Source organism: Acomys minous (genome assembly GCF_964271855.1).
Source record: "Acomys minous genome assembly, chromosome: 17".
In the NCBI taxonomy this organism is placed as follows: domain Eukaryota; kingdom Metazoa; phylum Chordata; class Mammalia; order Rodentia; family Muridae; genus Acomys; species Acomys minous.
The window spans coordinates 36660600-36787088 of NC_140500.1; the positions used below are offsets into that span (position 1 = coordinate 36660600).

At 43.0% G+C, this 126489-nt stretch overlaps 2 protein-coding genes across 12 annotated transcripts in view; one reads left to right on the forward strand and one right to left on the reverse strand.

Moving 5' to 3' along the window:
- Nucleotides 1-18419, reverse strand: part of ITPR1 (inositol 1,4,5-trisphosphate receptor type 1) — a 357780-nt gene extending 339361 nt beyond the window's left edge. For 8 of the 10 annotated variants that reach the window (XM_084765480.1, XM_084765471.1, XM_084765479.1 and 5 more), the window contains exons 1-2: nucleotides 18228-18419; nucleotides 17325-17400 (exon numbers count right to left, since the gene is read on the reverse strand). The gene's annotated coding sequence lies outside the window, so the exon portion shown is untranslated. The remainder of the gene's footprint in view (nucleotides 1-17324; nucleotides 17401-18227) is intronic. The other 2 variants (XM_084765472.1, XM_084765467.1) reach the window with 1 other exon arrangement.
- A 27977-nt stretch (nucleotides 18420-46396) lies between these two features.
- SUMF1 (sulfatase modifying factor 1) lies at nucleotides 46397-118528 on the forward strand. 2 transcript variants are annotated; one of them, XM_084765482.1, is made up of 9 exons: nucleotides 46397-46680; nucleotides 55239-55412; nucleotides 58273-58347; nucleotides 74903-74985; nucleotides 76679-76801; nucleotides 77621-77735; nucleotides 84411-84524; nucleotides 108679-108738; nucleotides 117503-118528. In XM_084765482.1, the coding sequence occupies exons 1-9, from the start codon at nucleotides 46417-46419 to the stop codon at nucleotides 117611-117613; spliced, it is 1119 nt and encodes a 372-aa protein (XP_084621608.1). In that variant the 5' UTR covers nucleotides 46397-46416; the 3' UTR covers nucleotides 117614-118528. The 2 variants fall into 2 exon arrangements, with proteins under 2 accessions (XP_084621608.1, XP_084621609.1); XM_084765483.1 differs by lacking the exon at nucleotides 108679-108738.
- Nucleotides 118529-126489: the final 7961 nt, after the last annotated feature.

The following is a 126489-nucleotide window of genomic DNA, read 5'->3' on the forward strand; positions in this document are numbered from 1 at the left end:
CACAAACATTTGCTGCTCCCCTGCCACCTTGACACAGTATGGTCTCAAGAACTCACCTCACTGGAAGAAAGGCGGAAGGCTCCGGGCTCAGAGCACCTGCACTGAACCCAGGTTCTGCCATTTACTCAGTGGAGGGATTCACAACTTCCCTAAGCCTTGCTGTCCCCGGATAGACATAGGTCATCGTGAGGTTCAGGTACATAACTTTGATAGAGGTACATAACTTTGATAAGCATCAACAAAGCCCCTTGCATAAAGCACTGTTGCCATCTCGATGACCTGTAAAGTGCCACCATCCATCACCCGCCCCAAGTGACTGCTAGCCGAGGCACCTGTCAGAACAGGATTCTTCCAGAGTAGCTGGGCCAGAGCTGTGGGAGTGCAGGTGGCTGCGCTGAGAGGTGCTTCTGTACACTGGGGCCACAGCAGCCCAATGAAGGAGCAAGAAGTACAAAGGAATGGACACAGAGATCTGCTGAGAACAGATGCCAGGGGGGATGGCACTCACTGTCCACATTGTTTTCTGCCTCAGATACTTTTTCTTGTGCTCTGGAGGGTCCTTTATATAACTGTACTACTGGCAACAGCTTCTACGGTTCTGCTCCTGGCTGCCCACAGCATCTTCATTAGCTATAAGGCATTCGTAGTTGCCTGCCTAGCCCACTCCTTCAGCTCTAGTGAAAGCAAGCCTTTCCCATCTCAATTCAAGTATTACTCCTGCCAGGCCATCATGGGATGAGGGCAAATGCTTCTTTAACTTGCCAGTGAGAATTCTGCCAGTGAGACTGCTCCTTCTCAGCCTCTTCTCTATTACAAGCTCATGTCTATTTGTGTGGTGCTTGTCTGACACCTTTGAGGGATGGGCAGTTCTAGAGATCTGCTTTGTACACAACTGCGTCTCCAACACCACTGCCTTTGCATACAGTAGGTGCTCAGAAAATGTATGTCAAATAAAAGACTGAAGAGGTTGACTTCAACTCTGAGTCTCCAGGATTTTAAACGTCAACATCACCGAACCCTCCATTTCTTTTAACCCCATCTAATTTTCACCAGAGTGTCAGCCACTCTCATTTTTTTCCTAATTTGCCTTTGTGTCTACGCCTGTGGTGTTTGCAGGTGTGGACATATGTTTGCTTATGTGGGGGCACATGTGAAGGAGCACATATGCATATGTGTGCCGATCCACAGTGGGGCTGAGATTCATGTCAGGGATCATCTTCAGGGCTAACGTCTTTCATTCGGACTCGGAGTTCCCCAACACATCTAGTTTGACTGGCTGTGCTCGAGGGCTCTCCTGTCTCTATCTTCAAGGCTGGCATTACAAGCAGGCAGCCATGTGGTCCCCAGGAATCTGAACTGCGGTATGGACCTTTGCACAACAAGCACGCTAACCACTGAGGTAGCTCCCCAGTCCCAAATATCCCTTTTTTTATTGTTTTATTTATATGTATGCATGTGGGACTGCTAGTCCATATGTGCACTACATGCACATAGTACCCTCAGAGGCCAGAAAAGGACAATGAATCCTCTAGGCCTAAGTTACTGGAAGTCATGAGCTGCCATATGGGTGCAGGAACTGAAACTGGGTCCTCTGAAAAAGCAGCAAGTGCTCTAACCACAGAGCCGTCCCTCCAGCCCTAAGTTTCATTTCTTAACTAGACTCTTGAAAGGGTCTAGCCTTCTAGCATTTAAATTCATGGTTGGCATCTCTAAAATTCACACTCCAAAACTGTGAAATTGAGTTACATCAAGAACAAAACTGAAAAAAAAAGAAGTCCCACATTTTAAGTAAATTTACAATATCATGTTGGGCCAAATTCCTAGCTATCTTGAGGTACATGTTGGGTGTGAGATCAATTCACCTGGAAGTCTACTTTCTTTCTAAAGCCATGGGTTTCCCCTTAATCTATTCTGAACATAGACAGCATAATCTTCTAGAGACATCAACCAGCCAGGTACAGTGGCGCACATCTATAATCCCAGCACTCAGGGAGGCAGAGGCAGGCAGATCTCTATAAGTTCAAGGCCAGCCTGGTCTACAAAGTGAGTCCAGGACAGCCAAGGCTACACACATAGAAACCCTTCTCAGAAAACGAAAAGAAGAGGAGGAGGAGGAGGAGGAGAAAGAGGAGGAAGCAACCAGATCATTTCTTTCAATGTTCCAAAATTAGAGACAGGTACAGCGCACATGCCTATGGTCTCAGCTGCTCATGAGGCTGAAAAAGGAGAACAGCTTAGGTACAGGCCTTGGAAGACAGCCTACCAGAGACCCTACCTCAAAAAAATGTTTTAAAGAATATCCAAAAAACCCTGTCTCAGAAAAAAAAAATACCCCAAATCTATTCCTGCCCTGCCAGCCCTCCCTTCCACCCACCTTCAACATGACAACCACAGTGAACAAATTTCCCAGGCTCCCCAGAGTCCTTACGGCCTTTAGCACTCCTTTCTCTCCCCCACACTACTTACGTGCCTAACTGCCACACCTCTGCTGCCCCACTACCACTACTAAGGATCACCATCTGATCCCAAACCTGAGTTATAAGCAGCCACACTCCATCGCCCTCCTGACCTCCCATCACTGTCTTCCTACCACTTGTCTGTGCTCTGACTTGTTTTCTCTGCACTGCAAACTCATGAGGGAAGGACCACTACAGCCCAGCACCTTGGGACATGAGGAACAGCCACACTGGGATTCCATGTCACCATGGTGCCGTCGTATCTGTGGCCAAAGTTACCTCCTGATACTATTTGGGGATGGCTTTTTTTCTAAAGCTAATTAAAGCTAAGTTTATAAACTCTTGGGTCAGTGATATATAGAACTTACACCTAGCGGCCCATTTTAGATTTCAATGGGAAATCAAAGAACAGCCTTCTTTTTGTTCCGAGACAGCTGCTCTAAGCTCGTCCCTGCTGACCTCCACTACACACGTCAAAATGGCTTAAGAATGCTGACAGGAGAATGTGCTTAGAAGCACAGGCTCAAACTACCTATGTGTGCACTGTGTGTCCTGAAGCAACACACCTACCTTCTCTGAACCACAAACCCCATGTGTGTCAAACAAGGTAGGAGGGCAAGGTTAGTTCTTTGCAACTTTCAGTAATATTATGGGGCAGAAACCAAACAATCCACAAAGAAGGCTCAAACCTAATACCTGGTTCTACGTGTTCCTTCTTGTATCTCTGAACAAAATAGAAACAGAAACACTGAGTTCAATGTTTTCATTCACCTCTGCCCTTACCTTGTGATTCCTCTACTTGAAATACATTTCTTACTTGGTTAATACTGCTAAGAAAAATGTTGGAAAAAAAACACAGGCCCAGAGATATTTAAATCCTCTGCAAGCCCATGGGGCGCCTGTTGTTGGTACAGCATGTCCCAGGTACCCGAATTCACACCACCCAGAGAGCCAACCCACAACTGCACTCCCTCCCTCCCTCTTCTTCCCTCATCAAACCAGAGGCCCTGCTGGGAAGGGGGGCATGGCAGAGATTTCTTCAAAGGGCTGATAATTTAATTATTTAAAACCTCTCCTATTTTGCTGTAAAAACAGGCTGAAGCACAGGCTCACCGAAGAAGAACTATGTTCATTTAATTTTAAGCAGCTCCAGATCGGTTTTTACATTTCATTTTCTAAAGGCTCTGATTGTGGAAAAAACAAAAAACAAAAACAAAAACAAAAACTCATTTATTATCACTTTCCTATCAATTATATCTCCTACACACTCTTAAATAATAGCACTTATATTCCTTTTCCTTTAAAAATTTTTTAAACTTTCGCCTACACACACAATGCAGAATTTAAAAGTTAAAAACTCCTCAAACTGAGTCCAAATTAGAACACTTTTCATTAACAGAGAAGTCACCAGAATTCCACAGCTGTCATCTGTCACAGAATCCTTACAAGTGGACAAGATGCTCAAGGAGGGCAGAAGCCAACTTAGCATCAGTCTGTGGTCTTCAACACCACAGGTTCAAGCCTGGGCTTCAGCGTGAGCCGCCAGGCCAGCCTTAGCTATACAATGTATTCTAAGTCTGCATAGGCTACAGAGCAAGGCCTACTTTCAAAATAAGATAAAAACCACACATTTGCACATTTGTGCCAAGAATAGCAAGCATTTTCTATGCTAAGGTGAAGGCACCTGGCTCTCGGAGCTAAACAATTGCTTTTCAGTAACTGGGGAGGGCACGAAGTCCACTAACAATCTGACCTTAAATGAGACCTTCAGAAGCCTCTCCTGCACACCGTTCATTTCCCGGTGACCAAACCCCTCACTGATGCTTTGATGCCCAATTATCTTCACAGTTACAACCCTGCCTGCTTCAGCTGAGGAACACACAAAATACTCCCCCAGAAGTCTGAACTGTAACTATTTACCTTCTCAAACAGCTCGGCAGGCCAGTGTACTATCAACAGCATCCACTATAATTGCAGCCGAGTCAGACAGCCATAAAACCTCAAGTCTCAATATACTAGCCACTGGACTCCCTGTCCCCAGTGCTGGGGACAGAACTCTGTGACCTATGCATGTTAGGCAAGCAACCTACCTGTGAGCTACACTTCCAACCAAGATAATCTAATCTCCACAGTAGAACACTATGTAGCCAAAAGCTGCAAGAAGAGCCCAGCAGAGACTGGGGAGCAGCAGCTCATGAGGGTTTTTTTTTTTCCAAGCTGCTATTCTCAGTCCCCAAGTGACCCCTCCCACTGCAGAGCTTCTAGGCTGTTTGCTGTATTGCTCCCTAGAAACTGAAGGAAGACAAGCACTACCCCCTTCCAAGTTCTCAGAGCAGTTTTGTTTTGCTAAGACTGCTGAAATGCATGGTCCTGCACTTCTTCCTGAAAAGGAAGAAATGATATGGCCTCCAGCCTTAGGGATGTTGGGTTGCATACTGCTTTTAAAGCCTTCAGCTCTTCCTTCTTTCAGAAGCTCTGCCTCTTTGCCCAGTTTCTCATGTGTACATTAGAGTTACTCAGAAGCTGTAAGACCTGACATCACAACAGACTGGAGGCCAATGCAGATGTGTGCAATGTGAATTTCCACTCAACTAGACTTTAAAATGATCTACAAAACTACTCCACAGTACCATGCCCTATTTTAAATATGTATGTTATATATATCTCTCTCTCTCTAAATATACATGTATCTACAAAAATATATCATATAAATATATATGTATCTCTTTCTCTAGACAGACAGACAGACAATGGAGAGAGGGAGAGAGAACACCTCAGTACACATACCTAGCTAGACTCAAACACTCTATGTAGACCACACTGGTCTCAAAGTTAACAGAGATCTGCCTGTCTGCTTCTGGGGTGCTCCATCACACCTAGTCATCTTGTTAAATTTTGCTTTGTGTTGTTCTAGAGGGCACTATCATTTTATCATTTGAAAAAAAAAATCTTACTATGCTCACATGGAACTTTTAAAAATGTTTGTAATATGATAAATATAGGCAACTATATTGTATACCAGTGGAAGTGTTTGGAGTTTTTCGACAGATTTTAAGCATGTAAACAACCCCTGGGATCCAGGCGCAGGGGGTGGGGGTGGGGGAGCAGGGGCGGGCGGAGCAGAATGGGAACACATGCGCTGTAATCCCAGCACTCTGGGAGGGAGAGGCAGGCAGATCTCTGTGAGAACCAGGCCAGCCTAGTCTACAACATGAGTCTAGGAAAGCCAGGGCAACACAGGGAAAACAGCCTTGAAAAAAACAAAATCAAAAAGAACTCCTGGGACCTACAAATTTTAAAACAAAACTGAGTTGAACTTCTCTTTGATTGGCATTGGCCACACATTGGCTGTGACTCAACCCACAAAGACACAAAAAGATGGTCAAACTTAGAAGGACCCTGTTCTAACATTCAACAAAACATACTCCCATTCAACACAGTTGGGACCCTGTCCTAACACACACATTCAAGTTCAGACAGACAGTAAACAAATAGGATCAAAACAGGGTGAATCTGGTCACTATAAAAGTACATGTAGAGTTAGAATGAGCCTAGGGGTGTAGATCAGTGGGAGAGCACCTGCCTGGTATTCACAAGACCCTGGGTTACACCCACAACTGCACCTCCCAAAATAGACTAGGAATTACAACTGGATGATAGAATTGGGCAGCAGCTTAATTTTGACTAGTCAGAAAAAAAGGGATGAGACACTTAGGCTGAGATCTGAAAGTAAAGACAGAAGCAATTGTAGGGAAAGGGGTGGGAGTGAGGCAGAACAGACCTCTGGAAAGAGAAAGTGCTCACACAAAGGCCCTAAGGCAGGAAAGCAGGCCATAAAGTACGCAGCTATAATGGAGAAAGGCCCTTGGGGCACAAACCAGAGTAAAACACGTGCCTTCCTTTCTTTGTTGATGTTTTATGTGCCTATGCTCTTCCACTGTCCATAGTCCAGCCCTGCTCTTGCCTCTACTTAGTAACCTTGATGGAGTTACTTAGTTCTCTGGGCCACAGCATCCTCTTCTGTAAGGTGAGATACTGTATATAAATGCTGTGGATTAAATGAAAAAGAAAAGAAAAGAAAAACAAGAAAAAAAACATAGCATGTGTGCTTAGCACATAGCAAAGAGAACAAGGGAGACACTCCTGGCCTCTGTTGGTTCTGTGCTTTCTAATCTGCTGTTTGCCTACAGGCTTCTTAGAATAAGTTGATGAGGATAAGCCCTTCCAAGCAACTTCAAATGATGAGTTTAGGAAAGGGACACATTGCAAGTTGCACATATAAGATCATGACAGTACCAACTCCAACAGAACAGTCTCCATGCTGTTCCTAATGAAAGCAAAGGTGCCGTGTACAGAGGAGGGGGAGGGTGGATAGCTTTTATACACCACACTCGCACTCATGCGTGCATGTGCACACGCATACACACAGACACACACAGACACACACACAGACACACACACACACACACACACACACACACACACACGAAACAAGTTCTTGCCAAAGCCTTCTAACACTGATTTTATGTTGCCTCATTTAAAAAATAATAACATCAAATTTGTCTAAAGTTAGGTAGGAAAAGAGAAGCTTCTGCATAAAGAAATTTTTAAAAGCATCTGGAACACAAGCAGGTCTCTCAGAACAGAGGTCCAAGACCCAATACAAAAGGACACCAAGTCAATTTTAGCCTCCAGGTGGGGGGGGGGATTAATAATGGGCAGAGTCAAGCAAGCCTTTCAGAGGGAAGAGAAAAGAATGCCCCAAGAATGAAGGATGGCTGGCATGTGATCAATCTCCTGGCCAGAGACCAAGGAAACGCTGTCCAGAGGAGCAGAAGTCTCCTCACCATGTCCTCACCCGGGTACATATATGGTAAGACGGTTATAAACCTGGGGGGAGGTGGGGTAGGGAAAGCCCGACACATTTTTTGTTGACTCTCCCAAGACAGGAAAAGCTTTCTTTACAACAGTCTGTTTCTGTTTCTGGGCTCTCTCGTGGTGAATTTCTGAACTTCCTATGGGCAAAGATGCTGGATGCAATTTGTACTGTGAAAGTAAGATGAGCCTCAGAACAGTTGTGAGTTGGACACAACGCCATCCCAGCCTCACCACACACTCACACAGAGGCCCCTGCCTTGTCCCCATTAGAAACCATCCTTGGCAATACCACATTCCTGTCACCATGCAATTTATTCTGCTATAAAAACCACTGTTTGGGTCATAGGAAATCGGACTCAAATGCTTTCATTTTCAGCCCGTCCCAAAGGAAGTGGCTGTCTGAGAAGTTCCAAGGCCCTCTAAGACGATCTCAGAAACACTCACTCTAAATCTGAAGCTCAGAGTAACTGTCTAGTTTACATGATGCCACTGAGGGCTGAGGCTGCACTTCAGTGGTATAGAGTTTGCTTGGCAGGCACAAATCTCTGGATTCCAGCCCCAGAGAGCCGTTCCTCAGGTGTTGCACACACATCTGTGAAGTAGTCTACCATGGAAACAGGTACACCTTCTACAAAGAGCTACTCATCAAGAAAGACGCAGTGCTGGTATCCATTCTTCTGTCCCCTCAAGACTGCGGTAAGAGAAAATGTCACAAGCTCAAAACTGGCCAGTTAAAGTGCTGGAGAACTTATAGGGAAAAGAATCAAGCCAACAAGCCTCATTTTATATGGTAAAAAACCCAACCAGTCAACTCAACTGTCTAGTGATTTCATGAAGGTCATACAGCCAATAAAGAGCCAATGCCAGACCACAGGGCTTCAAATACCAGCCCCAGCACTTGTGAGAGAAGAGAAAGGGTGTTTATTTTGGTAAGAAGTTCAATTGAGCCAGCAAGATGGTTTAGCAAGTAAAGGCGCTTTCTGCCTCTGCCACAGACGACAGTTTAAGTTAGATCCCCAGGGAAAGAGAACTGATTGCTCCACAGTGTCCTCTGACCTCCACACATGTGCCGTGGCATGTACGCACACATGCAGACATGAAGTAAATAAACAAATGTGGTGTAAACAATTTCAAATTTAAAGTTGGCCCCAGCCTCAAAAGAAAGTCCTCTGCCTGCCTATCCTCAACCAGCAAATCAGGTTAAGTCAGTCTCCTCAGAGAGATGAGTTTCCTGGATCTGGAAACCTCAGCCCACAGGGTTCCTTGGTCCTGGCATGACTGACTTTTGGAGAAGTTCCACCTGACAGAGACTATTCCTCAGCACCACAGCACAATGAAACAAGTGTATAGCTCAGCAGCACCCCACCTTGATAACCACAGGTGTGACAAGCAAAAAATGTCTCCTGACATCAGAGGCCAAACAACCCCTCTGGCTGAGACCTATCCGGGCCTAATGGCTAAGTTTTTATTTTTGTATTTTTTAAGTCTCATCTTCTTTTTCAGTCTGCTTATACAACTTGGTGGCAATGATCCAAAGCAGGTGTTTTACATGGGGAAGAAGGATGGGTGTGTGCATACGTGTGCAGAGGCCAGAGGTCAACCTTAAGTGTTGCTCCTCAGGAGCCTCCAGCTTGTTGGGTTTTGGTTTGGTTGGTTGGTTTTGTTTTTTAGAATATGACGTTTTATTTATTTATTATTATGTATACAGTGCTCTGCCTGTATGTGCACCTACATACCAGCAAAGAGCATCAGATCACATTATAGATGGTTGTGAGCCACCATGTGGTTGCTGGGAATTGAACTCAGGACAGAGCAGTCAGTGCTCTTAACCTCTAAGCCATCTTTCCAGCCCTTGTTTTTTGTTTTTGAGAAAACCATTTCACTTTGCTCTGGGGTTCCCGGGCTAAGTCAAGCTGACTGGCCAGTGAGTTCCAGGGGTCTGTTGCCCACTCCCAGCACTGGGATCACAAGCACGCACCACCACACCTGGCTTTTTATGTGGCTCTGGGGCCTGAATTCAGGTCTTCCTGACTTACCGCTGCCTGAGATACCTCCCAGCCCCACCCCACGCACAGCAGGTATTTTTATATCTAGTCCACTGAGAGGAAACACACATACAGATGTTCCATATTTTGTTGATATCCAAGAAGCAGTAAGCAGGAGGGTGGCTCAGGAGCCTCCATCCTGTGGTACAGCAGGGTGCAGCCAGTGTGACACAAGTTTGTTTCACTACTCTGTCTCACTTCCACTCTCGTAGTAGCATTAGGAACTCCCCAGGCTGTGTGTCCTCTAGAGAGCAGTGTGACAACAGCCCCAAGTCCTGCCAAGTGTGGCTTAATACACTTCTATATGTTCTACACATTTCTCTGCACACCAAAAGGGTTTTCCAAAGCAATAGGACAATTCAGAAAAAGACTTAATGGACAGAGAGGTACCAAACATGAATTTCTTCTGAGAAATAACCTGCAACCGTCAAAGACAAAATGTGTTTGGATTGTTTCATTCAACAAATATGTTGTGAGCTCTTCCTATGTGCTAGGTACTCTTGAGGGTTAAGCAACCAAAAAACTCAGGAAGAAAATAGAGATCAAGAGGCAGACAGTTTCAAATGACGGAGGTCTCGATGAAAAGAAAAAGCTGCTCAGAAGAGGAAGAATTTGGGCAAGATCCTAATAGGACTTAAGAATATGGAGTGGGTGGTAAAGTACACAGCGAGCAGACATCTCTCTCTCTCTCTCTCTCTCTCTCTCTCTCTCTCTCTCTCTCTCTCTCTCTCTCTCTCTCTCACACACACACACACACACACACACACACACACACACACACCAAGACAAATAAATGAATGTCACTAAGTCTTTTTCTATTCAGAAATAGATATGGAATGCTTTTAAGCTGCCTTTACAAAACATAGATCACTCCCCAGACAAAATGCCTCCTCAGTGCAAATGAACCAGGACACTTGGAGGAAGGATGGGGCTATTTCCTTTACTCAGGTTTTTTGGATGATCCCAGCAGTGCAGAAGTTCTACAACAAAAGAAGTCCTCAGACTTCCTAAAATGCCAATTCTTCCAAGTGTCTAAGGACGACAGGTTTAATACGTGGCTGCACTTGTTTCTCTATGTGACTACATGAGCCCTGTGCTCACAAGTAACTTGTCTCTTTCCACCTCTAGGTCCACAGCCATAAAAGCATCTTCAACTGTAAACACAGCTCTCAGTTTTTGTCAGAATTCTGCCTGGTGAGTTAGCCTGTCTTTCCATTTACCTGAAAGGGAGAAAGCTGCCAGGGGCGTGTACGAAGGAAAGCTTCAACAGGTGACAATTAGTCATGAGATCACAGGAACCCTGAAAGGGTCATTGCTAACAGGACTGGGCAAGCATCCTCTAGAACACACTTTCTCCACCATCTGTGGGTACACATCACCTGAGGGCCTTACTAAATGCCAGCAGGTTCCATAGATCTAGGTAGGACCTGGGAGTACAATTACTAACAAGTTCCCAGGTGACGCCAAATGCTGGTCCATTAACCACATGGATAGAAAACTGTCAACAGTGTATCTCAACCTTCTGACTGAACCCAACAGCAAGAGAAATACTAAACCTATCAACACATGTGTTCTCGTGTGTGTTCTGTCTGTGGAGGGAGGAGTAATTATTGCAGTCAGCACATGGGTTATTTCTGTCGATGCTGCTTTGGTGCTGGGGTGCTTCACACACAATGAGCACAAACATACTCTACTTCTAAGCTATTCCCACAGCCCAGTACAGGTTCAGCCAGGATAACACGACATTCAAAATGCTCAAACTTCCATAACTTCTTGAATACTGATATGACACCACAAAGAAAAGTCCACACCATATAACTATTTCCAAGCACAAAACCACTGAAGTACTGTCTATGATTATCTTCAGGCTATGCATATATGGTGCATATAATTCAAATGAGCTTAAGTGGTTAACCTTAGGACCTACGGTACCTCCATCTGCATCACTGTAAAACACGTAGATGCCTTGTATGTGTCCTACTTCACTGTAAAAGTTGAACAAGGTCCACAATTTTTACTTCCCCACCTCCAAGGAAGGTGCCACTAAGGGGTATGAATAGCATTTTTGTTTATCCAGGAATACAGTAAAAGACAGACCTTTTTTTTTTTTTTCTTTAAGTTCAGATTATTTTCCGAATCCTTTGAGATAGGACATATCAAATAGATTGTGGAGATGTTGTCATTAAGAAACATTTAGGTAAGCCAGGTGTAGTGGTGCATGCCTTTAATCCCAGTACTTGGGAGGCAGAGGTAAGAGGATCTCTATGAGTTAAAGGCCAGTCTGGTCTATATAGTGAGTTCCAGGACAGCCAGAGCTACATAGTGAGACCCTGCCTTTAAAAAAAAAAAAAAGGAAGGAAGAAAGAAAGGAAGGAAGGAAGGTAGATTGATTCAGGTGTAGGTGTTGCACTCTCATCATTTTTATTTCTGTTTTATCACCTACAAGCTGAGGGCAAGAATACTCAGGTGGTCCTAAGCAAAGGTCTCTCAATGTCATTTCCTTCTCAAAAGAACAAGGGCTCCCTGATGAAAAGAGTCAGTCCTAGTCTGGGGCAAGAAACACAAAAGATAAGCCTGGAACAAACATCTGATCATACAGAAAAGAAGAAAACTATGGGAACTTTCAAGGTTTTGTCAGAAGTTTCTGGAACCAACATGAACTCTCTCCCTGACATCGAGAACTACAAGGCTGGGGACAGTGGCACACAACTATAATCCCAGCACTCAAGGGGCTGAGGTAGGAGGATCGCCAAGTTGAGGCCCACCATGCGGGCTATGCATTGAACCTCTGTCTCAAAACAAGAACAACGGGAGGGGGAAAAGTAAATACATGAAGAAAAGCATACAAAGTTTGCTTAAATGTGTGAGTTTACAATGGCACATTTAAAGAATAGCATATGCAAACCCAGGCATGGTGGCACACGCCTTTAATCCCAGCACTCGGGAGGCAGAGGCAGGAGGATCAATGGTGATTTTGAGGCCAGCCTGGTTTACTGAGTGAGTCCAGGACAGCCAAGGCTACACAGAGAAACAGAAATGGATAGTGCTGTGGCCCTGCAGAGAATGAAAGACTTGGCAAAAAGAGGGAAAAAAAAAAAAAAAGAATCTTGACTTGGAATGAGCCTCTGTATCTAACTGACAAAACATGGTATGCTGTAGGTTGCTGCGTTAACTGTCACCTCTTCAGTGTACTGAAGGCACTCCCTCCCCAGCACCTGCAGCGAGAGCACCCAGTGCTGCAGACTGTACCTTTTCCAGGGGGCTGGAGTTTTGTTGCCACCACCTACATGGTGGCAGACAACCATCTGGAACTCCAGTTCAGGGTAACCAGAGCCTGTTCTGGGATCTGAGGGCATCAGGCATACGTGCGGTACACTTAAATAAGTGTAGGCAAAACATCCACACACATACAATTAGAACAAATATTTTTTAATGAAACAAAATCTCATCAGAGGGACAGACCTTTGAAAAAAGAAAAACACAGGTTTCTTCTTACTAGCAAGGAAAGAGACTCAACTGCGCACAAAAGAAAACATGGCAAGCGGGAGGGGCTGTGACAATGAGACTTTAATACACATCTAATTTCTACACATGGTGAAAAGCCTGGGATCTGAGTCTGGGATGGCGGAGACAGATTTATTGCTTTGCTGTGTGGCACAACCGTTGCTTCCTAGCATTTGTCAATGAACATGTCATCTTTGTAATGATACAGCTAGGGATTTTAGATCTGCCTCTGTGAAGGTGTCTCTTGCCAATTTTCAAGGAGATTCACTAATGTGGAACTTCTCATACCCAACGATGATGAAAACACCGCGCTCATCAACAAGCCATTCCCCTGCAGGACATCTGATGGGCAGCAGGGTGGTGACAGGGCAGAAGACTGGAGGAACCTCAGGACCACCAGATGGTTCTTAGGCTTTGTTGAGCAAAGCAAAGGCAGGTTCAACTCTTCAGCAAAAGAGACTCCTTCCCTACTTCAGTGAACTTCAATGCCAGGAAGTGTCACATGGCAAACCAGTCTGGGAATCTAGGTCTCCCTCATGCCCTGTGTATCAAGTTTCCATCTGGTATGTGGTCTTGCCAGCCCAGCCGGTCTCTTTAGAAAGCACAGTGGATTCAGCAATGCTGAAAAAACCACATTGAGGACCCTGTCAGGGTTCAGAAATCCTCAGAACTGCTGATCTGCAAAATCTGGCCTTAGCCACTGGACCTTGACTACCCTCCCACCTCAAGCTTTACCCTTGCTCCCAACCTGCACCCAATCCAGCCTCCTAGCCCTGCCCTCAACACACCCCATCTGCTTCCACCACAGGACCTTTGCTGTCTCCACTCTACTCTGAACCCCTGGCACATCAACATGACTATATGGCTCACTTTCTTCAGAGCTCTGTTCAAGTGTCACAATTGTAAAGAACCCTGCCTTAACTCCACTCCCAATACACCCTTAACACCCCCTCAAGCTTTTTTATTTTTTTATTTGGATGATACATGCATAAAATTTACCAGCATTATCAATCTGCAGAACGGTTTAGTTTTTACAAACAGAAAGTGGGTGTCCATTAATCCAGCCTCCCCTTCCTTTAGCCCCTGGGACATCACCTGTCTAACATTCTGGCCCTATAAACCTGATTACTCATATGGGACTTCATCCTGTGAAAATCATACAATATGTGTCTGCCGATGGCTGGCTTCTTTGAGCTAGCATAATGTTGTCATGGTTTTAATAATTTGCAAACAGTTTCTTCCTTTTTTGGGCTGAATAATAGTTCACTGAGCACATAAAGAGCACTCTGGTTTTCATTCATATATTAATTGATACTTTGGAGTTTCGTTTTGGCTTTTTGGCTAATGTTAATGAGGCACTGTCAACATAAAACAACTGCTTACATTCTTGCTCTAAATTCTTTAGATACCTACAGATGATAATGTCAAATCATATAATAATTCTGTTTTATATTTGCAGGAGCTACCATACTGTTCTATCGAAGAGCTCCCTACTGCATTCCCACCGACACACTGGGCTTCAAGCTTTCCACATCTTGCCCACACTTCTTGTTCTCTGTTCATCTTCTCCTTGCTTGCTTTTTCTCCACAACACTTAGCACCTGCCATACTATAATACTTGTTTGTTTACATTGATTGCCCTGAGGAAGCAACCTGATTGCTCATTTCTTTACCCCACAAGCACCGAGAACACAGTTGGCACACAGCAGATACTCAAGAAAACTGCTGAATAAGCAGCACAAAATAATGAAATGATAACAACTTTAATAGGGGTGAAAGTCTGTTAGGTACATGTGTCACACCAACTGCCTTCAGCTATGACCAGCCTAGGGATTCTCATGGCTTAAGAGGTGATGGCTTCAGGAGTTTGCTCAGCTCACTCCTCATTAGCAACTGTCTCAGAATATGACAAGCAGGAGGAGTCATAAAAGTAATGTCATTCATACCTTTGACCTCAAGTCTAATCGCATTCATCAAACTTCAGTAGAAAAAAAAAAAAAGCTAACACAACTGCATGCAATTCTAGTTATCAGAGATCTGCAAGTGCGATGCATTTTGTTTTCAAACATCAAACCAATAGCAGACAAGACAGGGCACTGTCCTTGTGTAGATTCCTTAATTAGAAGTAGCCAAGGACAGCTTGACCTAGAAACCTAACTTTAAAAGGCCTGTTTTTATTTTGGTGGATTTTTTTCCTGTTGTTCATATTTGGTATCTGTTGTTTCATTTGGTTTGTTTTTTAAAGAGCTGTCTGTATTTAAAAAGAAAAAAAAAACAGTCAGACAGAAATTCCATGAGATCATTATTAGCTAAAAAGCCACGTGATTTTTTTTTCTCTTCAGTTTCTTGCACACCACTGAGTTAGTTCCAGAGTGTCCCACCCCCACCCCCACCTTCATACTCTAGTGGTTTGCAGCTGAAAACACTCTGAGGGCAAAGTCAACAGATCTTTCTTATGGCATTAAACCCATTTCTCTTTAAGCAACCACTGAACCTCACGTTCCTCAAGGAGCCACCTTGTTTGAATGGGTGACAGTGGCCAGTGACTTTCATGGGCCTCCATCAAGAAGCCAGACTGATTCGCTTGGATCATAAAGAGCTTTCCCTGCTTGGTTGGAAGGAAATCTTGATCATTTTCTCTTCCGATTTGATTTAGTCAAAGAACAGATTGTACTTTCGACGCACACATGCACAACAAGTACACATCCACACAACCAGTAGAAATGAAGAAGAAAGAATTTTTTTTTTTTAAGGGAAAGAAATGAAGAAGAAAAACACTGCGTACAACTAGCTACCAGGCAAATCAGACGCCACAGGACAAGCTGCCAGCATTCCCCAGGTCGCGCAGTTTAAGCTCTACAATTCTCCAGGTAGAGGCCCACCTGGCTCTTTCGACCTGCTCAGGTGCCTGGATATGAATGACCTCAATCTACTTCAATGATGAGAAAGGCCTAGTCCTGCACAGAGCCACTGGGTTTCCTTCTGTTTTCCTTCTTAACTGTCCTGACTCAAGCTTTCAGCATAAAGCGTTCCAAAAATGAATCCAGCCCAACAGTAAATCCTCCTGCAAATATCTACATCCTTTTTATCCCTACTGGTGGCTCCATCATTCCCTTCACATATCAAAGTAAGTAGAGCTTGTGCATCATGGGCGGGACACAAAGAAGAGTTAACGCAGTAAGAGTAGTGGGTTTACTATTTTACTAGTATCTCTCTCCCCAGCACCCCACAGACTTAAAAACAAGTGGTACGCATACTGCCCTGGGCTGCCAAGTTTCTCTTCCCATAGCTAAGGTCTTTTGTGATAGACAGCTCAGCACCTGGCTTACTTCAACCTAACGGAACAGTCTCATTAGTTTTAGGCAAAGGATAGAGAAGAGTCCGCGGACCAGTTAACCTTGTCTGTAACAGAACTGCGAAGATGGCTGGCCTCAGTCTTTCACCAACACAGACATTGGTCCACACAAGAACTAGCCTTACCCTCCAAACGCTTCCCGCTCCACCAGTACCCCTGAGGATCTTATCAACAGGAAGCAAAAGCATTGTACTACCATAGCGAAGTATCTGGCTTTTATTCCCTAAGTAGAAAAGCCCAAAGATTGTAGCCCAGGGAACAGCTAAATATTTGGGACATTAAAGAAGTTACCAAGAACCAGCTGCCCACAGCTCCCCCACCCCCCATTAACCTGTTGTTTACTCAATTCCCAAACATTTCAGGAAAAAGAAAAAAAAAAAACTTAACGGACAAAGCTGCAACTATAGGGGAGTCTGTGCACCTATACAGGCTTTATTTCCTAGAAATGGGGTGTGACAATTTTAGGGGATATAAAATATAGGAGCCACTATATTGACAGAGAGGCGCTGCCCTCAGCTCCTCATCCAAGAACAGGTACCAAAACAAGAGAAGCACTCTGGCTTCCTGCACATTCGGGTGGCTCCAGGCAAACCCTGGAAGCTACCGTGGTATTCGCTGAGCTCTCACTTCCCTCTCATTCTTTCAGTTTGTCACTTTCCTTTCTTGCCATCCAGCCCACTCTGATTGCGTGCATGGCCACATGAGAAAAGAACAAAGTGACAGTTTGTGAAAGGGAAGGGTATTTCACTCTTGGTTAAGGATCTTGGCGGATGAAAAGTTCTACATCCTTTAGAATTTAAATAATGAGTGTGCCTCTCTAGCTAGTAAGGGACCACCCACTGTATAGAGTCCGTTTTACTGCGTTTTGTTGTTGTTTGCCAACCCCTAGTCCCCATTAAACACCCAGGTTGCTTCAATTCTGGGCTGTCACTGCATCTTTACTCACCAAAGACCATGACCAAATTCAACCACAATTTCTCTGCTCTGCTCTGCTCTACCTCTATGGCTGCTACAAGAGGGATTACAAAATGCTTAGGACAAAAACTTCATTCTTGACTACAGACAGCCCTTGACTTCCACACTCACCTGACCCAGGTCAGGCACTCTGTAGCCAAAGCACGCCCAGCCAAGGATGCGAATCCTGCTCCCTTGTAGTCAGCTCCTAAATATTTACAAAGAAAAGAAGACTAAGTAGGGGACCTCGCGAAGGTCTATCAGCAATGTTCCCGAATCCAAGTTTCGACTATTTAAGCCTCCACTTCCTGCAGATCCCACTGCCCGACCTCCAAATTTAGCAGCCAAGTCGAAGGGGCTCTCTTACCCCCCCCCCCCCCCGATAACAGCAAACCCAGCATGCTTATTTCCCGTCCCTGGCTGACCAGAAAGATCAAGCACACAAAAACTTCAAACATGCCGGAGGTGGGACTAAGGGAAGTGTTGCGATCCCAAAGCACTTGTTTCCCCCGCGTGGACGCCAAGTGTGTGAAACTCGCATCTTCATTGGGCACGAGCTCGGTCCACACTTCTTCCCTCACCGCTCCCCTCTTCCCCCAGTTTTCTTCCTTTTTTTTTTTTAAAACCCTCCCCACGGGGGCCCCCACGCATGCATTATTCTACCAGCCGTGCAGCACAACAGGACTAGCTACATTTTTAGAAAGATTATTTCCTTGAGCAAACTCGTATGACACCCCCTCAACTAACCCCCGGGGGGGGGGGGGACTATTTCCTGCAGCCACTCCAACCGTTTCCAACTTAGGGAAATGCCATTTCAGTGAGGGGAATGGGGTTTGAAGCAGGTCACCAGAGTCGAGAACATTTGGGGTTGCTTAAACCTGAAAAAAAAAATCAGACCTCCTCCCAAACTGCCCCAAAATACAAGACAAGTGCATGCAAAGCCACCAAGAACTCCCAGAGATCAGAGCAAAAACTTCTGCGTACGGGGAGCCAGGGCCAACTCCCCAAGCCCTCTGCCCGGCCCCAGCAAGCTACCTTGGTGAGCGGGGAGCCACGCCGGTTTGAGGGATCAGGACCAGGAGAGGGGTTAGCAGCCGCTGGGCAACCTCATGTCCGCGAAGAGGGAGCTCGTTCCGTTAGGATGGGAGCGGAACACCCACACCTCCTCTCGGCGTGCGCTTTCTCTCTCTCCACCCCCTGCCTCCTCCTCCACCACCACCACCACCTCCTCCTCTCCTCCCACCCCGGCAGGCTTGAGGAAACGCTTCAGCAGAACATCCACATGGTTACTGCACTTTGAAGCGGCGCCCAGCCGCTTATATAGGCCGGGAAGCTCCCTGGGCAATGTAGTCCGAGTCCCGGGTCCTGCCGGCGCCTGGGGCTGCAGAGAGGGACTACAAGTCCCAGAATCCCCTGGACTCCGGGGCTGGATTCTAATTAGTCGCGCGCGGAGACGGGGGAGGGGTGCCCAGCGGGAAGTCTTGGTGGCTACACTGTTTTCTGAACACCCGGCTTGCCAGGTTTGGAAACTGGGACCCAGAGGACATCTCCTACTCCTGTGAATCTTTCTCTTTTTACTGTCGTATCTTTCCTTCCCTAAAATCCAGGTGTCACTAGGGGCCAGAGAGAGGGGAAGAGCTCAGATTATTGCTTTGGGAAGTTTTTACAAGCTGTTTACCCACCCCTGTGCGCCCTGTGTCCTGGAGCCAAGAATTTCAGAAATCCGAGGCACAAAAACGCCAGTGTTTGCGGTCAAGGATTAAAGAAGCGAGTTTGTCTTTATTAAATCTGTTCTAGTTCTTTATTAATACATGCTAGTGTCTGCATGAAAAAACTAAGTCTGGAATGGGCGGGGAGGGGGTCCCTGCTCTTGGGTACGCGGCTAATCCTGGGAGAGCCCTTTTCTTATTCCGAACTGCGTCTGTCTTTCGTCGCATGGTGGGAGGTAAAAGAAACGTAACCCTCTACAGTGAACAAATAAAGGAACCGTGTTGTGACTTGCTGATGTTGCGATCCCAAAGCAGGAAAGAAATACAAACCGCGACCTCGGTCCTGACCCCACTTCTAGCAGCCCCTTTTCTCCTGGAATCTGTAAATGCTTAAGTAAATAAACCTCAAACCAGAAAAATGAGGGCTTCGGAGAGCTGCTCACGCTAAGATACATGCGTCCAGGCGAGGCGTGCTCCCAGACTTCAACCCCAGCATATGGGACGAAGTGGGTTTCAACGCACCACCAAGTAGTGTCTGCTCCAGGCTGCAAAGTGCTTGGGGTTTTGGAAGAAGAACTTGAATCTCAGGCAAAGTCATCCTACTCTCTTCTTCCCCACCCCACGCCCCAAAACCAGATAACACGTATTCAATCCACAGAGGCTCCCCGAGTGTCATCTGGGTGCCAAGCCAGGCACTGTGCGAGGATGCCAGAGCGCGCCAAAATATATTATAACAATCTAAGCAGGGTCTGTCTGCTACCACTAAAGACCTGCTACTAACAGTAATCCTTTTAATAATAATAAATGATTCTATACAGCCCAGCCTGCACACTTCTTCTGCACATCATGCTATTGAGTTTTACCAGCTCTGGGTTTGTTATGTTTGCCTGGCAGGTGTACAGCCAAGGGCCAGGAGAAACCAGTCTCCTTCAGTCTCCATACTATACTGTATAGTCTGTACCTATACTAAGCACTTGCCTTTCGGGACCTCCATAACCACTTCCTTGAAGGACTCCTTACCCCATTTTCGGAGCAGCCTCAGAACCCTTAGGCAAATCACTCTTCCTCTCTTTACTCCAGTTTTGCCACCTAGAAAGGGATACATGTTAGCATTTGCCCCCCCCTCTCTAATTACTTGATTCAAAGGTCTTGCTTGAAGCCTTGTGAAACTTTAAGAACAAAAGAGAGCAAACTAGCTAATAACTATTGGCATATTTAGTGCTCAAATTAACAATTATGACCATCTCATGGGTGTGGGTTATATCCCAGGCATTGTTTCTAAGCTCTCTAAGTGTGTCAATAGCCCATGGGAAGCTAAAGGCTCGCAGATTAAGTTACTCCCAAAAGGCACACAGTTGGCTGACCTTGGAAGTCTAGTGTCTGATGCTTCAAGCTGCCCTTCTTTTTCCACAGGAAAACCCCCAACTTGCCACAACAGAAGAGTCCACACCGTGCATATCAGTTGTTTCTCCTTTTCAGATAAAAAAGAAAAAAGAAAAAAAAAACTTGTTCTACTTTCCAAGGACCTTTGACTCTTAAACTTTCAAGCAATTCCAACAAATCAGCCCATGATAATATAACTAACTGTTGAGCCGGAGGAGGGTATTTCATGACCTTCTAACTGGGAAACAACGGAGTTGTAATGTAGGTTTCCAAAGGAATGTTTGGCCATAGCTGAGAGGTACCAGTGGCTGGTATTCATCCTCACCACGTGATATACACAAGCCCCCAGTTTAGCCATGGTCTTCCCTCCTCCTGAGTTTCAGTACGCCTTTCTTATGTTTGTATGCTCTAGTTCTCTTGACTCAAAGGACTCAAAAACCTCTGCGCATTTTCATAGATCTGGAAAAGAAGTTTCCTACAGCCTTTTAATGGAAGGTGTGTTGAGCATATGGAAGGCAATGTAAGCATATTTTCTGAGCATTCAAACTTTTTAGCTGCTCGGATCAGTTTTCTTTGTCAGTGTGTGCACATAGTACTGTTCAACATTTGGCAAGTTCTGGAAGCTGCCAGATCACAGAAAAGTACTTTTGTTAATTCTACTATGGCCCAAAGAGGATTTTTATGATGTATAATCAATGTGTGGCAGTGCTAACCATCATGAATGCTAGAATTGGGTGACTTTTTTTTCCTTTATGAGCCAGGGTGGGGGAGTGGGGTGAGCTGCTGCTTCTCTGTTAAATTTTTTTTTCCTTGGGAAGAATTCTTCTAGACCTGCATTTCCAGTCCAGTAGCTGCCAGCCATTTAGGTACCTAAGATGGAGCTCATTCTAGAGAAAATGTGAAGTAGTTGTAAAATGCACAGTGAGTTTCAAATACTTAGTTTAAAAAGAAAGCAAAACAAATCTCAATAATTCGTGTTGATAGCATGCTGGAATGGCAAAGACTTCAGATATACTGGACCACACAATGGAAATTACTTCTCCTGGTTATTTTTTAATTGAATAAAAATCCAATCTGCAGCTCACATTGTATTCCATTGGATGGTGCTAGTCCTGAAGACTGAAACTCAGATTCCTAAAATAACAAGTCCAAACGATGCGGACCATGGCTGGGGCGATAGCTAAAACCCCTACTATAAGAGCATGAAGACCAGAGTTCTGATCCCTAAAACCCACATAAAAGTGTGGCAGGTGTGGTGACCTGTAAATCCAGCCCCCCAGGAGCAGAGAGGGATCCCCAAGGCATGCTGGCTAGCTAAAATAGAGGGAAATGGTGAGTTTTGGTACAGTGGGAGACCCTGCCCAGTAAATATAAAGGAGCATGACATAAGATGCTCAGTGTCACCTTTGGGCCTTGACGCACATGTACATATGTGTTTGTAATATGAACAAATGTGCCTATACCTATACAAACATGTATACATAAACACATGCCATGCACACACCCAGTAAAAAGAAATAATCCACAATGAAAGTAGCTGTGTGTAACTTTACCCTTGAAATGCCCATGGAGGGAAGCCAGGGGACTTTGCAGTCAAGACATTATTATAGACTGGGTCTGAAGAAAGTCCAAAACTAGTGCAGCAGCCTACTCCAGGGATCCCCTACAAATAGAAACCATTTTTGTCAGCAGTACATGGCTGCAGACTTGAGCTAAATTCCAAATTGATCTTCTGAGAAACCCACCTTCAGCCCCCCTCCTCCTAAAGAAAGTGACACACCACACAACAAGGAAAGTGGGATTCAGAAAGGGCAAGTTGGCATCCAGGCACGTTTAGTATCCAACATGTGTGTTTACAGAAAGAATGGTGCGGCTAATCCTCGCCACTGGGTCCTTGAGTTACAGAGTGTGAAAGAGCTTTCAAACCTCACCTGAGCTTTACCAAAACAAGAACATGATCACCAAGGCCAGGAGAATATACCAGTTCCTACTGATACTGTGCTTGGCCACAAACCAAGTATCAGCTTGGTAGAACACAGCTATTCCCGATTTTCTTCTGGTCACTAACTCTAATCACATAAGACTGTCACAGTGAGCCTTGAATGTGTCTAACAGCTGCTCCAAGGCCCCCTTAAGTGACAAAACAGCATAGCTGATACTCATGTCATAGAATTTGTTCTGTCTTGAAGCCAACTGTATTTTACCTGGTGTGATGGACTACCACTGAGCATGAGAAATATCAGTAAAGAGAAGTTGATATTGTCTATAAGGTTGTATATGTGTGTGTATACACACACACACACACACACACACACACACACACACACACACACACCTCGGTCCTTGGAGTTTTTACACTGAGTGGTCCAAAACCCAGGCAGAGGCACACTCACAAGACTTTAAAGACTTTATTATCTCGAGCTCTTTGTGTGTTTTTTGTTCTTAAAGACAAGATAAGGTCTTTGAAAAGTTAATATTTGTGTATCTTTCATAGCTTTAACTTGGGCACTGGATAAAGAGGAGAGTTCAGCACTTATTGGATCACGGAGCCTTGGAATTCCAAGAATGGCCAAAAGAAATGAAGACCTGCAGACACTCAACAGCCTTCAAGAGATGGAAAAGTAGAGCTGGAATTCCATCAAAAAAAACAGGAAAAAGAATAAGTCAGTAAGGAGCTTACAAAGGAAGGCGTTTCCTGCCAGACTCAGCGCATCATGTGTGCCCAGGAGAAAACACCGCAAATGGAGGCTGTACATGTGCTGTCCTATCTTTGGAATTTAGAAGAGTCTGCTGGTTAGTCACCTGGTGACGAGAGGGAACTTGGATGAAGTATCAGTGGCCACACCAGGAAGGCAACATAGTAGTTACAAAAGCCAGAAGAAAAAGAAGGGGGGGAAAAAAAACCTGGACTGGGGTTGTAGCTCAGTGGTGGAGTATTCACTTAGCATGCATTAAAAAAAAAACTAATTACTACTGTTTTATCCCACATAGGAATGGCAGTTGTACCATCCCTCACAGTAGTATTGTCATTGTTGTCTAGAATCCCAAACATAAGAAATATTCATTTCTTACACATTATTTTCCTGTGGAACATGTAAAGTCAGGGGTTACCACAAAGTAGATATCCACTCCCACTTCCTGTCTCCAATTTACAAGACTGTTATCCAAACCACTAGGGTAAACAAACTAGACTAGGACCCTTGCTGCCTTGTTCTATTATTATTACAGCAGAAATGAAATCTAGGTGTCAAAGGAGACGCAGGAAGCTGTCTTGTATAGAACCCAACTCACCTGAGCTCAGACTTTTTCAACTCCTTCTCCGTGCTGGAATCACAGGCATGTGCCACCACACTTATCTGAAGCTCTACTTTGCATTAAAATTCAGGAATCCATGTTTTTTTAAAAAGTGTGTGGTGTGTGTGTGTGTTTAAAATCAATTATTTTACAGCTTCTAGGGAAATGATTTATTTAGACTAGAATTCCACAAAGTGAAGTCTCACGGTATCTCAAACTCACTCTCAAAACTTTCAAAATTATGTAACCTGAAAATATTACACATTTCTTTATTCACCACAACTAGCTCATTAAAAAGCTACGAAGAAAATCCTATGTGAAATATTTATAAATAGTTGGTTATCTTTCATGATACCTTTGCAGTTATGTTGCAGAAGGTTAAGTCTCAATGAATTGTTGAAAAAAAAAATCTCCACTGAGCTTAGAAACTAGCAATAACCTAGCGACTGTCATGCCAATAGTCTCCAGGTTATGAGTATATTTCAATATAGCCTTCTAAAGACTTTTCCAAATGAGCCAGAAAAGCGAAAGGTATTAAGGATGGAAAGAAAAAAAAAAGGATAGTAAAAAACTTAAGAATTTTTGAAGACCTCAGTAAATACCGTCACTAATCCAGGCATTAAATTTTTCTTAAATCAGGCACTAATCAAGGGAAGCCTGTATCTTTTCTCACTTCCTGTCCTATGGTGGTGTATCCAGATGTAAGCAAAGCAACTACTTGCTTTTCTTTCCAATGTATTACAAATGAGCCATAAGATGAGCTTGAGCCAGAAGGAACACTCGGTAATCACCATTAGAAGCCACGGAAAGACCAGTCTCCTGTTTCACAGGTGCTCAGCCAGGCACTGGGGGCAAAAGAAGACAGTAGAATGCAAAGAACTTTTGCTATCTGCCCTTTTTTTTTTTCATCACAACCTTTTTTCCAGAGGAGTTTCTTCTTGAGGCCTAGAGGATCACAACCAGGAAAGCGAGCAGCTCGTGTAACTCACAAAAGGCAGACACCAGCTCTTTCACCTCACACTCTTTTGGAGTTTTCTTGCAGGTGTAGAGTTGCAGAGTCTGCAGCTGTGGCCTAGCAAAGAGCCCAGGTGCTATCAAGGCCTCTGCCTTCGTCCAGTACTTACCTCCATGAGGCACCAATGCTTTTATTCTGCTTCTGAAAGTTTAACAGATATCGGGTAAGCCTTTGACTGCCTTTAAAGAGATTCACTTTGCTTTTCATCATCTCTGTCCCCCACTTCCTCCACCTCTCCTGTCTCCCCTTTCCCTTCCTCCTTGGTTAATTATCCAAGCTCTACACCCCTCGTCCTGCAACAGTGTTTCTCCATGCACATATTACGTATTACCAAGAGGGTCCTAGTGACTAAACCACTTATGTTGACTTTAATACAGTGAGTGAAGGAGTGTATTGGAGTGGTTTCAGTCAGCATTTCCTTCAATGGCCCTCGGTTTTTCTTTTGGGGTGTGTGTGTGTGTGTGTGTGTGTGTGTGTGTGTGTGTGTGTGTGTGTATGTGTGTGTGTGTATGTGTGTGTGTGTATACATGAGTTCAACCCAAATGGAAGACTTTGAGATCCATGTTTCACAATGAGGATCATTTAGGTTGGAAGAGGCCAGAGAAACAGGACGAGGGGTGTAGAGCTTGGTTAATTAACCAAGGAGGAAGGGAAAGGGGGAGACAGGAGAGATGGAGGAAGTGGGGGACAGAGATGATGAAGAGGAAAGTGAATCTCTTTAAAGGCAGTCTAAGGCTTACCTGATATCTGTTAAACTTTAAGAAGCAAAATAAATCACCTATCCTTAACCAAACAAGATGTTCTGTAAAGAAAAAAAGTTTGAAACAAGCCTATGGTTACTTTTAGCATGAATAGGATATTTAAAAGAAAATGATTGTTTCCCAATGATTTCTGCTTCAAGAGAAAGCAAGGCCCTTTCGCCTAAGGTTCTGAATGCCCTCTTTGTCCACAAGAAAGAAAACATTACATGACAGAATGAAAGGGTTCCATTTAGCAGTGAGTAAATTTATTTGTTCTTGAAAAGAAAGCTTCTGGTAAGGCTTTACTAAGTATTTTTAACTTTTAACTTGTGCATTATTGAGTGGTAGTTTGGCCTTCAGAAAAGGTGACACATTTATGTGCACGTGGGTTGGGCTCGAGACATTGGAGGAACAGTTCATTAGAATAGAAAATCTTTCTGTTTCGCTAGCTGTCTGTCCTTGCTTCTGATTTTTAATTTTTTTTTTTTTTAGAAGAACGTGCTCAGCCTGACCCCAAATCAGTATTAGAAAGTAGGTTCTCAGATTAAATTAGCCTTTAGCTCTCCTCTGCTTCACTTCTTTTCAGAGCATATCACAAGGGAAGAGGCACCAATATCGAGAGGAAAAAGGGGGGAAAACCACCCTGCTAACCTATTTTCGAACTATGCTGTGAACCAATATTAAGTCTGGTGACAAGTAAATTTGTGCTACAAAGTAAAGGAAATAAAACACTTCCTATATGTTTATGGGGAAAATGTCCAATGTACAGGTAAATTTTATTATTAACAGCCAGTAAATTGCAAGTTTCATTTTCTGTTCTTATTACTTTTATAGATGAAGTAGAAGCAGGAAAATCTTGAGATGAGGGAAGAGTAGAGTGTATTTTAAAGGCTTATTGGCAGAGGGGCTCATGGTCTTCTAGAATTCTCTAGAAAAACTGAAGCTTGTTTGGGGGATTCTGAAAACTTATGTTCATAAGATGGGATGGACCTTTTGAAGTGTGTATTTGGCAAATAGTAACATTTACATAGTACAGGAAAAAAGAGATTTGAGTAGAACTTAGAATGCACATGTAAACTTTAAAATGATTTCTGATTCTAGTATTTTTTTTTTTTTTGCTTTTTAAGTCCTCCAATTCTTAACACTGTCTGGTGAGTACAGGATACTTGGTGTATAGGTGTTGTTTAAACATGTGAAGTCAACGTATTTCTGTGTGTGTGTAGGGGGGCGTGGTGTGGTGTGTTCCATTCCAGATGCAGCACATGTGTAGAGAGGAGAAGACAAAACAGCACTGTTTATCTGTATGGAATATCTGTGTCTCTAAAGGTCAGACAAGGTGATATTGCAGATCCCTGATAGTTTTTAAACAAGCAAGTTAGTGATGGTTCTTTAATATTGAACTATATATGTTAAGACCAATTCACTTATTTCAAAAAATGATCCAGTTAAGATACTGCCTATAGCATGCCTATAATCCCAACACTCAAGGAGGCAGAGGAAGGTGGATCTCTGTGAATTCAAGGCCAGCCTTGGCTACAGAGAGAAACCCTGCCTCAAAAAAAAGATACATCCTATAGTACTAAATTGGTTGTATCCTAGATAGGCCAGAATTAAAGGACATGATACACACAGAAGTAGGAGAAGACAACCTTCTGTAGTTGGTTTTCCCCTTTTACCACAGAGACCCTGGGGATGAAACTCAGGTTGTTAGGCACGTAAGCAGCAGGTGAGCTTATTGACTCAGCCATCTCACTGACCTTGCAAGTATCTTTCAACAAACTGATTTCATTTCCTTGGTGTATATGGTTGCATAATTATATGATAATTGTAGTTCTGTACTTTTAAAATGTTTTAACCTTTATTTTTCATTTATGTGTACAGATGTGTGTACGGATGTGCTGCCTACATATGTGTCTGCACATCATGCATATGCAGTGTCCACAGAGACTAGAAGTAAGTGCTGGATTCACCAGGAATAGAGTTTTAGACAGCTGTGAACTTCCATGGGGTTGCTGGGAATTGAACCCAGGTCCTCTGGGAAAGCAAACAGTGCTCTTAAACTGAGCCATTTTCTAACCCATATATATTTTTAATAAAATTTTAATATAATATAATTATAAAATTATAAATTTTTAAAAAAATTTTCTGTTAATACTTTGAGAATTGTTTTTGAAGAAACTTCTTATGGTTTCCACATATCTGTACTAATTCTGTCCTCACCTGCAGTGGCTAAGAGCTTCTCTTTCTTCCCAGCCTGAGCAGCATTTGTTACTGCCTGCCTTTCCATGGCAGTTGTTTGTTCTGATTACTATGAGTGGCAGCTCACTGCAGTTTTCGGATTCGGATTAGAAGATTCCTAATTGAAAAATAATGTTCTTTTTTGATACTGGGTATGACTGTGTAGTCTGGCTGTGTAAACCAGGCTGGCCTCAAAGTCACAGAGGACCACCTGTCTTTGCCTCCCAGTGCTGGAACTAAAGGTTTGCCCCATCGTGTCTTCCTGCAAAGTAATTTTCAAAAAATGATATTCAAGTCAGGCATGTTTGAATATAGTTATAATCACAGCATGCAGGAGGATCCGGAGTTCAAGGCCAGTCTTTCCTGCAAGACTGCCTGCCTCAAAAGAGTAAAAACAAAATATTCAATAATAAAATATTTAGAAATTTCAGTGATTTTTCTGTACTTTTTTCCCCAATAAGACGTAAAAAGCTAACACACAGGGACTGAGGAGATAGCTAGTTTGGTTAAGTACTAACCTGGCAAACTTGGAGATTTGAGGTTTATCCCCAGAATCTATATTTAAAAAGCCGGCTGAGATAGCATGTATTTATGATACCAGTACTAAGGAGGTAAAGCTAGGAGGATTGCTGGGGTCAGGTAGCCAGGCAGCTTAGTCTACTGCATGATTTTTCAGGGCAATGACACACCCTGTTTCAAAAAAACCAAAGGACTGAGCCTGAATAAAGACACCAGAAGTTGTTCTCTGCTCTTCCCCATGACAGTCACACAGGAACTACTCTCATAAGAAATGCACACTTGGACATGCAATCACACACACACACACACACACACACACACACACACACACACACACACCTCTTACTGAGATGAGAAGTCAAGCTTGGGGTCACTATATCAGCTCTTAAATCATTGGAAACACAAATACTAAACCAACTTCACCACTCTTCCTGTCCTGTCAATCAGTGTTCGCTTATTATCCCCTAAAATAGAAGATGTCAGTAATGTTCTAATGTTGCCTGCATCGTCACATTGGTATGATCACATCACAAGAGATCTACTTCCTATTGGAGCAGCATTTTATCCCACTGAGTGATTTGTCTATCTATCAAGATGGCTGGTCCTCACCATGAAAAACTTCCAGGAGGAATCACAGGAACATTCTACTTTCTTAGTGACATAACCTCTGTCGCTGTGTCCTGACAAAGAATTCCTCACAGCCACAAGAAAATGGCATCGTCCCACAGGTGACTTCTTTTTTGTTCAGATGATAGTGATATCAATTATGTGTTCAAGACCAGAAAGGAAAAGAAAAGAACACAAACTTCAACTTTGTTAGATTTCCCAAAGGAGAGAGGGTGGCACAGTTCCCTTTTCTTCTCTGCAGTTATATTCAAATTAATTTGCTCCTGGCCCAGTAGACTTCTATTCATTTCTGTAGCTATTGCGTCACACCCCAAATGAGTTTCCTCTTTCTATCGTTGGATAAGTTTTCACACAATATTTGAAAACTTTCTGTTTCCTCCTCATTTGGTGATGTGTGTGAAGCAGTTTCTTCACACTCTTTCCTCTGGGAGTCTTCCTGAGGAAAATGATGATCCGTAGCTGGCAGAATATTCTGAATCGTGGGGGAGGAGAGGACCAGGGAAGGCATACTTATTGTCTGTCTTTGACTTGTCTGATTATGGTGCATCTGAGGCCTTAGGGTTTTTACACTAAGTAATTTTTCATTGATCATATCAATACATTACACTAGAGACCACTTCTTTTAACGTGTGTGTGTGTGTGTGTGTGTGTGTGTGTGTGTGTTTATGCCACCACAGGAGTGTGGTCAGAGGACAACTTTCTGAAGGTGATTCTCTCTTTCCACATTTATTTGGGCTCCAAGATCTATCTCAGGCCACCATGCTCTCACGGTAAAGGCCTTTACCTGCTGAACCATCTTGCCAGCCACAGAAACCATTTATTAAGATTGTATAGTATCTAAGGCATAGATCACACTGCTGAATTTCATCACCATCCTAACACATGGGTCGGATTACCATTTTCAGTAGATGAAGAATGTAAATTTTAAAATCCAGGGAAATTGCTTAAGATCATTCAATTGCAAGTAGGGAGGATTGCTTGACTCCTTAGGAGTACCCAGGGCTCCTACAGTGTTGCCCCAGATCAGCAGCAGCTGCAGCATTACCTGTTACCCAGGGAATTGGCTAGAAATGCAAATTCTCAACCCGCACTTAGGATGGATGAACTCAGAAATCCCAGGCCAAGGGTGGCAGGTGGGAAGCAAGCTGTGATTTAACCAGCCCTTCAGGTGCCTCTGATGGATGCTAATGTTAAAGGTTCAATGAGCTTTGCTTTCTTTGTCCAACTGCATCACACTTGCAATTAGAAAACTGTGAAGATCACCAGAAAATTGATTACAGACATTTGGGTTGCTTGGCCAGGAACTGGGGAGTGCCTCTGGCTTTCTGTTTCTCAGCAAGATGCCTGGAATAGCCCGTGGTTTATGAGACCCTCTCCCTATGTTTTCAAGGACAGGGCAGTTGATATTCTTCTGAATTCCCCTAAGTAGCTGAAATCTGAGGACAGACTCTATCTGGTCCCTATTGTCACCACTACCATCCCATGCAAGATGACTCTCGCACTTCCCTATGGGGGAAAGGCGAGTGAGGAGGGAGGCTGGGGGCCAGAGTACCTCCCAGTTTCCTCTTTCTTCCAAGGGTGTTATAAAAACAGTGAACTGTGACCCTTCTGGCCTCTTTGCCTGCGAGATTAATCTTCATCTAATAAGATGCTAGAACTGAGATGTACATTTGGCCTAATTTTCTCTTGTTGTACAAAGGATTACAAACCTAGTATTCACAATATAAATGTGTTACTTTATAGTTCCATGGGACACAAGTACAACATGGGTTTCATTATGATAAATTCAAAGCTTTAGCAAGTCTGTGCTCTTGAGTAGAATTTTTCTCCTTTTTCCCTTTTTTTTTTTCTATTTCCAACTTATAAAAGCCACATCCTTTGGCTCTTGGTTCTCTTCCAAACCAAAAATGTTGTATGCCTTTGGCCATTCTTTTATTTATCTTTCTGGATACTTGTTATAATATTGGAGAACCTAATTTAATCCCTTCTCAGGCATTTAACTTAATCACATCTGCAAAGTCCCCTTTGCCAATCAAAGTAATGCACTTACAGCAAATCTTATGAAAGAAAGCTTTCATAAGAGCTTTGATTTAATTGGATGCTGGCTTACAGTTTCAGAGGCTTAGTACATTTTCATCATGGTGGGGGGCATGCAGATAGCACTGGAGCAATAGCTAAGAACTAAGTCCTGATCTGGAGGGAGAGAGAGAGAGAGAGAGAGAGAGAGAGAGAGAGAGAGAGAGAGAGAGAGAGAGACCTCAAAGCCCACTCCCAATGACACACTTCCTCCAACAAGCCCACATCCCCTAATCCTTATAATCCTTTCACATAGTACCACTTTTTGGTGATGATGCATTTAGATATATGAGCCTATGGGGCCATTCAAACCACCGTAAGATCTACATTTTATTGAATGCTCATAAAAATATAAGTAATCATAGCTTGAAAGAGTACAGAATCATAAGGTAGCTCAGAAACAAGGTGATACTTCAGGAATGTGAGTGTAAATGCAGTGTCTGATGGGACCCAAAAAGGGTGCTGAACTATCACAGGTGAGTCTCTCCATTGGGTTCAAGGAATTGAACTTGGTTCCTCTAGAAGAGTAGTACTTGCTTTTAACTGCTGGGTCATCTCAGTAGCACCCTGCACCCCACACACATACTTTTTGCTAGGGTCTTGATTTGGCTAGTTGTTTGCTTTGGCTTTGTTTTTGTTTTGTCAACTTGACACAAGCTAGAGTCATCTGGGAAGAGGATGCCCCATTGAGAAAATTCCTTTCTCAGATTAGGCTAAGCATACCATGGGAGCCAGCCAGTAATGGCTTCTACTTCAGTTCCTGCCTCTAGGTTCCTGTCTTGAATTTCTTCCCTGACTTCCACTTATGATGGACTGTGGATTGTGATGTGTAAAGCCATGTAAACCATTGCCTCCCCAAGTTGAATTTGTTGTGGTGCATTTTTGCAGCAATTAAAACCTTAACTAGGACAATGTCTCATGTGTCTCAGGCTGGCTTCAAGCTTATTAGATAACTGAAGATGACTTGCAACTCCTGACCCTCCTTCTGATCCCTTCCACCTCCCAGGTGCTGGAATTACAGCCTTCATTCCACAGTCACTGGGAGTACAGGTTTGCACTGCTAAGCCTGACTCATCTGCTGTGTATTTCTCTTCTCAGACTTGCATACCTGACCTCAATAAAGCAGTACAAGGAAGCAGGCAAAGACAGGAAATGAGCTTACTCAAGTTTAACGAGTAAACCTAAATCTAAATCTGTCATCTTTGCCTTTATCTCTTTCTACTCTATGAGACAAGACAGTTCCCAAGAAAGCTGTGAGACCACAAGCTCTGGTCACACAGTCTAGTAAATCAAAGAAGGATGATGGGAGTGGGAATTTGCTGTATGTTTGGCATTGACTGAACTTTGGAAAGGTGGTTTGCAATGGTAACTCTCAAAGATGTACAGGGTGCTCGTTCGGTGTACTATGGAATTTCCTTGGCTGATGCATGACTTTCATAACAGCGTCTTGACATTTCATTTTCTAGACAAATGGGCACCAAAAATCAAACGGTCATTGTGGAAACATCTGGGATAGCCATTTGTCCCATCTTTATTGAGCTCTTGAAAGACTTGGTGCTCATTCTTATCCCTGGTGTTATTTGACTTCAAACAGTGTGAAAGCTAGGGCTTCTAAGAGACTCACAATGATTTCTTGTGCTATTCCTTCCTCTCTCTTTCCAAAGGCACACAAAACATCTTTTCCATGTTCTTCATTTCTTTTGGGGCCCTCCTGGTTCTTCTCGCTTTTCTCTTCCATCACTACTGTCCAGGAACACCAGGAAGAATAAGAGATGGGAACTCAAGCAAGGATAATTCTAATTTGTCAATTATGTGCTTGCGATGGCTACAACAATACAAAGAAAAAATATGCCTCTCCAAGCACAGGCACTGGGGACCAATTCTATGAAAAGAGTTTATAAAACATTTAGATCAGCAGGATCAGTGGGACAGGAGAACTTGTGACAAACGTGACTCCTTGGGACCCACTGCAGATTTACAGACCAATGCTTTCAAACAATCCCTAAGGTGATTCTAATGCAAGCTCCATGCTCTCTTGATCTAATTACAGCAGACTGGATCAGAGCTGGTTTTCCCACTCAAGTGCAGCCAAACCTCTGGCTCCACTTTGGGCTTACGGTGTTTTGTAGTGTGCGGAAGGGAGGCCAACCAGGCTTCCCCTTCCCAGAAGCCAAATAGGGAAATTGATCTCTTGAGCGTCACTGTAGCAAAAGGAGTAGATGCTGAGTGGGGCCACAGGAGGTCATGAGCATGCTTGAAACAGGAACTGTAAGTAGAAGTTTTGAAGCTAAATAAAATTTTAATGTAAAAGAAGGGGGAAGTAGAAGAAGGCATGCTAACAGGAAAAGAAGACACAAGTGTACAGGGAGATGCAGCAGTTCGTGAAATGAGGAGTGAAGTGGAGAAGAAACCACGTGGAGTTGAAGAGCACCTGTGTTGAAGATCTATGGAGCTGGTGTGTACTCTACACCAGTCCCTGCCTCACAATTCTGTTCTTCACAGTGTGCTAGCTCCTTATGCAAAACGTCTTTTTTTTTTTTTTAAATAAAACTTGTGATGTTGAGGATTGAACCTAGGACCTTGACTATGCTGGACAAGCACTCAAATACCTAACCATACCCTCTGCCCTGAAGTCTACTCATTCCAAGTGACGGAATCTGCATCTTCTTTTCTAGGCTTATTAATGTCTTCTCATTGCCCAGCGTTTGAGAGGCTAAGGCAGAAGAGTAAGGAGTCTCAGACCAGCCTGGGCTACATAGTGAGGTCAAAGACTGCTAGGGCAACATGAAGAGAGAAACTTTCAAAAATTAAAAAAGAGTCCTGTAGAATATAGAATTATAAAGAAGAGAGGGAGTGATGGAACAGAAAGGACTGAATAGAGCGTGGCTGGGGGTAGAGGAAGACATATGGAAAGCCTAACATTGGGGGGTCTTTTGAAAATCCCATGTCGCATCCTACTACTTAAGATGTTTCCCAAAACATGTATGTGTGTATGTATGTATGTATGTATGTATGTATGTATGTATGTATGTATGTACACACACACATACACACACACACACACACACACACACACACACACACACACACTGTTTAAGTGGAGTTACCACATAGTAGGAAGACAGTATCCCAATTAGATACCACACACTATCAGATAAAACCCCCAGTACCAGGAATGGGCTACAACTCTCTCTCCATTGTTGACTAATGGGGTCCCATAGTTTTCCAAAGATTTCCAGCTATTGACATTGATCTTGGTAACCCTCTAGAAATTGATGCTCAGGCCATATTGCTGAAGACATCTCTTATTTACTGAGTTGTAAATATAGACACACTATCTGGAAGGATGATTATCCTTCCTGGATAGTTTATAGTGTTGGAAAGTCATATGCACAGGACTGGAGGAGAAAAGTCTCACTCAACTCTGAACATTGTAAGCTGTAATAATAATCTGCCTAACAGATATGCCCATGGATACAATTGTGGCATAATGTTTTGGGAGTAGCTAACAACTTTTTGCTTGGATTTAAGGCCTGTTCCATTAAATGGAACCGTTTGTTTGCTTTTCAAGACAGGGTTCCTCTGTGTGGCTTTGGTTGTCCTTGACTTGATTTGTAGACCAGGCTGACCTTGAACTCATAGCGATCCACCTGTATCTTCCTGAGTGCTAGGATTACAGGTGTGTTCCACCGCACCTGGATTTTTTTTTTTTTTTGACCTAGCACTGTTAACAAGGCCAAAAGCCAATGTCTAGATAGGTCGTTTGCCTTAGAGAAACCCCACTCTTATTATTATATCAGATGAATACAATGTTAAAATGATCCCTAATGACTTATTGTTATACTTGTAGATCACCAGAGAAGCTTCTTGCAATTGATGCCAATCAACACAGTGACTCTCAATTGGTCAATGTGCAGAAAGCACAAGACTTTGAAGTGCTTATCTCCAAATGGAGGGCTATGTCAAACCCCTCCCCTAATCACTCAGGGATCTTTATGGATGTGGGTACAAAATTACAAAAGCCAGCGGCGGAGGATGACTTGAAGGAAACTACTTTCTGGGTGCAACAGGGAAGTTGCATATATCTGCAGAAGACATGTGCAAGCTCAAGTCAAAGTACCAGCATAAGGCAGAAGTTGAGCACTAAGTCCCCCTTGCTGAGGCCCTATTGACATTGGATAGTTGCTGGGAGAGAGACGATTTTCTTTAGTGGTGTGGCACTCAGTATATGAACACACATCAGGATGGATCCCAAAGGTAATTGGGCAATACAAACTAGACTAGATAGATTAAACAAAACAAAATAAACCACAAACAACAACAAAAGAGACAGAAAGAACATAAAATTGGACAGGTAGAGAGTTGGGGTAGATCTAGGGGGACTTTGGGGAGTGGTAAATATAAAAATATATTGTATGAAATTCTTAAAGAATTAGTACAAGTATTTGAAAATAAAAACCAAACCAAAGAAAATAAGCCAGGTGTAGTGTCCTTCACCTTTAATCACAGCAACTGAGAGAACAAAAAGAAAAGAAAGAAAGAACAGAAGAAAAGAGACCTAAAGTGCCAAAGTTAATAGGTTTCTTAACCACATAAGACTTTTAGAAGAGCCTGGTTAGAGAGCTGCATAGAAGAATTTTCTTACCCTTGAGTGTTCCCACCTTCTTCTTTTATTCAAGATATGGAGAAAAATGTCCAATTGAAATTCTTCTTGTTTTTCATATAAAATAAATTTATGATAGTAAAAACTATACCCAATAATCTTCAACTATTCTTTTGTACTAAATAACATTCTCTAAGAATTTCAGATGTTTCCAAAACTTAATGTCAGTTCCACAAAGGCAAAAATGTCTTCCTGTTTTGTCCCCTGTACATCCCCTGTGCCTGGTTTGCAATATTGATCATTCATTCACTTATTTAGCAAATGGTTACTTAATATTTATACACATTGTGTTTGGTTACTTTTATTTTATTGTCAACTTGACACACTCTAGATTCACCTAGAAAGAGAGGAGTTCACCTGAAAATCTTCCTTAATCAGATTGGCCTGTGGCCAGTCTGTAAGGCATTGTCTTGATTGATGATTGATATGGGAAGGCCCAGCCCACAGTGTGCAGCACCAGCTTTAGGCAGGTGGACCTAGGCTACATGAGAAAGCTAGCTGAGAAAACCACAGAGGGAGTCAGTAAACATCATTAGTCTATGGTTTCTATGTCAACTCATGCTTGAGTTTCTGCCCTAACTTCCCTCAGTGATAGACTGTGACCTAGAAGTGTAATCCAGATAAACCCTTTCTTTCCCAAAGGGTGTTTTAGTTATGGTACTTATCACAGCAACAGAGGAGCAAACTAGAACTGATACTGAACATTTTAGGCATTAAGAATATAGCATTACACATTGTGTGTTTGTGTGTGTGTGTGTGTGTGTGTGTGTGTGTGTGTGTGTGAGAGAGAGAGAGAGAGAGAGAGAGAGAGAGAGAGAGAGAGAGAGAGAGAGAGAGATTCTATCCCTGTAAAGAATGGGAAAAGCAAACACCATCTTTCCAGGTGGTGGCAGGAGAAGGTTGTGATGGAGAAGAAAGCAGAATGTTGGGACATCAAAGAAGATGTCTCAGATTCTGCCATTTTGTGTTGAAGCACGATGGTCGAGAGAGGACCAACTATGTAAAGGATAAAGCATCCAGGTGGGAAGAGCAGCACATGCCAAGACCATAGGTGTCTTGTGAGCACTGAGAAGATAGCGACTGACTCTGTGATTACAGAAAAACTCGCAGGGAAATAAATTAGAACGTTCCTGGTTGTGTGTGACAGTCAGTGGGTGTGTGCACTGAGACTTATGGGAGAATGCAGTGCCTGGTCATCTTTCAGTGTTAAAACTAAAAGCAGTGGCCAGTCCTCTTCACGGGCAGCCCCAGCCACTCTGAACATGAAGGGAAGGGAAGAGTCTAGCTATTTGAGCTCAGTGCTTCCCCCCTCAAATACAGCCTTTGCTCAAGAGCACCTGGCTGCACTGACCTTAGCATTCTTCATGAAAAACTAGACTTAGAAGCTTTTCCTACGCAGTGTATTTTCTGTTTCCTCTTTCCTCAGATGTCAGCTTGTATTTACCTACTGCTTTTTCCTGTTGCTATCTCAACCAATGGGTCTCTTGGATTTTTGGTTACATCATGGCATATTTTTTTAACTTTAATTTTTTAAAAAAATTGAATCACTTTACAGCCTGATTCCAGCCCTCTCCCTCCTCTTCTCCTAGTTCCACCCTCAAGCCCTCTCGTCCCCTTTCCCCTCTCCTTTTTCCCAGAGAAGGGGAAGTTTCCAAGGGGTACCAACCCCGCCCCAGCACCTCGAGTCACAGCAGGACTAAGCACATCTTCTCCCACTGGGGGCTGATAAGGCAGTCCAACTAGGGGAAGAAGATCAAAAGGCAGGCAACAGAGTCATAGAGGACCCACATACAGACCAAACTGGACATCTGCTACGTATATTTACAGAGTGTAGGTCCAGTCCACCCATGCTCTTTGGTTGGTGGTTCAGTCTTGATGACCCCAGGACAGTTGACTCTGTAGGTCTTCTTGTGGTGCCTTGAGCCCTCTAGCTTCCTCAATCCTTCCTCCCACTCTTCCACAAAACTTCTCAAGCTTGGCCTATTGTTTGCATGTGGGTCTCTGCATCTGCTTCCATCAGCTGCTGAATGAAGCCTCTCAGAAGATAGTTATGGTAGGCTTATGGCATTTTGTTGTTGTTGTTTTTCAAATAGGGTTTCTCTGTGTAGCCTTGGCTGTCCTGGCCTTGCTTTGTAGACCAGGCTGGCCTTGAACTTACAGTGATTCACCTGCCTCTGCATCCGTGAATGCTAGGATTGCAAGCATGCACCATCCTGCACAGCTTCATGGCTGTTTAGCTAATCAGCAGGGCAGAAGGACAGGAAGTGGAAAGCAGGACTTCCTAGAGAGGGGGAGGAGCCAAGATTAACAGTTGAGAAGGAGGGGAGAATATGGTTGATAGTTGTTGAGGAAGGAGGAAAGTAGTGGCCCAGGGATCAGATTGGCAAGTACTTGGAATATATATCTATGTTATGAGGTTTAGAGTAGTTTGTTTTAATTTACCAGTAGATTAGAATCAGTTTAGATTCTGCTTGGCTGTAGTGCTTGCAGCTTTAAAGTACTTTAAAGTTTTTCTGTCAATTATCGGCTTCCTAGGCCGAACCTATACAAATTATTATAACAGCTTCATGGCATATTTTTTAAAGGACCAGTACTGATACAGCTGGTAGTGGAAACGATATGAGGATGCAGATAGTATTTGACTAGAAGAGAGTATTCTGTCTTGAGAGCTTTGATGGATATGGGTTGTCACTGGCACAAGACGGCAAACTAATCCTTAATTTTTTCCCTCTTTGGTCACCTGAGAAAATATCCAGGTGGAAAGGGATGGCCATTGTGCTGACTTGGGAATATGGAAAGGGTAAAGGAGCAATTCGACAAGATGTGTTGATCCCTAGTTCAAAGGGGGGATCTTTTCACTAGTTTGCAAGGATGTTAGGGATCAGACAAGCAGCAGAGTGACCTAACTCATGGAACATTAAAACATGATAATGGATTGGATCCTCAGACAAGACAGGCCTCCTATGCTAAAGTCAAGGATTTGCTTGGAAGAACCTGGGACCTACAAGGCAAGGCAACAGTGGGGCTACCGGGACTTGCGAGACAGCTTAGCGAATAAAGTTCTTACTGTGCAATAGTGAGGACCTGAGTTTGAGCCTCAGCCCCCACATGTAGCCAGGGGTGTTGCCTCACGCTTGTAATCTAAGCACTCAAGAAGTGGAGACTGGCAGATTCCTGGAGCAATCTGGCCAGCCATTTCAGTTTAATGGATGATCCCCAGGTCCAGTCAGAGACCCTAGCTCAAGAATCAAAGTGGATGCCTCCTGAAGAGGGACACCCAAAGATTATCTGCTAGCCTCTACACACATGTACACAGCATGCTCACAAAACCACACTTACATGTGTATATATATATATATATATATATATATATATATATATATATATATATATATATATACACACACACACACACATACACACACACACAATCAACCCACACAAATATAATAAAAAGCAAAGAGCAAGGTGGAAGCATTGACACATGCAGCTCCAAGAGACATGGTTCTCTATACTCTCTTGGGACCATGGAGGGAGCTGGTGGAGCTACCCTCTCTTCCGAGAACTGGCAGTTCCTTCCTGTGACAAAATACCAAATACTGCAAAGTCTGTTTGCTCAAAAGATCAACAGCTTTACTTTTAACTCCCTTCCCTCCCTCCAAGAGATGCCTTCACATCCCCTCTCAGATGCCAGATTAAACCCAAGATCCAATCTCCATATAAAACGATTGGGAGTGTGCTGGGACTTATAAAGGAAAATGGGATTTTACTCCGGAGGAGATGCAAGAGTTAACTACATCATGGAGAAGGTGAACACATTGCTATTAGAAGGAAGGGTCACATGATGCAGCCACATTGGAAAACAATGTGATAGCTCCTCAGAAGTGTAAACAGATTTCCACTAAGATGCAGCAGCCCCCTTCCCCAGTACATACTCAAGAGAAATGAAGCATGTGTCCAAAGAAAAGTATATACAGGAAGCAAAGCATGATTTGTAAAAGGCAAAATTATTACTGAATCTGTATCGTTGGTTGAATATGTTATTATAAAATTCATTTACTTTTAACTGTGTAGATGCGTGTTTCATGTGTGGGCATATGCAGGTGGGTGCAGGTGCCTATGTAGGCCAGAAGAGGGAGTTAGGTTTCCCGGAGTCTGAGTTACAGGGTCTTGTGAGAGCCACTTGATGTAGGTGGTGAGAACCAAACTTGTAAGAAGAGTACACACTCTTAAACCCTGAGTCATTTTTTTCCAGTCACTCTGCAAAGTTTTGAGTGAGTTTGTTTGTTTGTTTGTTTTTTCCTGCTCTCAACAGCTCCAACCAGCATTACTCCTTGGGAGCTGGTAGAATGCCTGCTCGACAGGCTATTCACACATGACACAGTTTCTGACCAGCAGATCCATTTCTCAGTGAAAGAGGTGCAGGGTTAAGTTACAGCAAGGGTAAGCTTATCCCTCATCAACTGAGAGCAGCTGATCTCATAAGAGTGTAAGGAGGGCTTACTGCAAGTGCATATGAAATGCTGGCTCAGAGGATGTCTTAGTTTTCTGTTGCTACAACAAAGTACCAACTTTGGATACTTCATAAGCAAAGGGACTTATGTAGCTCACTGTTTCCAAGGCTAAAGTGTAAACACGGATATACCTTAAGATGTAGTAGTCTCCATCTTAGCATGCACCCAAGCATGTGCAATTCAGCAGGTGAGGGTGCTTGCTACACAAGCCTAATAATCTGAGTTTGGTCCTCCGATTTCATGGAGGAAGGAGCGAACCAACTCCTTCCAGTTTTCCTCTCACCCTCCCCCTATTCCACGGTACGTGTGCGTCCTTCACTACAATAACAACAAATTGAAATGTAATCAAGGCCCCATTTATCAGCCACTGCTGAGGGCCCCTCTGGGCTGCTTTGCAACAAGGCAAAGAGGGAAGAAGAACAGCCATGTGCAGAAGGAATGAGGTGAATGAATGGGGTGCTTTTGACTCATACTTACTCAGTCCACCAAAGACGTTATTTCCTTGCAAGAGCAAAACCCACTAACTCCTACCAGATCCCATGTCTAGTAGATTCCACTGCCTCAAGCCTGTCACACTGGTGACCGAGCATCCATCACGTAAGTCTTTAGGAGACAGATTGTATGCAAAGTTTGGCTGAGGTGGTTCTCTGTAAAGGTGGGCCACCTATAAGGATACGGCGTATGCATTCAACCAGAGACTCTGCCCTGTACTCCGTTCTCAAATGGGAAGACTGTATAGCTAAAGGAAGCAGTACAAATAGGGCCACTTATTTCCACTTCCATTGACTCACTGGGGACTCTGTTCACTCCATCTCTACTACTGTCAGGTCTCTAGAAGTGAAGGTCCTGGTCCCCAGCACAGTGTTCTATGTCTGTGGACTTAGCAAGTATCTTGTTGAACTACAACTCATGCTGCCATTACAGTTTTCATTTTGAATGGAAAATGTCCCCCCTATGGGCTCATGCATTTGAATTCTTGGTCCGCAGTTGGTGGAGCCGTTTAGGAAAGTTGTGAAACTTTTAGGCCTTTCTGGAGCAAGGGAATCACCATGGGAAGGGCTTTGAGAGCTTCTAGCTTTGCCTCAAGTTTGGGTCACTCTCTCTCTGTCTCCTGTGTGTGGATGAAAATGTGACCAGCCAGCTTCCTGCTCCTGCTGCGGTGCCGAATCTGCCATTATGGACTCTGGCTCCCTAGAGCCATAATTCAACATAAATGTTCTTCTGTAAGTTGAGTCTGGCCATGGTATTTTATCACAGCCACAGAGAAGTCACTAATATAAGACACTGTGATTTCTCTTTGTTCACTATCAAAGAAGGGGAGCTTCTAACTTGTCAGGGATAGCAATACAACTCAGTGGGAAGAGTCATCAGGGGTCTTTCTAAACAGCCCAAGGATACCAATAAACAGTAAAGCTGACATGATCCTGCACTGTTATCCCTTCCCTGACTGTTCTGAGCACTGTATTTTGCTCTTCCTTTAGATCATTGCACACTATGGCACTTTCAGGACCTGGGTCCTATCTCTGACAGTGATTACTAAAAGAACAGTTTTGAGGTATGCTAAACTTTATGATCAAGTTCAGCTTTTCATGTTCTTCATCTCAATGAATACTCACAAAATCTCCAGAGAGTAGGATATTTTGTTTTCTTTTATTTTGTTCTGCAGTGCTAGGCAGCAACCCTGAGGCTTCTGGAATGTTAGGCAAGCATTCTACTACTGAACCATGCCCCTAAGCCAAGGAGGATGCACTACTATTTCTAATCCACAGGGGAAATAGATGAAGGCTGAAGGAATTTTTTTAAAACTTAGGCTTTTATTCTTTGACAATTTCATACATGTACATAATGTATTTTGGTCATTTTGACCTCTGTTGCCTTCTTTCAGCCCCCTGTTACCCTATTAAACCTCTTCTTTCCAAGTCTTCCTACTTCTAAGTCTTAAATCTTTAAAAAAAAAAGATTTATTTATTTTTATTCACGCGTGTGAGTGTTTTGCCTGCATGCATAAGGGCATTGGTATGTGTTCTGATGCCCATAGAGGCCAGAGGAGGACTCTGGGTCTTCTGGAACTGGAGTTACAGATAGTTGTAACCATACAGATGCTGGTAATCAAATACTGGGTCTTCTGGAAGAACAGCCCCACTCTTAATGGCTTTCTCTGTGTTCCACAGATTTAATTTGTCTTACAGAAATAAGAACGGGTGTGTGTGTGTGGGTGGCCATTGGAGACTGTGCAACATACTGGTGGTTACATCACTTAAGACATTCCTCACCCTTCTCCAGCAACTCTTAACACCAATAGCTTCTCAGGGAAGGGTGTGGCCTCACGAACCCCTCCTCCACTCACGATGGAATATTGAGGAGCCCAATAGTATACAGGTAAGCATAGCTGCTCCGTGTTCACAGAACTCCTTCCCCTTCTCAGGCTCTTACATTTTTTTCCAACTGCTTTTCCTTCATGTTCTGTAAATAAACATAATTTGCTTAGCTTATATCCACTGTAAGCAGCCAGCTTTCAAACACAAAACGCAACTCTTACTAGTCTAAAAAACGTGTTAATTTCTCAACATTTTGCTTCTCTTTAAGAGAATGGGGTAATTATTTATAATGGTTTTACTCATATATCTATTGATTCAATAAATGTTCACTCTGACGGCCTCTTAAGTGTCAGGCCTTTGCTTGTGTGTGTGTGTGTGTGTGTGTGTGTGTGTGTGTGTGTGTGTGTGTGTGTGTTTTCTGATACAAGCAGTAAATAATTATGAAGACTCTTAGCTTTCATAGAGCTTACAGGTTAATGGTATGGCATGGCCATCACAGTGGCTAGTTTTTATAACAGTTTGGCACAAGCTAGGATGACCTCGGCAGAATGAATCTTCTAGAGAACATGCCTCCATAGGGCTGGCATCTAGGCAAGTCTATAGGATATTTTCTTGATGGGTGATTGATAGGGGGAGGGCCAAGTTCACTTTAAGCAGTGTCCTCTCTAGGCAGGTGGTCCTGGATGGTATGAAAAAGCAGGCTGAGCAGACTAAGCAAGCCAGTAAGCAGCACTCTGCATCAGTTCCTGCCTTCAGGTTCCATCCTTGTTTGAGTTCCTGTTCTAAGTCCCTTCAGAAATGCATTGTGACATGGAAATGTAAGCAGAAACAAACCATTTTCTCCAGAAGATGGTCATGGCATTTACCCACAGCAATAGAAGCCTGAACCATGAATCAAAGGATTTGTGTATTTTGACTCACAAACACACCAGCACTGGCCTTTTGAAAGGGAAAAAGCAACGGTTATCCTTGATCTGGAGAATATACTATGTGGGGTATCCATACACAGCTTTGGCTTGTGCAGTGGCATTTTAGCCTCACAGATTCAAATAATAGGGAATAGTAATAGGTTTCTTGCCAACTGTTTGTTAATCAAAAGAGAAAACGTATGAAAGCCTTTGACAAACTTCTGTAAAACTGTCAACATTGGGGGAAAAGGTTTTATATTAAAAAAAATTTAAAAATATGTTAGAATTGTTTGGTAAGTGCTCACATATGCATCAATCACTTACCATAATTATCAACTCATGACTCATCTTGTCCTATGTGTCATGTGTTCCCACTTTTTTTTTATTAAGGAAACAAATCCTTAACAGTGAACACACATGGAGTTTTCATATATGTATTAATCAGGAAAGGAATTATTTTTAAAAAGTATTTTAAAAGTTTTATTACATATGTGTAAGAGTTCTGTTTGCACCAGTGTAAAGTCCATTGCATGCCTGGTACCCTCGGGAGCACTGGGTCCTTTGGAACTGGAGTTAGGAATGGTTGTAAACTGCCATGTGGATACAGAAATCTGAGCCTGGGTCCTTGGGATTGCAGGTGGTGATCTTAACTACCGAGCCATCTCTCTAGCCCTCAAATACATTTATTCTTAAAAAAAAAAATTAAACCAGGGTCTGGAGAGATGACTTAGTGGCAAAGAGCACTTTGCTAATCTATTAAAGGATTCAAGATTGATTCTAGAACTCACATGGTGGCTTACAACCATCTGACACTCTAGTTTCAGGGGGGGATATGACGCCTTCTTTTTTGCCGCAACAGACCCTGCCCACACATGGTGTATAGACATGCAGGAAAAACACACATACACATAAAAATATACATAAACAAACATAATTAGAAATGTCTCACTGTTGTTTTTATTAGGCTCATGTATTAGATTTGATTAGTAAATTACTATTTCTTCTTCTTCTTCTTCTTCTTCTTCTTCTTCTTCTTCTTCTTCTTCTTCTTCTTCTTCTTCTTCTTCTTCTTCTTTCCTTTGACATAGCATTGAGGTTGGTCTCAAACTCCTGGGCATCCTTGACTCTCTGGTATCAACCTGCAGGCTATTTGTTATTAAGAGCAATTACCATCTGTACTGGCTGATTTTGTGCCAACTTGGTACAAGATAGAGCCATCAGAGAAAAAGGAGCCTCAGTTCAGAAAATGCCTACAAGAGATCCAGCTGTAAGGAATTTTCTCAATCAGTGATCTACTGGGGAGGGTCCTGCCCCTTGTGGGTGGTGCCATGCCTGGATCAGTAATCCTGGTCTCTATTAGAAAGCAGGCTGAGCAAACCATGAGCAGCTAGCTAGTAAGCAGCACCCCTCCATGGTTTCTGCATCAGCTCTTGCCTACAGGTTCCTTCCCTGTTTGAAGTTCTGTCCTGATCTCCTTCAGGGATGAGCAGCAAGTGTAATCCAAATAAACCCTTTCCTCTCCCACTTGCATTTTGGTCATGGTGTTTCATTGCAGCAATAGAAACTCTGAGATACCACTACATCGGACCATTGCTGTGTTTGTTCTAATTAGTAGATTCTTCCTTTCATCTTACTTTTGTTTTTGTCTTACCAGCTATTTGCTGATGGATTTGTAGAACAACCACTACTAAACTTTAATATGAGCCAGGTATCGTTGCATATGTATGTAATACCAGCTCCCTGTAGGCTGAGGCAGTAGGATCAGGAGTTCAAAGCCACCTTGAACTAGGTAGCACAACTCTGTCAAAACAAGAACAAACAAATAACAAAGCCCCATAGTATCTCCAAAATGCATTGGAATATTAGGAAAACTTGTTAAAAACACAAAGTTCAGCCCAGCATTGTGAGTGGTGCACTTCTTTATTCCTGACACTTTGGAGGCAAAGGAAGGAGGATTTCAGAAATTTTGAGTCCATCTTTGTCTACACAGTAGGTTCCAGGTTAATTAGGACACACATAGTGTCTTTAAGCAGCTAAAAGGAGAGAGGAGCGCAGGGGGCCATGGGGATGGGCAGTGTCTCAGTAGGTTAAGAATGTTTGCTGTGCAAACATTAGGACTCCGGTTTGAATACCTAGTACCTGCCTATCCCTGAAACTCCAGCGCTTTGAGAAGAGGTAGAGACTGGAGGATTATCTGTGTTTCCTGGCTTCCATTTTAGCTCCAGGTTCAGTGAAACATAATGTCTTAAAAGCAGAGCGTTACTGAGCAGGACACCTGCTGTCTTCCGGCCTTGGCACACAGCTGCACACCACCCTTTCTACAAACAGCTGTGTGCTATTTCCATGGATTCTGACAAAGTGTTGGCTTTCTTTTATTAAAAAAATAAGTTATTTGTTTTATTTTATGTGCATTAGTGTTTTGCCTGCATTTATATCAGCGTGAGAGTATTAGATATTGGAGTTACAGACAGTTGTGAGGTGCCTTGTGGGTACTGTGTGTTGCATTTCTAGTAAGTTACCAGATGATGCTCTCGCTGTTAGTGTGGTCCAAACTTTGAGAAATGTTATTGTACACATCCCCAGAGTCTATGTTCCCCTAACTCTACTTACTGGTGTACTTTTTTTTTGGCCATGTTTATTTTTCATGTTTTGAGTCCATTTACTGAATAGCTTAGAGTGGTTCAAATTCAGGGATTTTGGTTATATTCTTTAGACTTAGACTTTGGTTTTGACAAATGTAATTTGAGTAGGTCACTTAATTGTTCTGCCAACCCAATATAGCAGCATTACTGTGAGGATTAAATAATTTGTTTGCTTCAGAGACAGGGTTTCTGTTTCTGTAGCTCTGGCTGTCCTGGAACTTGCTCTGTTGGCTGGCCTTGACCTCACAAAAATCGGCCTGACTCTGCCTCTGAGTGTTGTGATTAAAGGCATGGGCCACAACCACCCAGCTAAAATATATTTTTTTAAATAAAGTTTTTATTTAGTATAGTACTGGTGCTTAGCAAATGATGAATAAATATGGATATTTTTCAATCACGAAACTAAAGAGGGGAGCATTGTCTGCAGAAGGCCTTGAATGCCGTAGTTTTGCTGTGACTTGCATACGTTTAGCATTAGCAGGAGAGGGCCAGATAACTACCTGGGTACACTCCCAGACCACCCCTTTAATGCAGGGCAGGTCACGTGATCCGGCGGATCACATGACTCGCGGAACAACATGGCTGCGCCCGCGCTAGGGCCACCTCTCGGCTGCCGCTGGTGGCTTGCTCATGTCTTCTTGCTGCTGGTGTTATCGTGCGGGGCGACAAGGAGCGAAGAGGCCGGGGACGGGGCAGGCGCGGCGTCCGTCGCTGGTTCGTGCGGCTGTGGAACGCCTCAGCGGCCCGTGGCCCATGGCAGCTCGGCGGCCGCGCAGCGCTACTCCCGGGAGGCAAATGTCCCGGGCCTGGGTTCGGGCCCACGACCCCTCGCGCTCACCAAGGTGCGCTTTCCATTCCGTTCCTGGGTCGTGTGGGTCCCGTGGGCCATGCTAGGGGTGATTCGGACGTCCTGGGAAGGGTCTAACCACACCCCAAATCGGTCAGCTGTAGATCCCATTTGACAGGAGTCCCTTTTCCTGCTCCTCCCCATAGGGAGGTGGGCAGGGTTTTGTGCCTGTTTATTCCTGAGCGGTAGAGTTTATCTTGAAGAGTGTTGTCCATTCTTTCTTATCTCTTCTTGCCCACTTCCACTTTCCTCTACTCTGTCCTCCTGGTGAAGAGCTAAGAATTTAAAGTCTGACGGATTGGGGTTTAAGTTCTCAGTTCTTGTTTTAGTACCCGTGGAGACTGAGCCTCCAAGGCTGCCTTAAACTCACCTGCAGTCTCTTTCAGTGGCATCTGCTTGGCAGATTCGTGTATTTATTTTGTTGTGCTTAGCACTTTGAGCGCAAGGAAGGATCAAGCCAAGTGCACTTGCTTTATTGTTTTTATGTCTGTTGCCTAGGTGTGTTAGATGTTAGCATGTACAGATGAAAACAGTGAATAAGAAATGGTTCTACATTCTACCTGCAAGCTACTTTATCTGTGTGTGTGTTTGTAGAACAAACCAGGGGATTCACCCCAGGTTCTCTGTATAACCCCCTTTTTTTTTTTTGTATTCCTATACAGTGTATTCTTGCTTCCCATCTCATTTTTCTTTCCTCTGTGTTAATTGGCACTAATGTTCAGGACTTGGTGAGGGGGTAACATCCCCTGTGGTGTCACCTGACCTTTCCTCCCCTCCATGTCAACGTTTCCATAGATTGACCCGTGGAGGATGGCGCTGCAACAACTAAAGATACTTGTCTGCAGATTGCACTTTCCAGCTCAGCTGGGGGGAGGGTGGCAGTTAGGTGCATGACTGCCTGTTCCTATTCTATAAACGCCCATAGCATTTTTTTTTTTTGAGACAAGGTTTCTCTGCAGTCTTGGCTGTCCTGGACTCGCTTTGTAGACCAGGTTAGCCTCGAATTCACAGCGATCCATCTGCCTCTGCCTCCGGAGTGCTGGGATTAAAGATGTGAGCCATCATGCCTGGTATTTTGGGGGATTTTGCTCAATGGCAAATTATCTATTTTACTTACTGTAGTTATTTCCCTGCTACCTACTTGATGATGGAAACAATTTTATATCTGTTTTATTCTCTCTGGACTGCCTTCCCTCCAGTGCCTAACCTACTTTAGGCATTCTGTAATATCCCTTGAGCGATGTTTTGTCTTTTTTTGGTAGCTACAATATTGAGAAGATATTTCAGGGGTAAAAAGCTATCAGGTAGGTTTCAAAGACACCCTTGTAAACATATACTTCTGCTGTGTTCACTCATGCATTATCTTCTAGTTCATAGGTGAGGCAACTGAAGCTTCATGAGCCAAATCTCAGTGCTGGACAAAATTTGGATGCTATTCCACCTATAAGGGATGTCTGTGTGCAATGTGTCTAGATAGGGTCTTGTGTAGCTAAGGTGGCTGTTGGCATATGGATTTCTTTTGCCTGAGCCTTTGATGTTAAGTTTAAGGAGTCGAAGAAGGAAATGGAAAAGGAGCTCTACAAGAGAGTCGCATATGAGTTTACTTCATTTTTGGGCATAAAACAAAATTCACACAGTTGCAAATGGAATCAAGATTGCTTAAAGTGGATTCTTTATACTTGGAAGCTTAAGAAGGCACATGGCCATAGACACAGCTGTATCCAGGGCATCAGGCAGCATCTCCTGGACCGCTGTTGTTGTCTCTTAGGTCATCTTACTTTAGTTTCACTCTGTTTCTTGATAACATCCTGTCTTCTTCTTCTTCTTCTTCTTCTTCTTCTTCTTCTTCTTCTTCTCCTCCTCCTCCTCCTCCTCCTCCTCCTCCTCCTCCTCCTTCTTCTTCCTCTTCTTCTTCTCCTCTTCCTCCTCCTCCTTCTCCTTCTTCTCCTTCCTTGTTTTTTTTTTTGTTTTTTTGTTTTTTCGAGACAGGGTTTCTCTGTGTAGCCTTAGCTGTCCTGGACTCGCTTTATAGACCAGGCTGGCCTCGAACTCACAGAGATCCACCTACCTCTGCCTCCTGAGTGCTGGGATTAAAGGCATGCACGAGCACGCCCAGTTAAAATCCTGTCTTCTTAACAAGCTGGAAGGGGAAAGAGTTGGTTTTTTTTGTTTGTTTGTTTTGTTTTTGTGGCTCCAGGAAAAGTTTCCAGGTCCTGCTCTTAGTTGAATCTTTGTGATCTGAAGAATACCAGGATTGGCCAGCCTGTATGTAGTGTGTGTGTGTGTGTGTGTGTGTGTGTGTGTGTGTGTGTGTATGTATATATATACATATAATTAGTAAATTATCATATGCTGTTTAAACTCACTGAGGAGTTGCCCCTAAGCTCAGGTTGGCTCCTCCACATTAGACCCAAGCATGTTTGTCTTAAGAGGGTCCTTCATGAGTCCTTATCCCAGGCTAGATGAAACATCCTTGAACACTCCTGGGAGATACCCTCCCCAAAGGGAGACTCACTTACTGTTTATCCCAAGATACAACAAAGCCTGTGGTGGGCATGGCTAGTGGCAAGTCACACTCCGGGGAAGACTTTGTGCTTTGGACCCTTTCTGTGGATCAGAGGCTCCTGCTGACTCTTCGGTGCTTGGGGCTTCCCTAAGTCAGTTTCTGCTGGATAGTGTATCCGATCGGATGCTCCACAAGCTTGTTGTCACTGGAGACCCAAAACATGGCTGTCGGTCATTGTGCATCCTGAACACAGGCCTTTGTCTCAGAATGTGTAGCTGAGTCACCCGTCTTGGGTCACACATGTTTAGTGATGCCTTGAGAAGTGATTTTTCAAAGGAGACGTCAGATGCTTCTGCGTGTACGAGACTAGATGCTGGGTGTGCAAACACTAGCAGCTGCTCACATCGTCCTTCTGTGATGACGGAGTGATTCCTGACTGCCTCATACTTCAATCTTTTACAAATATGTGCTGGTGAAGTGTATATGTGTGTCTTATGTGTTTATGTATGTGCTTCCATGAAGGTCAGAGGACAACTTTAAGGACTCCGCTCTCTCTATCTACCTTGCATGGGTTTGGGTTGCCAGGCTTATACAGTAAGTGGCCTCACACTCTGAGCTATGTCACCATGCTCTATGGGTCTGTCTTGAGTAGGGTAGCAGAGGCTTTGACCTCGCCTTCAGACACAGGGAAGAAGGGATTTTTGGACTCTGGTCTTTCCCCGAAGACACAACTAAATTGTCTTTTAATTTGGCCTGTGGTCCTGAAACGTCTACATGTATGGAATTTCCCTAGAAAGGACATTTTACATTTGTGACACAGAAAACTTGATTGGTGTAAGTTAGAAATTATGGTCTACTTAGGGCAGTCTAGAACTATTTTCATCTATGTCTTCCAGAATGGAAACTTGGTCTATTCAGTGCTCTCTATCTCTGTTGCTTAATCAAAGATGGGAAAGAATCTAAGCCAGGAGTCCACAGTGCAAGCTGCGATGGTGTTGCCGTCGTTTGTATTCACCATGAGGGAGAAGAGTTTGAGAAATAATTAGTAACTCTAGAGAAGTCTGTTGGGTACAGTGTGCAGGCAGAGCTTCCTTTAGGCTGTGGGTTTGAGCTGAGGTACATGAAGTTTATTCTCATCGCAAGACCTTGTGCTCTGTAGACATGATTTTTTCTTCCCCTACTTTCTTTAGCATTTTAATGATTTTTCTTGTTTTTTTTTTGGGGGGGGGGTAAGGGGTTACTTACTGTGTAGCCAAGACTGGCCTTAAACTCATGATACTCCTGTCTTTCTAAGTACTTTGATATCAGCACTAAATATGGCTTTTTATAAAACTTTTATGGGATCTTAAGACTCACTTAAAGACTTGATATTTCTTTTAATTTACTTTAAATTATGTGCATGTGTGCGTATGTGCACATGAGTGCAAGTGCCCAAGGAGGTGTTGTGTAACACTATTCTTAGGGAAACATAAACAGACATCTACTTACCCCCAGTAGAGAACTGATGACAAACCAAAAAGGAAGGATACAACCAAAATCCAACCTGGGCTTACTCAACAGAATATGGCTGAGGAGTTTCTTACAAGAAAAAGAAGTGACTTAAAGGCAGCTGCTTCACCAAAGCCCACCCCAGCTCTGGTGACAGCTCACCAAAGCTGGAAACCTGGAGCACACTGCACAGCCTGCGGGCAGCTCCAAAAGGCTGGAGAGTGCCACAGGTCTCTGCTTCTTCCAGGCAGTCCAGCGAGCCTGAGAGTGCCCCTTAGCAGCTCTCGTTGCTTAACTATGCTAGCGAGGAAGGGACTTTGGAACCTGGTCAGTTTCAGGGACTTCCATGAACTTTGTTTTCTTTCTCAGCTTAATGAGCTTCCCCCAAGGAAGGAATGCTTCATTCTCCTGTTCCCCCCCGCCCCCCCCCCCATTCTGTTATTTCACCTCTCTGTACGCCTCCTATATTTTAAGGAGCTTCCTTCCAAGTTAGAAGGTTTCACTCTAGCAGGAAACTGCTCCACAACAGGATGATGCTGTTGGATCACCTGAAGCTGGTGTTGTATGTTGTGAGCCACCTGAGGCGGCTGCTGGGGACTGAACTCTCATCCTCTGAAAGAGCATTGTGTGCTCTTAACCACATAACCATCTTCTGTTGAAACTTATGTTTAAAATAGTTTTTCTACTTCTTTGCAGAGCTGTTAAAAAAAAAAACAAAACAACCCACTTTTCTCCTCAGGATGGCAGAATCTGTGTCCAAGGTGTTACATAGAGTATCAAGAGTAATGAATAAATCTATTTCAGTCCGTGATCCAAGGCTTACTAGGACACAGACATATAACTCCTGGCTGAGACTGTCTTACAAATGAGATGGGCTTTTGAATCTCTTACTTATGAATAATTCAAATAGTACCTTACTGTATTCATCGTCTTATTTATTCCATGAGTGAAGAACGTTTGCACTCTGACTGGAGCTTGTGCCATGTGGTGTGCCCAAGGTCTTGAGATGAAAAGTTTGGTTTGGCCTCATAAGGAGCCTAAGATACCAGAAAATGTGTAACTACAGAGCCTGTAAAGAAGCTCAGTTGGTCATGTGCGTTGCCGACCTGCAGAGCCAGATGTGGTGACATGTGCTTTTAATTCCAGTATTGGAGAGAAAGATACAGGAAGACCCGAGGCCAGTGTAGCCTGACTGGTGAGCTTCAGGGCAGTGAGAGATCCTGTCTCAGTGCAGCTGGGTGTGTTCCTGAAGATGGGTCTTTAGCTGCCACATGCACAACTACATGTGTGTGCACACACAGGCACATACACACAAATGTACACACCAACATGCACATACATAAAGCATTGGAAAAAGAACTGTAAGATAATTTGTGCGTTTGTGTGTGAGACAGACACACACACACACACACACACACACACACACACTCACAGAGGCGGGGGAGAGAGAGAGGGGGGGGATAGAGATATTATGATAGAAAGAGACATGCATCATAGGAAGCAGGGTGACACAGCTAAGGGAAAGGTGTATGGCAGGAGAGGCCCAAGAGGAGGGTGATCTTTGAACAATGACATGATTCCTGAAGAGACAGAGTAGCTCATGGAACTTACGCACCCAAGTACGAATAAGAGGTGGTAAGTGTTAGAGTCTGTTGTTTTGATATTGCACCCTAAAATGTGATAGAAATTCCCGCATAAGTTTAAATAGGAAAGTAGATTTGATCAGACTGACACTTCAATTTGTTGTTTAAACTAGTGTATTACATTGCTATTTTGAGACAGGGACTCACCTCGTAGCTCTGGCCAGCCTGAAACTTGTTGTGTAGACCAGGCTGGTCTTGAACTTATAGAGATCTACATGCTTCTGCCTTCCCAGTGCTGAGATTAAAGGACCATCATGCCTGTATATTTTTTTAATAGATATTATATCTATATGGTTCTAAAATTTAAAAACTGGGTGTAGGGTGAGAAGAATATTTACTCATTTATATTATTCTCCCCAACCCCCAAGCAAATGCAAGCAAACCTTAAAATCTGTGACCGCACAGTCACCTTTTCAAGGCTCCTCTCTTCTTACACGTGGGTACCATCACATCCTCTGTGTGCACCCTGCTTTCCTCCCACCACGGTGCATTGCTGAGCCTGCTCCATGCCACCATACGAAAACTTCCTCTTCCCCTTCTTATGCCTGCTTTCTTTTCTATTTCTGCATGACCTACTGTTTGCTTCAACAGTCCACACTACTGATGATTTAGTCTGTTTCCTGTCTTTCCTCCTGACAGAGCTATGGTGCTGTGTTAGATACAGAATTTTCAGAAAGCCACTTGGGAGGCAAAGGCAGGCAGATCGCTGTGGGTTCGAGGCCACCTGGTCTACAAAGTGAGTCCAGGACAGCCAGGGATACAGAGAGAAACCTTCTCTCAACAAAACAAAACAAAAGTTCAGAAAGCTTAACTGGGACCCAAATACTTGAGAAGTGAATGAGTGGAAGGAATAAATGGGGGGGGGCAGGAATGGAGAGAGGGAAATGGGTGAGACTGGCGCGGCGGGACCACCTGTGAGGGTACCTGGGAATGGAGAAGGGGGGATGCTAAGAAGAGAGGGATGCAGAAGAATCATCAAGGCTAGGTGACCTATGGATCCCGGGACATGGGAATAGAGGAAGTCAAGGTTTGTTTCTTGAAACAGGATTGACATATTGGACAAATGTCCGATTTGATACAAATCAGCTGAAAATAGCACCATAGAGGCTGGGAGAAGGCTCAGTGGTTAAGAGCACTTGCTGTTCTGCAGAGGATCCAGGTAAAATTTCAAGGAGCTACATGGCCTGTAACAATCTCGTTCCAGAGGATCCAACATCTTCTTCTGGACTTGGCATGCGTGCATGTGGTGTGGTGTGCTGCCATCCATGCAGGCAAAACACTCATACAGACAAATTTTAAAAAATAACACCTTTGGGACTGGAAAATACGAGCACATGATTATACCTTTGACATGTGAATCTGTAGAAGCTAACTCTTCTATGCTTATTGAGGATCCCCACCCACAAGCTAATTGCCTCTTTGAGTTTATTTTCTCTTTCTTTGGTTTTAAATCTTGTTTCTAGGTCAGAGACTTGACAGTTAAAAAATCTGAGAGATTTTTGTTTTTATGATTTTAAAGCTGTCTATAGACAGAGTTCAGACAAATGGTATAGTTGAGAGCCTATTTTAATAAAGATATCATTCATATATCATATAATTCACTTTTTTGAAGTGTATTACTCAGTGATTTAATTTTTTTTAGGGAAGTCAAAACTATTATTGCTATCTTATTCCAGAATATTTCAATATCGCCGAGAAAACTTAAAAAACTTAATAGTTAAGCAGTCATTTCCCATTCCTGCTACCTCATAGCCTCTGGCTACTGCAGACCTACTTTCTGATTTTTTTTTTTTTTTGGAATTTTGGGTATTTTAGTATTTTTAAAATTGTGTGTATGCACGTGTTGTGCATGTCTATGCATTCATGTTTGCATGTATGGAGTGCTTGTTCACATTGTCCGTTGGCCAGACGTCAATGTTCAGGTCATCCTCAGTTGCTGTCCCGCCTTATTTGTTGCTGCAGAGCATCTTGGTCAATGCCAGGCTCTCTGACATGCCTAGTCTTACTAGCAAGCTTTCTCTGAGGATGATCTCCCTCTCTTTGCCCTCTGTGCCTGGGATAGCAGGTGGGCTGCCTTGCTCACAGCTGCCTATACCTCCAGCTCCAGGGATCCAGCACCCTCTCTTGTCCCCACAGGTGCCCCACACATGGGCTTACACACATAGGGATACAGACATCTACACATGTTTTTAAAAGATCTAAATCTTTAAAAAGAAAAGAGCACAATATTTTTCTTACCTCCATAGTTTAGTGTTGCAGTATTTCCAGGACTGTCTCTCTTGCATGTTCAAATCCATTGTGAAGTTCATCTAGAAAGATGGCTTTCCCAAAGAATTCCCCCTTCTTGCTATGGCTTGTCGTTTACTCTCATTGACTTGTGGAGTGATTTTCAAGTGTGTGCGTGTGTGTATGTGTGTGTGTGTGTATGTGTGTGTATGTGTGTGTGTGTGAATCATGTGTTGTATGCTTGTGTGTGGATGTACTTATAAAGACATGCATATGTGGAGGCCAGAGGTTGACGTTAAGTGTCTTCCTCAGTGGCTTCTCTATTTTATTTTATGAGAAGCATCTTTGACAGAACCCAAAGATCACTGATTCAGTCAGACTTGCTGGCTGTTGAGCCCTGGAATCCTCCTATCTCTGATCCTGCATCCTCTCTAACAATTAGGGTTACAGACCCAAGCCACCACGCCCAGCTTTTATGTAGCTGCTAAGGATCCCAATTCAGGTCCCTCGGTTTGTGCAGCAAGCATGTTACTATTGAGCTCTCTCACGCCCTTGACTTTACTAGTTTTGCAGAGATATTTGTGGTGGGAGTTTTAAGCACTGCATGCTTGATGTGTGCTGAGAACTGTGTAACCAAAGATACGCTTTGCTTTAGGTGCATGATGTCCTGTGTTTCTCCCTTCACTGCAGATGGTTCCCATCCCTGCTGGAGTATTTACAATGGGCACCGATGATCCTCAGATCAAGCAGGATGGAGAAGCCCCCGCCAGGAGAGTCACTGTTGATGCCTTTTACATGGATGCCTATGAAGTCAGCAATGCTGACTTTGAGAAGTTTGTGAACTCAACTGGCTATTTGACAGAGGTAACGGGCTTGGGGATGGGAGGGAGGACTGGCTATTTTCCAGAACCTTCAAGAAGGGTGTAATAGCTCAAAGATTAAGCATTTTTACTGTGTGTCCAGCACTTTACTTCCTTCTGGCATCTGTCTAATTTCTCCCAGCAGCTCCTTGATGTTACAAGCTGAGAGTCAGCATTGATTCATGCTAATTACACTACTGGTCAATGATTAGAAGCAGTCGTGGCCAGTGTGGACCACTGAACCTGTGCTCCTAACCCTTGTGCTGTGCTGTGTTAGTGCTCAAATCCACTGCAGGGGACTGCTGATCACTAGGCTTTCTGAGAACACAGATGGCGTGTAATTATTCTCAGGGCACTGTGTACTGCCTGTCCCACAAGCTTTAGACATCTCAGAAATGGTCAAGTGCCTAAGTGCATCTTTTCATCGTAGTGGCTTTATTCTAGTACATTGGTGACTCAATAGCTCTTTTCTGAGGGCTGCTTTAGGCCTTTTCCTAAACTAGATCTTCTAGTTTATGACTGTTACTGTGAAAATCTCAAATGTACTTGTTTCCTAAGTACTATCTCCTTTTAGCTCATCAAAACCCTTACCCTTTTATTATGTTTGTGCGTGCGAATGTAAGGTACCTGACAGGCAGACGTTGTGCGTCATGCTGTAGCTGTTGACATGCTGTTTGCATCCATCCCCACCTCAAAATAAGAGAGTTACAAGACCTGAATGGATGTGATTTATTATATAACCACACGTACCATGCAGCACTGATTTTAAGTAGTTTTCTTAGTAATGCTATTGGTTTTACTTTATGTATCTGAACCTCTCATTCTGAGGAGTTTCCAGCTTCGTGCTGCCAGGAGGGTGTAGGGCACAACAGAGGTCAGAGTCCCTGCCTGGGACACTGTTTCATATTCTCAGGACATTTCACCGACTTCCTTCCAGTGTCTCCAACTTCACTGTACATCTTCCCCACTGCTCACTAGATTCTAGCCCAGTGGCTCTTGTTTCTGTTCTTGAGGATGATCCAGCCCTCCCCTCCCCCCTCCCCCTTCAGTGCCTTTAGTTGCCTCCACCCAGAACCAGAGCTGTTTCCTCTGCTCAGAACCAGAGCATGCTGTTAGTCCCTACTTGCGCGCCTTGCAGCTGCATCAGAATGATGAGCTGGAATGCCCCTTCCTCAAGGAGAAAGGGCAGTGTTTGGAAAGGAGAGGATGCTTATAGAAGATAGGAAAGGAGCAAGAGAGGATAATGACTGAATAGGATTCAAAATTCGCTCTGTAATATATGAAAACATAATAAAACCCTTTATTCTATGTAACCAATATATGCTGGTAGAAATATAAAAAGAACAGAGGTGGTGCCTATTATAGTAATCCCTGGTTTAGCCCTAGACTGGGCATTAGGCAGGTGTTGTGTGTGTGTTTGTTGAGTAGATAAGTGGCATTGGTTGCTAGGCATCATGATATCACTGGGAACACACGGATACTATCAGGTGAAGAAAACATTCTTTTCTAGTCAATAAAACAGGCTCAAGGTTCTTGTGAGGCCTGATGTACAGGGACCAGGACTCAGTTAACTTTTTGTTTTGTTTTGCTTTTTATTATTATAATTTATTCAGATTGCATCCCAATTGTTATTCCCTCATTTGTATCTTCCTGTTCCCACCTTCCCTCCCTTTCACCCTATTTTCTTCCCCTAGACTTCTGACAGATGAGGACCTCCTCCCCTACCATATGACCACAGCCTGTCAGGTCTCATCCAGATAGCCTGCTTCCCCTTCCTCTGTGTGCCACCAGGGCCTCCCCATCAAGGGAGAAGTGATCAAATTAGGGGCACCAGAGTTCATATCAAAGGCAGTCCCTGCTCTCCCCACAACCATGGAGAATGAGCTGTCCATTGGTTAGATCTGAACAGGGGGTCTAGGTTTACTGCATGCATTGTCCTTGGTTGGTGCAACAGTTTGTGCAGGCCCCCCTGGAGGACTCAGTTAACTTTACCTGGTGAGGATAGGCCAGCCTAGAGGAGGAAACTGGTCCTGGTGAAAGTGAGGAAACTGCGTGGGCTCCTTGCATTTTTCTTGAGCTCATTGTGTTAGAACTACCAGATGTGACAGAGGCAGCTTGTTCTGGCAGTTTGAGTCCTAACAAGCTGACCATGTGTGTTCAACTGAACAGGCTAGGGAGCCGCTGGCCTAGTGTAAGAAGCTCATCGACACAGGCAGTCACAGAGCTCTGGGGAGCCCAGGAAGACAGTCCTGGTGCTCCACGGATCTGTAAGAACAGGTGGCATTGTAGGAGGAAAACCAGAGCAGTAGTCACAGGAACTAAAGGACAAGGATCTCACTGTCAGAGCAGATATCAACAGATTTGTGACAATACTGTCAGAAAGTGATTAAAATACAGATTTCCAGCTGCTGCTTAGGCTGGTCCCTTGACAGCTCTAAGCACAATGAAATGTGTCTGAGAACAAGCAAGCAACACCATTCAATTCTTTTAGGTAGATCCTAGGAGCAGGGTGGAGGGCAAACAGCTTACACGTGTAATATCCCAAGAATATAATTTCTCAGAGTTGTTTGCAATACTGGGAGAAACAAGGTTCCTTCCGCAGGGCATTTATCTTCTCCGAATCTAATCTCTTCTAGCCTGCAGTCTTATCAGCTAATCAGGTCTCACATGAAAACAGTCTTGTGAGTGACCTGAACCTGTTTTAAGAGGAAGTTGGATGCTTTAAAGTAACTTCTGAGTAGTTTGGGAAGTCAGGGAAAACCCGAGGCCACCATCTTCCTGGATGGGACGAGCCACCATAGTAGCATTGGGAGGAGAATGGCACCCTGAAGCCGTGACCCTAATCTTTTTTACCCTCCATATAGGCTGAGAAGTTTGGAGACTCCTTCGTCTTTGAAGGCATGTTGAGTGAGCAGGTGAAGGTCCACATCGACCAGGCAGTAAGTAATGCTCAAACAGCCTCTCTTATTTCCGTGGGGCTCCTCAGGAACGGCAAGTTCTGCCTTCCTCTCCCTGCTGGTGCCTAACCCTTCTCCCTCTGTAGATATTTGCCCCCAGTGCCACAGGACCATGGGCCAGGGTGCCTTGTCTAGCCGAAAATGTACAAGTCCAGGAAGATGTCTGGTTTCTGTTTGCGCCCAGAGTAACACCATGCTTCAAAGTAGAATTCAGCTCTGGACTTTAGCTGTGTTTTACGTTCAGCCATTTTTTAGAGAGGAGGATGAGTGAGTGCTACAGACTTCTGTTTCCACAGCCTCAGTCGTGGCTGGGTCTGCTCTGCAGCTAGTTTCCTAAGTATTCATGAATTTCTGTGTGCAGAGTCATGTCTATGGGAGGGGTCCTTTTAATGAATGTTCATAAGAAATGGAGGCTGGCAGCTCATGTTTAGAGGAAGGGATGGGCCAGGGAGAATACAGGGGTGTGAATTAAGTCTGCTTTTCTAAGACCTGGAGACTATTGGATATGTTCTATAAGTATCTGTCAGAAAGAATTTGGGATTCCTGTGTCAGGAAGTTTAGCAGGTCTGTAAATGTTTGTGAATATAGTCATGAATATGTAAAAGCAAGAGAAAGAGCAAGGTTAGCTGGGAAGTTGGGAGTTCTTACAACATTAGTAGGAAGATACTGAAGAGCAGGAGACAGAGACAGAGAGATCAAGAAAGACAGATATGGAGGATCTAGATGAAGAAACCACGCTCTAATCTTTCTCTTTTATACAAGTTACCTTTAAATAATTCATGCCTGGGGACTGGAGAGATAGCTCAGTGGTTAGGACCATTGGATGCTCTTGGGAAGGACCAAGTCTATTCCCATACCAACACAGAGGCCCACAGCTGTCTATAACTTCAATTCTAGGGGATGTGATGCTGTCTTTTGGTCTTCACAGGCACTGTGCACTTGTGTTGCTTAGAGATACAGGCAGGCAAACACCCTCACACATAATAAAATAGAAAAAAAGTAATGTCTGGACTTCATCTTAAAGTGTTGGGGCTGGAGAGATGGCTCAGTAGTTAAGAGCACTGGCTGCTCTTCCAGAGGACCTGGGTTCAATTTCCAATACCCACAAGGCAGCTCACAACTGTCTGTAACTTCAGTTCCAGGTGATCTTATAATCTCACAACACTGGACATAAAAATAAAATTAAACAAAAAAAAATTTTTTTTTTGGTTTTTCAAGACAGGGTTTCTCTGTGTAGCCTTGGCTGTCCTAGATTCACTTTGTAGACCAGGCTGGCCTTGAACTCACAGCGATCCACCTGCCTCTGCTTCCCAAGTGGTGGGATGAAAAGGCGTGTGCCACCACGCCTGGTGTTGGTTTTACTGTGTCCTTTCTGGGTGTAGCAGCATCAGGAAATGGACCCCTTCTGGCTCATGCTTTCTCTGTGTTCCAACTAATGTAGCGTAACTTGGGGTGGTGGGAGAGGAAGTAAAGAAGACTTGCTCTCAAATTGTATTCTGGTGAGTCAGGCTAATTTTCATGTTTGCTTTAGTAAATGTTTAAAAGGTCTGATTGCACTGCTTTTGAATCCTAGTTCTCTGATTGCCAGTTAATGCTGTCTCTAATACAATATGATTCCCTCCTCCACTTTCTTTCTTTCTTTCTTTTTTTTTAAGCATTTGAGTTCAGATCAGGGTAGTGATGATGACCCAGCAAGCATCCCAGGGTGTGGCTCCTGTTTTAAGATTTGGGGTTCAGATGAGGGAGGCCATCTGCACCTGTTCCTATAATTTGACTTTCAGGTGCAGGGTGTCATGTCTCTTAGGAACCACTAACGTATTAGGCGTGGAGGCAAGTCATGGAACATTGCCCGGAGTCACAGTGAAGTGTGCGTGTGCTCATAGCTAGGATGAGGACAAGCACCTCTCACCTGGCCGCGGGGCTGGCCACATGCGTAAGTGCTTATAATGGAAAAGCAAACCTTTAAGGTTGTTTTGAAAGGGCCAAATGAGTAAAGTAAGTCATCAATGGTCTGGGAGAGCAAGAGCTTTATCCCAGCTCCTTTGCTGGCCTGACTTAGCGTTACTCACTAGAACTTTTGTAACTTCACATTTCTATAAGGTAGGATGTGGGTTGTCGATGGGATGAGTTTACTGTTGACTTTAGGAGGTAGATGAGACAGTGGGCTGTCACCACAGTCACAGTACCCTCCCTCTCCTTTCATGCATCTTTAGGCTTACTTCAATGAAGGGTCGTGTTCGTAACACTTGACAATAGTTTGTTTTCAACATAAAAAGCAAGTGTAGGAAGTAACCTTGCTGAAGCTGTAGTAGTTGATAAAAAAAATGTAGTAATTGTGTTTATTTTCAGAGTTGTATTCTGTTTATGCCAGTTGACCCTAGTGATATGAATGTTCCTAATTATTTTTGAGTGTTTAACAGTCACCTGATTTAAATGTGTTACTTATGACATTATCCTAAGGTGGAGCACAGTTGACCCCATCACCCAGATCAGGGATTAGAGTTGCCACCTGGCCCAGCAGCCCTCTCTGTCTGCCCCATCAATCCATCCATTCAGTTCCTGGCCTGATTTTACAAGTGGGTTCTTCTTGCCTTTCCTTGTAGTATGATCACCCAGGGGTATACCTCCAGTTGGATCTTGTCCATTTAAGTACGTTTTTGTTGAAGGCATTACTAGTTTGCTTCCCATCACATTCCCCATTTGTCTTCTCATTAATTTTGCCCTCTGAAGACCACAGACCGTTTAGCTTGTAGACGTCCTCAGTCTGAATTTTGCTGATTGACAGCTGCAGTACAGCTCACCTGCTGTCTCTGGTCCGTGTTTCCTGCATGCGTTCTCATTTGTAAGTCACTCGACACCCTTGTTCTGAATCCTTCTTAACTGAGCCTAGGAGTCCTCTGTGGCTTCTTAGCCTTTTCTATGAGAGCATCTGCTCCCACCCCAGTCTAGTATTAGCTTTTTCTGGAAGAAGTCTTGGCTTCTTTATTAGTTTCTTTTTTGTGGCTGTGATAAGACTGGCCGAACAAAAAGCAATTTAGGGAAGAAAGACTTTATTTTGGCTTGAAGTTTCAGAGGGAAGAGTCCATTATGGCCTGGTGACAGGAGCAGGAGACTGCCTAATTGCACTGCATCCGCACTCAGGAAACAGAGAATATAAGTGGGACCAGCGAAAAAACGTCAAAGCCTGCCTGGTGACGCACTCCCTCCAGCAAGCCTCCGCCTTCTACAGGTTCAGTAACCTCCGAGCAGCGCTTCCAGCTGGGGACCTAGTGTTCAAATAGACGAGGCTACAAGAATGTGCTCTGTTCAGATCACAACCGCATCTTGATAGGAGTGTTGCTGGGTTTTCCTCACGGTGTGCTACCGTGGGCAGAGCTTGGATAAGCTGTGCCACAGTTTCATGTTGATACTTGCATTTCTGGATTTTTAACTTAGCCTGCCCTGAATACATCCTTTCCTTTGTTTCTACACCAAGAATCCCATTTCTCAGGACAGGGGCAGAGGTAAGTAGCCTACAGCTACTCAGAACGTCATCCAAGACCACACACACCCAGTGTCAGCTCTGTAATTACTGAGAGCAGCTTAAAGAAAACTCAGAATCGCACTCATGCCTTTTTTTCCCCTGCCTCAGCTCTGATACAGTCAGGCTGTTGTATTTTTATCGTTGAAGCCTGGGGTCTGCTGCATACAGTGTATTCTGCTATTTACATCCCTAGACTTGGTTCTGAAAGGATGTTTGTGTTCAGGGTCTTCCTATTGACGAGGCTGAGTCCCTACTAGTTTCTGTAGGGAGTAGCCATGGAAACAGGGCTCCTGCTTGTTGACAGCAGCTTGATAACTTACTTTAACTTTCAGGTCATTTGGCTGCAGAGGCAATATCTGGTTCACATTTGCTTTTCTCAAGTGTCTTACACTCTTTATTTTGTTTTCTTTTGCTGTTGAAAAGTCCAATAAGTTTTTTTCCCTTGAAAGTTACTTACTGTTTTTGCCTGAGTGCTCAAGTGTTTTCTCCCTTTTAGTATGTGGTGTTTGCACTATAAGTATGTCTTGGCATTGGTCATTGTGAGTCAATATTCTCAGATACAGGTTTGCTTTTTCAGTAATAAGTTCCAGCATTATGGTTTAAACATAAGCACATTAAATTGTTTTCCTGTGTTTTTCTGTGCCTTTACTGCTCACACCCCTAATCTGGAGCCTTTAATTTGTAAGCTTTTGGAAGGTGGAGGTCAAACCTAGAGTCTTATGCATGATAAACAAGCAGTGTACCATTGAGGTGTACCTTCTGACCATGTTTATTGCTTATTTTTTGAATTGCCTCTTTCTTTCCTTTCCCTTAAGTAAAATGTTTATTCATTTTGCATTTTGGGTCTCTAAAATAATATTTGTGAAATGACTTTTCATTTAATTTCTATTTCTTTATTGACTTTGGCAATAAAGAACTATTATTATATGTTTAAATGCGATTGCACTAGAAGGTTAGTCCTAACATGGTAGTGTGGAGATGTGGTAGACTTTAAATAAACTATTAAGATATAGTGTAACCTTTAATATTAGGAGGTTATTAGGTCACTGGTGTCACTACCTACCAAAAGGATTGGTATTCTTATAAGAGTTGTTATAAAAGGGAGAGCCTGGGCTGCAGAGACGGCCCAGTCAGTAAAATGGTTGCCTGTGAGCACGAAGACTAGAGTTTGATCCCCAGACCCATGTGAAAAGCTGCCTTCAGTAATACAGGACTGTAATGCCAGAACCGGGGAAACAGACAGAAGGATTCTTGGTACTTGCTGAAGGCATAAAGTTATTGTGTAATTTAAATTCTGATTTCTGTACCCAGCATATCTGGTTGCGATCCTTGTTCTGAGACTCTCCTGTCTTAATGTTGTATAAACACCGCTCCCCAATTGTGCCCCGATATGCCAATAAAACATTTTACAGCCAGTTGTTAAGCAGGGGAGAGAATAGGGCTGGACTTCCTGCCAGCTAGGGAAGGAAGAGTTACAGGAGGAAGTAGGTGATTGAGCCACAGGCAGAGGTCCAGGAGACACCAGGAAAGAGGGAGAGTGGAAACAGGAAAAGCTACAAAGTGCAAGTATCTCAGGGATTTTGGCAAAGAGGAGGTCAAATTAGCTCAGAGTGTCATGAAGAGAGTAATAACTGCTCAGTTTTTATGCTGTGAAACTTGTTAAAATAATATAATAGAGTCTCAATTACTTGTGTGATAGCTAGGTTAAGAGAGAAACTGAGAAACAGTTTTATAAAAAGAACTTTAACAGCTTGCTGGCCAGCCAGTCTAGCTGAATTGGTAATCCCCAGGCCAGTGAGAACCTCTGTCGGAAAAAATGTTAAATAACTAGGGAAGAAACCTGACTTCTGGCCTCTGCACATACATGCATGAATGGAATCATTAGCTACATAGCTACTTAAACATGTTCATTTGTGATGAACAAAAAGGGAGTGATCTTTCTACATGATAGACACTGAACCACACTCTCAATCCAAACTAGTTTTCTTTAAACATTGTCCAGCGTCTGGTGTTTTGCTACAACAGTGGGAAAAGGATGCCTATATCTTCCAAGCTGCGTTTATTTTTGTCCTGTTTCTTCATCTCGTTTTCCCTTATAGTAACTTTGGGTTGTATTTGAACCTGAATAATTTTTGTTGTTCATTATCAACTTTTTTTTTTTTAAGTTTTAGAAGGAGGTATGGTCTAGAATAGCTTTGTCACTTTGCTCACATCCTTCTTGCCTTTCTCCCTCTTGTTACTGTGTTTTGGTGAGGCGACTTTTGCCCTGCAGCGTTTCTGCTTGGTTTCAGATTCTGTGCCACAGGGTATTATGGTGGGTCAGTGTCGAGGGCTGGCGGGATAAGAATCCTAGCGCTTCCATACTCTTACTGTGGGTTCCTTGCACTCGCAGGTCACTGCTGTGGATACAGGTCCTTCCCGCTCTCGCTGGTCTTCCCAATTGTTCCTTCCAGAAACACCTGTCAGTTATTTGAGGACTTTCCCACAGTTTTTGATCCTGGAAAGTCTGGGTGAGAAAGAATGTCTCAGTGGACTCTTGCAGGTGAGGAGAAAGTGATCTTAGGATCAGCTCAGGCCGAGCCCTTGGCAGCGGGGCTGCTGTGTCTACCTGCTCTGACTAGCTGCCTTCATCTCTGTGGGCAGATCTCAGCTGTGCTTCCTGGGGGAGGTCTATCTAGACCCTGTCCTGTCTCCCCCACATTCCAGGCTGCTGTGTTCCCTGTCTGGTAGGTGTTCTTGGGGCTTGTTATACCCTTCTTCTGTACTGCTCATCTCACTTATAATTGTTTGTCTAGGTGTTTCACAAATGTTTCCCTTTACTAGATTTCATTCTGTAAGGTAGGTTACATACATTATGCGTTTGTTGGTTTTGTTTTTTAATATAGGGTGTGTGTGTGTGTGTGTGTGTGTGTGTGTGTGTGTGTGTGTGTGTGTGTGTGTGTCTTTCCTGGAACTCACTCTGTAGGCCAGGCTGGCCTTGAACTCAGAGGATCTGCCTGGCTCTGCCTTCCAAGTGCTGTGTGCCCCCATGCCTGGCTTTGCATTGTGCTATTTACTACTGTGTCCCAAGTACAGAGACTGCCACTTAATAAGAAGTTAGTATGTATCTGGCAGAATGACAGCTTATCTTTCAGCGGTTGTGTTGGCGCACTTAGGTTTTGAAAAAGCAGGGTTCAGACCTGCTGTGACCGGTTTATCTCTTGGGCTGCAGAGTCAGCTTTTCACTCTGGTCTGATCATCAGGGTAAGGTGAGTTCACAGCTGCAGAATTATTTGGAAAGGGCAGTCTAGGGCTGGATGATGGATAAGATAAAATGCTTCTGTCATTTGTGCTTTTAATGAAAGGAACAGTTGTTTGCTTGACTTAGTAGCCAGTGTGCGGCATGGGCCCAGGAAGAAACCTGTGATAACCCTGGAAGGGGAGAGCTTGTATAATAGGATAACAGGGCACAGTTGGTTTCCTCCAGCCTGTTCCAAGGCACCTGATCAGGATGAACACGCGCGAGGTGAGGTGGGGCCACACAGTGCCTGTTAAAGGCGCACTTACATTTATTTCTTACGGCATAGGTCTTTTAAGGCTCAACTTGGTTCAAGGAGAAGAATGAGTGTAACTTCCCTTCTCCCAACTGGATGTTAGTTTTCATATCATCAACTCCCTTATGGAAACAAGGTAGATTATACAATAAGTACTCAAGCCCAGAAGATCCAAGATGGTGGCACAGATCACATACTGCTTCTGATCAGCAGGACAGCCAGGACTGCACAGTGACCTAATGACCAAACAGATCTACAAAACACCAGTGCTGCAGCTGCTGTTCCTCATCAGAATAAAGCAGCTCCCAGGACAGCTTCAAAGAAAGCTTCCAATCCCAATGGGTCCAGCACTTCAGACTGTCCCATACAGGACTCTAATTAAGCCCAGAATTTCTCAACATTTAGAAACTTGACCACAGATGCTATACCTAGCTTGTTTAACCATTTCCCCAATTTTATTTGGGCCCCTACAAAGGTATTACTGGTCCCAAATCATCCAGAAAAAACCTTAAGAGAATGATGCCCCATTCTTTTAAGGGGGGGTTCAGGTAGGTTTTTGGTTGCTTTCTTGGGTTATAGAGGGCTATTTCCTATGGGAATTAGTTAGAAGTTAATATTGATCTTATTTAGAGAGAAAACAAGGTTGGGCTCAATGATGTCTCTCTTTTCCTTTATCTTCCATTCTTAGGTTTGGAGATAGGGGTTGAGAAGAAAGAAGGGGGGATAGAGAAATATATAGGGAAGATGGAACAAAAAGTAGATTAGTGAATCTACTCATCAACTTAATGCCTTAATTGTCACCCACAAGGTTATTTTTAATTCACTGTTATAGAAGTTTGTATATAAATACAAACCAAGTTTAATTTTAGATACAGTAGTATAGAATTTAAATTTAAGATTATTCACACACATTATATATATTTCTACTCTAATATGAGTATACACATATAGCTCAATTATAATACAAGATGGCTTCCAATACTTTGAAAGTGCTATTGCAGGCTGTTTAGGATAAATAAGTCATACAAGTTAATTGTTAGTTGATCAAATCATGGTCATATCAATTTTTATCATAAGGATATACATCTTAGCTGCAACAGATAGATGTGATTCTATAGAAAGATAAGGTAAAATAATTAGATAAAGTCTTCAAAAACCTCAGAGACATACAGAATATGGCATTTAAAAATGTTTTTATTATTTTAAAGATTCATTGACAATGAGACAGGTTAACTGTTGGCAACACTTAGCCTCCCTCCAAGAGGATGGTGAGTATTAAAGAACGTCCTTATGGAGATGGCTTCAAATGTGGCAAACAAGCTACAGGGCAAAATGTTCTTGTTTCTACCACAGACAGAATTCTGCCTAAAAAAGGGAAAGCTTAGAAGCATGAAGAGTTGACAGCTAAACTCTTCCAAGACAGGGTAAGCAAGTCCTGCCTCACAAATATGTCTGTCAGATATAGTGAGCCAGAATGCTGAAAATGATGCTACAACATTATAGAGAGTTTTGGGTGACTGCTCATGTAGCAAACTGTCTCTGTCATCTTCTCATTTGGGAAGCTGCTAACCTGTATACCCTATATACTCAGTTAGTTTAGTTTTACAATGAAGCTTAGTTGTTTAGGGGCTAAGCTAAATAGATGCTTTAAGTTGATAATGACTCGATGTGATGGTGATTGATTTACATTCAGAATTTTAGATGCACCAAGATAGGAAAGATGTTTTCTTCAAGGCTGCCAAATACAAATAGCCAAAACACTAAGAATGTAACATTTGTATAATTCCTGATTGTTTCATGGTTCTTCTTGCTATATGTAGTTTATTGTATATATGTGGAATAATATAAATGTATATGTAAAAATATTTAATAAAAAAATAAAAAACAAGCCCAGGGATACCTGCCTTTAAGAGATCCATATGTGCCAGGCAGTGATGGTGCATACCTCTAATTCCAGCACTTGGGAGGCAGAGGCAGGCAGATCTCTATGTGTTCAAGGCCACCCTGGTCTAGAGATCAAGTTCCAGGACAGCCCGGACTACACAGAGAATCTCTGTCTTGAAACCCCCTTCTCCCAATTTTTTAATGTGCAAATAAGAAATTACAATGGGTTGTTGCATACACCAGCATTCAGGAGGCAGAGGCAGGATCACAGGATCAAGGCTAACCTGAGCTATGTAGCAAGGTCCTATCTTTAAAAAAAAAAAAACCAATGGGTAAGATATATAGCTCAGTGGTAGTGCACATAATGTCCCTACTATAAAAGAGTAGAAATAAGAACAAGAGTGAGAGAGAAAATATTTCAGTGGATAGAATTTTCAAAATACTCTCTAGGCAATCTTTTCTGTTTATGCTTATTTTCCAGGATTGATGTTTGAAGCTATAGTTGTACACACAGTAACAAGGAGTCAACCATGGAGCTGCATACAAGCCCCACATAAGATTATTTCTGTGTTGTAGTCATAGTTACTGTTCTGTTGCTGTGGTAAAACACTGTGGGTGATGCTACTGATAGAAGAGTTTATTGGGGCTTATAGTTTCGGAGGGTGAGTCCTTGACAGTCATTTTAAGGATCATGGCAGCAGACAGACAGGCATGGTGCCGGAGCTGTAGCTGAGAGCTTGCATTATTTGAAAGTGGGAGGCAGAGAAAGAGAGTAAGAGTGTGTTTGTGTTTGTGTGTGTGTGTGTGTGTGTGTGTGTGTGTGTGTGTGTGAGAGAGAGAGAGAGGGGGGGGGTGTAAATGGCATTGGCTTTTGAAACCTGAAAGCCTGTGCCCTGGTGACACACCTCCTCCAATCAAGCCACACTTTCTGATCTTTTTAAAAATGCTTCCAGAAACCAGGGAACAAACATTCAAATATATGCACCTATGAGGTCATTCTCCTTTAAACCACCACACATGGGCATACAGCAAGTGGTTCAATCTACTTGCTGGATGTTCATGTGATAGAGGCTTTTTCTGAGTGCTACCATATTGTTTAAAGATGGGACATACTGTCACCTATTTGCACCCTTTGTCAAAGTTAAAGATTTTTGTTGTTGTTGTTGTTGTTTAAGAAAAATAACCCAAATCAGTACCATTCCCTGTGTCTATCTACATCTTGACTGAAAATGAGGAAAGCTGATCAAGTTTCAGCTTTCATTGGACTATGCGATTCCTGAGCTGTTCTTACATGTTGCCTGTAATGCCCAACTCTCCAGGGGTTTCCATTCTTCCCGTGAAGACCTGAAAGGTCATGTATGCAAACTGTGAGTATAATGGTTCAGAGTGGGGGCTTTCACTAAGAACTAAATTTCCTCAAGATAATACTTATGAAATGTCCTGTTTGAGAGGCAAGTATTGTTCTCCTGCATGCAGCTATTAAGTCATCAAGGTACCCGACTTAGGATTTAATTAGACGTCATCCATCTGGCTTGACCACCTTCCTTTTGTAATGATGACTTTCTTCCCACCCATTATTAGAGCCTTGTCCTGATGTTGAGCTTTTGTACAGGTTGCTGAAGCAAGAGAAAGTTTTGTCACTGCGATCTTCGTTCCATTTCATTCTTCCAGTTGTTAGATCCTCCTTCTGTTTTATTTATACTTTGTGAATTTGAATAGGTCTGCTATTTCTCATTGTTCACTGGTGCCAGTTGAAAATTTCTCCTTGTCTGTTTTTGTAAAGATAGCTGTCATGTTTATACTGCATTTCAAGAAACCTCTGTCTTTTTCATCTGCTCATCTAAATGCATTTAGTTTTCTGAGAAAGCACTTGTAAAATTGTGAACTTGACATCTTTAGACCTGAATATGCATAATTACACAGGATTCTGTCTTCTGTGTAGATTTTATTCCGGGCTTGTATGTGTAAGAAGCGTAACTTACCACCTTTGGCAAGGATAAAGGCAGTTTTTCTATCTCCCCTTTTTCCCTTTTTTCAGGTTCTTACTACAAGTCTGGCTATGTCCCATGAGAAAGGTGGGAAACCATGTCTTTGCTCACTGAAGTCCATTTCTCAAGGGTGCATGAGACTCACCTGAGTTACGTTTAGATTGCCATTGGTCACTGGCAGGCTGGCACAGCTGTTTCAGCTTAAACCCAAGGCAGTTGCTATGGAAATGGCTGAGTATAAATAGGTCATGTCTAAAATCCCTTTTCTCGAATATAAAGCTGTGCTACCACTTCACTTAGTCTTGGTTAAGCAGCAAATGTGTAGGTGGACAACTGTATCCAACAGACTTTCTTGTTTTAGGATGATGTGGTTTTTATGTTTTTATGCCAGCCTGTCCACATTGCAGCTTCTACTCAGTTAACAAAATGACTAGTAAAGACCAATGTTAGGGGTTGGATCATTTGCAGTGTAATTCTGGGTAATTCCCTAAGTGTGTTTATCCACAAAAGTTGTCTTATCTTTGAAAGGTTCCTACCTATGATAGAATAGCATTTATTTTCAAATTGGGACTGGAGAGATGGCTTAATGCCTAAGAGCTCTAGTTTGTCTTCCAGAGGACCCAGGTTAGAGTCCCAGCACCCATATGTAAGCTCACAACCATCTGTATCACCAGTGTTGGGGATCTGATGCCCTCTTCTGGCTTCCACACGCCATACACACATGTGGTGCACAATATACATGCAGGGAAAATAATCATACACATTAAAAGAATCTTAAAAATACAACTGACATTTGCATGAAGAAGGTGTCCAGTGACATTGGATGGAGTGTGCCATGAATTTAGCCAGAAATTATCTTGGCTCATCCAGAGCAAACTGGCCAGGATGAACAAGGCCATGGCTAATCTCATCACAGGTATTATGGGGTATTATTAGTTTCTTGTGTCATCTGGGGCCTTTGACTCTGCATCTGACTATCACAGTGCTGACCGCGGTCAGTCTCACAGACTGTCATGTCATTGGTGTCCTTATGTTTGCTGAGACCTTTGTCTAGTGTGGAGGGCATCTTCCTCGTGCACACCCTCTCCATAGTGCTTCTTGCTGCAAAGAAACAGGCTGGCTTGTGTGTAGGTGGCTCTCGAAGCAAGCCTGTGATGAAAGGCTGTCAATACATACTCTTCTTGAGAATACTTTACTATGACACTTGGGGTTCCTTGACATTATGTCCTTGGGCATTTCCTGTCAGTATTTGAAAGGGTGATCTGATGGGTGGGGGAGGCACAGACTGAAGAGCTATTGATGGTAGGATTTGCTGATTGGACTGTGTGCTCTATGGAAGTTTTAAGACACTTCTGTAAGATGCAATAGCATGGATAAATCATAGTAAGGCTAGTAACTAGCACTTGGGTGATTCTTACTCTTTATCCAAATGCTTTGTATGTATTTTGTTATATAATCCTTATAACAATCCTAGGAAACACAGATTTCTTTTAAAACGTTTTGATTCTTAGTGAATTTCATATCATGCACCCCAATCCCACTCATTTCCCAGTTTCTCCATATGCACCCTCGGCCCTTGCATCCTGTCCCTCAAAACAAAAATAGAAAACTAACAAAATCCCCAAACAATACCCCCATCCTCCCAAAAATCTTTCTGTGGAAGCTGCAGTGTGCCCCAGCGTGTCACACAGGGCACCCTATTGTCCACACATCTTTACTTGCAAATGTTCATTGCAATGACACATTGGTCTCTCTGGCTTCTGCTATCCCATCAATACTGGATCCCTCATGAGGACTCCTCTCAGATAACCGGTTGTTGCCCTGTGTCGCGGAGATCTGGTAGCTTTGGCTCTGCAGGACTGGCCCCTTCACACACTCTAGCAGCTCATAGATGGGTAGAAGTTGGGGTGAGCCAACTCAAAGTCCTAGATCTGGGCCTAGGTGGTTGCTGAGTTTGTCAGCCTGTCAGCTCTCCCACAGCAAGCTACCGAGACGAGCTCTCCCAGGCTGCCCAGGTGAAGGGTGAGGCAGCCAGCAAGGGAGGAACACAGAATTTTTATCGTCATTTCACAAATGAGTAAACTGGGGCCTGGAGGGGTAGAGAGCCTGAGATCTTATGTCTTCTAGCTTGTCAGATGCTTCTATTGCTGTGCCAATGGGATGTATGTATTAACATGTATTAACATTTAAAATGACTAATGTTTTTCTGGTTGTCGCTACAGTGGACAATTTGCTCTTTGCAGGAACCTATGGCAGTATCTAGATTGTGTGTGTGTGTGTGTTTTACAATACATGGTCATTTAAAAAAGTGTATGGCTCTCTCAGTCCTTCACCCTTTTTAAGTGTTTGTACACTCTCCAGGAATCTTTTTTATTACTTTTAGTTATACTAACATGCATTCTTATACAAATATCTTATGGAAACAAAGACAGACCTGCACTCTATAGGTTACTTTTATAACAGTACATAATATATTTCTCATTAAAGTAAGTTTTGATAACTAAGTGTAGGGCAGCTAGGTAATGTTGTAACTTACTTAGAAGCAGTGTTCTATGTAGTCTGCATGCATGTCTGTATTTCCTGTTTGTGTTCTGTATAGTGTACATACATCTTTGCAGTCTTTCAGTCTTGCTGTTTAAGACTGAACAGGAGCCTGCGGTCTCTGACCATAGTGGCCCGTCATGCACTGTATGATGCGTCCTTTTTTTTCTGTGGACGTCAATGAAACTGATAGTTGTGTAGTTCCAGGACCTTAAAACTTGTCAGCCAGTGGCCTGTTTTGGGTTGGTGTGCTAGAGGAATGTGAAACTGAAGAAAAGAAAAAAGTGAAAAGCAGCAAAAGAATGGGAAGGAAAGTCTGGAATTGTGGCACTGATGTGCGTGAGGTTATCTGAATGCGCATTTAAATTTTGGAAACATTTTCAAAAGTAAATGAGGTAGCAAAGTGTAAACTTTGCAATGAAATAATTATTATATATAAAATAAATAATTTGGAAAAAACAGCAATATACCATCTTAAAGTGTGCTGTGGTCATTGTAGCCCAACCCTGCTGCCAGCCTGAGGCGTTTTCCTCCCCATTTGGAACCTCCAACCGGAAAGCCAGATCCTTGATTACATTGCAGAAGAGAATTTCAGGATGAGCCAGAGTAAAGTGGAGTTAGTGGGAGCTTAGTGGGTATATAGACAGTAAGCCATCTGGGAAAAGGACAGTACACAACCCCAAGACACTGGTGCAGGGTTTTGGACAGGGTATGTATGATCCTTTGGCTTTCTGAGTGATATTCCACATCAGAAGTAACGTATAACAAAGTTCAAAGAGGAGGCAGAATTAAAATGTAAGGTAGTTTTATCAGGTTTCCAGCTTAGATGTAGGCATGAGAAAGAAGTGCTGATGTGTTAAAACTAAAGGTTACACTCTCTCTGGCCCCAGGTAAGCAGAGTTCATTTGTAGTTTTTAGCATCTCTGCTTGCCATATCCTTAGACCCTACATTTCCCCTAGAGACGTTTTGCTAATATCCGTTGCAGGGGTTTTGTTTTGTTTTGTTTTCTGTTTTTGACTCAGCAAGAAAGACAAAGTAGATCCCAAGGCAAGAGGGCCTTCTTTCCTTCTCACATCCTTTTACTTTTTCCTGTTGTTCTACCGTGCCTCACTGGAACTTGGATATCCTCTCCAGGAATTAGTCTCAGTGCCTGGCACTTAATACATTTTCTGTAAGTACTTGTAAGTAGTTGAGTTCAGGGAAAAGCTAGGGATAATAAAAGCACTGACAGGCCACTGCTGCAGCAGCCCTTGGGCCCTCTATGAAGAACCCAGCTCGGTTGATATTCTCCTTGGAAGAAGGGGGCGGGGGCTAGAAGGGCTCTCTGCTCACCTTGCATTTGTTGTCACTTCTAAAGCTGGCCCTATGTATAACCTGCAGTCCTTTCCACAATGTAGTGAGCAGACATGGCCTAACCCAAAGCTACAAGCTCTGAGAAGAGTATTCAAATCACTGTTTACATAGCTACAAACTAAAAGTGCCCAAATGCCCATTAGTAGGCAGCATGGATATAAGCAGATTGTGTATTTGTTTTCATTGCTAAATGTGAAAGAAATATTTAAAAATATAAAATGGCATAAGGAAAAAAATGCAAAGGTGTTCGTCCTCCTACCCAGATTTGATGTATTTTGTTTTTTTTCTTGTTTAATTTGAGGGCTAGGATCTTCCATAGGAGTGCTTTGTGCTAGGAGTGGAGTTGGGCAGGTTGAGTCATGCGCTTATGACCCGAGCTTTCTGTGCGCATCCTCCCCTGCCACCGAGGGAATGGCCTGTCCTTGGCACACTGAACAAACCCAGATTAGTTGCAGATGGAGCAGGAGACTATGTATGCTTCAGATCCCGCGGGCTGTGAAATCACATGCCTTGCAGTCCTGTGTTGAAGGACAAATGCTTTGTCTGTTGAAGTATTTAAAGCAAATGACTTTGCCCATCAGGTTGTCGTGGAGACATGTTAAATGTTTTGATTGTGTTAATGTGAAGAAAAAAAATAAATGTGAATAGTCTTGGTGTTCACAGTGACTGCTGTCACTGTTAGCAGGGACACAGTCTCTGTCACCTCCACCCCACTTCCTCATAGGTCATGGGGCAAAGCTCGAGTCTGCTCTAGTTTATATGAAGAGTTCCTCTTCTTCACTAGTAGGAGTGATTGATTTTTGTGGCTCTCCTTGTGCCTGCTTGTCACAGGGCCATGCCCAGTGAGAGTGGTTCCCTGTCCCCACTGTCTGCTCTGTCATTACCCTGAGTTGCTGAGGGCAGAGGCTTCACTGTGTTGGATGTTGCTGACTCTGTCTGCAAACGAGCAAGCCGGCATGTAGAGCCTAATAATGTCAACAGCAGAGCCACAATTCAAAACTAATTTTGACTGGCGACCAAGCTTTAGGTCCTAACCACTCACTCCGCGGCCCTCCTTCCTCACTCTTATTGCTCTGGTGAACATGATTAATGAACCCTAAAAAAGTTGCTAAGGTCCTAGTAAGAATTTCCTCACCTGATATGGCTTCCTGATTTTTAGTTTGTTGAGGCTGGATCTCGGTCCTGCTTCACAGAGGAAGGCTGCTGGACATCGTGAACGTACCCAGCTAATGTTGGCTGCAGATTGAACCATGGTCTTTTAAATGTAGTTGTTGTTGTTTTGTTTTTCCCTGTGTTCCTCTTGATCTCTGGCCGATTTGGATAACCGTCAACCTCATGTTTAATGTGAAAATGAACTGTCCTCCCATCTTTTAAGATGGAGACATACTGAGTTTCCTATCTCCCACTTGTGACAGATTATAGAGGATTATTGGACAGGGCAGCCTTAGAAAATCCCCGAGCTATGCAGCACATACACACATCACACATCTGTTCAGTCACTTGTGCCTATGGCATGAATTAATAGTTTCTTGTTTAAAGGCGTGTTTACCCGTAAGTCTATGGTCCTGATATTCTGTAAAGGCATATGTTTTTGAGCCCAAATAGATCTGATGACCTTCAGTGAGATTTTATTTATATCTTGGCTGTGTGTGTGAGTCCAGTGTTTTTCTGGAGTCACGGTGGCTGACAGGAGCCTATTTTTGGTTGCTTTGAGGTTGCAGCTGCTCCATGGTGGTTACCTGTCAAGGGTGCTAACTGGAGACACCCGGAGGGCCCGGACTCCACCATTCTGCACAGGTGAGTCTGGTCACTCCCAGTTGATGTGGTTCACTCCCATGAAAATGGCTGTGCTCTCGCAGAACTCTGGCTATCTTCATATGTAAAATGAAAGACCCAGCGGTGTGTCTAGTCACAGCAGCCTTTGACTAAATGGCTTCTTTTCTGCTTCAGTTGGCTTGCCAGGGTTCCTCCTCACAGATTTCCCTCCCTTGGACAGGCCATCACAAATCTCATGGCATGTTTACTCATAACAGTCTATCCCTGAATGAGTCTTTGTGTAGTAGGGGAACGTCTGTCTTACGGGTAAGTAGTTGTGTCTTGCCAGGTGCCTTTGGGTATAGGATCCAAGTACTTTTTAGTCCTGGATTGACATACTTAGAAGCCACAATCTGACTTAAAAAACCAGAGTGGCAAGTCGGTCAGCAGGTCTCCTGGGTGGCAAGGAGGTAATTATCTTAAGCAAAAATAGAGACGCACGTTAAACCCTGGAGAAGGAGAGGTGTTTCAATCCTGACTCAGCTTCCCAGCAGCCCAGGAACCGCTCTCTTAACCCCATTTTTTCAGACGGCCTTTTAAGGCCTCTGCTTTTAACCACATTCCAGCTTATTGCCGTCAGGGCCAGGGAGCTGGGGGTACATGACGTTCAGATTTAGAAGGCAGCCCCTTGATAGAGACCAAACTTTTCAAAGTCTGAGCAGGCTTCCTCTGTGCTAGTAATAGACAGTGAAGTAGACAGTTGTAGGATTTTGGGGACCTCGGGTGAACCAGGCCTATTAGCTCCCAATTCACAGCTTCTTTTCCAGATTCAAAGTAAAGCTAATAGAAAAAGTAAAACTCAAAGGAGACTTCATTTTAGTTTGATGTGCTAACAGTTGACCCCAGGGCCATGTGTTTTACTACTGGGCTGCATCCCCACACTGGAATGTACTTTTACATTTGTGCAGTAGACGCTAAGCTACTCAGGAGCATTTTTCTGAGAGAATTAATGAATGTCCTGTAGGAATTTGGAGATGCACAGGGAGTGGAGTGGGCCAGTCTAGTTTGCTTTAAAAAAAAAATAGTGGTGATTTCAGGTCCATTGACTTCCTCTGCCCTCTCAGCAAAGGCTGACATGGGAGCTGTAGAGTAAAGCAATTAGTGCTAGCTGATCCTTAGTAGGGTAGCAAAAAGATGCAAAGTTTAAAGCGCTGTCTGGGAACAGGATGAGATAAGAGTTTGGCATGTAGAATGTAGTTAGGGACCCACACTTCTCTTAGGAAATGGATGCCAAAACTACATTGTAGGCCCAACAAAGTTCTGGCCCACTTTGCCTGGAACTCCGAGGAATGCAGAGACTGTAAGCTGAGCCTCTGTGGGCCTTATGCCCTTGCTGTGAGAGTTCCCTGAGGCTCTAAGGCTCACCTAACTGTTCTGCAAAATGCTGAGGGAGCCCGAAGCATCTGCTGATGGCATTCTCAGCACTGAACCAGCACGCGCAGAGCTTCCTTGTGTCCGCCATATGCACGGAATCTGTAGGCATCCAGGGCTGCACAGTGAAGAAATGCTTGAGGGCACTTCCAAGAGGAGCTGTGACCCATTTGGGTGTCTAAGACTCCAGAAGTCCCCGCTGGACAGGTGTGTCACAGCTAGGCTTTGAAATCATGACCAGACAGAAGGTTACTGTGGTCACTTTCAGGCCAGTGTCACTTTAACTGTGCTTCCTCCTCTCTAGGCCAAATCATCCGGTTCTCCACGTCTCCTGGAATGATGCTGTTGCTTACTGCACGTGGGCAGGGAAGAGGTTGCCCACGGAGGCAGAGTGGGAGTACAGCTGCAGAGGAGGCCTGCAGAACAGGTACGCACATCAGAAGGCCTTGTGTTTTTCAGCGGTGTGGGCATGGGGGTGGCCCCTCCCAACCCTTCTTCCTCCCCTCCCCCTCCTCCCCTTTTCACTTCTCTTCAGCTCTCTGGAACTTGCTGTGGTCAGAGAGTTGATTAATAACAGCTCTTGTTCTTGCTGGCTTTTCTTCTTCCTTCTGAGGTAGTTTGGTAGCACTAGTGGGTGAGCCAGTGACTCTTTATAGTCCCCAAAGCCAGGTATGGGGCCACATGGGTCTCTCTGCAGCCCCAGAGTGAGTTCTTGCTGTGCATCCCCCCTCCCCCACCTCTTGTGCACCCCTCCTCAGAGCTGCTTGGCAGGCTGCCCGCTTTTAGCATTTTCTTATTTTAGGCATCTTCTGAAGCTGTGGTAGTCTCTGCTTCTACAGCCATAAGACAGAAAACTCATGTTTGGGTCACATCTTCTAGGAAAAGCTCCTTAAAATAGACAAGCCTTGAAAAAAAAGTGTGGTGTGCTGTGCCCGATCATGCTGCCATATAAGTCCAGAAGGATGCCTCATTTCTCAGATTTCTAGAAGGATTCTTTCAGTCATGTCATTTATTTCAGGCCTTCTCAGTGGTGAGGAGAGACTGTGCTTGTTGTACACTTGACATAAGTAGTTATAAGGAAAAAAATTTTAAAACCCAATTAAAAGTTTTATATACTAGTGTATCTTTTAACGAAAAGGTTCATCCAGAACAAATGCGCATTGTTTGTTCCCTCCCATTGCACTCTCTCTTGACTGCGGTCCAGAAGTCTGTGCATCACCCCTGATGCCTGTTTCTCTCCTGACAGGCTTTTCCCCTGGGGCAACAAGCTGCAACCCAAAGGCCAGCATTATGCCAACATTTGGCAGGGCGAGTTTCCTGTGACCAACACTGGGGAGGATGGCTTCCAAGGAACTGCACCCGTAAGTAGCCAGGCTTCTGGAGAAAGGCTTCTTGTCCCCATGAGCTGAACCACTGTAGAACTGGAGTGAAAGAACCAGAGCTGCAGTCATGTGCTTGTGATACCAGCAGTTGAGGCAGGAGGATCTGAAGTTTGAGTTGGCCACAGCAGTGAGTTCTAGCCTAGCTTGAGTACAGGAGACCCCACTTTAAGAACACAAAATCAGGGCCAGGGAAATTCCTCAGTGGGTAGAGGTGCTTGCTGGCAAGCATGCTGACCACCTAGAACCCTTATGCTGAGAGGGGAGAACAGACTCTCAAATTGTTTCCTGGTCTCCACAAACACTGTGGCATGAGCATGTTGAATATACAGTGTGTATGTGCGCGTGCGTGCACACGTGTGCACGCACGTACACACACACACACACACACACACACACACACACACACACACACACACGTCCTAAAAAACAGAAAAAAAACACAAACCAACCGCCCCCCCCCAAAAAACACAAAAATTAATGGGCCAAAAGGCATCACTTGCACTTACTCTCTGACACTGTTCTCCCTGTATTATCTACCCTCAAAAGTGGCAAATGCTAGAAGCCGCCACCTATGTCTTGTGGGATTCATTTTCTTTCTGACTATATAATGCATACTATAGAAAAAGACTGCCAGGCTAGAGGAGAAAGCTAAACTGGCTGGAGTTCTACTTCCCAAGTTAATTTCCATTAGCATTTTGGCTCCTGACATTCCACCCACACTACGGGTTAATGGTGATGGTGGCACCAGCTTTGCAGTGTGCCTGGCATCATGCTCCATCACCATGCGTAGATCTTCTCATTAATAATGTCCATTTAACTCTTTAAGGTAGGCACTGGTATCCCTGGGACATTCTAGGTACAGAGATGTAAACTCTTGCTCCAGGTTACACAGCTGGGAAGTGTCTGAACTGGGATTTGAATCGGCTTGCCCTGTTCCCAAAGCCCATGATTGTAACTACCCTGTTTGCCAGCATGTGCTGGCATATATATCATAAATATTTTATATATTTATGTATCACATGGGATAGACTAATTTAAAGGCTTTACTGTTAGTTATGTGTCTGTGTGTGGGTATGTGCAGATGTCCACAGAGGCTTGAGGAGAAAGTTGGGTTCCCCTAGAACTGGAGTTCCATACGTGTAGTTCTAAGCCACCCAATTTTGGTACTGGAAAATGAACTTGGGTCCTCTGGAAGAGCAGTGCATGCTTTAAGCATGAAGCCGTCTCTCTAGCCCTCTGGATAGAACATTTTAAATCCTAGACTTTTCCCCTTATTGTAAGGAGCATTTTATTTGTCATTTACAGGTCATGATCATGTTGTCTTTCACTGACTGGATAGCCTGTGTTATAGATCCTGATTTGCCTCTGATTGTTGTAGATTAGGATCATTTTTACTTTAATGATGCTGCATGAATATCTTCTATATTCATACTGAGTTTTCTCTTATTAAAAAAAAGATTCCCAGCAGTAACCAGTAGTTAAAGGTTAGAAAACTTCTCTCTATTCCCCTTCCTCACCTTTTCTCTCCCAATAGGAATCAAATCCAATACTTTGCCTGTGGCTAAGCTATGTTCTACCACTGAGATACACTCCCATCCACAGTGCCCAAGGCATGTTTCTTTTTATTGATGTAGAGGAGTTCTTCTTTCATGGACCTTTTACCAATAATCAGTAACAAAGCTATGCTTAAAAATCATCTTAGTTGGTTTATTTGTGCTGCTATAACAAAATGCCACAGATTGGGTCATTGATAAATAGGAATATGTCTCACAGATCTGGAAACTAAGACGTCTAAGATGAAAGGCTCAGTAAGACTGGCATTTGTGTATCCCTTGAGGGGACTAAGAGGCGCTGTGTTCTCTTATAGCCAGAGCCAGAAGAGTAATAGCACACTCCCTTCAACTTGGAGCCTTTCTAGAAAGAACTCATCAGTCATCCTGTAGTCACCTCCCGTAGGCCACTCTCTCAGTTCTGTTGAATTGAGGACTAAGTGTCAGCATCAGTTTTGAGAGGATACTGTTCTTCAGACTAGACAAAAACATTTCTATTTTCTCTTAACACAACGAGAAAAGAAGTTTTGTGGTGGAGAAATAGCCATAACGGGGTTTGTTAGAAAGACAGCAATCATTTCCTTCTAGGAGTCTTTCAAAGACCATCTCTCTCTCTCTCTCTCTCTCTCTCTCTCTCTCTCTCTCTCTCTCTCTCTCTCTCTTCTTTCCTTCCTTCTATCTTCTATTAAAATTTACATTTTTTTTTCTTTTAGAGAATCTTCCTGCAGAGAGTATTTGTACATCTAACACATATATGTTATTTGGATTATAATCAAATGGTTAGAAATTTTTGGTTTGGAACTAAATAAATGAGAGTAAAAGACTGAGAAATTCTTGGAGCAGAAAGAGTGAAGGCACCTGATAAAGAGAAACTGGAAGTCAATTTGAGCTGTTGTTGGCAGTGCAGTGTTTGAAGCAGAATTTAGTTGAAGAAACAAGTTGCTTGGGAATACTTAGCCCTACGTGAGCTCAAGATGCATTTGTGTTTGTATCCAATTCCATGTATGTGAGTTACATGTATGTTAAGCCAACACAAAGTGACAGGAGATGATGCATTATTCAGTAGAGGCAGAAAAGACAAATCAAGCCATCTGGTAGCTGGTTCCTCCTAAATTTCCTTCAGGAGAGCCGCTTTGCTATCTGGTAAGCCATTTGAGGTCTTAGGGAGGCAAAGATTTCTACCTTTCTTTGGCTTTAAGTGAACGACAAGCCAAGCCTTTTGGAGGGAGCAGGATATGGAGTGAGGACTTTTAGGGGGTCTCTTGGCCATAGGAACTGGTGCTGGAACAAAATGTCAGTGGTGGTGCCTGTTGTAAGTATGTGTCAAACCCCAGGACAGGCATTGGTTGTCTGCACCAGTGAGATGCTACCTGCAGAAAGATGCTTGCCACCTAGCTGGGCAATCGGAGTTTCATCCCTGGGGACCCAATATGCTTGAAGGAGATAGACTTCCATTAGTGTCCTCTGACTTCCACATACACATTGTGGTACATGGGTGCTCTCTCTCTCTCTCTCTCTCTCTCTCTCTCTCTCTCTCTCTCTCTCTCTCGCGCGCGCGCGCGCGCGCGCGCTCTCTCTCTCTCTGTCTCTCAAGAAATGTAATAAGACGTTAGTTGTTACAGAGAGGAGGGCAGTAGCTTCACCTGTAGGTGTAAGTAGCACCGAAAATGGGTAGCACTGCCTGTCAAACTCATTCCCAGCCTTCTCTGGACGTGAACATATGAACGAACCTGGCAGGAGGGGAACCTTGGCAGGAGAGGGCTCCATCAAAGCACGTGGTGCTACCTACAGCAGCTGCAGTAAGCCCTGAATCCAGGGCATTGCTCAGATGGAACAGACCTCTGTTGTTATAGTAACAGCACTCGAATGAGAACTGTGAAGGCCAAAGTACAGAGCTGTCCACGTGCTTGTTGTTGAACAGGATCATTTTGTCCTGAGAGATGGGCAGGCTCTATCCCAGAGGCACAGGGGACAGCTACCATTGTCTCTGTTGTTTGAAGAAGTCTATGGAAGATATAATGAACCAGATCAACAATGTAAGCCCTAGTCAGTTTTAGTAAGAGGCCATGATAATGCTGCTTTGAGAGTTACAGATACTTCCTGTGATCACCACCACAGTATTGTATCTTCATTAAATTGGGTGAGCTGGAAAAGAGAAAAAGAAAAAAAAAAAAGGAACGAGCCGTTTCTAGGTACCTTTGTAAACAACACAAACCTCAGAGGGCTTGGTACACACATGTACATGCACACACACACACACATAAACACACACACACTCAGAGACAGAGACACACACAGACAGACAGGCAGAGGTCAGTCTGAGATAAGGATGTGCTGCAAATCTGCAGGTGTTTATCTGATTCCCTTTACCATGGTTCTGTGGATTGAAGCTAGGACCACTCTAGCATTAAGCTACACAAACCCCTGCTCTGCTTTTTCACTGTTTGGCATTAGAGTGTCTGATAGAGAGGTCAACAGGTATTTGCAGAATTTACCTGAAGACATTGCTCACTCAGATACCAAGAAAAAATTGGTCCAGTTACCAGGATCCCTGAAGGAACCCATTCTGAAGCTAGACTTGGTCAAGGATGAGGCAAGTCTCAGAGGGGTCTCATCTGTGTTAGGTGTCAGACCTCTGTCTTTAAGTTGAGTCAGTGCTTACCAAAATGACCTTGGGTTGGCCTGAACTGTCCTTTACTGTGGCCATGCTCTGGTAGCCTGAGGACAGGAATTAACACAATCTTCCTGCCTAGGCTCTTTGAGTGTTAAGCACCGGGAGCCTAAGGAGCTGGATATATAGTCTGCCTTTCACTGCTACCCCATCATTAATTCACTCTTTGGTTTAATGCTTATTAACTCGTGTGTCTGAAAATTAGCATTTCAAGAAGGATTTGTCTTTTCCATTTGTTTTCATCTGAGGATGCTTTTGTTAGTGTGATTCATATAACCATGGCAGTGAAAAATTCATTTCCCGTACTGACATACTCACATAAAATAAGTTAGTAATTAAGAGGGTGGTAACCTCCAGATTTTACCTCAAGTATCCTATTATTTAAATGGGGAAGGCAAACCTTTGATCAGGAACTGCTACTTTCCTGTTGACTAGCAGCACCCATGATGCTTGGCACAGATTCTTGAGAACACCTCTGTCTGTACCTTCTAGAAGCTTGAAGATGGATTCTTTTCTCCAGAGTATCTGTTCCAGTTTCTTATTCCACCTGCCTCATGGCATCTTGAACTTTCTTCCCACAGACAACTCATCTCTTTCTTGTTCCTTGGAGCTTAGTCTCTTCTGCTCACCTCCATGATTTTGAACAAATAACTTCTGCTGTGGCCTCCCATCCCTCGTGTCTCTTATGTTTAGGTCACTGAGCCTTATTCCAGGGTACACTTAGATTGCCCCACTGGAGTTTGTCCTTGGAATTTGTGTGTCATTTCTTTGTCCCATTCTGCCTTGTAGAGCTGGAGAGAGAAAAGGAGAGAGAGGGGATGGTGGGGAGAGAGGGGGGGAGGGAGGGAGGGAGGGGGGGGAGAGAGAGAGAGAGAGAGAGAGAGAGAGAGAGAGAGAGAGAGAGAGAGAGAGAATGTGAGTCAGTCTAATGTGGGCCTAAACTGGCCTTCGACTCGCTATGTAGCTCAGGATGGTCTCGATCCTCCAGCCTCCATCTCCCAAGTGGTAGGGCCGCCTGCATGCCTCTCATGCCCATCTCTTTAGAGCTGGAATTTTAGTTTGAGGCATTCCCTTTTTTCTTCTCTCATTAATCTCTTGAAGCGCTCCTTTGCCACTGAGCCCCTCCCTGCCTGGACTGGCTGCACATGGCATCTCTGAATGAGCCAAGGCTGTTTCCATAGTAAACGCTGATTATGGAAGCAGCATGGTGGGATTCTTCAGCTTTCCAGCTCATCTCGATGAACTTCTTTTCAGTGCAGCTTCCTAACTTTGATTGAAATGCACGGAATTGCCCAAGCAGCAGATGCTTGCGTATTCATGTGTAGATGTAAGACCATCTGAAGCCACATAGACATGAATACTGGTTTATTCATTCTTACAGTCTTACTTTGTTAGTATGGAAAAGCATGAATTATTAAAAGAGAAAAAAATCTCCAAAGATAACTTGACTTTTTTTCATCACAAACTGATTTTTAAAAAATATGTCTATTGAAAAGAAGTGAAAGAATATTTCCCCCACGTTTTTTCTCATCTGCCCCTCTTCCCTGCCTATTGTGGGGGATCAAACTTAGGACCTCAAAGCAAGCACTCTTCCACTGAGCTAAACCCCCAGTCCTGGTTGGGAGAATTTTAAAATCATGAAGCTGGCCAGTGACCTGGATTTACTCCTGTTGAGTTTGTGTTTCTCCTCTTGCCCTCTGTCTTACATAAACTCCACCTTGCTTCCATGCCTGTCAGTGTTACCCAGTGCCGTCTGACCTGCCTTTGAATCATGCTTGGATTTCTTGGTGGATGTGTAATTTGCTATAGACCGTAGTAGTCCAGAGATCCATTGTTAAGAACGCACGAGATAATGAGCTAATGGTTTCCTTATTTAATGACAGTGACTGAGGCTCCAGGATAAGGTGGTGAACTGCATGGAGCTTGTGGAGATGGTACAGTTGATGTGGCATCTATGACGCTGAAAGACACTATGACTATAAAAGTTGCTTTTTAGTAACAAGCTTTATATTGATACTAGTAGGACATTTCTGTTAATGATTTTGAAGATGTAAATACTGCTTGTCTGCACACACACACACACATGCACACACACACACACACACTCTTATATGTACCCCCTCTCTCATACTAGTAAAGCCTTTATACTTACAGTTAGTGTTAGTCACTATCAAAAATAACTTTACCAGTTCCAGGCCATTAATAAACTCCTCTTGGTTTTATAAACTCCTTTTGAATGCTTAAAGTAAAAACCAAAACAGAGGGGGCAGGACCTTTTGTTTTTATGTTTTCCAGACTTTTTTTTTTCTTAGGCAGGGATGTAAGTTGATATTCATATTCTGAAATAAACAGGTCTTGCTTCACTCATACACCAAAGAGATTTGTAAAGCATGGTGAGCAATTGGTCAGCATTGTTCCCTTCTGTATTTTTAGGTTGATGCCTTTCCTCCCAATGCCTATGGCCTGTACAACATCGTGGGGAACGCATGGGAGTGGACCTCAGACTGGTGGACAGTTCACCATTCTGCTGAGGAAACGCTCAACCCAGTGAGTATCTTATAGAGCAGGCTTGTTTCTTGGTGAGTGACACTTGTTCTCTAAGCAGATAAAAGCAAGGATTTCATGTGTTTTTCTTGACGGTAACTTCACATTTTTCTAAAGGAATACCAAGTGCATGTCTCTTGTTTCAGTTGGAGAGCCCTTTATAAAAATGTCTGATTTCACGTGCCACTGGATTATGATAACAGTAACTATTTCGGGGCATTTACCTGTGCCCCATCTCATAAATTTGAACAAAGTGTGATATATAATTGGCTGCAAAATTCATTAATGTTTTAATATTAACTGTTAAGATCCACTAGACTGCACTTTTTATGAAACCCCATGCATGGTTTGTGCAGGGTCCAGATTTTGATTCATCAGCAGCGTTTGGGGAAGACGAGGATGGGTAACTGTGGAGTTAGGAGCTTGAGCCCTTTAGAGGTTGTTTCATCCGCTTGTCTGTGTGACAGGAGAAAGCACCATATCCCTCAGGAAGAGAAGGCTGCCCTGCCCCTCTGAGCTCTGTTTACTCTGCTTTTTGTAAAGAAGGTTGAACACAGGTTCCCTGTCTCTACAACCAAGCTCTCCAGAACCGTACATAAGAGTTGAGGTTTGAAATGAGCATGTGTTTGGACCGTGCCTCCTTTACAAAGAACATCTTTGAATACTTCTTGTCTTTGAACACATTGGGGGTGGAATATGTAATAATTCCATCTCTAGCAAGCGTAGGCATCTACCCGTCTGACCAAAAAAACAGTATTAAAACCAGCCCCACTGGTAATGCTCTGTGCTTAACCTTTTGCAGTGCACAGAAGACAAGGATAAAGAACATTAATTCTTTGGTTAGGTTAGCCAGTTTAGAGTTAGTGAGAAACCTGTTGGGCTCCATGCCTCAGGCTGTTTTTAGAATATTAGGATACATTTCTGTTTGATATGCTTAATTTGTTTTCACAGAAAAATATGTGGGCTGTTCATGAATAATCCAGAGATCTATATCTACTTTTCTGGGAGTGCAGATGAAAAAGCTGAGCTCTTTTGAAGCTCTGCTCATCCTTTCTTTTCCTCTCTGGAGGGACTGGTGGAGGTAGCGCTCAAACAACCCCTGCCTCCAGTGAGAATAAGGTTTCACATATTTGGGGAGTCTGTGCTTGGAGCAGCCACTCTCTACTGGCAAGACGTGACTTGGCATTTGCTGTCAGAGGCAGAAATAGATTTTCCCTGTCAGATTAAAGCATCTGCATGCTTGGAAGGGGCTGTGCAAGGCTCCAGGATCTTGGCAAGGTGTGAATGTGTCTCTGACCATCTGGTGTTGGGCTGAGTGCTCGTTAGCGCTCACTTTTGTAATGGCTTGACTCTCTCCTAAGGATTTGTAGAAAAATTCACATTTTTCCTTTCACCAGTTGCAGGCTATTTCCTGGATGTCACTCTTGTTCCAGTGATATTGTCCCATTTAGATTTATCTTTGTCACAGTGGCCTCATTTGCTTTATGATTTGATGAAGTTGCAGTTCAACCATTTTGAGAACTAAACCCCAGATCATTGATGCCATCATTGAGACCTTTACAGCTTCCTTTATCCAGTAGACAGTCTGTCATCATTGCCTTTCATCCGTTACTTCATCAGCCTCCCAGGCAATTTCCTGGCTTCCCCCTATCTGCAGTTCTGCAACGGGAATGATCTTTGGACAGAACAGATCTAATACTGCCACTTTTCCATTAAGATTCATGTATGGTCTCCCCTCACTCTTCTCTCTCTCCTCCTCCTCCTCCTCCCTCCCTCCCTCCCCTCTTCTTTCTCTCTATCTTTTTTGAGATGTAGTCTTATTGTATGGCCTAGTCTGGCTTAGAGCTCACTATATAGCCCAGGCTCACCTTGAACTTGGAATCCTCTTGCCTTTGCCTACACTGTGCTGCTGGAGTTATGGGTTTTTACCAGTATACCTTGTTCTGAACGGCTTTTTATTGTCTGCAAAATAGAGAAAGGGTAACTTTTGAATATGACTCTGAAGCCAAAAATGACTTAACCTTTGCTGATCGCTTTTTCAGACACAACTTGCAGTTCTTTTAAAAACATTTAACTATGAAATGTTACGGATGTCCAGAGGAGGAGAGACCCAGAATAGTAAGAACCTATACAGTTGCCTTGTTCTCTTGTTAATCAAAGAAGAGAAAAGAACCGAAGTTGTTCTTATCAGCACTGGTGCTGTCAGAGTTTTACACTTTGTCTGCTTTGGTCGGTGTTTAGTGCTACTTTACTGTATTTTTCAGTCATTTAAAATATTTGTTTTTCATTTTATGTGTACAAGTACTTTGCTGGCAAGTATGTGTGTGCACCAAGTGTGTGTGTGTGTGTGTGTGTGTTGTATATATGGAGGTCAGAAGAGGGCATGGGATCCCCTGGAACTAGAGTTAGAGACTGTTGAAAGCAGCCAGGTGAGTGCTGGGACACACACACACACCCACACCCACACACACCCCACACCATACCACACACACACACATACATATACACACACACACCCCACACCATACCACACACACACATACACACACAATACACACACACACACCACACACACACACCCCACACCACACACACACACACACACACACACACACCCCACACCACACACACACACACATACACATACACACACACCACACACACCATACCACACACACACATACACACACACAATACACACACACACACACCACACACACACATACACACACACACACACCCCACACCACACACACACACACACACACCCCACACCACACACACACACACATGCACACACCACACACCACACACACATGCGCACACACCCTCCAGAAGGAAGGGCAACCAGTGCTCTTTAGTGAATGGCTGTCTCTCTAGCCCCACTGTCATCATTTTGCAATGTTGTACAGCTGTTAAGACACAATCTGCTAACATGCTTATCTTCTTCTCTTGTTCTTGTTTTGGCCACATCTTGTTTTCACATGTGCATAGTTAGTTTTGACTGAACACCAGACATTGTAAGTAGAAAACTGTGGGGAGTTTTGAGGTCTAGATGGTGCAGTCTTTCTCTAGACAGTCTTTACCTGTGCTTCTGTGTCATGTTAGCCTAATCCAGTTAGGAACTGGAGTGTCTGAAGCCGAGCCCATTCCCAGCTCACCTGGGTTCTTCAAGGAGATGAGGGGAGACTCCTTGGAGGGCTGTGAACTCTAGATTTTTGTTTCCTTAGGCTGTGAGTGGACTGGAAGGCTCAGAAGACCTTGCAGCTGTAGGGGCTTTTGCCTGTTTTGAGCAATTCCTATTTCTCTGAGGGCCTAATTTGTTTGCCTTTCCCTCCTAATGGCTTGTGTATCTTTAGTGCTTAGCAAAGAACCTGAAGTCTAACCATTAATCCCATTGTAATTTCAGTCCCAGAGACTTAGGCCTGGGTACTTCAGTCTCTGTCCAAACTCCAGGCTTTTCAAAAGCAGAGTTAGAAATAGACATCTTTGCAGAGAGTTTTGACCCCAAGTGCCTGTGTGAACGTTTTAACCCAGAATCTGACCTCTTCAGTGTCGTGCTCTTTAGCGCCAGCTCCAGGGTGAGCTCATAGCAAGTAGTTTTTAAAACTGCTTTGGAAAGCTTGGGGAAAGTCAGCTCTCCCTATGTGCAGGTTATTCAGGAAATATCTTTTTCTTATTCAGTGGCTTCTAGGGAGCAAAAGTTAATCATTAGTTTTTATTTTATTGGCTTGTCATCTATTGCAAAGCAGGTTGTAGAAAAAGCCTGGCATACTTTGTACACAAAGTCCTAAGAGAAAATGCGATATTTGGCCATGTGCCATGAGGATCAGTTTAGTTTGCTTGTTTGTGTGCGTCTGTCCATCTGTCAGTCCTCTGTAGGTGCTTGCAGAGCACCCACACAGACAACCCAGAGTATGGCCAATTGCTCTGATGTATCTTAACCACATAAAACATACAAATTTAAAAACCTTATTTTTATATTTTATCTTTGTCATTTGTTTACATCTGGGCCCCATATTATCTGTGACAATATATAGTGCTTTCAAAAAAAATGTAGAGCTAAAAAAAAAAAAGTAGGAGATTCTTTAATGTTCTGATTTCCTACCTGTACTTAGTTACTGTGGCTACCCGGTACCATGCTGATGTGCAGATGATGACGTGGTGGGACAGTGTGATTTATGGTATCTTTCTGATTCAAAGAGGAGCACTGTTGTATCTAAACAAGTTGTTTGCTTGTTTGTTCTGAGACATAGTACAGGATCTCATTCTGTAGCCCAGGCTGGCCTTAAACTGAAATCCTCCAGCCTTTTCTGTGCTTTTAGGAATGTGCCGTCATGCCTGGCTTAGATAGCTCTCTCTCTCCTGCCTGACCCCCAGGAAGAGAATTCTAGTCTTGGAAATATCCAGAGTAGCTCGCATTCTTCTAACTGTACCCTGAACAGCAGTGTAATGCATATCAACTTAGAGTCCACCTGTGCTTCTTTACCTATGAGTTGGAAACAGTGTACCCACCTTGTGAAATCGTTGGGCGAGTAGGCGTGTTAATGTGTAGAAACACTTTCCATTTCTATGTCTCAAAAGTATTGCTTTTATATTGCTACATTTTAACTATCGAAATAGAATGTTAGATGCTTTTGCCAGCAGAGACAATGTAGAATGTTGGCCTGTGCAAGCAAAGGGGAAGAAAAATGGACTGGGAGATACCAGTTGCTTGCTAGTCTCACCGCATGTTTTTGGTTGTCACAGCCCTGAGTCCTTACAATACAAACCTTGCTCATGCTTCCACACTCCTGGCAGTCCAGTGATCTTAAATAACATTTTAAGTAATTTTGTACATGAAACAGCTTATGTAATCAACCATTAGACTTGCAGCATATTGATAGTTGAATTATTATTTTTTTTGTAAACCTGAGGGTAGTTTGGGGTAGAGGTGCTCAGCATATAGTACCTTTCCTTTCTGTCAGTTATCTCCAGGAGATCTGGCTGTTTATAAGTGGAGAGGACACTGAACAGAAAGAGCTGAAGTCAGTTCTGGAACACTCGAGTCAGTTCCCACTGTGTTATGGGGCTGCCCCTGCTGTGGGGGTATGCCCAGACACATTGCTCCTCTCCTGCCTGCCAAGGCTTAGCTGGAGATCTGTCTACTTTTTGTCAGTATGACTTTTGACCATATATTGTACTGTATAGCTCTGAACAGTTAGGAAGTGTGTGTCTTTTCTCTGGCCTGTTTTGATGTGGTAGGGAATTGGTCAGGAAAGCACATCCTTTCTGTCTTCTTGGGCATGAAATGTTTGTTCTTTGCATGTTTCTAAGGACTCCTCTCTGCATTCTCATCCATCTGCACATGTCACATGAAATGAATTGGGACCCACACCAGTCCTCTGGTTTGAGAACACCATGAGTAGTAACTGTGCTGCCTTAGTGTATCTGCCCAGGTGTGCCTTCACTGTTGCTTGATGGTCTTACGCCTCTGACTGGCTTGACTTTGTAGTTCCTAAGTGCTATGCTTGATGGCTTCTCTTCCATAAACCCTTCTGTGGCCTCTTCCACCTCTTGTAGCACAAAACCACATGCTGCTGACTGACTGTCTCCTCTGCCTGCATGATGCCTTAGCCTATCTAGGCTCCATTCACAGGCATGTTCATTTGTTAAGCATATACTTAGTGCCTAGTCTGTACTAGAAACAGGAAGCTGCTTTGGAATTTTTACCTGCTAGAAGACCTCTGTGAGGATGTTCTGGGCTATGAGTGTTCAAAGTGAAAACAAGTGTGATTGTGTTAAGAGAGTTCACTGATCAACCTCTAACGTGACTACAGAAATGCTTAATGAGCGCCAAGGCAAAGCAAGGCGCTTGCACTGTTGACTTCATGGGACTATCAAGAAAATAATTTTTTGAATGTGGAAAGGCATATGAGAAGGCTTGGAGGGATGAAAGGGATGAGAGAAATGTAATTAAATTATAATCTCAAAAACAAAATGAAAAGTCAGTTGGTAATAGCACATGCCTTTAATCTGAACACTAGGAGGTAGAAGCAAAGGCACAGAGGCAGGCAGATCTTTGTGAGTTCAAGGCCAGCTTGGTCTACAGAGTGAGTTTCAGAACAGTCAGAGCTGCTACACAGAGAAACTCTGTCTCAAAAGACCCCAAAAATGAATGAATAAATGAATGAATGAATGAGTGAGTGAGTGAATGATTTTAACTTTGTTCTAGCTGGAAATCTTTCTGGAGTAGGTGCTCTAGAGTTGGGTATTCACTGCCGTTTGTCTCTGTGGCTCTGGGGGAGATTTTCATCCGGCACAAGAGAATGACTGAGGCATAGAAGTCAGTGTGAATGTCTAGAGTTCCAATTTTAGCAACTTTGCCTACATTTCCAAACTTCTTATAGGGTGTGGGGGGTTCTTAAGTGAGAAGAGTGAATACCAGTTCTAATGCTGAGAAGAGGGGAGCCATCTCACCCTTGTTGGGCTTAGTCCTTCTTCATCTGTTGTCCTAGTTGGCTTTGTCAACTTGACAGTCCAGAAAGAGAAATCCCAATTGAAAAAAAATGCCTCCATAAGATTGGCTGTAGATAAGTCCGTGGGATATTTTCTTAACTGATGATTGATGTGGGAGGGCCCAGCACACTAGCTTATGTAGGACAGCAGGCTGGGTGAGCCACAGGGAACAAGCCAGTGAGCAGCATTCCTCTGTTTCAGCTCTTGCCTTGAGTTTGTGCCCTTACTTGCATCAGTGATCTAGTGCGACCTGAGAGCTGTGAGCCAAGCCTTTTCTTCCCAAGTTGCTTTTGGTCATGGTGTTTTATCAAAGCAATAGAAACCCTAAGATATCTGTAAATTGCCTTTAGGATGTAGCAAGCTGGTCTCAGGGAGCACCTGTTGCTGCTGACTAGGAAAGTCAGTCTTATTGAACTATTTCAGTCTATTGTAGTATTGAAGATAGTCAAGCAGTTGGGAGGATAGCTTGTAAATGATTTAAATGGCGGTCTGCATACATGTATCACTGCATGATATAGTAGCTTTGGGCAAGAGGATAAATCCTTTGATTCTGCCTTCTCTGTGGGGGGAAAAAGAAATAAATTCAGCATTGTATTCTTGTATTAAAAAGAAAGAGTCCTGTGCCTGAAGCAGAGTCAGCACTCAGCAAATGAAAGCTAATTAGTATTTCAAAGCACCCCTGAGTGGGGATGTTTTCTTTTTTCCAATTCTCCTCACTTTAAAAAAATAGACCATATCATGTTAGTTACCTGCATTTGCTGAGCAGCATTATTGGGCACTTGGTCTGAGCTGGTGGTAAACAGCAGTATCAAAGGCCTTGGCCCACAGAGAGTCAATCCTGACTGCAGATCCTTATCATTCGTGTGGCATTGGGTGGTTTGTCCCAATGACACTTTAGAAGGTAGAGCCAAAGCCCAGGTCCAGTTTCCTTTTGAAGGTGTTTCATACCTTCCTTATCCCTTTCTGAATCTGAGTAGGTCTGTGGGGACCAGCAGGGACTACCAGAGCTCCTGACTTTGGGCCCCCTGAGTTGTACCTACGAAGTTCTAACAGGAGGGGACACTGAATTCTGGGTGAAATTTGGGCTTTGATCTTGAATTAGTTGCTTGAGGCTGATTTATCTTGCCTGCGTATAGATGGAGAGACAGATAACAGCTTATCCCTGCATTGAGGCCAGACTGTCTCCTTTAGACTCTCATCTCTGTGGGCCCTCCTAACCATCCCTTTGTATCTGGGACTTTGGTGGGTGGATGGTTTTTCTCAGTATTTCGGTCAATCACCCAACATGCCATAGTATCTTAGCCCCTAATTTTTTAATAGAACGTCCTTTTAAAATTCTTTTTCAGTTTTGTATGTGTAAACAGTGTATCTTGATCACGTTCATGCCAAACTCCCCCCTCCCATTCCGTGTGGGCACCACTAACTGCCATCCCATCATGTGAGCATCCCCACCAATAACTCAGTGATTTCAGTTAGTATTGCCTGTTGGAATGTTGAATGATCTTGTTGAATTTGTCTTGTGCTGGCAACTTATAGCTTCAGTTGGTCCATGAGTACAACAGCCATGTCATATCCAAAAGACGGCATTTCACAGCATTTCTCCCCTTCCTCAGGTTCTTACACTCTTCCTGTTTCCTGTTTGGTAATGTTTCCTGAGCCTTTGGTGTGGGAGGCAGAGGCTGTTGATAAAGATGTCTCATTTAGGAATGAGCACTAAATAGACATTTATTCTTTCTTCTTTTAAAAAATGTATTTATTATTATGTATACAGTGCTCTGCCTGCACATACACCCGCAGGCCAGAAGAGGGCATCAGATTACATCATAGATGGTTGTGAGCCACCATGTGGTTGCTAGGAATTGAACTCAGGACCTCTGGAAGAGCAGTCAGTGCTCTTAACCTCTGAGCCATCTCTCCAGCCCTCTGGACATCTATTCTTAACACTTGGTCAAACCCTACCTTTTGTTCTACATTTTCAATTGGACCTCTGTTTTATCATTCTCAGTAGTCAACAGAGATTAGCATATGTGTAAATTCTGACCTGCAATTTTGTTTTTAATCTATAGTTTCACACATCTAAGTGAACTTGTATTTGTGGACAGTTTCCCTTGACTACTGTTGAACAAAAGTGGAATCATTATTGAAAACAGCCGTCTCTTTCATCCAGAAACAGTCCTCCATTTGAGCTTATTGATTAGTGTAAGTTTTTGTGTTTTGTTTGTTAGGGTCTTATGCAGCCCAGGCTGGCCTCTATATAAACTGATGACATGTCTGCTTCATGGTACGGTTAAGGGGAAGGTTTTTTATAATAGGTATGAGAGAGAGAACAGCCAGAGGCTTGTGGAAGAGTCCAGAGCAGAAAGAGAAAGAAATAGATTGAACATGGCCAGCAGGCTAGACCTGGCCTGGGCCATCTCTGAGAAAGGGGAGAACAGCAGGGAAGAGAGAAGATATAAAGGAAGCAAGAGCATAAAAGAGAGAGAGTGAGAGTGAGAGAGAGCAAGGAAGAAGAGAGAGGAGAGATGAAGAGGGAGGGAAGGAGAGAGGTAGGGAGACAGGGGGAATAGCAGGATTCTAAGGAGAGTGAATAGCCATGGGAGGGAAGCCCTTGGACTATGGAGGTAGGGGGGAGGTGAGAAGGGCTAGATGCTAGCCTAGACATTGAACCGTGCAACCAGTACTTGTGATACTGAGCGAGCCTGAAAACCAGCACCTGCTTTGGGATGCTAATACGCACCACAGGTAGCCATTTGCCCCTTCTGCCAGTAATAAAGGAAATGACTCCTTTTACTGAGGGGTACCAGCTTCGCAAGTTTCTGAGAATTCTGGCTTTTGTCTTACAGCCAGAAACCTCTCCTAGAGTCCAGGTGGAGCCCATTTCTGGATATTTGAGCTGCCTTTTAGAGTTTGGCGAATTGGAGCTTCATTTGTACCTAACAGTTTCTATCACTTTATGTAGCTAAGGATGGTAAAAATCTGTTTTGGTTTGCTGTGCGTATATTGCTGAAGATGTAACCCAAGGCCTTATAGTACTTGGGTGAGCAGTCTACCACTTCTTGTACCCAGCCCTGTATTTTAAGTTAAATGAAATCGTGTAACTTGTATGGTACTTTCGTTGAGAGTGAAGTAAAAATGGCTATGTATTGTATTGATACAATTCCCTGAATTAGAATGATTTCTCAAGCACGTGTGTATAAGGGCTCTATCTATCATCTATTTGTCTATCCATCCATTCATCTATCACCTGTCCATATCCGGCTATCCATCTATCCATCTATCTTGTTTTGTTTTTTGTTTTTTGAGACAGGGTTTCTCTGTGTAGCCTTGGCTGTCCTGGACTCACTTTGTAGACTAGGCTGGCCTCGAACTCTCAGCGATCCACCTGCCTCTGCCTCCTGAGTGCTGGGATTAAAGGCGTGCGCCACCATGCCCAGCTATCCATCCATCTATTAATCAATTCTATCTATCTATCTATCTATCTATCTATCTATCTATCTATCTATCAATCATCTACCTCTAACCCTCCTTCCTTTAGTCCCCCACCAACACACATCCTCAAGATCACTCTAATGATGTGCAGGTAGGTCTATGGTCTCAGAACTATTTTTCATGATAATCCACGGAGTGGAGAGAAGTCCTGACTGCCCCTGGCTCTGGAGCCTCATTTGTAGTTTGGGCTCAGTTCCAGCTCTTCTGATCCCTAGACTTGTCGCTGTTTACTGCGCTCTTAAGTGTTATTTCAAACATAAAATATGAAGGGCTACTTACTTCCTTGTAGTAATATTTTATCACAAGCCACATATGTTAGATCAGGAAGTGTTATGAATATGCAAGATAATTTAGGAGGCATGAATCGCTGTGTCATGCAGTGCTTCTTTCCAAAAGCAAGGGAGAGGTGGTAAATTATGCCCACAGTTTCTAAGATTTTTGAGTTTTGAAATTGGATTCCTGGCCTTCTTGCTGTCTCTGTATCTTATTTCTGTTAAGTTTTTATTAAAATTACTGATATTACTGATTTGGCAAATTGTTGGGCTTTTAAAATTTTGTTTTTAAAATCTGGCACCTAACTTGCTGATGAGTGCTGAAGTACCAATGTGTCATTTTCCATTTCTATAGCTTACTCGTAGTGCTGTCCCTCTGCCGCGCTGTGACTCATTTGTTCTTTCCCTCAAGTATCTGGAAATAAAGCCTGATGAGAAAAATAGAACAGTCAAATTATCTTTTCTTCTTAATCAGGTTATGCTGTGATTTTTTTTTTTTTGATGTAGCTCTGTGGACCCATTTTAATATGCACATCACACGTCACGCTGGTGCGAGTCTATGGAAGTGGCCCTTGGCACGAACAAGTTGTGCTTCCTAGGGTTCCACTAACTGTCCGTTGAAAATATGAAAAAATTGTACCAAAAACTGTCCAGACCCTTTTGCTGTCAATATTTCTCAAAAAAGATAGAGATTTGAATAATGTCTGTGTAAAACAGAAATTATACATAATTTAGAGATGATGCAGACTACCCAGCAGGATTGTGGGTTATATGCCAGTACTGCTCCATTTTGCATAAAGGACTAGACCATATGTGCGTTTAGAGTTCCTCTGCAGGTCCTGGGTCCAATCCCCTCCAGAGACTGAGGAATGATTGTATTCTCCTCTATTTAGCAACATTTTTTGGTAATCAAGCATGTCACATTTGTATGTAAGGCTTTGGAGACATTTAGACATTTTATGTTTAATAAATAAGAGAATGATATTAGGCAATGAGATAATAAGGTACCGGATGCCAGATAATATGTTGTAGAGGAGTTTATTAAATGAGCATGAGGGGAGAAGGAAAGCGGGGAGGGGTACCATGGGGGGGGAGGGGAGGAGAGAGAGAGACAGAGAGAGACAGACACAGAGAGACAGAGAGATAGAGACAGAGAGATGGGGGAGAGACAGAGAGACAGAGACTGAGGAACAATAAGAAGAGGAGAGAGGAAGAGAAAGGGAGGGGCGAGGTAGGACTGCCCTTTTACATAGTTCTAGGCAGGGCCACACCCCCGTGGCAGGTAAGCAGTGACATCACAGGAAGGTAGACTGAAGCAGAGCTCTAACAGACATATCCCCTTTACTTCATGAAGGTTGCAGGTGTTTCAAAAGCAAGTGGCAGCACATAAGCACATACGGATGTGTGTGTCTGTGCAATCACGTGCAGGGACGAAGTAGAGTATGAACTGTTGGAAGCGTTTAGGTGTGGTAGTGGATCTTGTTTGACATCTTAGCTCAGCCACCCACTAGTTGGATGGAGTGAGGCAAGTTTTAATGTACTTACACAGCTGCGGTGTGGGTCAGTGAAGAAACAGTAGTATGGGCCGATGGCTCAGAGGGTAAAGGCACTGCTACCAAGCCTGGCAGCCTGAGTTTGAGCTCTGTATTGTGGAAGGAAGGAAAGAACAGACTCCTGAAGTTTTTCCTCTGACATCCGTGTGTGCCCTGGAGGTGGGTCCCTTTAAATTTTTACTTCTACAAAAGCACAAAGTCAGTCTTGGTCTTAAGACACACTGCACAGAGAGTAGCAGCTCATAGATACATCTTTCGATGGGTGCCTTTACCGTCCCAAGGGGTTTCACTGCCTTGCTTACCTACACATGTGCACACAAACAATAAGCAAGTGTAATTGAAAAAGTGAAGAAATAGTCTTTTTCCCGTCTGTTAAGAGGTTTCCATGGTACTGTGAAGAAAATGTTTAGTTTAAGGCTGGTGTGTACTAAGCACTTCATAAATGCTAATTATAACTAGTGTTTTAAATATAATCAAAGTTTAAAAGAAATATTTGTAAGCTACAGGCATACACCTCACTATGAAATCTAATACATGGAATAGCTTTTTTTTTCCCCCCCGGACCCTTTTAGAGATGTGGAGAAGAGCTGTGCCATCTGCTAGCATGCAGTTATAAATAACACTTCTTCCGTGGACAGCCTCCACTTCGTACCCAGTAAAGGAAGTAAACGCCGCGTCTCATCAAGCAAGCAGAGAACTGGGTGCTTAGCATTCACCCACTTGCAGACTGTCCAAATAAAATCAGGGAAATCTTCAAGTAGTTCTGTGAAAATAATGTCTAAGGTAAACCACCATTTGCTATAAGCTAATTACCACGTTTCCCCTTAACTTGCTGATGAAGTACCATGCAGAGTACAGAAAGTTTTGTGAGAATATGTTACATCCCCAGAGAAACAGAAATCTTTATGCTTTTCACTTTAAGGGATGCTTAGACCCCTCCTTGATCTTACTTGCCGGACTAAGGGTTTCACAGTGTTATTCTGAGAAGTAGATGTGATTGACTCTGGAGCATGTCTTTAAGCCAGTGGAGCTGGTCCCCTGTGATGCTGGTGCCTTGGTTTTGGTTCAACTGGAAGTCACCTTTCTTTAAAATGTTTGCATTGTTTACAATGATTTCTTATTTTTCTCAATTGCTGCCTGTATATTATTATTATCATCATCATCATCATCATTATTATTATTACTATTAATTCATATTATATCCCAATTGTTATCCCTTCACTCTTATCTTTCCGATCCCACCCTCTCTCCCTCTTCTGCCCTATTCCCCTCCCTTAGACCTCTAATGGGGGGTGTCTTCCTCCCCTCCCCTCCCCCCCCCCACCTTCTGACCTCAGCCTATCAGGTCTCATCAGGATAGCCTGCATCCCCTTCTTCTATGTGCCTTCAAGGCCGTCCTGCCAAGGGGCAGTGATCAAATTGCTAGCGCCAGAGTTCTTGTAAGAGGCAGTTCTCACTCTCCGCCTCCTCCCCACCCGACGTGGAGAATGTGTTAGCGGTCCTTTGGCTACATTTGAACAGGAGGTCTAGGTTTTCTATATGCATTGTCCTGGTTAGTGCATCAGTTTGTGCAGCAGCCCCACCCCACCCCACCCCCGGTCCAAGTCCCTTGGCCTTGATGGTCTCCTTGTGGAGCTCTTGACCCCTCCTAGTCCTTCCATCCCCCAACTCTTCCATATAACTCTCAGTGCTCGGCCCAGAGTCCAGCTTTGAGTCCCTGTATCTGTCCTGATTCCCCTCTTGGTGGAGTCTCTCAGAGGACATCTATGTTGGGTTAATATCCACTTATAAGTGAGTATATACCATGTGTGTCTTTCTGGGTCTGGGTTACCTCACGCAGGAAGAAACTGATTTCTTTATACTTTCATGTGAATGGCACAGTGTCTCCCCACCTTTCCAAGCTTGAAGAAGCACCTAACACATTAAGAGCTGCAGTCCTCAGAGCTGTGTACTGCCTTTGTTAGGGGGAAAAGCAGTTTCCTTGGTACAGAAACCCATGGGACTTGTTTTCTCTCAGCAATGGCTGCCTCTATATTTAGGCTGACTGGATTTTAGCACTTATATATTCATATCTGTAATTTTATTTAAAATCACCTCTCACTCACTGCAGCATGCACGTATATGATGCTGGGTAGTTTGGAACATTAAACCATTTTCCTGGATCTGGCTGCACTTTTTTTCCTCTTCCTCCTCCCTGGAAGATATGGAGGAGAGTGGCTATGAAAATGAAAGCCTTTCCACGAGGCATTTTAAGGAAGATCGTAACTGCTTATCTCACATCCTTGGAAGAATGGATAGAAAGGTTCTCTGGAGCCAGGGAAACGACTTGGGGTGGTAAATGCGCCCACCTAAGTGTGTATCTACAAGCTCCTGGGGAATGGTTGTGAAGGCAGGACCTGAGAGGGTCCCTCTACAGCACTTGCATTTCACAAATGAGGGACCTCAAGATCAGAGAGATCAGACAGTAGACCCTGGTGGTCACAGGTCCTTTGCTGTGCTGGCTGCCCTAGGATGCCTTCTGTCTGGCTCATCCTGCAGATGTTTCTGTTTCCTTTCTGTCCGCAGTGTGTTTGAAGACCAAGACTGCCTTTGTGCTTTTGTAGCGAAAAGAATTTAAAGTGGTCCTTTCCATCTTTGGTTGTTTGTTTCTGATCTTCACTCCCTTTGTTTGCCAAGTCACAAATCACTAGCCAACAGTTATTTCTTGTGCATTTAAGTGACCATTAGTGGTCACCATGGAGTGAGCAAATGGCTGTTGACATCCGCAGCCTCAGATGCTGGGGAATGTCACGATGAAGTGGTAAGCCGAATGAAGCCTGTGCTGTCAGGTGCCTACCTTATCTAGCAGAAATAAAGGTAGAGTTTGCCACGAGGTGGGGCATGCTGGTATGTCTCATTGTTCCTGTCACTTGTCATAGCTGCCATCACTGCCTCTTCTTGCTTTTCCATTTTTCTTCTCTTCACCCTTTACACTTCTTCTTCTCCTTTTCCTCTTTTTTTTTTGTTTGCCTATGGGAGTCTTATTTTATATATATATATATATGTGTGTGTGTGTGTGTGTGTGTGTGTGTGTGTGTGTGTGTGTGTATGTGTGTGTGTGGCCACAAACTTGCTATGTAGTACAGGTTGGCTCCAAAATTGAAATGCTCCTGCTTCTGTCTCCTAAGTGCAGTTACTACAGACATGAGCCATCACACCTGGCTCTGATACCACTTCTGACATTAGATGTGTATATGTGGGTTTTCTCCTCATGTGAAGTGCATGCCATTTTACTCTACCAGTTCTCCAACAGCAGCTCATGAGTTCTTAAACCAACTGTAGCTCCTAGCGTTAGCACAGACCCCACAGATAAAGATCTTAGTCTTCTAAGGTTCAGACACTAGCCTGAAATAGGGTACCCAGGTGACTTAGGCTTTCCCTGGACCCTGGATATAGTGAGCCCTTCTCACTTATCCTCCAAAACAAACAAACAAAAACAGTGGGAAGGTGGGGGAGGTGAAGCTAGACAAAACCCTTTCACAAATGAACTCTAAATCACAATTCTTGAGTTATTGGTATTTTTCTGAAAGGAATCTGTAAAGGAACATTTATGGGCCTCATTTGGAACAGTTGAGTCATTTATTGTACAGCTATGATGCTATATGAGGTAGCCCACACCAAGCATGTAAGTAGTGGAGCCTGGCAGCCTGAGCTGGAACGCTCTGCCTGCTTGTGACCTTGGTAGGCTTCTCATTATTTTTCATCCTGAGTGCCCACCCACACCTCTCCTGGCAAAATTGTTAATAGTTTTTCTTTCATCTTTCAAACTTTTCTTTATTTAAACAATAAAGTATGTAGTTTCCTTATAATAGTGACAATACTAGAATCTGTTATAATAAATGACCATTATATGTATTTATTTAGGTACAGGATGTATGTGGCAAGTTTAAACCTCTAGGTTTATTTACATCAGCTTATTCTGTGAGTAGAATTAGTATGTTAATTACCATACTCTGTGCATGATTCTGGAAGTAAGAATTATAGTTCATTAGACAGTGGAGAGCCATCCATCGTGGTGTGAGCAACTTGAATGAAGTTTTGAGAATTCTTTTCCTGTTTGACCTAGCATGAGTAGATCTGATAGCATAAAGGAAGTGGCTGTTGTCATTCATTTCAAAAACAGGGTAATTTGCCACCACAGGATTCTATGGTTTTATAAAGAAAAAGAAGCTATCCGTTTGGTGTGTGTGTCTGATAGGCTGTTCTAATTTGATCTTCCCTCTACCTTTGTCCTTTTTTTGGCATCACCTTCCTTTTTCCTCTTTTAATGCAATAATTAAATCTAATTATGTGCCCTTTTTCTTTCTTTCTCTCTTTCTCCCTCCCTTCTTCCTTCCTTCCTTCCTTCCTTCCTTTTGTTTTGTTGTTTTGAAAGAGGGTCTCACTGTGCAGACCATGTGGTCCTCTAACTCACAGAGATCCTCTTGCCTCTGCCTCCCAATTGCTGGGATTAAAGGCGTTCACCACCATACCCAGCTTGCATACCTTTTTTCGTTGATCATTTCTTAGGGGATGAATAATATTTCACATAATTCAAAAAGCTTTATTTGAAGTAGTGTTTTATCTGCTTCCCCTTGAATCCTTTGTCATTTTCACTACTGTGCATAAAAGAGAATTATAGAGACATTTTACTTTGTACCTCGGGAAGAGATTCTGTGACACCTACAAGAGGGTTGATTGCTTAGAGATGAGATAAGTCTGAAGGTGCTATGGTGTTCTGATAGTGTGACTCTGCTATTCTACCACTCTGTGGCTCTCTACTTGCTACCTGGGATATGACACACATTGCAGCACTCTTGGGCTTCCAAGTTCCTTATCCCTAAAGTGATACTTCCTGCTTCCCTGGGTCATCATAGGGGATCATGTAATGAAGAAAAGGTTAGTGTACTTGCAGTGATTGTGATGTAGAACAATCAGCAGTCATCAGTTGTTTCCTGTTATGGAGTGTTTTAAAGCAGAGTGCCTTTGTTTAAGGGAGTAGGGGCTGATGTGATGGTCTACACCCGTTATCCCAGCTCGCCGAAAGATGAGACAGCCTGACCTACAACAATGAGACCTTGCCTAAAAAAAGGAGATGCCAGAGACTTCTTTTAGAAATGGTGAGCAGGGCTTGTGTCTTAGTCACTCTCATAATGTCTCTGATGCTGTGCTAGTATGCAGGCAATGGGATGACTTTTTGTTGTTGTTGTTGCTTGAATTTTGGGCTGCTGGAACCCTGCCCGTAGGAGTCCATGTCCTCTGCCAGTTGGAAGGCTTGCCTAGAAGTCAAGGGTGCCAGAGAATTCAGCTCTCAGTCAACCAGGGCAAGGGTAACTTAGCTCTTGTCACAGCTAGTGCACTTCTCAAGGTTGTAGAGCAGAGAATAAAATCTCTCCCTTTAATTTCAATTCCTCTGCATTTAAACTTCTAAGGAAGTCTTTGATGACCAGCATTTGAGGTTCTTGAAGACACAGTCTTTCTTTACATTTATCCTAGTTTAAACTTTTGTGTCTTTTGACTTTAAAAATGTTCTTATTTATAGAAAATTCCAAACATGCAGCAGTAGAAACAAATAATCTGTGGAGCTGCTGTGCTCTTTAGTAGTCGGCTTTATGAATTATCAGCCCACAACAAATCTGGTTGGCTTCATGTTTATTCCTTCTTGTCCCTAGTGATGTGTAGGAGACATAGAGGTCTGCTGGCCGTGGTGTTTGAAGAGACCACTGCAGTAATTACTTCAGATTTTGTATTTTACTGAAAATGGTTTAGGCTTCCTACTGACTTATGACTTACTCTGACTTTTATCATTTACTGTGTTTGGTTTTCTCTCAAAAACCAAAAAACCGTGGCTGGGTATGCACAGCTCCCAGCGTTTGGGATGCAGAGGCAGGCAGATCTCTATGAATCTGAGGCATCCTGGTCTAGATAGCAAGTTCCAGGGCAGCCAGGAACTAGGCTCAAAACAAGCAAATTCACAAACAAGAAAGCCCCCAGTTTTATCTTCGTATAATTGGCGTTGATATGCAATAAGATGCATGCATTTGAAGTATTCATTTTCATTGCGTTTGGTCATCAGCCATGAAATCATTCCAATCAGAATAGTTAATCTACAAGTCACCTCAGACTGGCACAGCCCCCAGCAATTTGTGATCCTCTTTCTAGCCTTAGATAAATGGAGTTGTATATTATGCATTTTTCCCTTTTGTCTGGCCTTTTTAAATAAAAACAATGCCAGCCTTTTATCTATTCTACGGATGTTATTGGGCTCCTAGCAGGTACCATTTTGGAAGCTGTAAAGGCCTGTTAGGAGGCTGTTGTAGTTGGTTCTGCTGAGAAATAATGAAGGCTTGAACTATAGAGGTTGCCATGGCGATGATGAGCTGCCATTCGTTAGAGCAATCCTTGGGAGGTAGAGCTAATTGGACTACTTAGATGTAGGGATGAAAGAGAGAGAGAGAGCAATCCAGATTATCTCCCAGGATTCAGAGATATTTTGAGATAGTCACAAAATTGCTGTTTAAATATTTTTTTAAAATAAAGAATAGCTTCCCTTGTCCAATTAAAAAATTATGAATTTCAGTTTTTCTTTCTGGTATTGGGATGTGATTTGAACTAGGCTAGTGGAAAGAGCTCAGTATGAAGAAGACAAATGTTTTTGGATTTGTTCACTATATGTTTATGTGACATTAACTTTGTTATCTTTGACTCACGGTTTCTGTGTTGGTTTTACTGTTGAAAAGTTCGGTTCAACTAAGTTTGATGCCATGATTAAGTCAAATTGTACTCTTTCATGCCAGCTGTGGAAATTTTTATTGTAGTATAAAACAGTCTACCTTTATTCCACAAGGGTTATTAACATGGCATGAATTTTCTTAGGACTCAGACAACTCCATTTGGGAATTGAGCATCAGACAAACTAGATCAAGTGGTCTCTGTGGGTTTGAATTTGAAGTTATACACTGCCAGGGCTATTAAGTTCATGAACACCTTTGGGGAAATCTGAGTTAGTTATAAATTAATAGTATGAAGTAGTAGCATCAGCATGACACAGATTGCCTGCCGTTTGTTTAATGCATCCCACACATTATCTCCTTCAGTCCCTGCATCAGTCCAGAGAAGCAGGAATGATTATTATCTGCTTTTTAAAGGAGGAGCCTGAGGTCTTAAAAGGCTTGTATAACTATCCCAAAGGCTCATTCAGTGTCAGAGGCAGGATTTGAACCCAGGTTGATTGAGACCATGTTTCTCATCCTGAGATAACATTTGAGGTAGATCTTGCATGCTAAGTAAGAGTTTAATGTGCAACTGGAACTAGGCAGAGAGAATAAATGTTCCTGCGAGGCTGGTGAGAATGGTATTGGTAAACAGGAAGAACACAGACAGGGCTTCTAGGCATCTATCTGGGCTAGGTGAGCAGATATTTCATAGAGAGACCCATGAAGCTATTTAAAAAATCTCTTTGAAATTTTGAATAGTTTCATGATTCCTCTCTTTATTTTCTTAGAGACAAAGGGCCAAGACTACAAGCATCTGGCTTGGCTAATGTCAAAGGCATTTTTAAATTTCAAACAGCTTGGATCATGCTCTCCACTGCTTCCACCTTTCCTGTTAAGCTCTGATTTTCATTGGATTAAAAGGAAAAGTCTGCAGTAATTGTAAACTGCCTAATCTCTCCTGCCCTGCCCACACTCTGCCAATGGCCTTAGGGCTGTCAGGCAGCATCTGAGGTACCACTGGAGTGCTCGCACATGCTTCATATTTGTACAAGTGACGTCTGCAATGCCATGGTTGATCTTTTCCTCAGAGGCTCATTCTTTCATTTTTTAAAAAAAATTATTTTTACTTCATTTTAAAAATTTTATTAGTATTTATCAATTATATACAATAATTGGTTTCATTATGACATTTATATACATATACATAAGTATCATTTTCACCCATTGCCCTCTTATCTCCATCTTCCTCCCAACTAGTCCTTACATTTTCATGTCTCTTGTGCAAGTGTGTGTGTGTGTGTGTGTGTGTGTGTGTGTGTGTGTGTGGTGTCCCAGTAAAGTTTCATTAGGGTTGCTTACTGGAGTATGAGTGAGGGGTTATTTGGAGGATTTTGGGCACCTTCTAGAAGCTCATTGTTATTTTCTGCTTTGGTGAGTGCACTGTGCTCTAAAGCGCCGGCTTGCTTGTTACAAGACAGTAAACACAGTAAAGATACATTAAAAAATTGAATGAACTATGTCTGAGTGTGTGCAGAAGGCCCTCAATATGCCAGAGAACTTTAGGCTTTACTGCACTGAATCCGCTCCTCGTTTTTACCACAGGAGAAGTAACTCATGAACGGCACCTTACAGCCTCACACCCTGCCTTTCAACATCTCAGTTCTTTCTTCTTCAAGTAATGTTACGAATAGTTCTCTAATGACTCTGCTTGGTGGCATCTTAGGTAAATGTAACTTTTAAGCTTCTTGTTTTGAAAATGTTGAGATATAAATGAAAACAGAGAATCCCATAGCTCAGACTCTGTGATTATTAATTCTGTCAATCATGATTGATTTGATCAGAGATGGAACCATGTGTGTTTGTGTGTCTGTGTACAGCTATATGTGTAAAATGAATTTATTACTGAGTTATCATACTGAGTAGCTATAATGCTGGTTTTTTATAATTAATTCCTTATATTCTCATACATATGCATACAGATTTATGAAATAGTGGTTTTCTTCAAGTGTAGTGTGGATACTTGAGATCTGTGAGAAAAGAAAGATGCATGTCTAATTGGGAAGAAGAAATCTGGCACTTAGAATTGTCACCTGAAGTTTATGCAGACACAATGAAGCTGCCAATCTTACTGCTTTCAACTCTGAAGATGGAGATTGCTATAGACAGGATGAGTGCCCTTCATCCCCGAGCACAGAGCACAGCTGGAGTCAGAGGCTGAAGGATGGATGGTCCAAGGGAGGCAGAAGCAGCTGTAGACCTGCTTGGTCTCCTTATGTCAGTAGTCTGAACATGAAACACTATAGCTCTTGTTTCTCTTTTGTCCTCCAGGCTTCCCAGTAGATGTCTCTTGTAGTTCACTTTAACTGGAAGGCAGAAGGAACAGAATTCTGGGAATAAAGTTGGGTGGAGCTGTGGTGACACATTGTGAAGCTTCTATTTCAGCAATTATCCAGACTAGTTTAAGCAAATACCTTTATATTATTTTAAAGGAAATTCCATGTACTATATGATTTTTTACTTAAAAATTTCAGTATATGTCTATAAAAGGTAGAAGTATTAGATAATACTTTTTGTCTTTAAAAAAATTTTAATTTATATAATTTATTCAGATTTTATCCTAGTTGTTATTCCCTTGCTTGTATCCTCCCATTCTCACCCTCCCTCCCTCTTCTGCCCTATTCCCCTCCCCTAGGCCTTTGACAGAAGGGGATCTCCTCCCTCACCATATGACCACAGCCTATCAGGTCTCATCAGGATAGCCTGCTTCACCTTTCTCTGTGTGCCACTGCACCTCCCCACCAAGGAGAAGTGATCAAATAGGGGGCACCAGAGTTCATGTCAGAGGCAGTCCCCCCGCTACCCCCACAACTGTGGAGAATGAGCTGTCCATTGGCTATATCTGAAAGGGGGTCTAGGTTTACTGCATGCATCCTTGGTTGGTGTAAGAGTTTGTGCAGGCTCCCCTGAGTCCAGATCTACTGGTTTTGATGGTCTAGATCATATTTTTACTTCTTTGAGGGGAGGCGCATCTTGAGGACTCTTCCTTGACCTGCTGTGAATTTTGATTAACATGATCTTGTCCAACTGAGCTGATACATGCAACAACCATGTCCTGTCCAGGGGTCAGCATGTTATGACTCTCCTCCTTATCTCCTAGCTCTTATGTTCTCTCTCCTCCTCTTCTATGACGTTTCCTTCCTGAGCCTTGGATGTCAGCAAGCTGATATAGATGATACATCCACAGAGTTATTCATACTATGAATTTTGACCAGCTATGAGTCATACATAAGAATCTTCTCTGACCAAAGATGAGAGCAACACAAATTCATTGGTATAAACATAAGTATCTAGAAGGCAGTGTGACGATGTGACCATTTAGCAAAAGAAAAACAGTCAGCTCCCCTGAAGGCCTACTGTGAAGTTCCTCCTGAGGAGTTGGGCTCATAGCCAAGCAGAATGTGGTTGGTTACTCCCGTAACCATCGTTCCACTGCTGTCATAATGGGCATGTCTTGCCAGCATGCCAGTATTGTAGCATCCCGGATTGTGGTATTCAGTATTGTAGCATCCAGTATTGTGGTATTCAGTATTGTAGCATCCAGTATTGTAGTATTCAGTATTGTAGCATCCCGGATTGTGGTATTCAGTATTATAGCATCCAGTATTGTAGTATTCAGTATTGTAGCATCCAGTATTGTAGTATTCAGTATTGTAGCATCCAGTATTGTAGTATTCAGTATTGTAGCATCCAGTATTGTAGTATTCAGTATTGTAACATTCAGTATTGTAGTATTCAGTATTGTAGCATCCAGTATTGTAGCATTCAGTATTGTAGCATCCAGTATTGTAGCATTCAGTATTGTAGCATCCTGGATTGTAGTATTCAGTATTGTAGCATCCAGCATTGTAGTATTCAGTATTGTATCACCACTAACCTATTTATTGTTTTGTTTGTTTATGTGTAGACACACCTGTGTCAGTATATAATAGGAAGTCAGAAGACAACTTGAAGGAGTCAGTTTTCTCCTTCTTCCATGTATGTCCTGTGGGTACTGGGAATTGAACTTGGGTCCTCTAGAGTATAGCCAGTGCTTTTAACTGCAGAGCTGTCTCTCCAGCCCTGCATGCCTTGCTTTTATACATCACTAAACTCATCCAGAGATTCTAATGCAATAGCTGTCCAATACTAAATGAAGAGAAAGCCATGCTTCTAGCCTTTATCTTCACTCATGGTTTTCCCATTTTCAGTATGCCAATTATAATCAGTATATCAATGTAGCTGAGTGTTTAGGGCCTTAAGAATACTCAGAATTTGAAAAGGAATTATGTAGAGTCAGTGAGTATGTGACAGTGTATAAATACCTTGTAAGAAGCCTGCCCTTCTATCCACCTTGATAACATGGGCGAGGCAGTGTGCTACCTCTGTTTGAGCATGGGGTGGGCATAGTCCTTTCAGCTATTGTCTTTTCTTTAATGGCCTTTGGCAAATATGTTTTAGCTAGAAAATAGGAAAACTAAACCAGGAGGAGGATTGTGGGGGCTTTTCTTATTTTCAGTAAACAGAGCAGATGGCTGTGTGATTAGTTGTCTTTTTGAACAACAAAGGAAAAACAAAACCATTCCCACCCCCACTCCCCAGCTCTGGCTTACGGGAATTTCTTGGCACATCTTACATGCCTTTTGGAGAAGGTACTTGATGTTGAGGCTTTCATCTTGGCAGTTGAAGCACCAGGATTTTCATCCCCGTTGCCCTTTTATCAGAACTTCTTTCTAGAAGAAACAGACTTACCTTTTGGCTGCTCTGTCTGGGTCTTTGTTCTTGTCACTGTTCCTTCTTGCCAACATTAGGCTCTCTCCAACTTCCTGCCCTTCTGGTTTCTAAGGGGAACTCAGGCAGAGTGCTTCAACGCACAGCTCCCGAAGCCAAGCCTTCATGTGAATCTTCATTCTGCCGCTTTTCCTTCCTCCAAAGCGGCTGTTGATGATACAAGAGTTGACACAAAAGACTTAGAGCAGTGTGCCGTGTTCCTAACAGGCACCGGGTCTAATTTATTTTGTAAGGAAAACACTGTTCTGCTTCTCAATTACATTGATAGTTACATGGGTGCATATAGTTTTTGAAACTATAAAGTAAATACTAGGTGATGTACAGAAGAATCATTAGCCAGCACCAGCATAACTCACCCTTTGTATAAGCCAGTGCTAAGAAGGGTAAATGTGAATATCAGGGTGATAAGATGCTGCCAAACAGTTTAGAGACACGTAGACAAAATAATAATAATGATGATGATGACGATAATAATAATAATAATAATAATAATAATAATAATAATAATAATAATAATAAATAAAAAACAACCCATAAAAGATGAATGCTTTCTGTCATCACAGTCTTCATGCAGTAGCAGGAATTTGACAGTTGTAGGACACAGGCTGTTGGATGTGTGGGATCATGGGTATTCAGAAGGCTGTGGTGTCCAGAACACAGAAACACATGTGGAGAATTTGGGTGGCCACAAGATGACTGCTTCTGTCAAAATGGACTCCTTTTCACTCTGTGAGGAGCAGGCATGTTGTCCTGACTAACAAACGATTTTTCTCTTCATCCTTAGAAAGGCCCCTCTTCTGGAAAAGACCGTGTGAAGAAAGGTGGATCCTACATGTGCCATAAGGTCGGTCATGCCACTAAACTCTGTTGAGGTATTCTTGTGGGTCATAAATTCACTATAACACACTGCCCCCCAAGTGGTCTACTCATTTTTGCTAATATAAACCCTTTTCCAGCCAAACGAGAAAAAGACAGGAGAGCCTTCAACTTACTAAGAGTCATGAGGGTGAGCAGCAGGAGAAGCAGAGCGTGTGACTCAGTTGCACACTGCCGGCCAGGTCATCTGCCGGCTCTTGTTCTGATGAGAGGCTTCTCTTGGCCTCTACCTCTTCTCATGCTTAAGTCTAGGACCACACCCTTAATTTCAGATGTCTGTACATTTTTGAGTGTGTAAAAATGTGAGTTGAAAATCAAGCTCAAATTATAAGTGGAGGGTAGTTTGTGATTTACCAAAATGGAAGCACCCAAATGTGCATTTTTGCTCCGTGAGCTATGATTTCAGTGTCCAAACTGGCAATTCTTGGTTAGTCTGAGTGATCGGTGCCTCACAAGCAACCTTCATAAGGAATTTGGAAATGGAACCTGACCATTTCCCTTTTCTCCTTGAGTCATGTATTTTTACTGCCTTCAGCGTTCAGCTTCTGTCTTCTGACTGAGAAGCATTTTGCAGTTTATTATTACCAAGAATCTTTGCGTGGTAATTTACTCAGTCCTGGCAAGTCCTAGAGACTCAAACCGTCTATAGTGACTCCTAATGTAAATTACAAATTTTGTAATAGAGATATTAGCAATCTTGTTCCTAAAACAGTAGCCCTCAAACATTATTTTACTTCAGAATCATCTGAGATTACATAAATATATGTGTGTATATATACACACATATATGCATATATATGTATATATCAAATTTAATCAGATGGCATAAGTTAAAAGCCAGGTTTCAAAGCTCTGTAGCTATTGAAAACATATAGCAAAGTTAGCTAGTTTGTTTATATCCTGGTCACAGCCCCATCCCTCCTTACCTTCCAGTCTCATCTTCCTTCCCTCTCCCCCTCCCCCTCCCTTAGTCCTCAGAATAAAAGGACCTCCCCTTCCCATCCATCCCAGCTCATCATGTTTTATCAGTACTAAGTGTATCCTCTTCCCCGTAGCCTGGCAAGGCCATCCTGCCAGGGGGAAGTGATGGAAAAGCCGGCAAGAGAGTCCATGTTCAGAGACAGCCCACTCCCCTTACTAGGGGACCTACATGAAGCCTGAGCTGCCCGTCAGCTCCATTTTTGTAGAGGACCTACATCCAGTGCATGCAGGGTCCTTTGTTGGTGCTTCAGTCCTAGCAGGCTCCTCTGCGCCATGGTTAGTTGGCTCTGTTGGTCTTCTTGTGGAGCTCCTGTCACGGCCAGGTCCTTTTCTCCTTCCCCCCACTTTTCCACAAGACTCCTGACATATTGCGCAATGTTTGGCTGTGAATCTCAGCTGCTGGGTAGAGCCTCTCAGAGGACAACTCTGCTAGGTTCCTGTCTGCAAGCACAGCAGAGAAACTATCGTTAATAGTGTCAGGGTCTCTCCCATGGGCTGGGTCTTGGGTTGGGCCAGGCATTGGTTAGACATTCCTTCACTCTCTGCTCTATTTACTCCATCTTTATCCCTGCACATCTTGTAGGCAGGTAAATTTTGGGTCAAAGTTTTTGCGTGTGGGTTCGTGTTCCCCTCCCTCTACTAGCAGACTTGTTTAGTTAGAGGGTGTCCTCTTCAGTCTCTTTGGCCCCTGCTACTAGGAGTCTCTGCTAGAGTCTCTCTCATAGCTACCCTTACTTAGGTCTCCAGCTTTGATAATGGCCTCAAGAAACTGTAGCTGATGACATACATGCATGAGTTTGTTGGCGTGCGTTCTCTATACATTTCTTAGTGTAGAATCTTTGGCCCTGTGATTCAGGTGGGAAGTTCATTCAGTTCAACTCATTTCTTGCTTCAACCTACGTTAAACCGGACATGTTGGCTCATAGCTTTAATTTCATCACTCAGGAGGCAGAGGTATATGGAGCTCTGTGAATTCAAGGTCAGCCAAGGCTACACAGTGAGACTCTCTTTTTAAAAAAATGAATAAAAAGGACAACAAATCTACATTGGTAATAAGATTTAGATATATTTGACTTTATGGATTAATTAATTAGTTAATTAATTAATTGTGTCAGGGTCTTGGTATGCTGGCCAGGATGGTCTTCAACTCTTGAAGTAAAGTATTCTTTCTGCCTTAATCCCCTAATAAGTGGGACTGTGGATATGTTCTACCTTGTGTAGCTCATGTCTCATCCTATTTGCTTGTTTTTCTTTTTTTCTTTTTCTTTTCTTTTCTTTTTTTTGAGACAGAGTCTCACTATCTATCTCTTGCTGATCTGGAACTTACAACATAGACCAAGCTGTCCTTGAACTCACAAAGATTTCTGCCTTCCAGATGCTGATTTTAAAAGTCTGTGCCATCATGCCTAACCTTCATGTCTCATTCTTGATCATAAGAAATAACAAAGAAATTGGTCTAGTGACATTTGAAAGAGCAATGGGAAGTCCTGGGTTCTGCTACAGGCTTCCCTAGAATGATTTTATTCAATATGAGATATTGATACCTTTTTATCTGAGAAATGTTTCCTCTTATGAAACCATATTTCTGTTTCATTGAGTTCAAGGCCTCCAGGCTGGTAAGTCATTATCTTAAGTAGATTGTTTCCTGATCTAAGAGCACATTCTTAGGACAGATACTGAGATCACTTTTACAAAGTAATTAGCCATTTTGATGAAATCAGGCTAAAACATGTCCCTCCTTCTACTCCTTTTCTTAATTAATAGAATGACCCATTTTTTCAACCACCCAAAGACCTCACTTCCTTTAAGAACCACTTTTGATTCTAAAAATAGAGTTAGAAAAATATAAAGAACAACCAGAACATTCATAACCAGGACATGTGCTCTTTAATTGTGTCTCTATTAGTGACCCATTATTGAAATCTAAGAGAACTACTTATTAATACATATTTCTGAGTGAATGGATGTGCTTAAGTAGAATGATAAAGATGAACTGACTCTTTGCAAGTGATGGGCCTGACCTCTCAACACTGTGTGTGTATGTGTGTGTGTGTGTGTGTGTGTGTGTGTGTGTGTGAGTGTGTGTATAAGGATCAAACCCAGGAGCTTGCACACACTAGGGAAGTGCTCTACCACCAAATGGTGTCCCCATCCCCTCATCACTTTTATGTTTGGGCATTTTGTTTTGTTTTGTTTTGTTGTTTTTGTTTTTGTTTTTTATTCAGTTCTTCATAGCTCTTTTGGGTAGTAGAAGGCCTTGGAAACTGCTGTGGTCCAATAGTGACCGTTTTTGTGGTTGTTGATTTTTTAAAATTAATTTTTATATCTTTTATATATACATTTACATTATTAAATCCATATAAAATAGACTACATACAGCAAAAGAACCACAGAACATTCAGCAATTACATTCATGTTGCCTTCATAGTGTTTTGGCAGTTTGTATTTGACAACCTTGAAGAAAACATTTTCCTATCTCGGTGAGTCTAAAATTCTGAATGTAACTCAATATCTATTATATTTATCATATATCTACTTAAAACATCTATCTAGACCTAAAGACATCTTAATCTCTAAATGACTAGGCTTAATTGTAAAACTCAACTATTTGGTCTTCAACCTCAGCAGAGACTTGAAAAGGAGTAAAATTAATTACCTGAGTAAACAGGGAGTACAGGTTAGCAGCACTAATTTAATAATAATTTTTAAAAAATGACCAAGACAGTTTGCTGCCTGAACAGTCACCCATATCTCTCTAAAACATTGGAGCATCATCTTCAGCCTTCTTGCCCAAAATATCTGACAGACATATTTGTGAGGCAGGAACTATTAAGGACTTGCTTACCCTGTCTTGGCAGAGTTTGGCCATTGACTCTGCCTGGATCCAAGCTTGCCAAACTTTAGGCAGAATTCTGTCAGTGGTCGAAAGGAGGACATTTTGTCCAGTGGCTAATTTGCCACGTTTGAAGCCATCTCCATGAGGAGGTTCATTGATGTTTATCATCTTTGAGGTAGGTTGGATGTTGCCAGGAGTTAACTTGTCTTGTTGTCAAAGAATTATTAAAACAATATAAACATCTTTAAATGCCATATTCTGTAGGACTCTGAGGTTTTTGAAGACCTTATCTAACTATTTTACCTTATCTGTCTATAGAATTTTTTAAAAAGCTTTGCATAAAATTTAAAAACAAATAAAATGGTAAAGATGACAATAAAAACCAAATGCCTTATGTGCTAGAGAAAACTATTAGGTGGTATTCTGCCATGAGTTTTTATGTACTTTAATATATATATTAAATTTAATTATTTTGAATTATCAAGGTTTTCAGTTGTACTCACAATAAAAATCTTACATGTCACTGATTTTTTTTCCTAGTCTCTGGTGTCATCAATGCAGAATCCTTTTCAACAGTGTTCTGAGCAGACACTAAAAATTCATAAGAACTGTTGCAGCCTGGCTTTACCAGCATATAGAATAATCCACCCAATGAAAACTGCAGTCCTGTGCCGTATCACCCCAGCTGCCTTTCAATGTGTTGGTTTATATGGCTAATTACCCTTTCCCCTCTCTCTGCATAGCACAAGTATATGCATAGCTGGAAGCTGTAGGAGGTACCCTCTTCTCCCCACATGCAGCCCTGAATCTCAGGGGCCTGTACAAAGCTGGACAGTGCTGCTCTTGTTTCTGTGAGGTTGAAATCAGCCAAGCAAGGTTCAGTGACCAGCAGTGTAATTCCCCTAAGCATAGCATTTACAGTGCTTCCTCTATGCCGCTTGTTTGTTGTTGCTGTTCTTGTTGTTGTTGTGGAGGGCTTTGTTTTGGTGTGTGTCATTCAGTTTTTTTGTGGTGCTAGGGATTGAATTCAGGCCTTGCTCATACTAGGCATGCGCTCCAACACTGAGCTCAGTCTCCAAGGCAAGATGGAGCGTTCTTATGTACTTCTATGGACAGCTTCATTGATCGCCGAGGACAGATCCTGCATGGCTTTGCCTAAGGTTGAGTAGCCACTGAGCTTGGGGTTTTACCCTTGCTCACCAAAAGATAAGCAAAATCATACAATTTTCATTTGTGCTTCATCCAAACTCCTCAGACCGGGAGACGGAGGTGTGATTCCATCTATCTGCTCACATTTCTTGCTTTTTTATATTAGCCATCTTTGACTAATTTTCCCTGGATTTCCAGTGTTCCAATTCTTTAGGCAGCTCACTTCCCTCTCAGAGAAGCTTTTCCAAACCACCCTATAAAAATCAGCCACTTTTGTTTTTAGTCCTTTCTCTTCATTTTTCCTTTCTTCAGAGATGACCACTGGCAGAAGCAGTCTTGAATTTTTTAGCCTGTTTGCAGTGTGACTGATCCCTTTGAATGTCAGCTCTCTGATAGCAGGTTCCTTGCTCGTGTGCTCTGATTGCATTCCTCGTGCCTAAAGTTGCATCTGTCATATTGCAAATGCTCATATATTTACAGTGTAACCTTGCTATGATGTGATCGGCCTGTGAATGGTCTGGCTGTTCTCATGCCTAATTTTTTCCCATTTTGTGCTTCTGATACCACTGTTTAGCCATGTAATCTACCTGCCATCCTCCTTTATAAATTGCGGCTACTTGGGGTGTACCCCATGGGCCGAAGCAGCACCCAAAGCTTGTTAGAAATGGACCCTGAGTACCACACGAGCCCCATGAAAGCAGCATTCCTGGGTGTATTAGCCTAGGAATGTATATTTGGGCAACGTCTCCAGTCTTTCCTCCCACTCCCACTGCCGTGTGTGTGTGTGTGTGTGTGTGTGTGTGTGTGTGTGTGTCTGTCTGTCTGTCTGTCTGTCTGTCTGTCTGTCTGTCTACAACTGTTTTTAGTAACTATCTTGTTATGAGAAAAATACCCTTACTTACGCAACCTAAGGGCCAGTGAGAAGACTCAGTGGGTGGAAGGACTGGTGACTGTCATTGCATCACTGGAGTGTGCAATATACAATCTGAACACATAACTTAAAAGCAACTTCTGGAAGAAGAGGTTTATTTTGGCTAATGGTCCCAGGGTACAGTCTTTCATGACATCATCACAACTGCACTCAGAGAACCACTGCCATAACTAGCCTTTTCGACAGACATTGGTATTCTGCAGGGGACCCAAATGACTAGCCTCCCTTCTTTAAGTCAGCTCAAGGCTGTTTTGTAACTGTTTGGTGTGTGGTCCTTGTTTCCTCACCTGCCTGCAGTCTCCAACCTGCCTGGACAGGACCATACCTAGACCTGGATATGTTCTCTTGTTGTGTACAATCAGGAAATGAAGGGCTTGCTTGTTTTCATTGTGTGTGGTCCCATCGTGGGATAAGACTGCCAGAGCCATCAGTGTGCTTCCCGCTGAGTTTGACCTTTGCTGCAGCATGGAGTTCACTGCAGTGCGTGGTTTCATAGAGGCTCTAAGTTACCTGAGCTTGATTCTAGAAATATCAGAGCTCTGCATTTTACAGCAGCCTAATGACTGCTCTGGCTTCTGCTGTGTCTCCTTACACACTTCTTACCAGACATTTCAGAGCCTCTGTTCATGTGGATCACACAGATGCAGGAGCATCACCTTATTATTATTTCAAGCACATTTGAAATTCACCTCCCGTCTGTCTACCTGATGAGAATTGGTAATACATTCTGTTCCTCACTGTCCACAAGGAAAATTGGTTGCTATTGTTTTATTATCTATAGAAGATAGAGCATTATGTCTTCCTTTTTAATGCACCAGAGAATTTCCATGTCAGCTTCAGAGATAATTTTTATGGAAATTAGAAGCATCTGACTTTTTTTTGTGAAAGAAAAATAATAGGAATAAAAAGTGTCTTGCATGCTGACCTATTTTTTTCCCTTCCCACAAATTATCTCTTCTGTGTGAGTTACCAACCTATTCTACATTATTCTTTTTGAAATTTCTTTTACCAGCTGGTAGGTACTTGGGTTCAGTGGGCCAAGCATCCATGGTGACTAGTTTGTTTTTATTCCCTGTTCTTTTGAATCAGAGAATGAACCTCACAAGAGTTCCGTGCATGGTTATTTTGGAATCTTGCAGCTTTCATAATGCCATGTCAAATAGTCTGTAGCCACAGATACATGTCCTGTATGTTTCTGTGAGAGTGTGTTGGTGATGGGGAAGAAGACATGAGGTGAATGTTACCCTTTGCATCAGGAGTGTGGACTCTTGCTAAGAAAGGAACTGTGTTGGAGGTTGGTCTGATGTATTTTGATGCTAATTACTGCTTGCTGTCTCTGCCCCACCTGTCCTTGTCTAAGAGCCTAACCTATTTGACCAATAAAAGGCCATCACACCTGGGCAGGGCAAATGGGATAGGCGTGGCTAAGGCTCCAGGGCTGGGGAGACTGAGAGATTGTTGGGAGGAGAGGGACCCGAGGAGAGCAGAAGAGGAGGCTGCCGCATCATGGGTTAGGTGGAGGAGAAGTATATGGCTGGTGTGGATGGAGGATTTGGCCCAGATGAACATTAGCAAGTATATGGGATCATGGATGGGAAGTAGCTTGATAGAAATTATTAGAGCCAGATGGCATGGGATTGGGACAGCTATCCCATACCTGCCCCACTATGGGAAGTATTTAGGGGATTAATATCAGCCCTACCACAGGTTAACTAAGGCTATTTTAAAATATAACAGGTGTTTGTATCTTGATTGATTGCTAGCAGGTTAGAAAATACTGTCATAATAATAATTATAGGCCTGATAATAAACATTATTAGGCCACACTGGCAAATTAACTGCAACAAATTGGCACCCAGTGTGGGGCTTGAACCCATGACCATGAGATAAAGAGTCTCTTGCTCTGCCAACACCATACTATAGTTCATCCAAAGTGGAATCCTGCTTCCTTTAATGACTATGTCACCTTCTGTAACGTGTTTGATTTCCCTTGGCTCTTACAATCAAAAGTTCCTGCTACCCTGCCTACTGTGTCCTAGGTAATCAATGTCCATGTTTGTGTGATCACTTATACTCTGCTCTTTCACAACTGGACAGAATGAAATAAACCATACTCCAGCATGTATATCTTTATTATTACTGCAATTTAAAAATCTCGTGGTATTGGGAAGAAAGTGGTTTTTCAGTTGCTTTTTTTATATTTTAAGTTCCTCTGCTGACTTGAAATTTTGCCGGTCTGTTTAATATATTCCATTATACTTGATGCTGTTATTAATCTTTTTATTACCACCTATCTCTATTGTTAGAATGTCAAAAATTGATGTAATAAGCCAAAAATTAGAAGCTTTGCTTTCAAGGATAATGATTGTGAGTGTATGTGTGTTTTAATCTTGTGCATATTTTAGTCTTTTTTTTTCCCTTAACACATGATTATATAGATTAGATCATACTATATGTATAGCTCCATATTCTGGCTCTTTATTTAACACTATGGGAATTTTGTGTTTTCATATATTATATAAAAATGTAATTCTTAGTGGCTGCTGAGTGTACAATCACATAGTTAACCATGGGAGGTTACAGTTTGCTCTTTATGGTGTTGTAAGCAGTGGTGGCCTTTCTGCTGTATGGTAAAAGATAATTGCTGGTTGATTCTTTAATGTGCTGCCCTTTGCCATGCATACATCACATCAAGTGTCTATGAAGACAGTTCAGGGGCTTCCTGCCTTCAGGTAGCTGTGACTTCTCTGTACCAGGTACTTTTGTGGGGCTATATCTGCCTTAAGCCTTAAGCCATGGATTCCAGGATCTCTTACAGCATCTTATCTCTTGTAGTCCTATTGCTATAGGTACCGCTGTGCAGCTCGAAGCCAGAACACACCGGATAGCTCTGCATCCAACCTGGGATTCCGTTGTGCAGCAGACCACCTGCCCACTGCAGACTGACAGCCACAAGGAGCCTTTCCAGATCCAAGAAGTTGTTTCTAACTTGCAGCTGGCTTCCCCCTGAACTCGGAACTGATCTTGTATTAAGTATCTCACCGGAAGAGAGTTATGTATCTGCCCAGTGGCCAAAGGAACTGTCTCGTGTGACCAAATTCCTGACACGTGTCAGTGCTTGTGCTTTAGCGTGTGGTGCATCTTTGGGGATCATCGCCATCTTTTACTTTGAGAGCCTTTTGAAGAGGAAAGAGAGAGCCGAGAACCATGGAGGCCGTGCCTTCATCTACCTGGGCCTCTGCTCCCTCATCAAATGACGGGATGACAACATGACCTCTGAGGCTCTCTCCAGCTCGCAGATTCTATGTGCACTAGTGGAGTGTATTGTGATTGCATAGTGAGAATATATGACAGATTATTTTTTAGCTATTTTTTTGCCATGTGTGAATCTTGGGTAATGCTAATCATAGAAGGTGAGAGTTCTCTTATGTATTATTTTCAGAAAAGGGTGGGGTTTGAGTCTTTTATATTCATACTGCACTTTGTTCTTTCAAGGAAATCAGTGTCTTTTACATTGTTGTGACAAATCTCATATAGGCCAGTGAAGAGACACTCATGTTTGGAGTTCTGAACACACATGATGTCTGTGGAGTGACTCTACTGTCCTTTATTTTTAACATTAAGTGCCTTTGGCTCAGAGGGAGAGTTTGAAGCCCTGTTTCCCCTTCACCCGCAAGCCTTCAGAGAATGTGAAATGTGTGCTAATTAGGGAAAGCATTGAGTTTTAGGTACAGGGGGTAAAGAATCAGGGCCTTGAATAGACCGCATTCAGGGTATCCAGTATATTATCCTTGTCAGCTTTGAGATATCAGATGCTTTGACCCATGCACTTTGTCAAATAAACTGGTACCTCCCAAGTCAGACTCTCGTTCTCAGTTCCTCCTTTGTGTTTTTCCTCAAAAACATCATTTTGTGATGCTTGTGTGTTTTGTTTGCTAGAAAATATTTTTTTTTACATGCAGAAGCTAGTTCACAAATTTGATGCACATGTAGCTTGCAGCAATTTTTATTCTCTAAAGCAAGGACGGTCTGGCAGGAACCCTGTTACAGCCTTGGAACTTCTTGTCACAGTAGCTGATACAAAGTCAAAGGGCATCGCCTTGGTGAGCAGATGCTTCCCATGCCAGGAAAGCACTTTTAGAGGGAAGGCTTTCCACACAGGATCCCTGATTTCTGAGTTCCTAAGCCGTTTTTAGCACAGCAGTTGAAGCAAAAGCTTGTCTTTATGTTAGCTGCTCAAAGTGTCAGTCAGGTAATATTCACAAGTGACTAGTGAACGCTGAATTTCTATTATTACCTTTTTACTTAAAAATTATATTTGCGTCTGAGCATAGGTGTACTTGTGCATGCACAAAGGTCGGAAGACAACTTGTGGGAATCTGTTGTCTTCCACCACCATGGATCCTAGGACTCAAACTCAAATCATCAGGCTTGGTGGCAAGCACCTTTATTCCCAGACTTGTGTTATTGAGACAGGGTCTTACTCTGTAGCCTGTCCTGGTCTGAAGTTCACGAGGTTGACTTCGAACTTTCTGTCCTGCCTCAGCTTCCCAAGTACTAGGGTTATTGCCGTGTACATCTGACAGTGACTGTGTATTTATACAACCTCTTTGCAAAGTGGTCGTGCTGCTTGTATCTGTAGTCACATTTATGATCACTTTGTGAATATAAACTGTTTCTCTAAAAACTCCTAAGTGATGATTAATCCCACTCAAGAGGGAGCCTAACATTTGTCGGAAGTAGCTTATGTAGGAAATGAGGTTTTTATTTTTAGCATCACCACTACTCCTGGGCAGTTTTTGTTTTTACTTATTACCTCCCACCTGTGTGCATGTGCACATACACCTGTCTGTTTTACATCATTAGAGTGTATATTTTTTGGTCTTTTCTCCTGTTAATTGATGTTATGTATCATAAACATTCTTGAGTGGTTTTGGGCAGTCTTCAGAACTTTATTTTTAGCAGCAGCATGATATTGGTGAACATTTAAACAAAATCTTAGCATGTTTTAGGATTTAAGAATCACCTGTGTAAGTTAGTATAATATACTATCATAATATTACATGCTGACATATGCACAGGCAGTCAGAATGAAGGAACAACAGTTTTACATTTCAGTACCATCAGTGTGATTCTGAAGGTGGTTGTTACTTGTCCTTGGACCTGCTGGCTGCCCTTAAGCTAAGGGAGTCATCATGGCCACAGAAGCATGTAAAGGAAGAGGCTGTCCACGTCATGGAGGGCAGGTATAACCTGTACAGAAGCACCTCTACTCACTTCCTTCCTTCATCTAAGTCCCACCTCCTAAAATGTCAGCAACTTTTCAAAATAGAACCACCAGCTAAAGTATTCAACACCCAAGCCTGGGTGGGACACTGCATAGTCAAACCATTATCACCGAAAGCTTTTATTCCCTACAAAAGTGTACACACACACACACACACACACACACACACACACACACACACCTCACATAAGAAAAAAATTTGTAGATCAAGGCAGACGATTTAGGAAACTCTCACAGCAATGCCTGTGAAATAGGCATTTTAAAGAAACCAGGACTCTAATGAGGCACCTACTGCCATCTGTAACTATAGTAACAGCTCTTCAGGCTTTTGTCTCTCTAACCCCTGACACTTGCTCTCCCTTCTTTAGGCATGTGCTTCTAATGGAGATGGTTCCCATCAAATGTCCATCTTGGATCCAGGAACTCGACTCATCCTCAATTGTGTCTTCTGAAGCAGTGTCTTTGCAGTTTCTTAGCTGCATTTTCTGCTCTTAGGAGGGCTTAACATAGTAGGAAGTGTAACAGTTTCCTGCACTACCAGCTAGACAATTCCTTCCACTAAGGAAGGGCCCCTCCAAAGAACTTTGAGTTGCTCTTTCTTTGTTTTTTGAAGGACTTCATAAATTGATTGATAAGGTTTTCTCTTGTATTGGAAGGAAATTTGTGCCTGCTTATTTCGGAAATTGTTACAACTCATACACAGCCCACTGCAACTTCCCCCGTCCTATTCTTCCTGCTTATTAATCAGTTGGTCATTTTTGCATTAAATAAATACTGTAGCAGAGAGATCACTTGTCAGACGGGCCAGTTCCAATGCGGACAACAGGTTTTTATTGATTTTCTCCTTTAGTAGCCCTTATTTTGGATTGCTTTGTAAAAGTTGTTTCTTGTCCCCATTGATGCATAAAGGGAATTATCCATAAAGGGAATTGGGGTGTTTTGAAAAATCTGTTCTGGCTTCACATTTCTGATAGTCTTCCTTTATTTTCAAGGTATGTTATACATATTAGTTGAGTGGGAAGTGGGCATATCTTATTTCCCAAAGCCTTGAAAACATGTGAAGAAATTCTTCATTTTGAAATTTGCCCTATTTGAGTTCAGAAAGTTCAAGAGATTAATACCAAGGGTAGAAATGGCCAAGGTGGTGGTGACAACCAAGAGTGACACTTCCTTCTTGTAAAACATTGAATTGCAAATTGGTTGCAAACTTCACATGGCTCATCCTAGTTTAAAATGTGATATAGCTCTGTAGTAATGCAGTTTTTTCCCCCTCCTGGGTCCCACCACTTTTGGACAAAGCATTTCAGTTGTCCAATGAAATGAAAGGTACTATTTATTTCAGTAGGTTTTGATTAGGGCGATGTGGTGAAATGGTGATTCCAAAATAGTGTCAGAGTAGGCCATTTCTGTTGCCATGGCTGCCCTTATAACTGAATTATTGACATAAAATAATGGCCTTTAACCATGAGAATCCCAGAGTTCTCTCTCTCCCTTGCAGTCATGTTTACTAAAGAAATCATCTTTATCTTCAGTTTTCCAGTTACACTTAGAATTTTTCCCATGAAGTTAAATCTTTAGCTGACTTAGAAAAGGGAATAATTTGGTAACAAACATCATTTGCTTTCTGTTATGAAACTTTGAGAATTTTATAATAGGAACTCTTACAGGGGAATTTTATTTTAATTTAAATTTTTTTCATTTTGATATGATGCTATACACACATCTCTTCTTCCTCCTCCTCCTCTTTCTCTTTCCCATGGACAGTTACCTTAACCAGTATTCACACAAGAGGATTAACCTGTAGGCTGGCTGTCAGAAAAAGGAATTATAGTAGTGTGGGGAGGGGTGGGGTAAGGAGTGGGCAATAAAACAACAAACGTGTGTGTGTGTGTGTGTGTGTGTGTGTGTGTGTGTGTGTATTTTTGCGTTACAACACACACAGAGGTCATATGTGGGAATCTTCTGCCATATGTGCCCTGGTGATCAGGACATGGTAGTCGTGGTTGGTAGCAAGCACCTGTACCTGCCGAGTCCCTCCCCTTCCCTCCTGTTGTGTGACCCAAGATGGCCTACAACTGTACACCCTCCAGCTCTGAAGTTCCGGGGTCCTGGAGTTGTGGGTGGATGCCATGTTCTTGCAGAGGGTCTGTCTTTGGTTCCTGGCACCTATATGGTGGCTTCTAGCTACCTGTACCTCTAGTCCCAGAGGACCTCCCATCTTTTTGTGGTACCTGTGGGCACTAGGCATTTTTAGTGTGCATAGGCACACAGGTAGGTAAACCACTATACACAGTACAAAATCAAGTAAATCCGAAAAGATGAATAAAATGTACACACAGTGAAAACATTCACTTATGGAGTACGATATAGGTGGGAAGAATGACTCACCCCACAAGTAGTGCACAAGGAGCTCGCGAGTGAGAGATAGAGCAGCAGCTTGCCCAGGGGCCTCATTTACCCAGAAACCCCCATGCAAAGTTCCACAATTCCATCCCCCCATCATACCTAGAGTCATTTAACAGAATTGTGTAATTGGTAGAGACACTGCAGCAGCACATTTTCATGACCTTCACCCTTCATCACTAAGTTTTCAGGTTAATACCAGGAAGTATCACAAGCTCCCAACTGTTGGTTTCCTTTTTATTGGTTGAAACTTGCTTCTTGTAAAACAAAGACCCCAGAACAGACCTTAGTTCCACAGGTTTGTCAGAATATGGCCTTTGTTGTTTCTAATGCTTAAAACGCCGTGGAAATTATTAACTTCGAGAACCTGGGATGAAAACTTGGCAGCTAGCCAGGGCTCCTTTCTCCCACTGTTGTTTAGAGCATTAGAGCCATAGTTTAATTAATTTTTTACTTAAGGGAAATCATTACAGATGATATTTAGGTAGGCTGTGAGTAAGAAATTCTTCACTCTGAAATTTGCCCTGTTTGAGTTCAGAAAGTTCAAGGGATTAACACCAAGAGGTAGAAATGGCCAGCTTCCGATTCTAACCTGTCCCGAAATGGTCATTGACCCCCAAAACCATCATCCGGAGAAGGCTGGTTGGTTCAGCCTTTGGAATTTCAGAATAATTGAGGGTCAGATAGAATTGCTCTCCTGCCTTCAGTCTAGGCCCTATTTGAGACTCCTTGCTTTATCTTCTGAGGGGAAAGGACTAAGCTATCAGTGTGACTGCTACCATGTCAGTTTGGCACCTCAGCAAAGTCCTATTAGAAGCTCAGAATCAGCTTAGGAGGAAAGTGAAACCAGCTAATGGGCTGCCAGAGGAAAAGAGGCAAGGCTGTTCTGAATGCGCTGATAAAGGGCTGCCTGTATTTCATTTGTGCCTGTTTGCTTTCTGAAAGTCCACAAGTTTGTTTCCTTCACACACTTGCCAAGTAAAATGTTATCTATCGTTAAGCGACACAGGGAAATAAGTTTTGAGTCTCTTCAGCCTTTGCCTTCAGCATCATGTGGAATGAGATTATTTGGGATCATGTCTCTCTACTCCTATCAACTTCCCTGGGCCACCTTTAGGCAGGCAGTGGTCCTTGGTAAAATATATTTGATGTGATGATACCCACCTATGGGGGAGGGGGATATGGACCAAGGAGAGGATGGCAAACTCAAGTAGTGTTTAGCATGGTGTACCTCCATCATTGTTTCCTAGGGCCTCATTTCTACTGGGAATCTGTTATTAAAAGCAGAGGGGTAGCTCAGTAAGTAAGGTCACTTGCTGCCAGGCTTGATGACCCAAGTTTGATAACGTGGGATCTACATTGGTGAAGAAGGGAACTAACTCCTGTAAAATGTTCTCTGACTTCCACAAGTGTTCTGTGCCCTATGTGTGATTATACATGTACCCCCCCCCCCACACACAGACACACACTTTAAAAACAGAGAAGGAAGAAGGTATAGTGAGGTGGAGCTGGTCAGCTGTAGTTATAGCTATAAACAGATAGCAGAATGGACTATTGCCATGTGAAAGCGCGAGGTAGACTCCCATTAAAAACAAACTTCATTCCAGATCTCTGAATTTGCAAACCACTTCTATGCTACATGGTCTGTCTGTCCCACGAAGTGTACATGCGGAAGGAAAGTTGGATCTGGTCACTGCTGTTGTGTGTAATTCTGAAGCTCATCCTCCTTAACCTAACTCAGAAACAGTGAAAGTGCCTCTTGTGCGGCTGGGCTTGTAATTCACAGTGTGCTTACCTAGCATGTCCAAAGCTTGAGGTTTGATCCCAGCACCTCAATTAAAACAGAAGACTCTCATGGATGTAACAATTTAGGGAAGAGCAGGGAGGGGAGGGAGGCGTGTTGGCTGGAGACCTTGGTCAGCCCCGTGGTGTTTTCTGAGCCCATTGGATTCTGGCTTAGGTTCAGCCTCGTGACTTAAATTCATATTTTCCTCTGTGATTACAGGTCGAGGGTCTCCGTTCTCCATCAACTCCCACAATTTAAAGATTAAGATCATATTCAAGGAAACAATTAGGGTTTGGCAGAGAGAACGCACAGGCAGAGAGAAAACACAGGTAGTGTTTTCCCAGCTCAGCAGTTTACACAGTATGATCTGGGGCTCTGGGGGGGGGGTCTCTAGCACCATTTGGGTCCGTGAGTCTGCACTGTTTGTTTTTTAACATTATTAATATATGTTTGTTTAAATTCCTAGATCTCATGAGTGTACTACAGAAATTTCCAGCACCTTCATGGTATATAGCCCAATGGTCATAGTTTTTTTTTTTTCCCCTAGTTTTCTGTCATTTCTAGGAGTCAGAACTTTGAGAGTGAAATCTCTAGGAGAAAAGCAAGGTCCCAATGTTGTAATATATAAGTATGGAGGCCATGCAACAGGTCTGATATTAAAGATTTATTGTGAGAAAGGAAGGGTAAGAGGAGAAAAAGTAGAGGGCACCCATAACAGACAGACTTGACGGAGTAAGAGAAACTGGAAGAGAACAAGAGAGAGCAGGCAAGGGAACAAGTCATTTTATAAGGTAACCTAGTACATGCATAGGGAGAGCACATGTGGTTTGCAGCAGACAGTCAGAAATGTGTCTGCATCTTAGTTGCTGGTGATGCTATGTCCTGTTATCGTCAGGTTCCTAGGACTGGCTGTGGATGTGCCTGATGCCCTGCTACCATCAAGTCCCCTGGGGCTGGCTATGGATGTGCCTGATGCCCTGCTACCACCAAGTCCCCTGGGACTGGCTATAATAGAGGTTCCTGTTTGTTAACACCCTTAGTAGCCAACTGTGTCTTTGAAGAATGTGTCCTGCCCCTCCCCAGCTCCTCTGAGGATGGGGAGCAAGGAACTCAAAATTCCACAAGAACAGCTTAAATGACCTTCCAAGAAAGCTGCCACAGGGTGTCACATTTTCCACACATCCGCTAAAACATGATTGGGTGTGCAGATGAGTCTTGTAGCTGGAACCTCCACACGAGTTCGAGTGTATTAGGTACATGCCGAGTAAGATTCCTCAACATGGAAGCCTTCACAGAAGAGGATGATGGTGTGGGGCCCTGTGTGTCCTTCATGTCCTCTCTTTAGGAGATGGCAGTTTTATAAAGCCAGTGAGAAGGGTCAGAGTGTTGCTGTCTGAAGCACCCACTTCACTCTTCCCTGGTGAGTGCTCAGCATTGTACTGAGCACTTAGTGCCCATGATCTGGTTTAATCTGGAGCACAGAGGTGGGAGGAAGTAGTTGTTTTGGGTCATGATTCCCAATGGGCATCTGAGAAACTAGGACTCTTAAGTGTCTGCAAGGTGCCCTGGGGACAACTGTGGAATGAGATAGAATCAGGGCTCTCATCATTTTTGTCACCACTATGTTATTCAGCCTGTGACTTTCTTGAGAGCTTGGCAAGAGGAAGCGTGGATGAAGTGTGTCTGGGAGATTCCTAGGCTAAGCAAAAGCCCCACAAGGAGAAACAGCCAGGCGGGAGGTGGTTGAGAACAAGAGCCAGACTGCCTAAGATATCCATTCTGGTTCGACCATTTGTTACATCTTGGACTTTAACTGAGTTATCCTGCCCATTTAAGCTTTGAACATTAAGTTCAAATATGTCTAGAAGACAGAATTCAGGCAGGGGTGTTAACATTAGTACAGGGTGATCTATGCAGAGAGCCTTGACTTGCCTTCAATCAAGTCCCAACTCAGAAGGTCTCTGCTTTGTCATATCTCAGTACGTTGAAATAGATAATGAGACACCCAAGGTTAAGACCATAACAGTTTTGGAAAGACACATCTTGATCATACCTTCCCCTTCCTTGCAGCACGTACCACTTATTTTTACAAACCGACTAGGTGACTCTCAAGAAAGATGCGAATTTATTTGGGAGGTGAAGCAGAAGAAGGTAAGTATGTGGGAAGTGGTCATCTTGCTGGAAATACTGGTGATCCCGGGCTACATTATCTGCTCCTTTGTGCCTGGTGCAAGCACATGAAACAAATGTAGCTGTTAGAGGGGGCTGAGATCTGTTAGGAAGAACAAAGGAAAAAGTGTATTCACTGTGTTCATCCAGCCGAAGTCTGAAAAAGACGGCTCTGAT

Coding starts and splice junctions, on each gene's coding strand:
- SUMF1 (XM_084765482.1), top strand. CDS start 46,417: ATGGCTGCGCCCGCGCTAGGGCCACCTCTCGGCTGCCGCTGGTGGCTT. Junction 46,681..55,238: donor GACCCCTCGCGCTCACCAAG/GTGCGCTTTCCA, acceptor CCTTCACTGCAG/ATGGTTCCCATCCCTGCTGG. Junction 58,348..74,902: donor AGGTCCACATCGACCAGGCA/GTAAGTAATGCT, acceptor GGTTGCTTTGAG/GTTGCAGCTGCTCCATGGTG.